The following is a 130,410-nucleotide window of genomic DNA, read 5'->3' as shown; positions in this document are numbered from 1 at the left end:
TGCTTTAGCAGAACATCCTCTCTCCTGCGTCTGCTTCAGCGAAACGTTCCTTCATGAGTCTGCCTTAGCCTTTTACCTGTGTCCACTTCAGGAAAACACTCTTTCAAGTGTTTGCCCCAGCAAAACACTATTCAATACAACTGAGTCTCCAAAGAACCCTTAAGTCTCCATATAGCTCCACCTGTCCATCTTTTATCTGCCTGTCCATGGCAATCTACACACCTATCTACCCCCCCATCTTTCCATTCATCTATCAATCCACTTACCCACCCACCCATTCGCCATCCAGACATCTATCTATCTTGTCTGTCTACTCACCGCCCCCCCCCCCAATTTACATCTCCACACCCATCAGTGATTCTTCCTATTCATCCACTCTTTCATTCCACCTACCCCACCCCATCACATATGTACTGTTGACTAGGCTGGATGTCAGGGTGCTCCAGTAGACAGCCTGCTAGACACTAGAGAGCCTGGCCTACTCATGCTCCTGTCAGAAGTAAGGGACCACAGGGATTTCCTTTTCTCACAGAGTGCTTTGAGGGGCTCTGAAAACCTGACTGTCTGAATCTAGGGGGCAATATCAAACCAAAGCCACTGTATAGATGAGACAGAAAGGAGTCCTCTGATGAGTGTGTGTGTGTGTGTGTGTGTGTGTGTGTGTGTGTGTGTGTGTGTGTATGTGGATTAGTGAGGATGCTCAGGAGGGGTAGCTCTGTTCACACTAGAGAAGGTGATGGTATTTAAGGAGGGTGGCTTGATTAAGGGACTACAGAAGACACATAGGCCTTGGTGAGGGGACCCATTGGCCTGTAGGTAAGCTCTCTCTCTCTCTCTCTCTCTCTCTCTCTCTCTCTCTCTCTCTCTCTCTCTCATCTGTCTCAATTTCTTTAGTCCTGGGATTATGAACAGCTTAATGTGGTGGTGGTGGGGTTTCAAACCCAGGCCTTCATGCATGATGACAGGTGAGCCCTCACACTGAGCTGCCTCCCCAGCCCCCTGCTTACTTTCTGATCCCTTCCCTTCCTCTTTCCATAGACCTGCTGCTGAGGCTGAGGGTTCTTGGCAGTGAATGTATATCCTGTTGGTCAAGCAGAGCTATGGTTTATGCCTGGTGCCCAGCCCGAGAGTTCACGAGTTCCTCTCACACTTGGAAGCTGCCCCAGACTGAATCCTAGGCTATATAGTGATCCAGTGACCTGGGCATTTCTATGCCCCAGAAAAGCCCCTGACTAAAGGCCACCACAGCAGTGAAGAGAGAAGTAGGACGAGTGAGACACTGGTCACCTGACTGGAAGACTCCTGGGCCCCAGGTCCTGACACAGAATGTCAGAGGCTTCCTGGAGGAGGGGGCTTGGGCAGAGACATCAAATAAGACATCAACAGGTCAAGGAGAGACCCTGAGGACACTAGGGGGCAGCATGGACCCTCTGTGGCTGGGGATGGTGAGGCTATAAAGCCTGGGACTGAGACAGAGGGGCTTGTGGATCACGCTCTATTAGAATATGGCTGTGTTCTATTCTAGAGGTGACAGAGACAGGGACACACACAGGCTTCTCAGAGTGTGTCCCAGAGCTGGTGCCAGTCTGAGCACTGCTCATCATCTGCTGACTAAGCAGAGGGGGTGTATTCAGCAGTTCGCATAACTTCACAAAGCAATCTTGTGTCTGTTCATTGAATAAGGATGCAACGCAGGCTGTACTTCCTGTGTTCTTGAGACAGCGGCTCACGATGGACCTCACACTCACTTTTGAACTAGCAATTTTCCTGTCTCAGCCTCCTACGTGCTGGGATTGCAGGTGTAAGCTACCAGGTCTGGCTTAGAGTTCATCTTTCTTTAGCAATTTATTCCTTTTTTTTTTTTTTTTGTTTTGTTTTTTGTTTTTTTAAGACAGGGTTTCTCTATGTAGCCCTGGCTGTCCTGGAACTCACTCTGTAGACCAGGCTGGCCTGGAACTCAGAAATCTGCCTGCCTCTGCCTCCCAAGTGCTGGGATTAAAGGCATGCGCTACCACGCCTGGCTAGCAATTTATTCTTATGAAAGTTTCCATAGCATTGTTTTGGGAAGTTTATTTCTGAAAAATATTAAATGGAGAGTTCCCTCCCATGACCTGACACCACATAGCTGGGCTACAGAAGACCTTGTCTTAGTTAAAGGGTGGGAAGACTAGAGATGGCTCCACATTTAACAACACTGGCTGCTCTTCCAGAGGATCAGAGTTCAATTCCCAGCATGCACACGGCAGCTCACAACATCTGTAACTCCAGTTCCAGGGGATCTGATGCCCTCTTCTGGTTCTATGAGCATATATACACACACACACACACACACACACACACAAAACAACGAACGAACAAACAAATAAACAAAAAACCCTTTAAAGATACTTAGAATAAGTGGAAATAAGGTCAGACACAATGGCTCATGCTTTGTAATGCTAGCACGCAGGAGACTGAGACAAGCAAGCTTGCTGGCCAGTCGTCTTTTTTTTTTTTTTTCCAAATAGTGTCGTATAGCGCAGGTTGGACTGAGACTCACTATGTAGCCAAGGATGACCTTGAACCTCCTGCCTTCGTGGGAGTCTGGTATGCGGTGATTATTGGCACGTGGCTTATAAAATTCTGGGAATGGAATCTCAGTCCTGTGCATACAAAGAAAGCAGCCAGCAACTCAGCTACAGTCTCAGCCTCTGAATCACGACAAAAGAATTCAGTCGAGGATACAGTTCAATGGAGAAGGACTCCCCAAGCATGCACGAAGTCCTGGGTTCGATCCTCAGCACTGAAAAAAAAAAAAGAAATTAAAGTATTGATCTGCCATGAATCAGAAGCGAAGACTCCACTGTCTGCTACCTGAGGAAGCCAAAGAAGTATGGCAAAGAAGTATGGACACAGGTCATCGTTCAAGTGAGGATGCTGGGCCAGGCAAGGGGAGGGGCAGCTTAACCTGGTGCTGTGGGTGAGTGGGAGGATGTCTGGGGTCTCTCCCTACTCCCAGCCATCCCACTGCACAGGGACTTGGGAAAGCTGCAGTTTTTCTCCAGGGAGGTGGAGGAGGGGTAGGGAGGGGTGGAGAGGTGAGGGGGGAAGGGGGGCTAGGGAAGGGACTGTTAGGGGGAGGGGGGTAAAGTCTGGTTCAAGATGAGCCTCTGAGAAATGATGACTCTAGAAGTCTGTACCTCAAACTCCAAGCAAAGCCATCTGTGGGAGTGCACCCTCTGCCCTTCTGTTCCAGAGACCCCAGTGTATCTGTCCATCACAGGTGTGCCCGCCCTCTGGGAGGATGGAAGGGCGGTGCTCCACCGGCCTCTGCCAATAGGAGAGGAGATGGATCGGGAGGGCTGTTTCCTTGCATACAAAGGAACCCAGAGGGGACTGAACCTCCGGCTGGCGGCTGTCTGCCTCTGACTGGCACTAGGGTGGATGCTGTACTTTCGTACACAACCGTTGTCTCTGGGAACTTAAAGGGCATGCACTCTGCTTGGCGGTCATCTGAGAGCTTTACGAACGCAGCTACCATAATCTTGGACGTATTTGTAGCCTCTTGTATCCACCCAGGGAAAGCGAGTCTCTTGGAGACAGCTTCTTTGTGGTGTGGCTTCCAGACTTAGGGCTCTTTGCCTCCCAGACTTAAGCTCTCAGCCTCTGAACAGGCGCCGTAGGAAGGAGATGCCTGAGTACAGCCGGTTCCCGTGAGGTGACAGTGATGGATCTCTCACCTTGTTGCTATCACATCTAGGTTAGCTACTTTTCTCAGTGCTGTGACAAAACACCCAGCAGGGACAGCTTAAGAGAAGGAAAGGTTTATTACGGCTCAGGGTTTCAGAGGGATTGTGATAGTTCATCATGGCCGGCATCGTGGCGGGAGGCGGGGCAGAGCAGATGCTCACATACTGTTGGGTGAGACAGCAGAGCAGGATGGGACCACTGCTGGGTACAACCTTCAGGGTCCTCTCTGCTAATGACCTCCTTGCACTGGTGAGGCCCCACTACCTAGGCCAGAGCTGCTGGAGCCAGCCTGGAGGAGGTGGCATGGTCAGCTGACCTGGGTCTTCAGGTCCTATTGGTTGGCTATTGCGTAGCTAAATAAAAGAGCCGTGGGAGAACTGGAGTCCTTCAGGCCTTGGCTCCTGCAGTTTCTAAGTTCAGTATTTGGCTCCTAGGCCTGAGGCTGGGTGGGGCCCAGCTCAGGATCTGAGGTGGAGAAACAGAAAGTAAGGCGGCTCTCTCCTGGATAGCTAAGAAACGTTGGGGAGAGGCGAGGCGAGGCGTACAGAGGTGCTGAGAAGGATGGTGCTCTCATGGCATGAAGAGAAAAACCCTTGCTAGAAACTTCCAGAAGAGACTGGGCTTTGGAGAGAGTCTGGGAGGAAAGAGAAGGAAGCTGTTGGCAGGGGCCCAGTGGAGGCTGGGCCTACTGGGCCGACCAGGATGGCTCCTCTCCGTCATTTAACTTGTATTTTTCTACTGGTGGTATCACTCACTTGAATGCAGATCATAAAAATTACAATTGATGTTTCAATTAGTTATAATTTACGGAGTGATTACATTTAATTTCTCTTTTATTGTATTTTAATGGCTTCAAATTTCTTGTTGATGAGATTCTGCCTCATGATCTGAAGTCACAGGCCACGGGGTGGAGACTGGGCTCCGGTTCTCATCGGGGCAGGTGGGCATGGCCCACTTCTGGGGCCCCTTGCTCCTGCTGGGGTCTCCTCAGCTGACCCAGAAGCCTCCCAGCCTTTGAGGCCCGGGCTGAGGTATTTGGCATGGAAGTAGAATCGGCAGGGTATGCAGGCAGCAGGGTGTGCAGGCAGCAGGAGGAGCTTGGGGCTCCGCTGCCCCCAGCTGTCTTGATGGTCTTGCTAATGGGGAAGGAGATTTGTTTGTTCTTAAGAATCTGGCAGATTGAGGCAGGGAAAGAGGGTGGGCCAGGAGGTGGAAACGGACTCTGAATCAAGACAACTCAGGGAGAGGCTCAAGCCTGAAACCCAAGTGCAGAAAGACTGCTAGGTGTGTGTGTGTGTGCTCGTGCGTGGTGTGTGTATGTGTGTAGTGTGTGTGTGTGTGTGTGTGTGTGTGTGTGTGTGTGTGTGTGTAAACCGTGCCTAGGACCTGCAGAAATGGCTTAGTGGTTAAGAGAATTGTCTGTAACTCCAGTAGTTCCAGAGGATCAAAGGTCCTTTTTTGGCCTTCAAGGACACAGGCCTGCACATGATGTACAGATGAAGGCAAAACACTCATGTATGTGTGTGTGTGTGTGTGTGTGTGTGTGTGTGTGTGTATATGTATATGTATATGTATATATATATATATATATATATATATATATATATATAGTCAACCCCCAAGTCAACCAAACCAAAACCTGCCTTCCCTCTTTTCTCCCTGGCCTAGGGCAGCAGGTGGCTCAGTTACCTGTTGCTAAATAAATACCAGGGAGGTGCAGAGAGCCCAGGCACTCTTAGCCTCAAGCCTGGAGAATGTTCTGGATAACAGCTCCAGCACCACACCCTTTCCTACTGAAGCTCCAGTTATTTGGAGAAAGTTCCTTGCCATTCCACCTCTGTCTGGCTTGAAGCTGGGTAACAGCTCTGGGGTTGTCTAGGGGCGCTCAGCTGCCAGCTGCCGAAGAAGGGCCCACACTGAGCCCACACTGTGCCGTGTACAATAGTGGCTTTGCAGCTCTGCTCAAGTCTGGACCCCAGCCCTGCTGCGCAACCACCCAGGCTATAGAGGATGAGGGACAGGGCTGCCCCTCTGCGGAACTGGGTAATTGGAGACAAGCCTCAGGGCGTCCCGGCCGCGCTGCCACAAGGTAGCGCTCACCACGCTACTGGCTTTGAAGGGGGCTTCAAAGAGTTTCCAGGAAAAGCAAGCTGGACTCTGTCAGCTCTGTGAACGGAGGTGGGGGGTGGGGCTTCCCCAGGTGGTAGGCAAGAGTCAGAACATCAAAGTCGCATGAACCCCTGACCTGCGGCCGGCCGCTAGAGGGGCTGCGGGACATTTGCTATTAAAGGGGATCCAGGGTGGGCCGCGGCGGGGCCAGTGGAGCAAGCAGCTGGGCTCCCGGTTCTCTGTCTACAGCAGGCACTCCGGGCCCGATACACATAACTTTGTCTTCTGCTCCCTCTTCTACACAGTCAAGTCAGCGGGAGGTGGCAGATCGATTGCCAGTGTGGCCCTGTCCTGAAAACCATAATAGAGAAGAGACGATGTCTCAGAGAGTGAAGGGTTCAGGAGGCAGGAGAAAAGACTGGCTGGTGTCTGCGCTTTTTCAAACTTCAGACAATTAAATTAGACAAGGAGAGTGAAGACCCAGCCAGGGGACCCTGTCTTCCTGACCCTGTCATAGTCTTAGGCAAAAACCAAAAAACCCAAAAAACAAAAACAACAACAACAACAACAACAAAAACCCAAAAACCAAAAAAAAAAAAAAAAAAAAAAACCAAACCCAGCCTGCTCTTGTGTGCTTTCCCCATGGCCCAGGAGGTCTGGCTCCTTGACAGTTTCTAGGTCCCCCGAGTGACTACAACACACTCCAGGTTTTCCTAATTTATCAAATGTGAAGGGGAGCGAGATGGTCATAGGTCAATTCCACTGAGGGATTTATTATTTATTTGTGAGACAGAGAGCGTCCTTGTTGTCAAGGCTGCCCTGGAATCAATCCACCCTGTAGCCTAGGATGGCCTTGAACTACCTCTAGTCTTCCTGCCTTCGCCTCACCCATGCTGAAATTATAGGCCTGAGGTACCATGCTCGCAAGATTTCTCTGCTTATTTAGACATTATCCGAATGGGCTAGGAGTTTAAAAAATCTCCCCGCTAGGCAACCCCAGTGGCTGAGCTGAAGGCTGCAAGCTTGCTTGCTGCAAATGCCACTCTGGGAAGCCACCTGGAGTCCCCACCAGCTTGTGCCCCTCCCAGCGCCGCCAGAAAATAACCACCGCTAAGTTGGCCTGCAATATCAGAAGTGGATTTTGTCTCTCTCCTAGAGGCCTGAGGTCTGAGATTCAGCTGTCAGCAGGTCTGAGCTTCCTGATGGGGCTGGGGGGTGGGGGTGGGGGGATAGTGAGGGGGGTGTGGGTGGGGTGGGGACCCTTCCTTGATTCTCTGAGCTTTTGGTGGCCCTGGCTTGTTGCTCAGTTCTCTGCCTCCAGGAAAACATGGCCACCTTCCCTCCCGCTGCCCTGATATAAGGACTGTGGCTGGATCTAGTGCCACACTGACTCGAGACGAGCTCCTCTTGCCCCATATCCACAGAACACCCACAAACTCTCCTCTCAAATGGGAGTTCATCTGAGGATCTGAGTGAACATGCATTTTGGGGGACACAGTCACCTGCTCCCTTCTACATCTTTCCTCTCTTCCTGGTCACATACCCTCTCTCCGTTGGGAAACTATCCCTCCCCCAGTCCACATGAGGCAGGTGGGCTGGTAATTGTAGTGGGTTTTCTCCTGTCCCCCTGGCCACAGGGTAAGACGTGTAACCTCTCTGAACAATCACATGTGTCGTCCCAGGCTGTAGGAGTGGCTCTGAGGGGAATGGGGTCTGAGCTGGCCAGGCAGACTCACCCTAGGGCTTTGGATATTTCCCAGGAGAGTTGAAGCAAAAGGGGACTGGGAGGTGGGGCGACATCACTCCAGTGAGCAGAGAGCCTTGAGGGATCTTGCTGTAGGGTCTCGCTGTAGGGTCTGTGGCCACCTCCCCTACTGCCTCAAGAAAGAAACTGGGGCTGGATGTAGTGGTGCATGCCTTTAATTCCAGCACAGAGGCAGGGAGATCTCTGTGAGTTCAAGGCCAGCCTAGTTTACATAGTGAGTTCCAGGACAGCCAAGGCTATATGGTGAGAGACCTTGACTTGAAACCGAACGAAACCAAAACCAAAATTAACAAGAAAGCAAGCTGGTAGTTGGGGTGTAGGAAGAGGTCATCTGTGGTCATTGCAGTGGGCAGATAGGAGCAGAAGGATGGGAGGGGGCGGGGAACCTGAAGAGCCATGAAGGGAAATCCAACGTGTGCTTGTGTTTCTTGCCTCAGAGGCCAGGTCTGGCTAACCATCTAGGGAATGATGAGCGCCCATCAGTGGGCGTGTATGAGGAGGGCTGGGGTGTCCAGCCATGGGGAACATTCTTCGAAGAGTTTCCACTCTGGGTAGGTACTGTACTAGATTAATGTCTCCAATAAGCACACACCAGGCCCCTCCTGTGTGCTGGGTCCCAGGGTTGTAGGGCTGTGTAGAGAAAAGACAATATTGAGGTAATGTAGGTCAGTTGGAGGCAAGGAGGCTCAAGAGGTGGACTTTGCTCCGGAGATGCTGGGCGGGAGGGTGGAAGGAAGCCCAATGCAGCGAGGGAGGCAGCTCCTCACGCTTACACAGCAGGTGCTTGGAAGCATTTGTTGAATAAATGAATTTAGATTATTTTATGGTTCACTTGCTTATGTCTGCCAGTGACTCACGCTGTGCACATCCTTCCTTTTGTGCAGCCTTCCCCAGCACACAGATACACAGGCACACACGTACACACATACACACGAGCACGCACACACACGTACACGCGCGTGCGCGCGCGCACGCACACACACACGCACACGCACACGCACACGCACACGCACACACACACGCACACGCACACACACACACACGCACACGCACTGTACACTGTTGATTGCCCAGTGCTTTGCCTGGCACCTGGAGCGCTGAGTAAGCAGCTGTGGTCCACATGCCTGCAAGGCTGTCAGATGGATGATTGGCAGCTGGTGGGGAAAACAGCCTTGCTCACTTTACTGTCTGCTTCCCCCCCCCCCCCCGCCCCCTCGGTGGTGCTGAGCTGGAAGCGCTGCGTGGCTTCTGGCACATGGGCTTAAACTCAGCACCTAATGACTCACTTTGTGGATTATCCACGGCCTGTTTCATTTATGACATCTCTCTTTTCAACGGTAAGCTTCTGGGATACATTTAGCAAGAACCAGGCATACGTGACCATTTTAACAGGGGTTCGTGACTCTCATAGTACTTGGGGAGCCTGGGGGCTTTTCAGAAGGGGGAGGGATGAAAACATCAAAGAGAAGCATGAGGTGGGGGCTGGGGCTGGGGTTTCTTTGCTGTTTAGAAAGTCCTGAGGCATGGGAGGGGTCAGCTCTTGCAGCCACGGACCCTATTCTTGGAAGGCAAGTCGTTGCTGCAGGTCCCACATTCAGCCACTAGATGTCAGTGTTTCTTAACAGACGGAGCTGGGGATGGCCTCTTGCAAGGGAAGTTCTAACTGGTGGTAAGTGCCTGCGGGGTGAGTGTGGATGCCACTGTCTATTTAAGAGTTTCCGTATATTTTATGTAGTGAGTCGTCTGAGGATCCCTGGAGTTCAGAACCACATTACCTCCATCCAGTCCAACTGCAGACAACTGTGTGTGTGTGTGTGTGTGTGTGTGTGTGTGTGTACGTGACATTGTCAGCAAGGAGAGGGTGGAGCTGGGCAATCAGGCTTTAGGAGCCTTTTTGCTTCCTGGCTGAGAGAAAGGAAAGACAATGTCAGATGTGGAGGGAGGGGAGAGGAGAAAGACAGCCAAAAGCTGGGGAGAACCCACCTCACATAGCATCACAGCATGGGCCACATCGACACCCTGGAACACTTCCGTGTGCCCCAAGCTTCACTCCTGGTAGAGCTTTGTGTGTTCCAGAGGCTCCCAGAAAATGTACCAAATGGAGGTTGTAGAGATGGAGGCAGAAGAGGGACATTGGAGTAAGAAGAATGATGGAGGCCCCCAGTATACTCATCAGAGGATGAGGAACAGAGCCCAATCCCCACCCCACACCCCAACACTTACTTTCCTCCCGGCTCTTCAGTGCAAGAGTTAGGAATCTTCAAATGTAAGGCAGGGATTGGCTCTTGAGCCCCCAAGGGCAGTCCTAGAAATGTCTCCACTCAGGGTGGTGACGGCTACGGGCCCCTATTGCAGTACGGTGGCCGGAGATCACAAGCTTCAGGCTTTACACAGAGATAAGAGAGGTTATCTGCTGCCTCCCCTGGTTGCTTCCCCACAGAGTCTCAAGTTCCGTCATTAGAGACTGTGATTTATTTAGGTCAGGCCCTGGCTCCCCCTAGGAATTTTACATAGTTTCTTGCATGTAATAGACTGTTCAGTAAATATTTGTCAACCAAAGACTCCATTAAAATAAAATACCCTGAGGATGGGTAAACCATTTTCCTTTGCTAACACTTCGCTGTGAATTAGCTGATCACTCTAACTAGTGTCCTAACGAGGTTTCTGAGGGCCGGTAGTTCCAATGGGAAGTTCTCAGGCAGGGAGAGAGGCCTAGTCTGGGCAAATGTCTAGGGGGGAGATGGGACCTGATGGGGAGCAAGGGCAGCTGTGCTGAAGGTCAACACAAGGACATTGGAGTGCTTGCTGCCGGTGACGAGGATAGCTCTTCCCTCTGGAGACTCTCAAGTGATTTCCCTGGGAGAGAGTCTAAGTCCTCTCCAAGGATGGGTATGGAACTGCTTTCTGCTCTGGGCAACTCTCGACACCCCAGTCCCAGGACCCTTGGATGCTTCAGCCTGACTGTTCCTTGAAACCTAATAGTGAGGTCACGTTAATTAAGCCACCAGCGTCACCTTTGCCCCAGCCCCAGCCCACATCTTTGCTAGGTTAATGCTGACGAGTTATTCACCTTGAACGGACCTACCACAGGGAGCCTGTGGTGAAGGGGAGATGGGACTGGCATCATTCTAACCTCCCCAGGGTGACCCAGCATCCACCCACACACATTTGGACCTTGTCTAATGAAAGCAAGAACAAATGCATGACTTCACCTATGTTCTAACTTTAACTCATCGCTGTAACAGAACACGACCAAAAGCCACGTTAGGAGTAAAGGGTTTATTTGGCTCCCAATTCCAGGTCACAATCCATCACTGAGGGAAGCCAAGGTGGGAACTCAGGACAGGATCCTGAAGGCAGGACTCACAGAGGAAAGCTGCTTGCTGGCTTGCTGACTTCCAAGCTCCTGCTTAACTGTCTTTCTCTACTTTAGTACTTCTTTCTTTCTTTCTTTCTTTCTTTCTTTCTTTCTTTCTTTCTTTCTTTCTTTCTTTCATCTATCTATCTATCTATCTATCTATCTATCTATCTATCTATCTATCTCTCCATGCATCCATGCATCCATCCACCCACCCACCCATCCACCCATCCATCTATCTACCTACCTATGAGACAGGGTTTCATTATGTAGCCCTTGGCTGGCCTGGAACTCACTATATAGATCAGCTTGCCTCAAACTCATAGAGATCCACCTGCCTCTGCTTCCCCAGTGCTGAGATTAAATGCTTTTTTCAATTATTCCCGGCACTCGCTGGCTCTCTTACACAGCCCAGGACCACCTACATAGAGAATGGTGCTGCCCACCATTCTAATTGATTAATTTTAACTAACTTCAGCATTAGTTAATAATCAAGACAAATCCCCACAGACATAATCCTGGAAATCCATCAGTTGAGACTCCCTTCTCAGGTGACTCTAGGCCGTGTTTACAGTTAAAGGTAATTAGAAGTGTTGGGCAGTTTTATGTCAACTTGACAGAGGCTAAAGTCATTGGAAGGAGGGAGCCTCAATTGAGAAAATGCCTCCTTAAGATCAGGCTACAGAAAAGCCTGCAGGACATTTTCTCAATAAGTGATCGATGTGGGAGGTCCCAGCCCACTGTGGGTGGTGCCATCCCCTAGGCTGGTGGTCCTGGGTTCTATAAGAAAGCAGCTGAGCAAGCCCCAGGGAGCAAGCCAGGAAGCCAAATAATCTCTTTTCTCTCCAAGTTTTGCTTTGGTCATGGTGTTTTATCACCGCAATCCTAACCCTAACGAAGACACTGGGACACTCTGTAAGAGAGACTTCATGTCTCCTAGCAGCCATTCCATTTACCTTTGAGTGACAGCCATGGCACTGAGGTTTCTGTGGCGTTGGGTACCTCCCAAGTTTATCTGCAGCCCTGTAGGAATTCTCTGTAACTCCAAGACCAAACTGGAAAATGAGCCAGTGCCAATAATCTTGGTATAAAGTGAAAAGGGAAAAGAGCCAGAAATTAGTTAACATATGGAAGTATAAATATGTATACATAAACCAGGAAGAGGGGAGTCAGAGGTTCTTTCCTGTGTATGTATGGTGTGTGTGTGCACATGCGTGCACATTCATGGGTGTGAATGTGGGCATGCCTATGGCATGATGTCCTGTGGAGATCAGAGGACAATGCTGGGTGCTGGTCCCTGCCATGCTTATGACGGGATTTCTATGCTGTTTGTACGCTATGCATGCCAAGCTCGCTGGTCCACAAGCTTTCGGGTTCTCTTTCATTTCCAGCCCTACTTCCCTGTAGGATTGCTGGGATTACACATTTGTGCTGTGCATCTGGCTTTTATGTGGTGATATGCATTTCAACTCAAGTCTCTGGGGTTTTTTGTTTGTTTGTTTGTTTGAGACAGGATTTCTCCTGCATCCCTGGCTGTCCTGGACATGGGCAGGCTAGTGGTTCATCGGAAATGATTCTGAACTTGTTGATCCCACACGTAGCAATGACCTCGCTTCTCCTCTGTAATAGAAGAGTACTTATTTTCTTTGTTTACCTAGTCTAAAGAGTCTAAAACGTCCAAGGTCAGTCTCGACCTCCAATTTAGAGCAGCCATCCTTTGGTCTCTGATAAAAACCCTGGTCTCTAAAGCGACGGTTCTTTGCTTGGATCTTTCTTTCTTTCTTTCTTTCTTTCTTTCTTTCTTTCTTTCTTTCTTTCTTTCTTTCTTTCTTTCTTTCTTCCTTTCTTCCTTCCTTCCTTCCTTCCTTTCTTTCTTTCTTTCTTTCTTTCCTTCCTTCCTTCCTTCCTTCCTTCCTTCCTTCCTTCCTTCTTTCTTTCTCTCTCTCTCTCTCTCTCTCTCTCTTTCTCTCTTTCTTTCTTCCCTTTAAAAATGATTTATTTTATTTTATGTGCGTGAGTGTTTTGCCTGCATGAATGTATGTACACCTGGGCTTGGTGCCCACACAGGCCGATAGAAGGTTGAGACCCCTTGGAGCTGGCGTTGCAGACAGGTGTAAGCTGCTATGCGGGTGCTGGGATCTCTTTTCCGGCATCCTTTTTTAATACCCCCCACCCCCACCCCCCAGTAACCTCTTTAGAAAGCGTGCATAGGAAGATACATTGATCTTTTTTTCTTTTTTTTACATTTTTTGGATGCCCGAGAATTTGTTTTTTCTTCAGTGGTCCTTTGCCTGGCACCTTTCCAGCAGAGCCTCTTCCTGGCATGTCTGCCATCTTCTGGGACCCGGATTTGTTGCTGGGAAGCTGATTTTATTTTTTTTCCTTCTTTGTAGCAAGTTTCTTCTCTTTCTCTAGAGAATCTGAGAAATCCTGGTCGGATTCATGTTTTCCGAGGGTGAATTCTGCTCGTGGTTGTTTTTAATTAATTTTACTTAGAAGTTCCCTCTGTTGGCTGAATGTTTCATTTGACTTTGACTTTGGGAACGCCACATTAAACAAAATGTATTTATGTTTTATTTTGATGTGTGTGTCGCCTGCGTGAGTTTGTGTACTACACATGTACCACACATGTGCAGGAGCCTTAGGAGATGCTAAGAGGAGCCAGACCCACCCCCTGGAACTGAGTTGCAGGGCTTTGAGCCACTGTGTGGGTGCTGGAAGCAGAACCTGGATCATTGGTAAGAGCAGCCTGTGCTGTTAACTACCAAGTCATCTCTCTAGCACCTCCCCAGTCCCACTGGCCTTTTTTGAGACAGGTTCTCACTATAGAGCTCTGACTGGCCAGGAACTCACTCTGTAGACCAGGATGGCCAAGAACTCACAGAGATCCACTTACCTCTTCTCCCCCCACCCCTTTTTCTTGTGTGTGAGGCTGCACTGATTGGTGTGGTGGTGAATGCAGTGGCCTGCCATGTAAATGTGTGTTGTATGCATACATGTATATGCATGTATGCATGTTTGCATATGCATATTTGTGCATGTGCACATGGAGGCCTGGAGCTGAAGCTGGGGTCACCCTCTATCAGTCTTACGGAGGCAAAGATCTGTCAACCAAACCCAGAGATTGTTGGCCAGCTTGCTCTGGGGATGCTCTGTCTCCACCTTCCTGGGTTGGAATTACAGGCAGGCCACCGAGCCCACCATGCATTTCACACGGATTCTGGGGCTCCGAACTCCCACCCTTGTGCTTGTGTGGCAACTGCTTGAACCACTGAGCCTCTCCCAAGTCCCTTACTTTCTTTTTAAATCTTGGAATTTGTCTAATGAATTTCTTTTTTTTTTTTTTCAGTTTCTGTTTAAGAATGAAGGACATGCCAGGTACAGTGGCCTACAGTTTTCAATCCCAGCAGTCAGAAGGCAGAGGCAGGTGGATCTCTGTGAGTTCAAGGACAGCCTGGTCTACATAGCAAGTTCCAGGTCAGTCAGAGCCACACAGTGAGACTGTCTCTAAACAAACAAACAAACAAACAAATAAATAAAATTTTTAAAAAATTAAAGGAATGAGGAATATTCTTGGTGTCTTTTCTGTTTCTGTAACAAAATCCCTGTGACTTTTTCTTCCTTTGGGGAGTAGGGGACAGAATCTTGCTATGTGCTTCAAACTGTGCCTTAATCTGCCATCCTCCTGCCTCAGCCTTCCTTCTGAGTGCTGGGATGACAGGCATATGCTGCCATGCCCACCTTTCTGGCTTTGTAACAACTCACTGTCACAGGAATCCGTGAGCAGCACACTAACCTCTTCTGAGGGTGGTGCCCCATAATGACTCAGAGGTCCCAGTGTCCCTCAGCATCACAGCACTGAAGACCGAATTTCCATCATATGACCCTTTGGGGGGGACACACTTGAACGGTGTCCAAGCTGGAGCAGGGCCACTATTCTTGGAAGCTCATTTGGGTTTCTTGTATTATCCTGTGATGTCTGGTTTTCCCACTGAATGGAAATGTTGCCAAGAGCTACGGGGTCCCATGTAGAACTTGTTCCCCATCTGGTCTGCTCCAGCAGGACTGGTCGGGTGCTGGCTATGCGGCTGAGACATGGGAGGAACACATGGCCGAGGCCAAGAAGTCCCTGCAGAACCGTTGCTCATACTGGCAGCTCCAGTCCACATGAAGATCCACTGGGCTGCCCTAGCATGGAGGTCTTTCTGGTCCTTCTGAGGGGCAGGCTGCTCATGTAGGAGCGGGACTGGAGGGTGATGAATGGTGGATTTGTTCCATAGACTTTCAATTAACCTCTGGCTTGTGGTACCACTTCCCACCATAAGCCATAATTTACAGTGCTGGGCTCTGATCTTCCCAGTGTTTCTCTCTGGAGGTTCAGCAGCTGCCTCAAACCAGTCATTGTCCTTTGTCACTTTTAACCAAAGATTTACTTATTTTCGTTTTGTGATATATGTGCATTCGCCTTCATGTATGTATGCTTCATGTATGTATGTGCATCACATGTGTGCAGTGCCAGCAGAAGCCAGAAGAGGGCGCCAGATCGTTTGGAGCTAGAGTTACAGGCAATTGTGAACTGTCCAACATGGGCACTGGGAACTGAACCCAGTCCTCTGCAAGGGCAGCGGGTGCTCCTGACTACTGCTGAGCCTCTCTTCAGCTCCCCAACCCAGGCCTAGTCTTTTGAGACAAAGCCACATTATGCTGCCTAGGTTGGCCTTGAGCTCTGCCCAGGAGTGTTGGGATTATAGCACTTGTCACTACCCCTGTGAGTCCCTTGCAGTCTTCTCTGCTCCATTCTCTTCATTGGCGCTCTCCTATCTCTCTCTCCTTTCAGATATTTGTCTGTTTGCCCATCCATCAGCCACTGTTCTTTCTACAGTCATTAGCTTGTTTGCCCCTTGACTATGAAGTGTTCACTATGTGACGGGCACTGTTTTACATACAGAGTATAAAAGAAGAAGCACCCGGGGCTGGAGAGATGGCTCGGCGGTTAAGAGCACTGACTGCTCTTCCGAAGGTCCTGAGTTCAAATCCCAGCAACCACATGATGGCTCATAGCCATCCATAATGAGATCTGATGCCCTCCTCTGGTGTGTCTGAAGACAGCTACAGTGTTCTTACATATAATAATAAATAAAATCTAAAAAAAAAAAAAAAAAGAAGAAGAAGAAGAAGAAGAAGAAGAAGAAGAAGAAGAAGAAGAAGAAGAAGAAGCAGCAGCAGCAGCACCCAAATGGGGCTGGGGATGGAGCCTGGCCTCAAGTTCAATCCCTATCAATGTATAAACCAGAGATGGTGGTGCCTGCCTGCAAGAGGAAGGCAGAGGCAGGAGACTCAGCAGTTCAGAGTCAAACTGGGCTATATGATGAGTTGGAAGCCAGCTTCACTTACACCAGGTTCTCTCTCTCTCTCTCTCTCTCTCTCTCTCTCCCTCCCTCCCTCCCTCCCTCCCTCCCTAATCCCTCCTTTCTACTCTGTACCAGAAATGAGATTCTTATGCTGACCAAAGTGACTTTTTTTTTTTTTTTTGGATGAGCAGTACACCATAAATCAAATTGAATAGCACCAATGTCGACATGTTCTCTGCTGAGATATCAACTAGTACTTGGTCTGAGTCCTGAACCCTTATTTTTTACAAAGAGAACTTGGGAAAGGCTTCCTGGAGGAGGTGGCTTTCCTAAGACAAGTAGAGCTGGGCATATGAAGGTGGGGACAGGAGGTGCCATGGGAGTGTGATGGAGGGGGGTGTTCCAGGAAGAGGAAACAGATTTCAGGATCAGGGGGAAGTCTGCCATGCCTGGAGTAGATTGCATCAGGGGAAAATTGCGTGTGGACAGCTGCCTGGTCATTTGGGACTTGAGAGTTCAGGGTGAGGAGCTGGCCCATTATCCTGAGTGTTAAAGGAGGCCATTTAATCAGGGATGTAACTTTCTCTGATTTATCGGTTTAACATCCTCAGTCTGCTGCCGAAGAGAGAGCAGGTGGACGGGCAACAGAGAAGCCAGTTAAGGGCGGCTGGGGAAGAGCAGGCAGCTCAGGTGTGGTGGAGATGGATGGAGGGAAGTGTATGAATTCGCCTTTGATTGATGAGCGGAGTCTGCATGCCTGCTGATGGATTGGATGCAAGGGACGAGGAAAGAGGAATCTCCGCTAGCTCCTTGCCGTTCTGGCTGCCGTGCAAGGTTACGCTACCAGATGCTGTTCTAATAGCTCCTGAAAGTCGCTGTTGCAGGTGTCCGGTTGCAAGGGTGGAAGCCATTTATTGAGTTCTGGAAAAGTTAGGCTGGGGAAGACTAAACTCTCTCTACTGTGTTTGCCACAACTGCAAGGGGGGAGCCGCGCAGGGTGCGGGAGTCGGGAGGTCCAGGGAGGGGTCGCTGTGGAGCAAGACTTTAGAGCCACTGTGGGGTGTCATGTGGGAAGACACCGAAGGGAGTGGGGCCCTTGGAATGAAAGTATTTGAGAAGAGGTCAGAGTAAGGACTGAACTGGAGGTATGATGCCAAGATTCACGGTCCAGGGAACTGTGAAGGAGACAATAAATACAGGCCCGTACCCAGAGGTAGGATGCTGCCCTCTTCTGGCATCTACAGGTACTGCATACACATAGCTTGCATCCATACACATAAGCAAAACCGTCACTCACATAAACTAAACTAATATAGTAATAGTAATAATAATAATAATAATAATAATAATAATAATAACGATAATAAAGGGGACAGGAACTTCGCCGCTGAGAGGTAACCAAGGCACTGTTGGGTCGGGGAGTAGCAAAAAGGGCACCTTGAGGTATGACTGGCTCACCCAGAATAGGGAGCAGAGAGCCCAGGGAAAGAGGCAGCCATAGTGGTCACAACAGCTACAGACAACGGTTTCCATGGAGGAGTGAGTGTAGCATAGACGTGGGGTACCATCAGTGGGTACTATTATTGCAAGCTGAACTTCAGTGTCTTCACACGGGGACTCTTTTTGTTTTTGTTTTGTTTTGCTTTTTGTGACTTCTTGTTTGTTTAACTGCCCACCTTCGCCTCCTCTCTGGGATAGAACTTTACGCACAACGGGAATTACTGGGTCCAGGCTAATCTGAATGTAGCCGAGTTATGCATGGTTGATGTCTTAGCTTCAGCTGATTGGTTGCTTTGTATCACCTGACACTCTGGCCCCGCTGCCTCCTGGGAATTTGGAGTTGTTGGTGGTGATGGGGCTAAATATCCTGTTCTAGGAAGTCAGGTTTTTCTTGTTCTTTTCCTTTCTCACTCTTCCCTTCCCTTCCCTTCCCTTCCCTTCCCTTCCCTTCCCTTCCCTTCCCTTCCCTTCCCTTCCCTTCCCTTCCCTTCCCTTCCCTTCCCTTCCCTCCCTCCCTCCCTCCCTCCCTCCTTCTCTTCTCTCTTTGGGATTCGAGGAAGCTGGTTAGGGCTTCCTCACACATGCTAGAGAAGCGCCCAGTCCCTGAGCCCCATTCTCAGCCCCAAGGCGCTAAGCCTACCCACACAGAACCTTGACCTCCTAGTGAAGGCGTTTTAGCTCACCCGAGCACGTGGCTCTGGCAGGCCTTGCCATTCTCCCCCATTCCCTCTGCCTGGCTAAAAACCATTAGATTACATTCCTAAAGATAGCCACCAAAGTCTATTCCCTTATTTGGCCACTTCCTCTTCCTGGGGCCTATTACCAAGGTCCAGTTATCAAAGTATTGAAGTCTAGCAATCAAATGCCCCCTTTGGCTCACCTAATTAACATACCCAATTAAAATGAAACACCTCATCCTAACGTGGGTTTCCCCCTTTACCTCTGTAAACCTCCATTTCTCTATGGACCACGTCTGCAACCTCTATCAAGAAGCAGCCCTTTGTATCAAAAGATGGCCTAGTCGGCCATCACTGGAAAGAGATGCCCATTGGACAGGCAAACTTTATATGCCCCAGTACAGGGGAACGCCAGGGCCAAAAAATGGGAATGGGTGGGTAGGGGAGTGGGGGGGGGGGAGGGTGTGGGGGACTTTTGGGATAGCATTGGAAATGTAATTGAGGAAAATACGTAATTAAAAAAAAAAAAAAGCAGCCCTTTGTCCCTCAGGGACAAATGCCCCTCCTCCCTCTGCCTTGTTCCTTCCCCCTTCTCCTTCATCCTCTATCTCCTGTCTTTGTCTCTTATTCCCAGTCCTTTGCCCCTCTGGGGCAAATAAATCTCCTTTTTGCTGAGAACGTGGTCTTGGGAGTCCTGAATGTCTGGCTTTTTCCAGCCTGGCTGGAAAGTCACCGCGGAAGGGAAATGAGCCAAGTCCCATTCTCACTAGAAGGCCACATGCGTCTAGCTGTCTCCTTATATTCTACTACAATAAATTCCTCTTCATTTCAACTCCGTTTCTTTGTGTTCCGTCGTGTGTGTCCAGGAGTCCTAATTAATCCCGTATTATTAACCCATCTTTCCAAATGATGGCGCCATTTTAAAGAGGTGATGTCACCTGCCCCTGGTCATTCAGCTACTGCTGGTGGGTTTTGGACAGAAGCCAGGTGTGCTAGCTACAAAGTCCAAGGTCTCCCCATCTGAGTCCTCCTTCCGGGGACAGTGATTTCTTCTTGCTCTGACCCCTGCTGCTTCCATTCACATACATCTCTGAGCTCACGACAGCCCCAATTTCAAACGCTGGCCCGTCACCTCTGTAAGTGTGCTTGAATTTCTCAGACCTTTGTCCTGAATGGGCTTAGAAAATATGGTCTCCATTACCACACTGCTGGCGTTACGGCTCCAGTGTTACTGTCTTGTTAAGGGAGAGCGAAGGGCTTCATGGTATAGGCTCAGGGAGGGGTGAGTTAAGAGGTGCAGGACCCAGAAAGAAGGAAAGGGAGTTTCAGGAAGTGGAGAAGCAGTGAGAGCTGGGTGGGGTGGGGGGGATGTAGGCTAAGAGAGAGCTAGAAGTCAAGAAAGGAGGATCCAAGGCACACAGAGCCTCCTTGAGGCAAGGACATTAGCAGCCATCTTTAAGCTGATTGTGTGGATTCTCTTGCATGGTCCTGTCCCGCCTGGCTTCTCGCTGTCCTCTGTAACGTTGATTGTTTTCAAATCCTATTTTTAATAATGGTTGTTAAACATTTTAACCTCCCTTGTAGCCCACCACCTGCCAGAGGTAGTGGAAAAGAAAGGACATGGGGGGTGGGGAGGGCCATGGACCTGTTTAGAAAGGTTCTTTGGAGCAACTCTGGTCTGTGTTGTCTGGAAATCGGCAGTTCAGTTCACGGGTCCACAGTGGCAGCTTGATCTTCTTGGAAACACTTCACAGACACACCAGCAGTCCAGTTTGGTAGAGTTGGGTTAGCAGCAGTGGCGGCACTGCCTAGCAGAGACAGCCAGGCCTCAGCCTTGGCTTGAGTCACCAGGAGAAGTTCTCAGCTGTGCCTCTCTCAGGGCAAGCAAAGATCAGCGAAGATGCACGACCCACAAGCGTTGCACAGCTAGCTGTACTGGCAAGCCGAGCACTGTCTCTGTCACTCCATTGAGTCCTATTTATACCCTCCAAGCATCACGTGACCTCCACGCGCCTTGCCTAGGCACTTCGTGTATTGTTAGCAAAGAATCCTTCATCATGTGTCCTTTCATGTGCTTGCCTTGGCAGAACATCCTCTCTCCTGCGTCTGCTTCAGTGAAACGTTCCTTCACGCGTCTGTCTTAGCCTTTCACCTGTGTCAACTTCAGGAAAACGCCCCTTCACGTATTTGGCCCAGCCAAATACCATCCAACATAACTGACTCTCCAAAGAACCCTTAAGTCTCCATTTCATCCCTCAGGTTCCAGGCTCTTTCCTCAGTGGAGAAGGTCCTGAAGGTTGGTCCCTGCCTTGTGGGCTTCTCTCCTGCTGTCAAGACTCGGGCTTCATAGCCCTGGGCTGCCTGAGCTGCCCTGGGATTTGCTCTCTGTGGTACTTTTGATAGTTCTGAGGCCTTTCCCACCCTTCTGCCCATCGGTGTGGCTCAGTGTGGCTCCACCTTCGCTGTGCAGGGGGCTCAGCCACAGCCTGGGTTCTCCTCATGGTGGATCCTGTGAGGAATAGCTCTTTTCTTCAGCAAGGTAATACTCAGAGGTGGGAAGCAAAGAAGGAGGGAGAAGCTGGCTATCACAGTGGCTACCAGGTGAGCCATACGTGAGTCGCCATACCAGCTCCTACTGCAGGCTTTCAAAGAAGATTCTTTGACTGGGCCTGATGTGTATAAATGCAGTCCTTGCCCCTGGGAGGCTGAGACGGGAGGTTTACCGTGAGTCAAAGGCCAGTCAGGGTAAACATAGTGAGATTGTATCTCAAAGAAAAGATTGTTTGGCTGTTGTCTTAGGGACAGACTTCAGGAGGAGGGAGGGCTTGACTTTTTTTTGAGACAGAGTTTTTATGTGTAGCCCTGGCTGTCCTGGAACTAGCTCTATAGACCAGGCTGGCCTCAAACTCAGAGATCTAACTGTCTGCAGCAGTGTCATGTCTGCTTGCTGGCTGCCATGCTTCCTGCCATAAAGGCCATGGACTTACCCTTCTAATACTGTAAGCTCCAAACTCACTCTTTCTTCTATAGGTTTCCCTGGCCTATTTGAAAGTAACTAAGGCAGACAGCTAGGGGGTCTGTGGAGGAGCTCAGGGGACACGTGATGGTGAGCAGGTTCATCGAGTGGCTGTAGATTCGGGATGATTTTGGAGTAGAGTTAGGGCCTGCTCGTGGGTTAGATGTAGTGAATGAAGATGTGGGCTAGGGTGGGTAAATGGGGTGGGCCTGGGTTTTGCGTAGGGGTGACCTCCACAGACCGAGAGCTCCTGAGTCAGCTCGGGTTTGTCAAGTTGGCTGTGTATCCACAAATCCTGTTGTATAGTAGGATTCTAATCCAATCCTTGTCTATTAAAGGAATGAATGGAGACAGCGGGGGGTGGGGGGAGACAGAGACACAGGCAGAGACACAGAGGCAGAGAGATAGACAGATACAAGGAGAGAGGCAGAGAGACAGGGAGAGACAGAGACAGAGACACAAGGAAAGAGGCAGAGACAGACACTGATCGACTGGGACTGTCAGAGAGCACTGGGGACCCTGGGTGGCTTTGCCTCCAGTTTTTTTCTGCTTTTTGCTTTCTGCGCACGAGCTCATCTGTTTTAAAGTGGAGAATGCACGTGCGATTCTCAATAATGGATAAATCCTGGCGAAACGGCACAGCATAGTCATAAAAGATACTTGTTTGTTTATGCCCACATCTGGGTGGTGACATTAAGAGCCAGTAGGTGATTTGCTATGTGCCCTTCCCATTGCTGGGAAGATTTTTCGGGGACAAGTCTTTCAACCTGGGTCTCTGAGGTGCTATGATGATCTGAGCGCCTGATGGTCTGAGTGGCTGGTGCATCATGGCCACGAGAGATGCTTGTTTGTGATTGGACACGGGTGAGGGATGGGTGGGGGCATGCTGGTAGCTGATAGTGCATTTGGGCTAATCCACAGGGAATGTGATAAAAGTACCCCGTTAATCCTACTGGCTGATGTCCCATCCTCTGATTGAGCCCTGTCCCTTCTGTCCCCAGACAGTCATCTCTTCCTGCCCTTTTTTGATATGAGGTTTTCTGGGCCTTGCTGGAGAGAGTTAATAGGTCCCCCTTAAGGTCTGTGTAGGCCCTACAAGTCCCACAGAGTCCCTGGTTCTCTCCTAGTCTTTCTGTGACTCCCTCCAGACCTAAGCAATGTAGCCATACATAGCTCTTCCATAGGCTGTGCCCAGCTCTGTGCTTGGCTGGTCATTTTCCTAGCCTTGATGTTGCCCTTGTCCATGTGACTTGCAAAGGAACTTTGAGACCCTGGGGTCTCCTTTTAGGAAAACATTGAGGTGGAATCTAGAATGTACAGACACACAGAACAGCCTTGAACTCAAAATCTGACAACATTAACCCAGAAGTTGTGCCACTCAAAGCCTATGGGCAAGAAAGAAAATGCCTGTTATTTTTAAGCAGCCAAGTTTTGGGGTAGTTTGTTACACAGCAGTATTGCTACTATAGCTAACAATTATACTAACAATGAAGGTATCAACTGAAGGTTACAACCATCTCATGGGACACATGGGGATTTCAGCATTGGGCAGCTGTTAGCATCTTTAAGGTCTTTCTCAGCCTGTTGGTCCCGCGGTTTTGTATCCTGAAGGGGATTGTGTTTAACTCTGCTTGTTGAAGCTGGGACTCAGCATTGCAGGAGGTGGGATCAATAGAAGAGGAACATTTTAAGCTTCATACAGACCAATTTTGTACCTCCCACTTAAACCTTTAATGTGCCCGTCAGAGTCCTGTCAGGAATACATAAGTTCTTCTAAATTCTGAACAGGGACTCTTTATCAGAACTGTGTCCTAGGATGATGGAAGAAGAGAGAGGTGGGGGGGGGGGTCTATGAAATGGAAAGATGAGACTTGCAAAGCCAAGAAGCTGTGTCTATCTGTGACAGGAAGGACAAGGCAAAGGGGGTGACCTTTAACCCCAGTTCCTGGGGGAGCCAGTGGAAACTATAGTTGTGAGAGGTGTGTTCAGTATACAGTATACTGAGGGTGCTAGGGCCTCAGAGGAGATGCTGCCGCTGCTGCTTGGACTTGCTTGCTGCAGAGGCTTAACTGCTGTTTCCCTTGCAGGGGCAGGTACCATGGAGGAACCTGATGGCCAGCCAGATCAGCCTCCCTGTAATCCAGAGAAAGGTGGGTGTATCAGCCCATTTTCATTACGGTAATGAAATACCAGAGGCTGGCTCACTTTTATTAAAAAAGAGGTTTGTTTAATTCTGGTTTTGGAGTGTCGCGTCTGCTCTCGACCAGCAAGAATGACTCGACACGGTCGGATTCTTCTCAACAGCCTTTATTGCAGGAACGCCTAGATGCTTCTATGGGGACCCCGAGCGCCCTGGAAGCCCTGCTTATATGCACCCCAGCACAGGAGAAGGCTCCGTGGCCCCCTGTGATTGGTCAGTCTGCCGGCACCCAAATTGCATGCACCCACTCGGGAGGGGTTGGCGCCAAATTCGAATTGACGCCTGTGCAGTAGTGTTGTTTATGACAACGGCAACCAGAAACCGGCTTCCCATATTGGAGATCCAAGGGCATCCACTGAGTTCTGGTGAGGGTCCACTCGGCTGCGTCCCATGATGGAATGCATGTGTAACCATGAGATGGCATCTTGAGACAGTGAACTAAGGTCACATGATGCCTTGTGAGCACACATGCTCAGCGACCTAAGGGACCGTCCCTCCAGGCCTTACCCCTTACAGGTTTTACATCACTATCAGCACACGGAAGACTGTGGATCACAAACTTTCTGGGGACGTATTTAAATGAGATCCTAGCAGGGAGATGAAGCATGGCTTGCAGGGCTTAGAGGCTATAGATTGGCTCTTTGGGGATGGCTTCCCTGTCTGTGGGCCTGGCTGCTTGGCCAGGGCTTGGGAAGTGGCTATCAACCATTCTCTTCCACAAGAGCCCAGGGTGTGAACTCTGTCTTCAAAAGGATATTTCATTTTTAGCCTTCTAGACATTTCCTTAGTCTCCACCTTACTAAGGCACCCCTTTTCCCATCCCCCAATCTCTTTCATAACATTGAAGACAAACTCTTTAAAAAATGTCAAAATCAGTTGGATGTAGTACTATACACCTTTTAATTTCAGCACTTGGGAGGCAGAGCAGGCAGATCTCTGTGAGTTCAAGGCCAGCCTGGTCTCCACAGTGAGATTCAGGACAGCCAGGGCTACATAGTGAGACCCTGTTTTAAAACAAACAAACAAACAAACAAACAAACAAAAATGTTAAAATTATATGTTTGTCTACCTATCATCAATCAATCTTTCTATGTATCTATCTATGTATATATGTATGTTTGCATGTATGTATGTATGCATGCATGTATGTATCTATCTATCTATCTATCTATCTATCTATCTATCTATCTATCTATCGTGTGTGTTCATGTGGAGCTCAGAGAACAACTTTCGGATGTCAGTTTTCTGTTCCTACCACATGGGTCTTAGGGATGGACCTCAGGTCACCAAGCTTCGTGGCAAGCCCCCATTACCTACTGAGCTATCGGATGGCCCCCTCCACTCTCTACCCAGTGCCACAATTTTCTGAATATAAACCATATCGCTTCACTCCTGTGATAGGAGTGAATTGCCTCAAATTCAAACTCCTGTCCACCCAGGAGCTTTTCTGCGTGTTTTCTTTTCTTTCTTTTTTTTTTAAATTTTATTTTATTTTTATTAGGTATTTTCCTCGTTTACATTTTCAATGCTATCCCAAAAGTCCGCCATACCCACCCCCCCAATCCACTACCCACCCACTCCCCCGTTTTGGCCCTGGGGTTCCCCTGTACTGGGGCATATACAGTTTGCAAGTCCAATGGGTCTCTCTTTCCAGTGATGGCCGACTAGGCCATCTTTTGATACATATGCAGCTAGAGTCAAGAGCTCCGGGATATTGGTTAGTTCATAATGTTGTTCCACCTATAGGGTTGCAGTTCCCTTTAGCTCCTTGAGTAATTTCTCTAGCTCCTCCATTGGGGGCCGTGTGACCCATCCAATAGCTGACTGTGATCATCCACTTCTGTGTTTGCTAGGCCCCCTGCGTGTTTTCTTACTTTGAGGCAGGGGATCTCACTTTGTTGCTCAGGCTGGTCTTGAACTCCTTGACTCAGGCAACGTTTCTTCCTCAGTGTCTCCTGAGTGGGACCATGGGTATGACCTGCCATTCCCCTTGCCCATCCTCCCCCCACACCCCCACCCCCGTCTTCCAGCTACTCACTGGCCTAGAGCTTGGTGCACTGGTACCTCCTTCTTACCCCCAGGCCCTTGGGCAAGCTGGGTAATGGCTCCACCCCTGATTGATCTACATTCTGAGTCTCAGCTCTTGAGACCTGCAACGGTTCCATCATTGTTCCATTTGTCTCAGATGACTGTAACCCCTGGGAAGACAGGTTTTCCCTGCTGTTCTCTGAAAGGCAGCTCAACAAAGAGATGACACTCAACAAAGACTGATGCTCAGGAGGCTGGAGGGATGGCTCAGTGGTTAAGAGCCCCAGTTGCTCTTCCAGAGGGCACGAGTTCCATCCCCAGCACCCACATTTGGCAGCTCACGGGTGTCTGTAAACCCAGTCCCAGGGGATCCACCGGCTCCTTCTGGTCTCTGTAGACATTACATGTGAATGGCGCCCATCCATACTTGCAGACAAAACACCCATACACTTAAAATAAAAATAATTAAATCTTTAAAAGAAACGAGTGCTGAATGAAACCTTAAATGTGTGTGTGTGGGGGGGGGGGGGGTAGGTGCTGGAGAGATGGCTTGGCCGCTTTGAGCGTTTTAACCACAATCCTGAAGTAAGGACTGTAGTTCCGATCCCAGCACTCACAGAACAAGAGTTTCCCCGCAGATGCTTGTTAACTCCAGCTTGAATCCGGTGGGCAGACACAGGAGGATTGCTGGGGCTTGCTGGATTCCAGTCTAGCGGAGTAAAACGTGAGCTCCAGTTCTAAGAGAGAGACACTACCTCAAAGGAACAGGAGGAGAGAGGAAGACACTGCGCATGTGCGCAGGGGCACGACCACCCCGCCCCTGCCCCAGCCCTCAACCTCAAATCCTAAAGTGGAATACATGCGAGGAGCTTGCCAGGTGGTTCAGTGACTCTCAGCCCAGAAAAGAAAAGTGGGAATTTCTATGGACAGCAGTGGCCCTGTCTTCGTATGGGAAGATCTGGAAGAGGCTTTTCTGGGTGTTGGCGACACAGGCCCCTTGTTGCGGCACACAAACTGGCTTGAGGTGGGGGGAGTGGCAAGGCGCTAAATAAAGCCCAAGTCCCATTGTCTCTAGCTCTCTGATTACCAGGTACTTAGCCTGCAGTTGCTCAGCCGGCAGTGATGAGCTGTAATTGCAGGCAGTTCCCAGGGCTATTTTTTTCCCCTGGCAGATAAAGTGATACCTGTAATTTCCCCAAAGATGCACTCCAGGCCAGCACCCTACTGCCACGTAGCTAAGCAGCTTTTGTTCCTATGAAAAGGAACTTTTTTTCTCTTCTCAGAGAGCAGTTGGCTGGCCGAGGGAGATGGGAATCATTTCCTGACTTAGATCTTGCCTTGTCGGAGGTTCTGGACTTCAGTTTACCCTCCTGGAAAGTGGTCGTTTCGAGAAGTGCGGTGGGAGAAACAGAATCGTTCTGGAATTGTGCTCTGAGGCAGGACTGGGAGGTCAGGAGCCTGGGAATCAGTCAGCTCCAGTCACACGGAGTCTGGAGCTCTGGTGGAAGGCTCTCTCCACTCCGTGGGCAGCTCGTTCTTTCTGCAGCCCAGGGCATGATTAAAAAGAGAACTCCACCGTGTCCTCAGCGCCTGGAGAGGAGTCTTTTGTTTTGTTTTGTTTTGTTTTTTAAAGATTTATTTATTTATTTATTTATTTTACGTATATGAGTACACTGTAGCTATACTGATGGTTGTGAGCCATCATGTGGTTGCTGGGAATGTGAATTCAGGACCTCTGCTCTTTCCAGTCGACTCCTCTCACTCTGGCCTAAAGATTTATTTATTATTATATCTAACTACACTGTAGCTGTTTTCAGACATACCAGAAGAGGGCGCCAGATCTCATTATAGATGGTTGTGAGCCACCATGTGGTTGCTGGGATTTGAACTCAGAACCTTTGGAAGAGCAGTCAGTGCTCTTAACCTCTGAGCCATCTCTCCAACCCCCCTTGAGGATGAGTCTTAATCTCAAAGCCTGTCCATCTCCAGGAACTTCCTGCTGTCCCTGTTTGCTAGAGTTTTTGCTTAGGTTGGAGAAACCATTCTCAGGGGCTTAGGTTATGGCAAAGTGGCATCATTGGGGGTGTATACAGAGAACTGAAGGAGGAAGGAAGAAAGGTTTTAGTTTTAGACCCCCTTACAGACGGCTGTGAGCCACCATGTGGTTGCTGGGAATTGAACTCAGGACCTCTGGAAGAGACGTCCCTGCTCTTAACCTCTGAGCCATCTCTCCAGCTCCCAAGGCAACTTTTATAAGGACAACATATATTTGAGGCTGGCTTACAGGTTCAGAGGTTCAGTCCATTACCATCAAAGCGGGAGCATGGCAGCATCCAGGCAGGCATGGTACAGGGGATGCTGATAGTTCTACATCTTCATCTGAAGGCTGCTAGCAGAATACTGGCTTTCAGGCATCTAGGATAAGGGTCTTATAGCCCATACCCACAGTGGCACACCTACTCCAACAGGGCTACACCTACTCCAACAGGGCCACACCTTCTAATAGTGCCACTCCCTAGGCTGAACATATACAAACCATCACATTCCACTCCCTAGCACCCATAGGCTTGTTTAAACATATGAGTCTACAGGGGCCATACCTAAACATAGCATAATGCAAATTACATTTAGTCCAACTTCAAAAGTTCTAATAGTCTGTGCCAGTCTCAACAATGTTAAAAGTTCAAAGTCTCTTCTAAGGTTCATCCAATCACTTAACTGTAATCCTGAAAGCAAGACAGGAAACCATCTAGACAAACTCTGCATCTCCATGCCTGATGTCTAAGTGGTCTACCTTTTTTTGGTTGGCTGACTGCAACAAACGTCTTTCTCCTAGGCTGGTTCCACTCCCTGTTAGCAGCTTTCCTCAGCAGGTATCCCACAGCTCTAGCATCTAAAACATGTTGGGTTCTTCAAGGCAACTTCAATGTTACAGCTTCTTGTTTCAATGTCTGGAACCCACACATGATCTTCTGGGCTCCTCTAAAGGGCTGGCGTCACTTCTCCAGCTCTGCGCTCTGTAGCACTCTAAGCTCAGGTTGATCCACTTCACTGCTGCTGCTGTTCTTGGTGATCATCCCATGGTACTAGAATCTCCAATACACTGGGGTGTTCCACTACAACTAGGTGTCACCAATAGCCTCTCATAGACTCTCTTCATGGTGCCAAGCCTCAGCTCCTTTGCACAACCCCCTTAGTCCTGGGCCATCAACTGCAACTGAGGCTGCACCTTTACCAAGAGCCTTCTGTGACCTTTCACAGTGCCAAGCCTCAGCTGCTCTTCATGACTCCTTTATGCCTTCAAAACCAGCACCACCTGGGTGATGCTTACACAGTACCAAATACAGCTGCAGCATGAGGTACAACCTTGGCTGTCTCTGGAACACAGCTTCTTTGTGCTCTTAGAAAACACTTTCAGAAGATTTTCCAAGCAGGTTTGCAGCCTAACCTGTCCCCAGAGCAGGGACAGCTGGTGCCAGTGCTGGTCTCAGAAAGTTCTGTAGGCTGAGGTGAATGGGGTTGAAGCAGCCTGGCTGCTTCCCTCCCTCCAACCTTCCTTGCCGTGGATTCTCTGACCCAGGTTGTCTCTGAAGATGGACACATCCCAATGTTCTCTTGCTCAGGACCCGAGCCACCCACCAGCCACCAGTGGGTTTCCTGGGTTTGTCACATGGGCAAACAGAACACAAAAGGGCTCTCTCCTGAATTGCCATTCCCACTTCAAACCTACATCTGAAAAGAGAAGACATCTTCATTCCACTTGGGAAAGAAAGATGAGTTTTACCTCAGAGAGCTGCAGAAAGATGAACCTACCTAATAGGCTGGCTGGTACCTGAGTCACAGCCAGACCAAGATTCTCTCTGGGTTTCTCCACTATTTACTCTGGTTTCCTCTTGCCTTGGGCAAGTCACGCACGTCTGTGGCTGCCCCAGGGGTCTTGAAGAAGCCAGCAGGAGCCTGGCAGGCGCTTGTTCATTTCTGAGACTGTGAAGTTGGGAAGTGCAGGGGTGAGGTGTCCCTGGGGTGATGAGTGAGTCCTCCCACTCCTCACCCTGCCAGGGTACAATCCTGGGTGTGCTTTGTTCTATTCCGAGGCGGTCCTGGAAGAGAAGAGTCCCTTGTTGCTCACAGCAGTGGCCTTGACAGCACACTGTGTGGACTTCCTTCCAGACTCATCTCTCTCTCCTGTTCTTTGATTCCACTTTCTGGGGTCACCTGCCCAGCTCCAGATCAAGATCCGTATGTGACAAAAGGCTTCAACATGTGTTCTCTTCTCAACTTTTGCTTGACGGAGTACCCAGTCTAAGAGACATATATTTCATAGGTTCCCCCCAAAACATAAGATGATACAAGGTTTTGATGTCCTGGTCCTAGTTAGAATACTCCCAGGGAGCAATGGGGGGGGGCAGGCTGAAAAGATAGGTGATTTGACTTATCACTTCTGTTTTGCCTATAAGGAGGTAGAGAGGGGGCATTGATGGCCTGAGACTCAGAGGCATCAGAGAGTGGCCCACAACCTGGCCACTATGAACTTGGATGAGGTAGTGCCATAGAGCAGTGGTTCTCAACCTTCCTAACTCTGTGACCCTTTAATACAGTTCCTCATGTTGTGGTGACCTCCCCAGGCACAAAATTATTTCCCTTGCTATTTCATAATTGTAATTTTGCTACAGTTACTAATCGTAATGTGAATATTTTTGGAGATAGAGGTTTGCCAAAGGGGTCGTGACCTATACAAGTTGAGAACCAACGCTATAGAGCAAGGTCGCAGCCCGGCCTGGAAGAGCAGGGCTGAAGTCCTGTGCGCGTGGCTCATTCACTGGAGTATTATGTTGCTTTCCTAGCTCCAGACCCCATAGCTGTCCTTGATCTCCCCCTCTTCTGGCTGCCCCTTGCTTGGTATGACTTTAGTCCCAGCCCACTTCTTTGCCTGGTGAATTACTTTGTAGCTAACAAAGAACCAAATCTGGGTGACTTAAAACCGCAGAAATGGATGCTCTCACTGTTCAGGACACCAAAGTCTGGGTTAGTAGGGAGGGCAGAGCTATGCCTACCACGCCACCACCTTTGTCAACTGGTCTTTCCAACAACCACTGGCCTTAACTTATAGATGTATGACTTCCATCTCTGCTTTCCTTATTACACACTCTCTCCTTCTCCCTGGATTTATGTCTGTGTCCAGATTTCACCCTTATATAAGGACACCGATCACATCCCGTTAGACACCTAGCGGCCTCATTGTAACTTCGCTCCGTCTGCAAAGACCCTAACTCCAAATAAGGCCACATCCATGGGACTGGAGGTTGAGACTTCAGCACCATATCTCCTTTTGAAGGGAATCAAAATTTGATTAAGGAACACATCTAGTGTGTTCCTTCTACATCGGCATCTGGGCTCCGTTGTCCCAACCCATCAGCCCCTTTCCACTTGGATTCGGTGCTGATAGTAATGGCAGTTTGGGGACAGGGGGCACAGGAGTCATGAGATGGAGGCGTGGACACCAAGTAGACTGTGCAGGGCAGTAGCATGGAGTAAGAGAGGGAGAGGAGGGGTGCAGTGCCTTGCCTCCTTTGGGGTTTACATCTGAGCAGCTGGATGTGTGTGTGTGTATGTATGTATGCTTCTGAAGGGTAGAGGTGAACCTTAGGTATCTATTTTGATTTTTGTTTTGTTTTGTTTGAAACTGGGTCTCTCAGAGGCTTGAAGCTCACAGCATAGGCCAGGCTGGCCTATGAACCCCGGGAATCTGCCTGTTTCTGCCTCCCAATTACAGGGAATACAAGCATGTGCCCCATGCTGGCTTTTTAATGTGGGCATTGGGGATCAAACCTGGGCCCCAGGTGGCAATCACATTACTGACTGAGCTCTCTATCTCCCTGGCTTCACAGGCCCCTTTAAACGTTCTTAGAAACAGGGCATCGGAATACCCAAGATGCAATTCACAAAGCACATGAAACTCAAGAAGAAGGAAGACCAAAGTGTGGATACTTCAATCTTTCGTAGAAGTGGGAATAAGGGCTGGGGAGATGGCTGAGTGGTGAAGAGCACTGACTGCTCTTCCAAAGGTCCTGAGTTCAAATCCCAGCAACCACATGGTGGCTCACAACCATCTGTAATGAGATCTGATGCCCTCTTCTGGTGTGTCTGAAGACAGCTACAGTGTACTTATTTATAATAATAAATAAATCTTCTCTAAAAAAAAAAGAAGTGGGAATAATATACTTATGCAAAGAGTTACAGAGACAAAATGTGGAGCTGAGACTGAAGGAATGACCAGCCAGAGACTGCCCCACTTGGGGATCCATCCCATACACAGTCACCAAACCCAGACACTATTGTGGAGGCCAACAAGTGCTTGCTGACAGGAGCCTGATATAGCTGTCTCATTGAGAGGCTCTGCCAGTGCCTCACAAATACAGAAGTGGATGCTCACAGCCATCCATTGGACTGAGCACAGGATCCTCAATGAAGGAACTAAAGAAAGGACCCAAGGAGTTGAAGGGGTTTACAGCTCCATAGGAGGAACAACAATATGAACTAACCAGTTACCTCCAGAGCTCCCAGGGACTAAACCACCAACCAAAGAGTACACATGATGGGACTCATGGCTCCAGCTACATATGCAGCAGAGGATGGCCTAGTTGGTCATCAATGGGAGGAGAGGCTCTTGGTCCTGTGAAGGCTCTATGCCCCAATAAGGGAATGCCAGGGCCAGGAAGCAGGAGTGAGTGGGTTGGTAAGCAGGGGGAGGGGGAAGGAAAAGGGAGGGGACTTTCGGAGGGAGACCAGGAAAGGGATAACATTTGAAATGTAAATAAAAGAAATATCTAATTTTTTTAAAAAAAGGAAATAAAGAACCATAACATAAAAAAGAAAAGAAAAGAAAAAGAAAAGCAAAGAAAAGAAAAGAAACAGGGTAATCAGCTATTCTAGTTCCAGTGTATTGCTGTGAGAAAATGCTCTGAACAAAAACAAGTTAGGGGAGGAAAAAGGGCTTATTTCACTTAACACTTCTAGGTCACAGTTCATAGTTTTCTCCCTGGCTTGCTCAGCTAGCCTTTTTATACAGCTCAGGACAACCGAATAGGAGTGGTGCCGCCCACAGTGGGCCGGATTCTCCCACACGAATCATCAGTCAAGAGAATTCATCCCAGACACCACTAGAAGCCAATCTGATTCTTCAGTTGATGCTCCTCTTCCCAGGTGACTCAGGGTCGTGTCAAGCAAACCATAAGAACTAGCAAACACACCCGCCATTCTGGTTTGCTTGTTACTGTCACACCTTTAGCATTTTAAGACCTGTGTCCAGGGAAATCTCTTTGTCCCAGGCTAACCAATCCTTTCTATCACTTTCCTTAGAGATCCCAGGAGGCTCTCAATGGGCTGTGACCAGGAAAGCATTGTCAGTAAAAAAATCTCCATCCTTGTTACTGAAGAATATGTGTGCAGCAGTTGGACTTTCCTAATGTCATGGAAAATGGAGATCCTACCTGAGAGTGTAGGATAGACTCTAGAAAGCAGAGTTGGTCAGAGCTTGGGTGTGGCCTCAGGGCCTGGGGTTGCAGCTGTGCTCGACAGTCCCTCTTTTTTTTTTGTTTTGTCTTATTTTTATCACATGAGTGTTTTGCCCACATTTATGTAAGTGTACCATACTTCTGCCCAGTGCCTGTGGAGGTCAGAAGAGGGTGTTGGATCCCTTGGAACTGGAGTTATGGTTATAGGTTGCCATATGGGTTCTGGGACTGGAAGCTGGGTTCTGGTGAAAAGCAGCTAGTGCTGTTTCCAGCCCCACACATGGCTTTTACGTGGGTTATACGGCATCACACTCGGGGCCTCACGCCTGTATGACAAGCATTTTATAGACTGTGCCTTCTCCCCAGCCCTGGGGGCTTCCCTGGTTTTGAATTCAGACTCACAGTCTCCAAAGCACCCCAGCTAAGGGATGCTCTCGCGTGGATCAGAGAACTTTTTGGACGAGAAGAAGCCAGCCTAGCCTTGGAGTCTGGCTTAGTTCCTCGGTATCTCTGGACCCTTCCCTGCCCCAGACTCCAAATAGAAACCAGTTTCCATGGCAAGGTGAGGTGTGTGTGGGCGCTGGGGGCTGTGTGGGAACAATGCTTCATTAGGAGGCTCTAATGAAATGGAGATCTTCCAAGGCAAATGTTAATTGCAGCCTGCAAGCACAGATGTTTCTGGGATGTAAAGAAGGCTGCAGGTGGGGGAAGGTCAACCTGCCACCGAGGGAGGAGCAGGTGGGACTGTCCTGTTCTCCGTCTGCCCACGGAACCTCACAGCATAAGAGATCCTGATGGTCTCTGAGAGTCATAGAGCATCTTATCAACCAAGCACTGGGCTGGTCTGCAGCTTTCCCATTGGCTCCAGAAAGGGCCTTGCTCTGTGTAGGTTGGGGGACACCGTACAGGTTTTGGGGTACTCCATGCCTGGATGGAGATTCCCTGGTAGACCTGGGAACAGCGCACAGGCTGGGATCAATGAGGTGAGGCAACATCATTTCTTCCTTTGCGGACTCAAGTGAAACAGTCGGTCGAGAAGCATTCATCATCTGCCATGTTCTAGAAATACTCATTGAGCTCAATGGCGGTGAGAAACGGGGGTCAGTAGTTACTGTCTCTGTGGGGCTCACAGTCTAATGGGGAGGTGGTCAGGACAGGAATCGTGGTAACTTGGTAAGCTGTGGTGTGGTGTTGGTTAGTTATAAATGTCAACTTGCTACTACTTAGAATCACCTCAGAGAGCCTCTACTGAGGAACTCCAAGATTAGGTCTGTCTGTGGGTCTGTGGGGGATTGCCTTGACTGTTTGTTGACTGATGTGGCAGACTCAATCCTGTGTGGGTGGGGCCATTCCTTGGTTTGGGGCCCTAAGTAGTGCAAGAGAGGAAAAAGCTAGCCAGGCATGAGAAGGCAAGCAGGCAGCATGGGTGTGCTTGCCTCTGTCTGCTCTTGACTGTGGATGGGATGTGGTTGGCTGCTAAGTTCCTTCCTCGAATTCCCAGAAATAATGGACTATAACCTGTGTTTGTCAGCTTAATAATAACTGTTTCCTGGCTTCCATTGCTTCTGATCCAGGTATCTGTTGAAGCAACTAAAGGGAAGCTATGACAGGCATCTTGGAGGGAGTCGGAACCTAGGATCAGGCAGGAGGGTGCAAGCAGTGGACTGCAAGATTGTGACTGGCGGAATTTACTGGATGCAAGGGGGAAGGGGCTAAGGATAGAACCCAGTGCAGAGTTGAAGTCAATATCAGTCAGGGTGCTTCATGATGGAGACGGGGTGGGCATGGGGGTTGGGTAGGTGAGTTAGGGGGCGTGGCATCTAACAAGGCTTTGACAAGACTGGGTGGGATGGAGAGGGTGTGTCCCACCCATCATGCTGCCCCTGAGAAGACCTTCAGGCTCTGAATCTGCCCGGCACCCTGGTGGCTTCTATCCTCTAGCCCATGGTAATCGGTCCTTGGATCGTTTGCCAAGGACAGGAGATATGAGGTGACTTGGAGTGTCACCCCGTGCTGACAGTGGATTGTCACAGTAACTTTTATTTTCCTGTATGCAACTGTCATCTCTGAGGCTTACTGCCTCCATCTGCTAACCTAGGCCTTAGTCCTGGAAGCTTCCAGCCTCTGTATAATCTTATCTAGGCCTGGACTATTTTCAGCCTCTGAGACTTGCCGCTGAGTATGCTCATCCCTTCTAATTCTTTCTGAGCTCTGGCTGGCTGCTCTGCTTCAAACTCCTCTCCAAGCTGACTGATTCAGTCTGGTTTCTCTCTCTCTCTCTCTCTCTCTCTCTCTCTTTCTTCTTCTTCTTCTTCTTCTTCTTCTTCTTCTTCTTCTTCTTCTTCTTCTTCTTCTTCCCTCCCTCCCTCCCTCCCTCTCCCTCTCCCTTACCCTCTCCTGAATTGCTCTGCTTGACCTCAAACTAACTCTGTTCTAATCTATCTTTTGGCTCCTTCTCATTTTCTAGCTCATTCTGTCTTCACCCATGTCTCTCTTATTCTCTCACTTCAACCTATCTCTGTAAAGCTCTCGAAGTAAAACTGCCTCTTCTTTCTCTCCCTCTGTTTGTCTACCTCTTAAGTCACACACCCCACCACCACCACCCTTTTCCTCTCTCTTCTTGTAAGAGTTGGGCGTATCTTATTCTGTCAAGTCTTTCTCTGATTCGTCACTTTGGAAGCCACTCAATTAGACATCACTTTCAAACATGGGTGCTTCCTTCTACAAACTAACTTTACCTTCATTGTTTGCAAGTGAAGGTGTGTACTGAGTGCCTGTTTATAATTCCAGCCACAGGGATTAAAGGTGTGTGCTAAAGGCTAAGCCACACCACAACTAGAGACAGAGCTTTTTGTCCTCAGTAAATAACACCATCTTGGGACTTACAAATACCCTGCAACAGTGGATTTTGACATCTAGGGAGTAGTGGGGCTTTAGATCAAGGTCTTTTCAAATACAGAGCCTACCTGGGAAGCCTAAGCCTGTATCTGGGCTATGCCATTTTCTGCACAGCCACTGTCTGACCTATTGATGGAGACTTCTTGCTATATGGGCCAACAAAGGGACATGTCACCGATTTCTGAGCCGACTGTCCGACTTTCCTTTTTCTTCTCCCACTTCAGCATGGATCAGGAATGCCTTTCTGCTCAGTACTCAAGCGTGACCCCAGTGTGGCCGCATAGCTTGTGCTGACTTCTGTGTAGATGAGCCCAGGGCCCATTGGGCGCTGTCTTTGGGTCTTTCTTGGGAACTCCATCCCCACCCTCAGCTCAGGCCTCTCTGTGGCCATTCTCATGAACCAGGACAGAAGTGGCTGAAAAGCCCAGAGATCTATGGGGTTTAATAAGGACATCCAAGACGGCGTTATTGCGGTTTTCTGGTGACATTAGCTCTTTGGGGAGGTAAATTTCTTTCCTTTTAATCCACTGTTTCTTAAGCAGGTGACCCGCTCCGTGTTATTACAAGCAGGTTATTATGACCATAAATCCTTCTGCTTCTGCTTCTTCCATTTACATTAAATATAGTCTCGGTTATGGCGCCTAAATTAGCTTTCATAGGAGGAAATCTCGGTATAATTTAAAGGGGATGAGGAATGAGAGTGGGGAGGGGGAGGGGAGGGAAAATGAGAACGGAAAGAAGGTTTTGGGTCCCAAATAAGAACCGAGCCTGGATCAGCCATTCCAAAGTGCTCCGAGCCCTGCAAAATGAAGTTGTGCCGAAGAAGTCCTGCAATACAGATTCTCTATTGTAACATCTGTACTGCTAGGCCACCTGGTCAAAAAGATGGAGACAGTCCCTGCATGATTTCAGTTATAGAGCATTCTAGGAAAAAAAAAAAACCCAACTGTAGAGATGAGATTGGCCAGTGGTGTCAGGGATTCATTGGGAGCAGGGGCAGGGATGGAGAGGTGGAACTCAGGGCACTTGTAGGAGAATGGAAGTATACTGTGTGACATGGGGATGCTGGAGCCTTGATGTCAATGGTGATGGGGCTTTAGTGCCGGTCCATCCACTGTGGGACTCTATGTACCACACAGCTGAGGTTTAAATAATAAGACTGTGAAGCAGGTAGGAAGGGTGTTTGAGAACTCGTACTTTCTTGGCTTTCTGCAAAGCTACTAAAATATAGTCTCTGAAGGAAAGGGAGAGATGGCTCAGTGGTTAAAAGCATGCGCTGCTCTTGCAGAGGACCTGAGTTCAGTTGCCAGCACCCACACTGGGTGGTGACTCACAACTGCCTCCAAGTCCAGCATCAGATCTAACGCCATCTTCTGGCCACCATGGGTACTGCACTCCTCGTGCGCCCATCTCTCTACATACATACACGTGCATGATTTAAAATAAAATAACCTTAAACAAATAATATGAGAACGGCGGGGAGAGCACATGAGCTTGTGGGAGTCTCTAGTTGCCTCACTGGGATTGCCGTTGTGCTATTGTGTCTGGCTTTTATGTGAGTTTTGAGATGAACTCAGCTGCTCAGGCTTTTGCGGCAAGTGCTTTTATGCCCCGGGACCGTGGATAAGAGGTCAACTTCCATTGCTGGTCTTCCTCCTTTGAGACATGAGTCTCTTGTTTATTGACTCATAGGCCAGTCAGGCTGGCCTGCGAGCTTCCAGGGACTCTCCTGCCTCTAGCTCCCATATTGTAGGAACCCTGGGATTATGGCAGCACATTGCCACTTCCAGCTTTGACATGAGTCTGGGGCTTCCTCGTGGCAAGTGCTTTGCCCACAAGCCTTCTCCCCAGCCTTGTGCACTTTATGGTTACTGTGTTATACTGGATGTACTGGCTGGTTTTGCATGTCAACTTGACACAGGCTGGAGTTATCACAGAGACAGGAGCTTCAGGTGAGGAAATGCCTCCATGAGATCCAGCTGTAAGGCATTTTCTCAATTAGTGATCAAGGTGGGAGGGCCCCTTGTGGGTGGTGCCATCCCTGGGCTGGTAGTCCTGGGTTCTATAAGAAAGTAAGCTGAGCAAGGGGAAGCAAGCCAGTAAGGAACATCCATCCCTCCATGGCCTTTGCATCAGCTCCTGCTTCCTGACCTGATTGAGTTCCAGTCCTGACTTCCTTTGGTGTTGAACAGCAATGTGGGAAGTATAAGCTGAATAAACCCTTTCCTGGGGCCTAGCAAACACAGAAGTGGATGCTCACAGTCAGCTATTGGATGGATCACAGGGCCCCCAATGGAAGAGCTAGAGAAAGTACCCAAGGAGCTAAAGGGATCTGCAACCCTGTAGGTGCAACAACATTATGAACTAACCAGTACCCCGGAGCTCTTGACTCTAGCTGCATATGTATCAAAAGATGGCCTAGTCGGCCATCACTGGAAAGAGAGACCCATTGGACTTGCAAACTTTATATGCCCCAGTACAGGGGAATGCCAGGGCCAAAAAGTGGGAGTGGGTGGGTAGGGGAGTGGGGGGAGGGTATGGGGGACTTTTGGGATAGCATTGGAAATGTAAATGAGGAAAATACCTAATAAAAATATTAAAAAAAAAACCCTTTCCTCCCCAATTTGCTTCTTGGACATGATGTTTTGTGCAGGAATAGAAACCCTGACTAACACACTGGGTTACATAAGGATTATTGTGTTTCCTTTCCCGGAGTGTGTTCCACACTTTTTAATCTATTATTTATTTTCTCTTTCTTTTATCAACTGCATTGTCCTCTGTCTGTTTCTGAACTGTCTTTGGCAGATACACGTATTACAAATATTTTTCTCTCAGCCGATGTTTCCCTTTTCATTTTCTTAATGGAGGCTTTCAGCAACACTTTTCAGTTTTACTGAAGTTAATTTTATCATTAAAAACAGAAGTGATGGGGCTGGTGAGATGGCTCAGTGGGTAAGAGCACCCGACTGCTCTTCCGAAGGTCTGGAGTTCAAATCCCAGCAACCACATGGTGGCTCACAACCATCCGTAACGAGATCTGGCGCCCTCTTCTGGAGTGTCTGAAGACAGCTACAGTGTACTTACATATAATAAATAAATAAATCTTAAAAAAAAAAAAAAAAAAAAAAAAAAAGAAGTGATGGCAGGCTGAAGAGATGGCTCGGCATTTCAGGATGCCTCTTCCCACTCCTGTGGTGGACCTGATTTCAGTTCCCGGCACCCAAATCAGGAGGGCTCGTAATTGCATATGGCACATATGGCACACATTCATAAACATGTGACCATAAATAAAAATAAAGCCTTCACAAATAAAAACAAAATTTTCAAAAATTTAAAAAAAAACACATCTGCACCTCAATCAACAACAAATATACGTATTTATCCATATATATCCAAATATATCTATCCAGGTATCCTGGTGTGATGGAACAAGCCTGGAGAGGCTGAGGCAGGAGGATTGCCAAGACTTGAAGGCCAGCTTGGGCTATAGACAAATACCAAGTCAATGAATGAGGAGTATTGTGACAAGACCTGGTCTGATAACCACCAAAAAAAAAAAAAAAAAAAAAAAAAAAAGAGCGGGATTTAGTCTTCTCTGTAAGATCTTTTTTTTTTTTAAAGATTTATTTATTATTATATGTACGTACACTGTAGCTGTCTTCAGACACTCCAGAAAAGGGCGTCAGATCTTGTTAGGGATGGTTGTGATCCACCATGTGGCTGTTGGGATTTGAACTCATGACCTTTGGAAGAGCAGTCAGTGCTCTTACCCGCTGAGCCATCTCACCAGCCCCTCTCTGTAAGATCTTTACCAAGTCACAGAAATATGTATTCCTATGTTTTGAGAAGCTACAGTGTATCCTTTCACACTTAAGCCTGTGTTTCTTCTTAATGAGATCAGTGTATGGCATGGGATAGGATCATTTTTCTAAATGGGTCTTCAATTTTTTCTAGCAACATTTGTTGGAAATATTTCCCCATTGAGTTGCCTTGGTAACTTAAAAAAAAAGCAGTTGACTTCTTCTGGGGGAGATATGAGCAAATGTCTACTCACCCCAGCCAGGTAACCAAAGTGAGATCCAAGTAAGGAGCCAGTGTCCAATTTGGTAAATGTGGTGTTTGAGTAGGTATGGCCCCCATAGACTCAACGCTTGGCCATAAACACATTAGGAGTGGCACTATTAGGAGGAAGTGTGTCACTGTAGGGTGGGCTTTGGGGTTACATATGCCCAAGCTATACCCAGTGTGGCACATGCTCTCCTTCTGCTGCCTGTGTATCAATATGTAGATCTCTCAGCTCCTTCTCCAGCACCAGGTCGGTCTAGATGCTGCCATGCTTCCTACCATGATGATAATGGACTAAACCTTGAAACTTGGCTTGTAAGCCAGCCCCAATTAAATGGTTACCTTTTAAAAACTTGTTGTGGTCATGGTGTCTCTTCATAGCAACCCTATGAAACCCTAACTAAGATGGCAAACCAATGAGTTTTATTGGGGTTACTTCCAGGAATATGGTTGAGGGGTATCTTACAGGAACAGAAATGACTCAAAGACAGCTGCATCAACAAAGCCCACCCAGCATGGGTGACAGCTCACAAAAGCTGGGAACCTGGAGTTACTGCATAACTTCCAGACAGCTCAACAGGTTGGAGACTGTCTCTTTCAGGCAGCTTGCCTGGTCAAAGCGTACCTCTCAATAGGTATGCTTACTGCTTACATAAGCCTGGAGAGGGAGGGATCTAGTGCATCTGCTCAGTTTCAGGAAATTCCTGAAGTCTCTGAGTTGTTTTCATCCTGAGTCTTAAGAAGCTTCCTTTAAGACATTACTAATCTTCAGGAGCTTCCCTCCAAGATGAACTGATTCATCCCAGAGGATGTTGCTGTCCATTAGGACTGGGAAGACAGCTCAGCAGGCAATGTGAAGACAGGAGTTCAGACCACCAGCACCCACATCAAATGCTGATGGGGCATGATGACCCTTCTGTCATCCCAGCACATGGGAGGCAGTGATGGGATCCCTGGAGCAAGCAGGCTAGCTAGACTAACCCTGGGTTCAACAGAGAGACCATACCTTGATTTATAAGGTGAAGAGTGATCAAGGAAGACATCTGACATCAACCTCTGGCCTCTACACACAGGTACACACACATGTATGTACATCCCACACCCATGCAAATACGTGTACATTTCAAAGTACATACACATACAAAATCAAGGAACTAGGCATGTGGGAGTCTATTTCTGGACTCAACATTGTTTTAAATATCTGATCATTTGAGTCCTCTGATGTCTCTTTCCAAAACCTTTCTGGTCTTCTATGTCCTTTACATTTTGAGAGTTTATGCAGTAGGCAGTGGTTGCTGCAGAGACCCATAACTGTGTAAAACGTTGAGAATGACCAACTGTGAGTGCTCAGTAGTTAATATCCGTATTAACCCTACTACCACCATGGCTGTGAACATTGTCTTCTAGACACTCTGTGGCTTTCAAACAGAAGCTCACAGCAACTATGGTTACCCGCATAAGACCTGCACAAGATCAAGCTAGTTAAACATTCCAGCATGGGAGGGGAGGGATGCCCAGGCCCCACCCCTCATTGAGGAACATTTGACAGTAGATGGCTGTTGGTGGAAGGAGAGCCTCTTTTCTCTGGGAATGTGGCCTCCTGGCAGGTTCCCCATGCTCTTGTGGGTGACCCTGCACACATGGGTGTATGATCCATGCTGGTAGAACTCAGTGGATTATATAAAAAGAGAGGACATGAAATAGGCAGGGAAATGTGTTAGAGGTGCTATGGGGAGTTGAAGGTGATCAGTATGCATTGGAGACATGTATGAAACTTTCCAAAAATAAATTACAAAAAAAAAAAATCATTGTGTGTTGCAGTATCCCATTTATTATCCTCAATGACCAGGGCAGAGGGGCCTTTGCCTAAAGTTTGCTGGATGGCTGCCCTGAAGGTCTCTTAGGATACGCAGTGCTCTTTCTTGTGAGTGTAGCCAATAAGACTCTGTCCTCATAATGAAGGGCTCCTTCATTTTAATTCAGTTTGCGCGGTGAAAAAGAATTTGCTGCGTTGATTGCTCCTCATTTAAACCACGACTTGATTAAAATAGGAAACACGGGGTACATTCAAGATTACACCGAGGTGATAGAAACTTTAAATTCCATCCAAGATCCTTATCAGAGATTTAATTAAAAACTTATGTGTAAGGGTGTGTGCCTGTGTGTGCTTATGTGTATCACGTGTGTGTAGTGCCTTCAGAGGCCAGAAGAGGGCGCTGGATTTTTTAAGGAACTACAATTACATGTGGTGTGAGTCAACATGTGTGTGCTGGGAACTGAACCTGTATCTTCTGCAAGAACAGCAAGGGCTCTTAATTTGAGCTAGTTCCAGCTTCATAGCCTACGCTGGACTGAAGTTTGCTTGTCAGTTCAGGTTGGCTTTGAATTCACAATCCTCTTGTCTCAGCCTCCTGGGCACTGGGATACAAGCACAGATCAACACATTTGGCTTCTTTAATATGGTTATTTTAAACAGAACATCCTGCCGTTATTTTTATGGGGATTATGATATACAGATCAATATAGAAAGAAAGTACATCTTTGACTGTAGCGTTGTCCAGTTCATGAACGTGGCACACTGCTCTAATTAATTAGCTCTTCTTTGATTTTTTTCAGCTGTGTTAAATGTTATTAAAGTAGTGAACAGTTTGGCAAATCTTTTGCTAAATCCACGACCAAGTAATTTGCAATTCTGAATGCTATCGCTAATAGGATTTGTTCTTATTTTATTTTCCAATTTTTGTCTTACTTTTAAGATATAGAAATCCAGGTGTGGTGATTCACACCATTAAACCCAGCACTTGGGAGGCAAGGCAGGTTAATAACAATGTGCCTAAGGCCAGCCCCATCTACATGGTGAATTCTAGGATGGCTAGAACCATGTAGAGAGTTCCTGTCTCAAAAAACCACACACCACAAACACACACACACACACACACACACACACACACAGATAACCATTTACTTACTGGTATATATTGGTCCATTTTCTTCCATTTAAAAAGTAATGTGGGCATGTGGATTTAGAGGCCAGAGGGCAACCTAGACTGTCATCTCTTAGGAGGTGTCCTGTCTATATTTTTGAGATGGAGTCTCTCACTGCTCCTTCCAAGTAGGCTAGGCTGACTGGGCAGCAGGCTTCAGTGCCTCATTTCTTTTTGCCCCCCCCCCAACACTAGGGTTATGGCCACACACCATATCACCAGGTTTTTATGTGGGAGCTAGGGATTTGAACTCAGGTCCTTATACTTGCCTGCATCTCCCCCATCAGGTCCTCTCTTACTTCCTTATTAATTTTGGGTGAGGTTTATCACTTCTTATTGTTCTTCAGAATCAATTTGAAGAAATTTGATTTGTTATTTGAAATTTGAGATTTATTAAATTTCTTTTGGTTTTACCCTTTCCTAGTTCATGCACATCTTCTCTTTGCTTTTAAATTTAATCATGCATACTTTGGCCTCAAGGTGTTGGATTTCAAACCCCTCTTTTCTAACAAAGACATTTAAAGGTATAAACCTCCTTATAGCCACTGCCTTGGAGGCATCCTGTAGGTCTGTAAATATGAGTTTATTGAAGTACAAATTGGGTGCAATAAAGCTCACTAATTCAAAGAACGAAATCCACTCAGTTTTGGCTGTGACCAGCAATCCTCCTGTCTCCTACCACTGCCTGCCTTCCTCCCTCCTTCCTTCCCTCCCTTCCTCTGTTTCTCCATCCACCCACCCACCTACCCACCCACCTATCAATCCATCCACCCACCCATTCACCTATCCATCCATCCATCCATCCATCCATCCACCCATCCAGTGTGTGCAGCTGTGCACACATGCACTATAGCACACACAGGAAGAGCCAACAACCTGTGGGAGTCAGTTCTCTCCCTCCACTGTTGGTTGTTTTTTGTTTGTTTTTCGAGACAGGGTTTCTCTGTATAGCCCTGGCTGTCCTGGAACTCACTTTGTAGACCAGACTGTCCTCGAACTCCGAAATCCGCCTGCCTCTGCCTCCCGAGTGCTGGGACTAAAGGCGTGCGCCACCACGCCCGGCTCACTGTTGGTTTTGAATGCTGCAGTCACTTTCACCCTCTGAGCCATCACACTGGCCCCACTGACTTCCTTTCAATTACTACAACTGTGCTCTTCATAGAATTTCACATCAGTTGCATTGTATAGCCTGTTTTCCTCTGGCTCCTTCCACTCTGCAGAATCCTTTTGATGGACATCCATGCTTTGTGTGTACACAATTTGTTCTCGTTGCTAGGCAGAATTCCCCCATGCTGCCTCTTCTTCTCATTCTCCTGTTGATGGACGTTGGGGTTGTGTCTCGTTTAGTGCTGTTATAAGCGAAGCTGCTACAGACGTCCCTGTGAAGTCTTCGAGTGGACATGGCATGTTTACTTCTCCTAGATAAAAACACACAGGAGTTTCTGGGTCGTCTGGTAAAAGCATATTTACTTTCCCAGGAAACTTTACAAGGTGACTGTATAATTTTGTATTCTCAGAGTAAATCTGTTTTCTGTTATTCCATCTTGGCCAGAAGTAGAACCATTATTTAGATTTGAGCAGTCAATTTTATTTTAAAGAAATTGAAAATGGAGATTTTTTTTTTTAAAGACAGAATCTCTCATTTTGTAGCCCAAGTTAAGTCTGGATTTACTATATAGCCCAGGCTGGCCAAAAACTTAAGGCAACCCTCCTGCCTTAGTCTCCTGAGATTTAGAGAAGTAAGCCACCACGCCGTGCCTGAGAGAATGTGTTATTTATAAACTCGCCATTAGCCATTTCTGACCGTCTCCTCTCCTTAGAGTGGATTCAGACTTTTGCTGGCTGGCACTTCTCTTGTGCTGGGAAATTTCCTGCTATGGCCTCTGCAAGCTGGCCTGCTGGTGGGAGGCTATCTTATGTCTGAAAGGTCTATATTCAGACCTTTTATAAAATATCCCTTATTTAGAGGTGTTTTCTTGATGCATTTTAATTGAAACATTATTGTTAGAACAGTGTATGTACTTGTGTGTGATGTATGTGTGTGAGGGTGAATGTCATAGTGTGTATATGTGTGTGGGGATATGACACTGTGTGTGTGTATGTGTGTGAGGGTGCATGCCACTGTGTGTGTAGGTGCATGTCCTTGTGTATGTGTGTGTGTGAAAAGGTGCATGCCATTGTGTGTGTGTGTGTGAGAATTCATGCCACTGTGTGTGTGTGAGGGTACATGCCACTGTGTGTATATGTGTGGTTACATACTATTTTGTGTGTGTGTGTGTGTGTGTGTGTGTGTGTATGTGTGTAGGTCAGAGGACAGCTTTGTGGAGTCCCTTCCCTTGTTTGTGTGTGTTGTAGGGATCGAACCTCTGTAGTGCAGCTTTCATGGCAAACAGTTTTACACACTGAGAAATCTGTGCACACACCCATATACATACATATAATCAAAATAATACAAGTAAATAACTTTTTATTTTGTTTTTTCAAGACAGAATTTCCCTGTGTAGTCCTGGCTATCATAAAAGCTGTAGACTAGGCTGGCCTCGAACTCAGAGATCTGCCTGCCTCTGCCTTGAGTACTGAGATTAAAGGCGAGTGCTACCACTTGGCAAAAATAAATACTTTCTGTAAGTTTTTATCACAACAGTTTAACTTTATTTCTTCCTATTTTTAAAGATTCATTGTCTTATTTTATGTGTGTGAGTGTTTCGTGAACCACGTGCGTACCTGGTACCTGAGAAGGCCAGAAGAGGCCATCAGTCTCCTGGAGGAGCGCTAGGTGGTTGTTAAGTTGCCCAGTGTGGGTGCTGGGATTGAACTCCAGTCGCCCACAAGAGCAGTACAGGCTGCTGATTGTTAAACCACACTGCCAGTCCCTTTCCGCAGGATTGTTGTTAGACTGATTCTCCTACCTAACATGGAACTCACCGCTGCTCAGACTGGTAGCCAGCCAGCTCCAGGCATCTGCCTGCTTCCACCTCCTGGTGCTGAGATTACAGGTGTGCTGGGAATGGAACTCGGGTCCTTGCAATTGTGTGGCGAGCACCTTCCAACCAAGCCATCTCCCCAGCCTCCTGCTTCCTTCTGGGACTTTTGTTGTTGTTAGCTGCTGGACATTGTGAAATTGTGCTGCCAAGTTTCTTCATGGTTTTGTTAGGAGGTGTAATGAACTTAATTGGATAAACCTGATCCCCGTGAGACTTGCATTTAGTCTTCGTGAAGACATCCCGAGCGTCGTTTAATCTGTTTGTTCAGTCTTATCGCAAAATCAATATTTTTCTGAGGCATCTATTTGCAACTCGGTATATTATGATGCCCTGTCATTCTGGTGTCTGGAAGGAACATCTTGAGGAAGGTTCTTTGTCTTCTGTGAGCTTCTATTGCTTTAATAGATTTTGACCTATTTTTGGTGTGTGTCTGTGTGCTATCTCTTTGTGTGTTGCAAGTGTGTGTGTTTCAGGTGTGTGTATATCTGTATGTGTGTGTATGTATGTTTGTGTGTGCTGAAGGTGTGTGGTACAGGTATGTGTTTATCTGTGTGTGTGTGTGTTTGGTATAGGTGTGTGTTTGTGTGTCTGTATGTGTATTTGTGTGTGTCTGTCTCTGTGTGCTGCGGGTGCGTGTGTATGGGATGCCAGAGACTGGTATCCAGTGTCCTCAGAGGCTCGCCACTATATTTTTTGAGACATGTTCCTTTGCTGAAACTATGCTTTACTGATTGGTCAGGGTGGGTGGCCCACGAGCCTCAGCGATCTGTTCATCTCTGCCTCTCACCCCATTCCCCAGCGCCCAGGGTACAGGTGCGTTCCGCTAGTCCTGGCTTTTACATGAATGCTGGGGATTGAACTCATGTTCTCACGCTTGCATGCTGGTCACTTTACTGATTGAGCCGTCTCCACAGCCCCTCAACTATTTTTTAGTAGTAGCTTTTAAAAATTACGTATCTATATATTATGTGTCATTCCTTAAATATAAAAAAAATATTTGTGTGTGTCTGTGTGTATCCGTATCATGGCTTGCATATGGTGGTGAGAGGACCACTTGCCAGAGCACTTGCTGGAGTGTGTTCTGTCACCCCACCATGTGATACCTGGAGACAGAACTCCTACCAGCAGGCTCAACTGCATCTGTGTTTTCCTGCTGAGCCATTTCCCTGGCCCAAGTTATAGTTCTTTATCTCTCCCTCCATAAATATCAATATTTGACCAAAGACTGAGGGTGAACTTCTCACGGGCCTCTGCTTGGTCGTCCCTCTCCTCCCAGTTCTTTTCTGCCCAGTGTTTGTGTCCCCAGTTTCAGCCGCACAGACTCTGCAGAGTCCAACGTGTCTTTTCTTGTCTCAGACATATCCTTTGCTCTGTTAGATTGCCTGATTTCCTCTGCTGAGGTTTGCAGACAGTCTTGGCAGTGAGCAGGGGGCGCCTAGTTTGTTTGTTTCTTTATAGCAGGGATCACTGTTATACCCTCTCTGTTGCCCAGTGTCTGAGAACAGTTTCCCCTATGTTTTGTCGTATTTCCTAGGTGATTACAGCAGAGCAGCAAGGCAAAAACAAATACACTTTACACTAACAGAACCTGATGCCGCTAGCTGCCAAGACATGAAGGCATTTCTCTCTCCTAATGCCAAGCTCGTCTCCGGTAGACATTAGATGAGAATCCTCTAATCCAACTCCGTCTGATGCTATCCGTCGGTAACAACCGATCCAGCAGGTCGGCAATCCTCAGCTTCAGTTGAAGACAGGTTGTGACCTGCACTCCTCACGGAAGAACTTGAGACCAGAGATCTTCCGGTCCCTGCCTTTAGGTCTGACTGATTTGCTAGAGTGTCCCACAGAACCTTGGAAAGTACATCACTTTGTTTGCTCGTGTTTGACAAGGGAGGCAAATGAATAGCCATATGGAAGAGATGCAGAGGGGCAAGCATGTGGGAGGAGCTGTGAGGAGGATCCATGCTGTCTCTGGGCTTCCCACCCTCCAGGCATCTGTGTTCAGCAGTCTGGAATCTCACTGGACCGAGTCCTTCTGGATTTTCATTACACAGGCATGGCTGTGTCCAACATTAGCCACCGCTGGTTTGCTAAACTTTCCCCCTATCTTTCCTCCCCAGAAGGAGGACTTGAAGCTACAGTCTTCTGATGCATGCATGGTTGGTTCCCTGGCAACCCCTTCTTGAGGCTACCCAGGAGCCCAACAAAAGTCTTCTCATTAGAACAAAAGGGTCTGCCTGTCACTGGGAATTTCCAAGGGATTTGGGAGCTGGACCCAGCTGGCTTTCCTACCACTCACAAAATGACAAGTGTGTTAGAGGCCACAGCCAGCACAGATGTTAGAACACAAAAGTCCCCAGATTCCCTCATCTACAAGAGTTCTAGGGACTCTGCGCCAGGGAATTGGGGCAGAGAGAAATATCTCTGTCTGTCAGTCTATCCACCCATCTATCTATTTGCTTTATTTTGAGACAGGGTCTTACAACATAGCTCTAGATGGGTCTGGGACTTTCTATGTAGACCTGGCTTTAAACGCAAAGAGATCCACCTGCCTGAGTGTTAAACGTGTATGTCATCATGCCTGGCTATAAATGTTGTATAACACTGGATAATTCTATCTGTCTGTCTGTCTGTCTGTCTGTCTGTCTCATTTCTCTTTCTGTGTGTGTGTGTTTCTCTCTCTCTCTCTCTTTGTATATATGTCTATCTATCTGTCTCTCTGTCTCCGTTTCTCTGCCTACGAATATGTATGTCTCTGCGTGTGTGTGTCTGTCTCTGTCTATCTCTGTCTCTGCCTCTCTCTGTGTATGTGTCTGTCTCTGCCTGTCTATCTATCTATCTCTCTGTCTCTTTGTGTATATGTATGTGTGTATGCCTCTGTCTCTCTGTCTGTCTCTCTGTCTCTCTGTGTGTGTAGGCATATGGAAGCCAGAGGAGGATGCTGGGTATCTTCTATTGCTCTCTGCCTTACTCCCTTGAGACAGTGTCTCTCACTGAACTGAAAGTTCACCATTTCTACTGGCCTATCTGGCTAGCGAGTTCCTGAAGCCCACCTGTCTCTGGAGCCATGTGTGGCTTTTACAAGGGTTCTGGAGGGTTGAACTCAGATCCTCATCTTTACACAGCAAGTGCTCTTATCCACAAAGCCACCTCTACATTCCTCCACCCCCAGGCGATTCTTACAACAGTTAATTCTCAGAAAGAGAGTATGTTCCACAGATTTTGATACATTTTCATCATCATTTAACTCATGTTTTCCGTTCCCCTCTGAGTGAGAAGCGTTCTGTTAATTTATAAATATTTGGGAGATATCTAGATGCCAACGTAGATATTTCTAATTCATCAGAAAGCACACTGCAATAGTCCAATGACTGAAATCTATCAAAACCCGTGCTGTAGAAGATAATCTATTTTGGTGGTGAATTCACGAGGGCTTGGGAGGAATATGTGTTCCAAAGTCGCTGGATGGAACACCACAAACATCAATTAGGTCAGATTGATTGACAGGGTTATTCAGAACTCCTTTATATGTGTTCATTTTAAAAAAGATCTTTTATCAATTATTCAGAGAGAGGCTTTGCAGCCTCTCGCTATGATTATGGGTCTATTTCTTTATGCGTGTCAGTGCATTTTCTTCTTAATATCTTTTGACAGCCTGTTATGGGGTGCATGCATTTTGAGGTTACTGCATTTCCTTGATATATAGATCAATCTATCCTCAAAGAATGTTCCTTCTTATGTCAGGTAATACTTTCCATCTTTTAATTTACTCCCCTCATGTCTATATAGGCACCTGCTCTTTCTAATGGGTACACTTCATACAATATAGCTTTTATTTTTTAAAAAAAGATTTATTTTATTTATTATATATAAGTACACTGTAGCTGTCTTCAGACACCAGGAGAAGGAATCAAGTCTTGTCACAGATGGTTGTGAGCCACCATGTGTTTGCTGGGATTTGAACTCAGGACCTTTGGAAGAGCAGGCAGTGCTCTTAACCGCTGAGTCATCTGTCCAGTCCTATAGCTTTTTCAATACTTTTGATGTAGCTGTGTTTTGGATTTAAGGCATCTCTTTTTTAAAAAAATTAGTTTTAGGGTTTTTTTTTTTTTGAGAATTTTATAAAATGTATTTTGATCATATCCACTTCTTGGGCCCCTCAGTTCCTCCCAGATCCACCATTCCTTCCATACCTCCCTAACTCTGTATTTTTTTAAAATATGATTTTTTAAAAATTTTATAGGTCTGAGTAATTGCCTGCATGTATGTACAGCCCACGTGTGCAGTGCCTTTGGAGGACTGAAGAGGGCGTCAGCTCCTCTGCAACTGGAGTTACAAGTGATTGTGAGCTGCTATGTGGGTGCTAGGAACCAAACCTGGGTCCTCTGCAAGAGCAGTAAGAACCAGTAAAAACCATTAACCACGAAGTGCTTCCTCCAGCCCCACAGTCTCTTAGTTTAACATTTGTAGTTCATTTATACTTAATGTAATTAATTGTTGAGATGGTTGATTTTGTCCTATTGTGCTGTTGTGACTGTTGTACAATAGAGAGCCACACATTTAGTTTTAGGGACAACAGGTACTCATGATCATGTGGTCTCTGTGGGTGAAGAAGCTGGGCATGGTCTAATTGCTTTAGGATCTCTCACAAGGCTGCACTTAAGGTACTTTCCAGGTCTTGATTAAGGGAGTCATTCATTTCCAAAGTCACCGTGTGGCTGGTGGAATCCAGTGCTTTGCTGGACAGTGGCTCAGTTTCCTGTTGGCTGTTGGTCCCTGCTCTCTTCAGTTTCTTACCAAGCAGGTGTCTCCAGGACTCATAACATAGCTCATTTCAGCCAAGTCAGAAGAAGGCAGACTTGTAGGTCTGGAGAGATGGTTCAGCTGGTGAGGTGCCTGCTGTGCAAGCAGGAGAACCTTAGCTTGATCCTTAGCATCCATGTTATATGCACTTGTAATCCCAAAGCTGGGGAGACAGAGACAGGCAGATGCCCAGAGTTCCCTGGCCAGACAACCTAGACCAATTGGTGAGCCCTGGGTCTCAATGACAGATCCTATCTCATCAAATAAGGTGGATAGGACCTGAAGAATGATACCTGAGGTTGACCTCTGGCCTCCACTCACATGTACAACACACACATGCACACACAATTACATGTGCTCTCTCTCTCTCTCTCTCACATACACACACACACACACACACTTTAAAGAGGGAGAAATTGTTCTAACCAGATGGAAATTAACTTTTTTCTGAAATATAATTGAGGAAGGGGTGTCTCATCACCCTTTCTATATTCTGTTGACTTAAAGCAAGTCATAGGTTTTGTCTATGCTCAAGGACTTTCTAATTCTAGTGTGAGTACAGAATGTGGGGGCTGCCGGGGCTCACCTTAAAGTCTCTCTGCAATCCATGCTATTTCTTCTTGTCTCACTTGTTCTATGGTCTTTTCTTGCTTTTTTGGTTTAAAAAGTCAGGAGGACTGTGAGTGTGGCTCAGAGGTAGGATACTTGCTTAGCATATTTAAGGCCCTGGGTTCTATCTCTGTACTAACAAAAATAAAAACAATAAAAAGTAAATTTTTTTTCTTTCTTTCTTTCTTTTTTTTTTTTTTTTTAGACAGGGTCTCACTATATAGCCCTGACTAGTCTGGAAATCTCTATGTAGATCAGGTTGGCCTCCAACTCACAGAGTTCTGCCTGCCTCTGCTTCCCAAATATGGGCTTAAAGGGGTATGCCACCATACTTGGCCTGAATTATTTTAAGCAATTAATTATTAAGTTAATTAAGTGTGTTCATGTGTGTGTGTGTGTGTGTGTGTGTGTGTTCTTCTCTTGTTTCTGCTTCTATGCTACACACTCCAGGCTAGCAACCTATGAGCTTCTGGCTGAGTCTCCTGTCTCTGCCTTCCATCTCACCATAGGAGTTCTGGGATTACAAATGTTTGCCACTGTATCCAGCTTTGTTTTTTAACAGGGTAGAACATGGGTTGTCAGGCTTGAGTGACAAGCACTTTTACCTGCTGAGCCATCTCCCCCCACCCCCAGCCCTTAAGCTGCTTTTCATCTTTTTTCCCCTTGTATTCTGCATCTCTTTGTATTTTGTATTTCTTTGTATTTTTATAAATGCTTGCTCTCTGCGTCCTTAATTTATCACAGCATGCTTAGACAATGTTGCAAGGTTTAACCTGAAATGTAAGAACCTTGCAAGAGCAACGTCTACCTGTTCCTTTGTTCTTCGGTTACTACGCTTTTTACAACAGCAGATATAATACATATCAACAGCGAGCTAGTTACCTTTCAACAAATCGGTCTTTTGGAATGTGTTTGGAGGGAGCAGCTGGGGAAATGGCTTCCTGTTGTTGGCAGAGCTTGTCTGAGTGAACATCTGTCCGTGGAGTTTCAGCTTTTAAAATCTGATGACTCAGGGGCTCAGGAGAGGGCTCAGTTGGTAAAATGCCTGCTGCATAATCATGAGTGTGTCTCTGGCTCTTCGGGTACCTGCAGGGAAGGCCAAGCATGGCGGCACACATAGGTAATCCTGGTGTCTGGGAAGTGGAGCCAGGAGGATCCCCGGGACTTTCTGGCCAGCTGGTCTAGCTGAATCAGAGAGCTCCAGGTTCACTGAGAGACCCTGGCTTAAAAAAACAAGGGAGGGGTCTGAGAGAAGACAGTATCAACCTCTGGTCTCCACAGGGACGAGCACATATACACAGGTGTGCTCCCTGAACACACACACACACACACACACACACACACACACACACACACACACACACCACACGCACAATATGATGGTATTCTGGTTGGTTTTGTCAACTTGACATACGCTGGAATCACCTGAGAAGAGGGAACCTCAGCTGAAGAACTGCTTCCATCAGATTGGCCTGTGGGCATGTCTGGGGCATTTTCCTGATTGATATGGGAGGGCCCGGTCTACTGTGGGCAATGCCACCCCTTGGCAGGAGGTCCTGGGATCTATAACAAAGCAGACTGAGCAAAGCCAGAGGGTGCAAGGTAGAGAACAGCACTCCACGGCCTCTGCTTCAGCCCTTGTTTTGTGTTCCTACCTTGATTTTCCCTAATGATGGCCCGTGCTGAGGACGCACACGTGGAAATCAACCCTTTCTTTCCGAGTTGGTTTTGGTCAGTGTTTATCACGCTTTCAGAAAGCAAATTAGGACATAGGCCATCTTTCTCCAGGATCGGTGAGAGGTCATAGAACCCCGGGAAAGTGGGAGAGGGATAATAGAGCCAGAAGACTCCCCCCGCCCCCCCAGGACAAGGCTCAGCTGTTTCAGACATTCCTGCCTTACAGGTGCCTTGGGATGGCTTAGGAGTCAGCAGGAGGGGACATGGGCTCCAAAGGTCGCGGTTTCATCTCAGCTTTCAGCTCTGCTGTTGGGTCCATTTCTCATCTGGCCGGAGCCTCAATTTTCCAAGCCATTGAGTAGGCATATAGAAAGTACTTCTTAAGTTCGTGGGGATTAAATGATCTGGTGCCCGAGAAGCCACTGGCCTGGTGCCTGGCAGACCCTAAGTATGTAAGTGGGAACAATTTAAAGTTGCTTCTCCACAGGAGATCCAAAGCGCCTGGCTGGAGCTCCGCATCTGAAACAAGAGTCAGTCTTGCTTTCACCGAGGTGGCCTTCTGGTGATCAAAAGCCTTTGGCTAATGAGAGACACCAGGCCCAGATATGTGCCTGAACCAGCCAGGAGGGAAGAAGGTTTTTCCTTATGGAAAGATGGATTAAGTCAAACTTTAGGCTAGAGAGAAGTGCTGGGGTCCTGTTCCCAGGAAGGAACCAGGCTAGGCCATCTGTAGTGTCAGATCACAGTCCCTTTAGACTTCAGATCCAAGGTTATCAACTTTTCTTGGAATTTTTCTTTAAAAAAAAAATCTCCAGAGTCATTTTCAGTAAGGTCAATATTTCCCTAGATGTGTAGAGTTAACAGAGGCAGAGTAGCTAGTTTCAGAAATGGGAGCCAATGGTTCCCTCTTCCTGGTATCACACCCTGTGTCGGCTTTCCCAAAAAGAATATGGCTTACCAGGAGAAAAGATGAAGCATGGCTTCTTCAGGCGTCACAAAGTATCTTCTCACTGGGGGAGAAGCCAGTTGTCATTCCTGACAGCCCTGTGGAAAAGCTGACATGGAGCAGAACGGAGACCTCCAGGTGACAATCAGTCTCAGGTAAGGATGCCATCTTGGAAGCAGGTCTCCAGGCGAGGCACATTCCTGACCCTCACAACAAAGCCTGCTGCTTTTTAGCTGTAGTCTGGGGGGTATTATTTTTTAGGTCAATTAATTAATTTTACAGTTTGAGTGTTTGCCTGCATGTATAAAGGCGCACCATTTGCCTGCAGATATCTATGGAGGCTAGAAGAGGGCATTAGATCCCCTGGGGCTGGAGTGGTGGTTGTGAGCCACCTGATGTGTGCCGGGTGGGGGTGGGGGCGCACATGATTTGGGTCTTCTGGAAGAGCAGCAGGTTCTCTTACTAGCCAAGCCATCTCTCTATCCCCCTTTCTTGAGGGTGATTTTGTTTAAATATAATGCCTAATTCATTATAGGTGACCTAGAGGGGGACAAACAAACAAACAAACAAAACAACCCCAAACTAAAAGAGATCTTGTTTAATACAAGCCTTTTTTTTTTTTTTTAGTATTGTGTAATGTATATATGTGTGCATATTTCTGTGTATGTGTATGTGGACACAGGAAGGCCACAGTGCATGTGTAGAAGTCAGAGCAAAACTCTTTACTCTTACCTTGTTGAGCGGAGTCTCTGTTGTTCACCACTGTGTGATCCTGGCTGGCTGCTGGCTTCTGGATATTAGCTTGTCATCTGTCATCCTCCTGTAGTGGTGCTGGGGTTACAGATGAACACCATGCTTGTCTTTATGTAGGTTTGGGGGATAATGTTCTCACCCTTGCCTGGCAAGTGTTTGACTAACTGAGCCATCTCTTTAGCTCCTTATCCCCATTTTAAATTAAAGCTATCAGGCTTTGGGGTAGGGTAAGGCTTAGTTGGTCAAGTGTTTGACACACACAGACACATAGACACAAACACACACAGATACACACAGACCCAGACAAACAAACACATACATACAGACACAGAAACACAAACATACATACACACAGACACAGATATACACACACACAAACACAGACACAGATATACACACATAGATACATAGACACAGACACACACACAATAGACATACAGACATACAAACACATAAACACACAGACACAGATATACACACATACACCTAAACACATATACACACAGAGACACACACAGACATATAGATACACACAGATACACACAGACACAGATACACAGACATAAACACATAAACACACAGACATACACACACAGATACACATACAAACACTGACACACACAGAGACACACATAGAGACACAAACACACACATAGACATACACACACAGACACACACAGATACACACAGACAGACAGACACACACACACACATACACACACACAATGTACGTGATGGGGTCAAAGGACAACTCTCTGTTCTCACCTTCCACCTGGTGGGTTCCAGGGATCAAACCCAGGTCTTTGTGTTTAGCAGCAAGCCTCTGAGTCATCCTTCAGGCCCCCTGTGCTGTGAGCCCCAGCTCATGAGCACATGCTCTCTTGCAGCCTGGTCACTCTTCAGCCAATTAGATGCGATTGAGAGCAAAACCCACGGCAGATTAATCAAGGTATACAGAAGTTATAGATATGCTAATGTGTTGTGTTAATGACGGATGAGAGCAGGTAATTGGAGGTGGCAGGAGGGAGCCCAGTTGTGAAGAAATCTAGGTTCTTAGAGAAAATATTGCATTCGGAGAGCCTAAGAATGATTAATGGGGCCCCTGGAATTACAAAGAGCAGCCAGGAGGAACCATTGAGAACAGAAATTGCTCAGGGGAAGTGACCTTGAGGAGGCCACAGGACAGGTCAGGAAGGCTTTCTGTGTGCCAATAGGTGACCCCCAAGGAGTTCTGACCTGGCCTATGATCACAGAAGCAGGACCTGCGTGTGTCCCTCTGCCATCTTCTCTCTGAACAGGGCTTGTGTTCTTTGACAGCTCACACTCTGGGCAGTGGCTGAAAGGACCTGCTTTGCAGAACAGGACCTGGTGGAGAGAAATGCAGCAGAGAGCTGTTATCTGGAAGGGGCTCCATTTAACAGATCCTGGTTGCCTGGTTCCACAGGTGTTATAGGGGAGAAAGGATCAGAGAAGTCTTCCGTTTCCTGGGGTGTGGGAAGCCAGCAGGTACTAGGCCCTTTCACCCAAGCATGGAAAACTTGAGCCCTAGGTACCTTCCTGGGATATGCTTGGTTTCTTGCACAAAACTCAAGCTTGGTCCCAGAGCCTTGTGCTGGAGGCACTGGCATTGCCTCCTCCTGAGTGGACCAGGCATTGCCGCTCAGCATTTACAATTAGCCTGGGATGACGGATGGGGGTTACGGCTCTTACAGAGGCTGGTGCCCAAACCATATGCAGTGGGGTGTGGAGGCTGCCTCTTGAGCCTTCCATCTCCTTTAGCTCCTTTTCTGTTCACCTGCTACCTCTCCTCCACGGACACCCTTCTCCAGACCGACTGCCCAGTGAATGGGCTCTAGAATCCTGGAGCTTTGTGCGCTCCTTTGAAGGATGAGTGGGCAGGTACATCATGACCCTGCTTCGCCTAATCCCCGCCCTCTGCGTTCGTTCCTTTTCTTATTGGAAGGACCACATGCTGGATAAGAAGCAACTTGAAGGAGGCGGGGTTATTTTGACTGACAGTTTAAGGATCAAGTCCATTATGAGGAGGAAGACATAGCGTCAGGGGCATGAGGTGGCTGGTCACATGACAACTACAGACAGGAAGCAGAGGGTGAACAGGATTTGGGGCTGGGCTATAAAGAACTCAAGGCTTACCCATAGCAACCCAACTTCCTCCAACAAGGCTCTACCTTTCTAAACCTTCCACAACTTTCCACAAACAGCAGCTCCACAAACCTGGAACGGAGTGTTAGCGGGGGATCTTTCCATATTTAAACAAGTAGAACAGAGGTTCTCAACCTGTGGGTCGGGATTGCTCTGGGGGTGGTACTCACATATCAGATACTGTGCATAGCAGATAGTTACATTACAACATTCACAACAGTAGCAAGATTACAGTTATGAAGCAGAAAAAAATTTTTATGGTTGGGGTCACCATACAGGAGGAACAGTATTAAGGGGTTTTGGCGTTCAGAAGTTTGAGAACTGTTTCTCTAGAGTCATGAAAGCTCTCAGATGCTGGGAAGGGAGTGGTTGGGGCTAGGAGTAGGCTGGGTTGCTATGCATGGCATCCTGCTGTGGAGTTCCTTCTGCCTTGCTCTGGCCTCAGAAGAGCAGGACCTCACCCTCTCTGCTGGTGGGCTGGGCTTTCTCCTTGTGAAAAGCAGCCAGCAAGCTCCTTCCAGCCCAGAGGTTTTAAGATTGTCCTTGCAGGCCCGGCGCAGTTGCTACACATATATAATAATCTCAGCACTCAGGAGGCTGAGACTGGAGGATCTCGAATTCCAGATCACTGCGACCCCCTGATCAAACAGCAGCACCCACTTTCAGGCTTCAGAAAATGACTTGCGGGGCTGGAGAGATGACTCAGTGGTTAAGAGCACTGAACTGCTCTTCTGGAGGTCCTGAGTTCAAATCCCAGCAACCACACGATGGCTCACAACCATCTGTAATGAGATTGGATGCCCTAAAAAACAGCTACAGCATACTTATATATAATAAATAAACAAATAAATCTTTTTTAAAAAGAAAAGAAAATGACCTGAACGGGCTTTTGTGCTCAGTTGAAACTAATTCCAGGTGCTCACGAGCAGAAATGACCAAGATGGAGACTCATTTTCTCCCTTGGCTCCTGCCTGCTCCTGCTCTTGGTGGCCTAGTGGACCTGAGACCAGCATCTGTTGCTCCATGGAGACCAATAAGAGCCGTTGGTGCAGGACGGGGCTTTGGAGAGGATGGATGGGGTGGCCGCTGTCCCAGCAGCATAGGCTGCATGCCCGTGCAGTGTGGGCGTCGTAACAGGAAGCCGCACATTTAAAGCTGTGCGGCATAGGGATAGATCAGTGGGGCATCCTTCAGAATGGCACCTTAGTATTTGAGGAAACAGCAGGAGGCAGGGCCGTTGGCACTTTCTTCCCTGAAGCAGATTATAAACTTTGGGAGAGCTTTCTGACGTCCCTGGAGGTAAGCCTGAAGACCCCGGAGTGAGAGGCGACCTCACGGTACCGGGAACATCTCTGAAGATGCGGCTGCCAAATGAGATGCCAACACATGGGCCTTGCCAAGTCCTCCAGTTTATGGTGAGTAGATAATGATTTGTAATTTAAATCAACCTGCATGTGTATGTATGAGGCATAGATATATGTATGAATATTCGTGTGTGTGTGTGTGTGTGTGTGTGGTGTGTAAGCCTGAAGTTGACAACAGGTATCATCCTAATTTGATTTCTATTGTGATAAATACCATGTCCAAAAGCAACTTGGGGTGGGGTGGGGGTGTGGAAAGGATGTGTGTGTGTGTGGGGGGGATTATTTCATTTTACACTGCTCTGTCACAGTTTATCACGGAAGGACTTCAGGGTCGGAACTCAATACAGAAACCTGGAGGCAGGAACTGAAGCAGAGAGTGGCTTACTGTCTGGTTCTCCATGGCCTGCTTTCTTATACAACCCAGGACTACCTGCCTGTGGGTGGCGCTGCTCTAGTGAGCTGGGTCCTCCCATATTAATCCTTAGTAAAGAAAATGCCCCACAGATTTGCCTACAAGTCAATTTGGATGGAGGTATTTTTTAAATGGAGGTTCCCTCTTCCTAAACGGTTCTGACTTGAATCAAGTTGCCAAAAAACCCGACCAGCTCAGGCGTCTCCCTCTATTGCTCGGCACTTGATTCATCGAGGAAGGTCTCTCAATTGAACGCAGAGCTCACGGATTCCCACTACTCTATCTGGTTAGTTTGTGGAGGGATCTCCTGGCTTCTGCATCGGGAGAGTGAATGTTCTTCTGGTGTTTGTCACATGGGATCTGAGGATTCGAACTCCGGTCTGTAGAAGAATTTTAATCCAGCAACACGGCTGCTCTGGCAAGGAATCACATCCAAAGATATGATCGGGCAGAATGCAGGCATGCCCTAGAATATAGAATGATCTGGCTGGAATACAGACATATCGTTAACACACACTTTTAATCCCTCACCATGGAGGTAAAGTTAGTTTGTAGAAGAAAGCAGTTATGTTTGAAAATGATGTCTAATTGAGGGGCAAACAAAGGGACAAATCAGACAGATTTGACAGAATGAGTCAGAGACAAGGAAGCACACAACACATATGAGAACAGCAAAGGAAGAGAGGCTACTTAAAAGCAATGAGAGAGAAAAGGTGGTGATGTGTGGTGGTGGTGTATGTGTGTGGTGGGTAGTGGGTGGTGGGTGGGATATGTGTGTGTGTGGCAGTTTTACCAGGGCAGTTTTACAGAGACGGGTTACAGAGGGAACAAGCTAGACACAGGTGAAGACAGAATGAGCCAGAGAATGAGAAGGAGCCAGAAGATTAGAACAGGTTGCTGCCGTTAGTATGAGGCCAGGCAGAGCAATTCAGTCAGAAGCCGAGAGAAGCGGGATTGAATCAGTCAGCTTGGAAGATTAGATTGTAGGGAGGCTGGAAGCTTCTAGGTCTAGGTTTGGGGATAATTAGGACAGAGAAGGAAACGCTCTGGGCTCAGCCCAAGCCGTGTATTCATACAGCTTGTGTATGACTCTCATCTGATCCTGTCCTCTGAGGAAATAAAAGCGACATTTACACTGGTCCTCACAGGTACTCGGCAAGTGCTTTTATGCACTCTCTTCTCTCTCTCTCTCTCTCTCTCTCTCTCTCTCTCTCACATACACACACATACACATACACACACATACATGTGCACACTTGTGGACACACACATATTTGTGCATATGTATATATAAAATCTGGTATCCCTGTCCACTTCTCCATCAAAGCTAGCATAAGGAATACTCGGCCTTAACTGTGTCTTTCGTTGTCACTTCCTTGTGAACTCTCCGGTGTCGTGTAAAACTCCCATTTAAACAAATGTGCCTGGTTTCACCCTGTTAATCTGTCTTGTTACAGAGGCTTCAGGTGTGAGCTTAGGACGGGTGAGCAGAAGATAATTTTCCTTTCCTCAAGATAAGTTGGGATCCGTGTATTTTAGCACACACATGCACTCACGTGTGCACCTCCTGCCCAAGCCAGTGCTGTAGTCCCATTTAGAGATGGGAAACATGGGAGGAGGATAAAAAGCTTGCCTTATTTTGAGACAGAGCCTCCCTAGGTAGCCCAGGCTGACCCTGACTGAACGCATGCTTTTTTCTACCCTTGACCTGAAGTGCTGGGATTGTAGGCATGCACTGCCACACTCGGCTGGTTTAAGTCAAATTTATGAGCTGTTCACTGGCCAGGCAAAAACCCCAATCTTAGCAGCTCCAGTTCCAGGCTCTCTCTACTCCCCTAAAGCTCTTCTGGCCCAAGAGCTTAGGCCCAGATCAGCCAAGCAACAAGTTCAAGGTAGGAGAGGGAGGGAGGAGCAGGCTGGGAAGCCGGGAAGCAAGGAGGCAGGTGGGGCAGGGTTGGGGGAGGGGAGGGGGCTCACTCCGAACTTCTCTTCCGCAGGGCCCACCGGCCTGGCTCATTTTGGGTAGGTAGCTACGTTTTTACCAAATGAGCTTTTTAATTGCTTGATTTACTTATCTCGTCCTCGGATCTGCTGATATACTCCGCTGCCTTTTAATTGCTTGAAAAAGTTGAGCAGTTTTTCATGTTTTAAGGAGTGCTGAATTGTATAATTAAAACACTAACAGTGTAAATCAACAGTGCAGAAGAAAGACAGCAGAGAATTAAGCAAGTGTGTTGGCATAATAATAAAATCAAGTCAGCACGAAGAGGGCCTGTAATGGAGGAGACGCTGAGTATGGACAGGCCCCGAGGGACAAAAGGGATGGTTCACAGGGTGCTAGTCTGAGTCCTTCAGCCCCGATGGAAAGTGGGGAATGAGACAGACTGCAGGTTGCTGGAAGTCTACATAGCTCAGGGACCATAGAAGAGCAAAGCTCTAACATGGAAATGACCCCTATAGGGTGTGGCTCCAGGTGGCTGGGTCTCTGTACACCTGGGAGGATTACCAAGGGGTTAGAGTCCAATTTCAGGACCTCTGATGGCTGCCTCTCCTGCCTGTAGAGGAGGGATAGGGAGGGCTTCTGTCCGGGGTTCCTGTCCAGGACTAGCTCTTCTCTTAAACAGCCTCTGAGCCTTCCCTCTCCTGCATAAGTCCCCATACTGAGTCGGGTAGCCAGGGATTGTTGGTCTCAAGTGTAACTGCCCTGAAGCTGGTGTCAGCCTCAGCCCACCCACACTGACACGTCTCAGGCTGCAGACTTATCATTTAATATTTACAACACCCTGTTCCTGCCCCTGGTGATGGATGGTTCCCATGTCGGGATCAATATGGCCCTCACAGCGTTTACATATTTATATTATTAATAAGCAATAAGTCACCCAGGCAACTCTGCCCTGCTGGGCTTCCAGTGAATTCTTCGAAGAACGCTAACCTTGTCCTTTGTCCCTGGCACCAGCCCTTGTGTTTGGGCTGAGAGGGGACAGAACAGAGGGCAGTCACATGAGGACAGAGTCTAGACATTGCACTGGTCATTTCTGCCCTCAGTCTGACAGTCTGGCTCCATCTCATGCTCCACTGTGGAGGAGGCCCCTTTCTGTGCCCTCTGAGGACAGCTGTCACTAAGCTAGTGTCCTTGATGTGACCTTGGCCTCTCCGTGGCAAGTCCCCTTCAGCATGTGACTAGGCATGGAGACATCTCTGGCTGTCCTCACTTCCTCTGCCAGAAGACTCAGTGTCTTATCTTCCTGTTGAGAACCTTCTGGAACTACAGCCTCCCTACCACCTACCACTCTTTACAACCCATCTCCTCCACTGGGTTCTTGTGTCCCACCTGATGTGTGGCCATCTTCTCAGTCCATCCACCCCTCTCCTGTCCTCTCAACAGCCACACACAGAGACATACATGATGCATGCATACACATACACATACACACACACATTGTCATTACTTACCTTTCAGTTTCTTCTGTTCCGTGTACCTTGAGTACTCTTCCACATGTCTCCCTCAGTATAAAACCCACATCTCCTTCCAGGTCAGCCCATCTTACCTGTCTCATGAAGCAATTTTTGAGGGTCTTGTCTCTCCTCACGTTTTAAAATGTAAAACTATGTTTATTTGTTTATGTGTGTGTGTCCCCGTGTGCATGCATGTACTGGCTAGTTTTGTGTCAACTTGACACCAATACAGTTATCACAGAGAAAGGAGCTTCAGTTGAGGAAATGCCTCCATGAGATCCAACTGTAAGGCATTTTCTCAATTAGTGATCAAGGGGGAACGGTCCCTGGTGGGTGGGACCATCTCTGGGCTGGTAGTCTTGGGTTCTATAAGAGAGCAGACTGAGCAAGCCAGGGGAAGCAAGCCAGTAAAGAACATCCCTCCATGGCCTCTGCATCAGCTCCTGCTTCCTGACCTGCTTGAGTTCCAGTCCTGACTTCCTTGGTGATGAACAGCAGTATGGAAGTGTAAGCCAAATAAACTCTTTCCTCCCCAACTTGTTTCTTGGTCATGATGTTTGTGCAGGAATAGAAACCCTGACTAAGACAATGCACATGCTATGCTACGTCACACATGTGGAAATTACTGGATAATTTCCAGGAGTCAACTCTCTCCTTCCACTACATAGGTACAGACTCAGGTCATCAACCTTTACCTACTCAGCCGTCTCACTGCCCACTGACCCATTCATTTTGTTGTTTACTTAATACATATTTCTTGAGTGCTTCTTGTGTGTAAGGGCACTGGACTCTTTCCTTGGGTTATAACATAACAAAACTCACTTGAAATCTCCAAGAGTCTCTAAATCTAGATGAAGAAGTCACCAAAGAAGCCTACAAAGGAAATTAACAAGGAATGAAGATTGGTGTCTGGCAGGGAAGAGGATGAAGTGGGAACTTCTGGTTTCTTTGGAAAGTCAATTATGTCAAATGTTGTTTTGCTGGGCACACAGGCGAAAGGATGTTTGGCTGAAGCAGACACAGGTGAAAGGATGTCTTGCTATAGCGGACACATGAAAGGAATATAAATATGACCCCACAGACAGTGGGAACTCGAGCTTTGGTTTGCCTTGCTCTGCCTTGACAACACACATGTGTATTGGATTGCCTTACGTTGACTTGTTGAGCTTCACTTGGGGTGACTTCATAGAGAGAAACTCACCAAAGAACTTCTCGCGAGGTTCCTGTGGTTTCTTAGCGGACTCAGGTAGGGTTGGTGAGCCACATGGTTTCTTCTGGATTGAACAGCCCTTGCTGATTCATGTGTGGTGTCTGCTGAGTGGACTTTACTGCAGCTGTTGGTTCATGTGTGGTGTTTGCTGAGTGGACTTTACTGCAGCTGTTGGTTCATGTGTGGTGTCTGCTGAGTGGACTTTACTGCAGCTGTTGGTTCATGTGTGGTGTTTGCTGGTGGACTGGACTGAGAATAACCAAGATTGGAATCGTCCCAAAGAACTATTTCTAAACAGGTCCACTTCCCCCATATCTTAATAACCTTTCTTTTCTACTACCTCTGGTGGGTGGTGGGCTAGAGAGGAGGTGGAACGCTTATTAAAAGAGACTGTGGAAAATAACTGCCTCCTGGAGGATATTATGTGGTCCTTGGCTGGGGTGAGGGGGTTGCTTTGGGCAGGAATGGCAAGGAAGGCTCCGTGAAAGGTGGTATGCAGGAGAGTATCTCAGGTTGTGGGAGCCGTGTGTGCAAAAGCCTTTTGGCAGGAGGGGGCATGGGAAGGTTGAGAGGGAAACTGAAAGTTGCTGGTGAGGCTAGGATGAAGAACGGCATGAGGCAGAATCAGGGTCTGGGTAGGGCCACGCCTGTCATTGGCATTGTTATATATGTGTGTAGGCGTGTTCAGGTACCATGTGTTCATGTGTGTGCAGGCCTGGATACAACCTTGAGTAATGTTCTTCTGTTTGGACAGGGTCTCCCACTAGCCTGGAACTCACTATGTAGGCTAGGCTGGCTAGCCAGAGAGTCCCAGGTGTCCTCCTGTCTCTGCCTCCCCAGTGCTGGCACCACAATGCCAGTCACCAAGTTCTGCAGAGCAGACCCAGTGCTTCATGTTTTCCTGGCAATCACTTTCCCAATGGAGATGCCTCCTGACATCTCAGGACAAAGTTGTAAGCTGAGAGACGATTTGATTTGTCTTATGTTTTGAAAAGCTCGCTCTTGCTATGTGGAGAACTGGCAGGCAGGTGGTGGGAGAGCCATTAAAGAGGCCACAGCAGTGGTCCATGGAAGAGGCAGTGGAGGGAGGACGTTTGTAGGAGGGGAAGCAATGGACCGGTCTGGATGGTATTTAGGAGCAAAACCATCAGGATTCAGCGACATTTAGGATGTGGAGGACAGAGGGGGAGGCAGGGTGGCCGCCAATGATTCATGGCCCTAGATAAAGCCACTTATGGAGCTGAGGGAGCAGAAGGCCATACTGAGGATGGTGTGTGTGTGTGTGTGTGTGTGTGTAAGGTGAGGGTCTTTGAAGCATTCAGGAGGAAAGGCTGGGCATTCAGACTTCAGACTCATGGTATATGCTGATATGCACTTGTGTGTGCATATGTATTCCACAGGGTAGAAATAAATGAAAAAGAAGAGCAAAGTGACCAGGGTAGAGCACCTATGTTCTCTTCTTCCTTCTAACGCTTCCTTAGGCTGCAATAGGCACTCCCTCAGTGATGTCTGAATAAATCAATGACCACTCCACCTCTTACAGATTCATATCAGTTTTACTCTCCAACTGGAGAGTGGCTGTTTTCAGCTTATTACCCACACTCCTTTGCAGCAATACTAGTATTACTTGCCAGGGGCAGAGGCCCTTTTCTATTGAAGATGCTGTCGGCTCAGGTTCTGGTTATCTCTTGGTCATGACAAGTCAATCTGGAGGCGAGAAGCTGGTGTCTCAAACCAACAATCTCTTCTGTTTGTGGATCTGCAATTTGGGCACCCCATGTCCTCTTCCTTCTCCGAGCCTGGGGCTGGGATTCCTCTTGTAAAATGACTCATTCATATGGCTGTAAGTTGGGATTGACCATGGGCACACACCAACTAGAACACCACTGTGGAGACAGGAGTTAGTTGCTGTGACCTTTCCTAGGGAGAGGTTTGGGGAGGTTTTATCTTACTGTCTATTGTAATGCTAAGTAAGTTAGGGCCTCGAGACCTGGAGTCTGCTCTTAGCTCCTGTAACCCTGCCCTCAAGTTAATTCTGATGGATGAATAAAGATGCTGACAGCCAATAGTTGGGTGGAAGAGGCATAGGTGGGGTTTAGGTTTTGAGGGCTTGGGATGAGAGGAGGACCATGAGGAGGAAGAAGGTGCAGGAGAGGAGGAAAGAGAAGCAGCCATGGGTTAAGGGTCAATAGAACATGGCCCTGGGGCTGCCCAATTGGAGCCCAAATGAAACATGGTAAGTTGTAACTAATAACTCAAGGTTATGAATAGGAAAGTAGATTCTAATAGCATGGAGGTTAGGTATTTGCTCAGCTCTTGTGTTGCTTAAGGCTTATTAAAATATAAAGGCCCTGTGTATGTGGTTTTTTAAAATCTGGGAACTCAGTAACCAAAGGGAGGGTGGAAACCCTGGGCCAGGATTTAAATATTTAATACAACAGAGATTTGTGACTCCTAATATCTGGCTATCTTCTTCTCTAGTCTATTGCCACTACTCCCATGTTCTACCCGTGTGTGTGTGAAGACCAAAGGTCAATATTTTCCTCAATGGATCCATCTCTACCTTCCTTTTTTGATACAGAGTCACTGACCTTGGAGCTCACCAATAGTCTCACCAGCTAACCAATGAGTTCAGAGATCCTTCCGACCCCAGCACTGGGGTTATGGGCACCCCTTGGCTTTTATGTGGGTGCTGGGTATCCAACTTCAGGTCCTCATGCTTGGATAACAAGCACTTATACTGACTGAGCCATTTCTGTAGCTCCTTCTCTATTTTTTGTAGGTGGTGCTGGGGCTGGAACCCAGGGCCTTGTGCATGTTAAGCAAGTGTTCTACTACTGAGCCCTAGCCAGCTCCCTCTTCAATCATTTGCCTCTACAGGAATCATCCGGGTGGTCCTACCCCCTCCCTCCATCTTGCAAGCTTGCCCGCGCCTGGCTCCACATCCCCGCCAGCCCCTTATTATTGGTTTATCCTCATCATCCCCCCTTTCCCCGCAGGCACGTGTCTGCTCTCTCTATGATGTCTTCCCTGTGGGTGTTTACCCAGACAGCAGTTATTTATTTAGCTTCCCATACCCTCCCTTCCTCTAGAAGAGATATACAGCAGACATAAAGAATGCATAAGATATAAGAAGGCCGACATAAATGAAATGTTTGGTCAAAGAAGAGAGGAGACGAGCCAGAGCCAAAGTAACGCTACAAATGCGCGTGGCGTGGGGCAGACACCGAATCGGGTTTGGTTCTGTTTTCCAATAATGAAGGTGACTGGGTCACACAGCGTGGTTCACAGAGTCCAGAAGATGAAAAGGACCAGAGTTAGAACCCAGCTGGAGAAGTGAACATGGAACAGCTCCAGACCACAGGAAATAGAGCACACACCACTTCCTTCATCTCTCCAACCACTGGCTCTCTATCTGGGCTCATTGTGCCTCCAGTGGCGAAGGCTAGAAAGATCTATGACATTTTAATGTCACATCTGGGGCAGTGGTAGTGGCTCCCAGAGGGTAGAGGCTCCCTACAGTGCCACAGATGGCCCCGATAACATAGCTGGCTCCACATGTCATGAGAGTCCTCATGGACAAGGCTCACTCTACCCTACCTTTGGGCTAGAGACACGGTAATGCCTTTGATGCAAGTCAGTTCGGTCAAGTGTAAGTAAGCCCCCTTGGAAGGTTGTGCATGCTCAGCCAGGGGCAGAGTCTCTGTCTCTGCGATTCTTGGCTGGGAGGGATAGAAAGGCCAGGCCTGAGACACCACCCATTGTCATGTGTCCCAGCCCAGCTTGAATCTACACAGTACGCAGGTGTGGCCATTGCCTTAGCAGGCTTCTGGGATGGCTCATTTGCAGACCCTGGGAAATTTGGGGAGGTAAGAAGAGCTGGGGTTCACAGAGAAGGCTGAAGAGGAGACCTCATCCAATCTCTACATACTTTACTGGCCTCTCAATTCAGCACATGCTTTCTCCCTATTAAAAATGTCTCCCTCTTTCACTTAAAAAAAATAATAAATCAAGTGATCCAAAGGGAAGAGCCCGGAGTCCACAGGGAACCCTCCAGATACCAGTCATGTCCCCTGGCCTATGATGCATCATGATGCATGCCTCTTCTCATGAACTGATGGACGTGACACCCACACCCCTGCTGGGCCAGCCACAGGGTCAGACCCTGAAAACATCTTCATCTTTTCCTTTGTGGTGCCCTGCAATTTTGGTGGCTCCTCATAGCAAAAGGCATGTATGGGCTGGAGAGATAGCTCAGTGGTTAAGAGCACTAACTGCTCTTCCAGAGGTCCTGAGTTCAATTCCCAGCAACCACATGATGGCTCATAACCATCTGTAATGGGATCTAGTGCCCTCTTCTGGTGTGTCTGAACAGTGTACTCACATACATAAATCTATATTTGTCCCCTCCCCACATTCTTGAGAGACAATGTCTCACTGTGTATCCCTGGCTGGCCTGGAACTCACTATGTAGACCAGGCTGGCCTGGACTCACAGAGATCTACCTGCCTCTTGCCTTTCTGGGTGTTGTGATTAATGGCGTGCACCAACAAACTTGTCCATGGGTTCTGTGACCACTAAGCGGCTCTAAGAACTCAGGCGCCATACTGTAAGGAAGTAAAGCGCCACATGAAGAGGGCAGCTTGGGTGCTCTGGCTGCTGGCCTCAGCTGAGCTCACAGAGGACGGCAGGGGGCAACTGCCAGAAAGAACTGAGAAAGCTTTCAGATGCCTCCAGACCTGTCCTCCCCACCTTGAGTCTTTCCAGCCAATACCATGTGGATTGGAGATGCGCTTTCTTCCTAGGCCTGGCCCACACTAAAGACTCAAGAGGCCTACAAATGAGTGTTGCTGTTTAAGATCCCGGTTTAAGGTGCTTTGTAATGAAGCCATAGGCAACTGAAACACGTCCCTCCTCCTAGTCAGTCAATAAATACTTTTTAGCACCCGTCACGAGCCCGCCACAACTCTACATGCTAGGAATAGATTGTTGAAAAGGCAGACAGGAATCCTCACAGAGCCTGTGAGCTAGTGACGGAGACAGACTAGTGGGAGGCATAAATAACGCACTGGTGGTAAGAGTGCTCAGAAGAAAAGCAATGGCAGAGAAAACAGGAAGTACATAAATAGGGTAGCAGAGGTGGGTCTCTACCAGCAGGTGGCGCTCCATAGAGAGTTGAAGAAATGGCCTTCCAGCTGGCTCAGTGGGGGCTTGCTGCTAAGCTTGAAGACCTGAGTTCGAAAGGAGAGAACCATCTGACCTATCCGCATACACCTTGGCACGTGCATCCATACATATGTACATACAATAAAAACAATATAATAACGCTTTTTTTTTTTAAACAAAGCTAGATGGAGGGGTTGGGATTGTACCTCAGTTGGAAGGATGCTTGCCTAGTGTGTACAACAACATCCTAGATCGGTTCCTGAGCACCTCATAGACCGGGGATTGTGGTACTTGCCTGCAAGCCCAGAATCCAGGAGGCAGAGGCAGGAGGATCTGAAATTCAAGGTCACCTCAAGTAGATAAGGAGTTTGAGGGTGACCTAGGTTATAGATACTATCTAATAAATATAGTATAGTATAGTTATTATAGTATTATATTAGGTCCTGTAATCATCAGATCAAGACTGACCTAGTGACTCTGCCACTCACACAGAATTCTCACACCTGTGTAGCCCCTCCCACACTGGACCAGTTGACCAGTGTGACCAATGACTGATAGAAGTGATGTCATACCATTATGGAGATTAGGTTGTAAAAGACAAGACCTCCTGGGGCTGAGCCAGGAGGGTTATGAGTTCAAGGCCAGTCTGGGCTACAAGATCGGCAAAGTTAGTGTGATACCCCCTCAAAGCAATAGCGACCACAGACAGGAACTCTCATCTCATCTGGCATTCGTGCTTTGATTTCTTGCTTCTGGGATATCCAACACTGTCTCTGGAGAGACCTATGTGGGTAGAAACAGAAGCAGCTTCTAGCCAATAGCTTCATGAGTGGATTTTTTTTCCTTTTTGGGGGGGTGGGGGGCGGATCTAATGCTTTGGCCTCAGTCCAACCTTCAGGTTTCTAAATCGTCACAAATAACAGATATGGGCCAGGGTCACCCATCCGGGCCCCTCCTGGATCCCTGGCCCTCAAAAACAGTGTGAAATCATCAATGTCCCTTGAGCTACTTGTTACACAGGCATCAGATAGCTGACACATATCCGAATTAAAGATCCACGTGGCAATGTCGGATGAGCACAGGGAAGCAGTTAAGGCCGCCATATAAAAATGTGAGTCAGTACTGCGAAGATGGTGTCGGAATGCCACCCGCTGCAGTGATTACTCTTTTAAAAATATTCTTCTTGTTTCTTTGAGAATCTCACACATGCATACACTGTAACTTGATCTTATTTGCTCCCAATTCCTCCCTCTAACTCTTCTTGGATAACCCCCTTCCATGTCCTTTTCCCAATTTTCTATCCTCATTTTTATTATTATCTATTTATGCACCACTGAGTCCAGCCAGTGGTACCCATATGTGTACAGGTGTCGGCCCATGGGTTGGAATATGGTCACCTTACCAGGGACCATGTCCCTCAAGGGAACTGACTCACCCTTCCCTGGGAACCTTCATCTATTAATAGCTCCTCAACTTTGGGGTGAATTAATTAATGCTACAATGTTGACTGGCTTGTTCTTATACAGGTCTTGTGCAGGCAACGACAGATGCTGTGATTTCATGAGTTTGATGGTCTTGTCACCTGAGAGGACTTTGTCTCACTTGAGTCCTCCCTGGCCTGTGTCTCACCTGAGTCCTCCCTGGCCTCTAGCTCTTACAATCTTTTCCTCCTCTCTCCCTCCACGTTCCCTGACTCTTGGGGGAGGAGGGGGTTGTGATGTATGTGTCTCACCTATATCTGAGCATTCCATAGGTACACATTCCCTGTGCATGGACCACTTGTGAATATCGCTATTAACCAGAGTCCACTCCTCAAGGACACTAAGGACCACATTAATCTACGGACGCAGAGATATAAATTTAGAAGGCAGTTTGAAACAATGTCCATTTAGCAAAATACCGGCAATAGGTTTATCACTCTAGCCCATGAATGATATTCTTTTTTAAAAAGATGTATGTATTTATTTTATGTATGAGTACTCTATTTGCATGTATACCTACCTGCATGCCAGAAGATGGCATCAATCCTAGTATAGATGGTTGTGAGCCACCCTGTGGTTGCTGGGAATAGCTGAGCCATCTCTCCAGCCTCATGAGTAATATTCTTTTTGTGGAGATGCGCCCTGCTTCTTGCTCCCTCCTCTGAGCTCCACAGCACTCTGCCTTTTCCATGGTGGCTTTGCTCAGTCCATGTATCCCCCATTAGGTTCTGAGATGACTTGATCTTTTCTGGGTCTGCTTCTGACCCTGACACAGACCATATAGGCACTTAACAATTAACTGACTTTGGAAGGCAGGAGTGTATCATGAGTCCTGTGGGTGGAAAAGAACTCTACTGTTTCCTGTCTCCATGTTGGGTCGGGCATACACCCATCTCCCTTCTTGGGATCCTCCCAGAGTGTCATCATCTATGACTTTTAATCCTACCTGGATGCTGTCTTCCTCTGTACCACTGATTGCCTGCTAGCTGTGTCTTGAGAGACGCAGCCTCTTTGCCTGGCTGGAGGGACCCTGGCAAGCTCCAGGGCTCCTTCCTTCTCTCTTCTTAGACCTCCTCCGAGGCAGCAAGCCAGAAGGAACTGTACCTGGCATCTCCAGGCACAGCCCTCAGCCAAGGGCATGCAGAATTGGTGTCTACCCTGGATGCCGTGTTTCAAATCTGTGTTGTTTTCGTTGCTGTTAAGAGTTCGCCTGAGTTTGCGGCTGATTGATCTTGTGCACGGAGCCACAGTCCAGTTCATATGTGCAATGGTCCTGTCATGTCCAGCAAAGATCCCTTCATGGTGGACACCCATTTACCACCCCTCCCCCCAGCTCTTACAATCTTTCCTCTTTTGAGACAATCTCTGAACCTTGAGGAGAGGGGCGATAGAGATGTACCATGTAGAGCTGAGCATGGAGAGGCAAAGATATCACCAAGCCCCACTCCTGCTGAGGGAGGTGTCTTAGTCAGGGTTTCTATTCCTGGACAAAACATCATGACCAAGAAGCAAGTTGGGGAGGAAAGGATTTATTCAGCTTACACTTCCACATTGCTGTTTATCACCAAAGGAAGTCAGGACTGGAACTCAAGCAGATCAGGGAGCAGGAGCTGATGCAGAGGCCATGGAGGGATGTTCTTTACTGGCTTGCCTTGCCTGGCTTGCTCAGCCTGCTCTCTTATAGAATCCAAGACTACCAGCCCAGAGATGGCACCACCCACAAGGGGCCTTTCCCCCTTGATCACTAATTGAGAAAATGCCTTACAGTTGGATCTCTTGGAGGCATTTCCTCAACTGAAGCTCCTTTCTCTGTGATAACCCCAGCTGTGTCAAGTTGACACAAAACTAGCCAGTACAATTGACCCCTTGTCAACTTGACACACAAACACATCACTAGTAAGCCTCAACCCTTACAATCTTATTCATCCCCAAGATCTAAATAACTTTAAAAGTCCCACAGTCTTTACATATTCTTAAAATTTCAATCTCTTTAAAATATCCATCTCTTTTAAAATCCAAAGTCTTTTTACAATTAAAACTCTCTTAACTGTGGGCTCCACTAAAACAGTTTCTTCCTTCAAGAGGGAAAATATCAGGGCACAGTCAATCAAAGCAAAAATCAATCTCCAACCGTCCAATGTCTGGGATCCAACTCACGATCTTCTGGACTCCTCCAAGGGCTTGGGTCACTTCTCCAGCCATGCCCTTTGTAGCACATGTGTCGTCTTCTATGGTCCAGATGCATGTACTCCACTGCTGCTGCTGCTCTTGGTGGTCATCTCATGGTACTGGCATCTCTAAAACACTGCATGACCCCTTCAGTCCTGGGCCTTCAATTGCAACTGAGGCTGCACCTTCACCAATGGCCTTCCATGGCGTCTCACAGTGCCGAGCCTCAGCTGCTCTGCATGACCCCTTCATGCCTTCAAAACCAGTACCACCTGGGTGACTCTTACATATTACCAAGTCCCGATGCAGCAGAAGTACAGCTTTGGCTATCTCTGGAACACAGCCTCTTTGTGCTTTCAGAAAACACTTCCCAGAAGATGTCACCTCAATGATGCTGGTCTCTTCTTAATCACCGCTAATTTCTTAGCTCCAGCTAACCAGCATCAATAGTCCCAGTAATGCAAAGTTTTTGCTTTGGTAGTTCTGGTATCTTGTTAATCACAGCTGATTCTTCAGCCCCAGCTAACCAGAACTACAGAATCTTTACAATCAAAACAGCAATGGCCCTGAAAAGAGTCTTTAATTTTCCCTCTGAAATTTCACAAGCCAGGCCTCCATCTTCTGCAGTGTTCTCAACATTATCTTCCAAGCTCCTGCAAAACATCTGACAGAGCTCTTAACAACGAATGGATCTTCAAGCCCAGAGTTCCAAAGTCCTTCTACAGACCTCCCCAAAACATGGTCAGGTTGTCACAGGAATACCCCACTCTGCTGGTACCAATTTGTCTTAGTCAGGGTTTCTATTCCTGCACAAACATCATGACCAAGAAGCAAGTTGGGGAGGAAAGGGTTTATTCGGCTTATACTTCCATGCTGCTGTTCATCACCAAAGGAAGTCAGGACTGGAACTCAAGCAGGTCAGGGAGCAGGAGCTGATGCAGAGGCCATGGAGGGATGTTCTTTACTGGCTTGCCTCACCTGGCTTGCTCAACCTGCTCTCTTATAGAACCCAAGACTACCAGCCCAGAGATGGTCCCACCCACAAGGGGCCTTTCCCCCTTGATCACTAATTGAGAAAAATGCCTTACAGTTGGATCTCATGGAGGCATTTCCCCAACTGAAGCTCCTTTCTCTGTGATAACCCCAGCTGTGTCAAGTTGACACAAAACTAGCCAGTACAGGAGGGAAAGGAAACTTCCTTCAGCCCCTAAGAGGCTAAGTATGCTTCAGTAGATGGTCCTGCATCTGAGCACATACAGGTAGCACCAAGTGGACACAGTGGGTTTTAGGAAGAGCACATGAAGCTGGGAGAAAAAAGTGGTGGAGGGGGCAGGGGAGGGATTGGAGGGCAAGGGGTGGGAAGCGGATTTGATCAAAATGCATTATATGCATGTGTGAAATTCTCTTTAAGCTCTGCCACCTGCTTCAGCAATGCGTGTGTTGAGAGATTCCCACTACCCTCTTCTTTCTTCCAGTGCTGACCTTATGTCCTTGCCCCCGACTGAACTTTGCGGGTCAAACAAGCAGCTCAAGTTCAAATCTTTCTTTCAGGGTCTGCTTTTTGGGGAGTCTGACCTTGACCACAGGGAGGCAAAATTTGGATAATTGGAGAAACAAAGTGCTCTTCAGCTCATAGGACCGCCCAAGGGGCGGCCATCAAACTCAGTCCAAGGAGGGGTGAGGGCGTGTAGGGGGTGGAGCCAAATCCAAAGCTCAGAGTTTGGGGGTGGGGCTGAGTCAAAAGCACAGACTGTGGGGGTGGATTGAGCTGGTTTCCTGAGCTGAGCCAATTAGTGGGCCTTCCAAAACTGGACCCAAGTTTGGAGCATCGCTGAGCCTTTCCAGGCAGCGTGGTCTTTGGTCCAGCAGCTCTGCTTAGCCTTAAGCTTTGACTTAGGCCAGCTTTCTCTCTCCCCGGCTTGGAAGGGTTGAAAGAAGGTCAGGAGAGACGTGGGTGCGGTCAGCGGTTCGCACCGCAGGGAGAAACTGAAAGCTTTCTGTACACGAGGAAGCTTTTCACTCCTGCGCTGAAGGTGTGACTTCAGGGCAGACTCCATGGTCACCCAGCGCCGAGGCCCTCTGATGCCCCCTGCAGTGCTTTCCCGGAGGGATTTACAGGAGGAGGGAAGACAGTGTCGGGCTCTGGAAGCACCCCAGCTTCCACCAGCTCCTCATCCTGAATGTCCTCAGCTCCGGTTTTCACTCCTTTTGCTTTGTTGCTTGTCTGCTCCCATGTCACTTGGTATAGGTGGCTGCGTCCTGAAGAACGGTCACTTTTGCCTGGTTGGTGAGTTCTAGGCTAGTGGGAGGGGGTTAGGAGAAGAAGGAGTACTTGAGCAGACACTGAAGTTTGTTCTCTGGTCTCCATAAGTGTGAGAGCCCCCCAACACACACACACACACACACACACACACACACACACACACACACACACACACGTCCTAAGCAGGTGCATTAGTTACCTAAGCACTTGCTACATTCCCGGTTGGGCGATCCCAGGACCCCACCCCTCAAACATCCTCAGAGTTCTCCTAACTACTTTTGAATCCAAATCTCTAGTTCCTGGCTGCCTGCCCTGTGCCTGCAAGCAGACCCTTGCAGAAACCCAGCTCTCCTGGCTCAGCTGCAGCTGTAAAGGCAGGGCAGAGACACAGAAGAGGTGGGCTTCTCATCTTGTCTACTTTCACGAGTGCCTCCGGCTTTCTCCCACAGGGAGGGAACCGCCGTGCCTTTTGTTCTCTCCACACTACCACAAAAGGAGTAGTCTCATCCAGCTCACTTCTTGGCAAACAGCACCCCCCCCAAGGTCAGTGTCGCAGGCACATAGCTCTTGTGGTGGCCTGCTTGGCTTAGTGTCCTCCCACTGCCATCCTGAAATTATTATTATTTGTGGTGATCTGAATACGAATAGCCTTCATAGGCTCATGTGTTTGAATGCTTGGTCATCAGGGAGTGGTACTGCTTGAAAAGGATTAGGAGGCGTGGCCATGTTGGAGGATGTATGAGGTCATTAGGGGTGGGCTTTGAGGTTTCAAAATACCATGCCAAGCCCAGAATCTCTCTGGGCCACTGGGTCAGGATGTAGTTCTTGGGTACGTCTTCAGGACCTTGTCTGCCTGCCTGTTTGCCACCCTGCTCCCCATTATGATGATAATGGACTAAATCTCTGAAACTGTAAGCCAGCCCCAATGAAAGGATTTCTTTTATAAGAGTTGCCTTGGGAGCTGGGCGTGGTGGTGCACACCTTTAATTCCAGCACTCGGGAGGCAGAGGCAGGCGGATTTCTGAGTTCGAGGCCAGCCTGGTCTACAAAGTGAGTTCCAGGACAGCCAGGGCTAGCTACACAGAGAAACCCTGCTTGGGGGGGGGGGGGGGGGAAGTTGTCTTGGCCAAGGTGTCTCTTCAGAGATGTAAATCAGTGACTAAGACATTATTCCCCCACCCTCCAGCCCCCAGACAGTCTTACTATGTCCCTGGCTAGCTTAGGACTCTTTAGGTAGACTAGGCTGGCCTCAGTCCACTGCCTACTGAGAGCTGGAGATATAAGCAGGAGCTGTCATTCCTTTGGCTCACCCTGAAATTCTTTACCCTCTGAGGTAGGGTCTCATGTAGCCCAGGCTAGCCTTATTATACAAGATATACATCTGAGAATGAACTTGAACTTCTGATCTTCTTGTTTCTAGCTCCCTGGTGCCAGGGTTAGTTTCATGGATCCCCTAGGACATATGGGATTCTTAATAACACTTCTGAGCAAGGGTCTGCATTTACATTTTGTACTGGGGCACACAGCTGACCTGGTCACTCTGTTGGACAATGCTGCTTGCTCTCTGCTGAGTCTGTTTTACATCAAATAAATGTAGTTAGAAGAAGCCCAGTGGGGCTGGAGAGATGGCTCAGTGGTTAAGAGCCCTGACTGCTCTTAAAAAGGTCCTGAGTTGAGGTTGGGGATTTAGCTCAGTGGTAGAGCACTTGCCTAGCAAGCGCAAGGCCCTGGGTTCGGTCCTCAGCTCTGGAAAAAAAAAAAGGTCCTGAGTTCAAATCCCAGCAACCACATGGTGGCTCACAACCACCCACAATGAGATCTGACACCCTCTTCTGGTGCGTCTGAAGTCAGCTACAGCATACTTATGTATAATAATAAATAAATCTTAAAAAGAAGAAGAAGCAGAAGAAGAAGCAGAAGAAGAAGCAGAAGAAGAAGCAGAAGAAGCAGAAGAAGAAGCAGAAGAAGCAGAAGAAGCAGAAGAAGAAGCAGAAGAAGCAGAAGAAGCAGAAGAAGAAGCAGAAGCAGAAGCAGCAGCAGCAGCAACCCAGGGACTGCCTGAGGTCACACATGAAGCAGAACTGGGATTTTTTTTCCCCTTTGAAATAGAGTTTCTCTGTATAGTCCTGGCTGTCCTCGAACTTGCTCTGTAGATAAGGCTGGCCTTGAGCTCAGAGATCTGCTTGTCTTGCCTCCCCAGTGCTGGGATTAAAGGCGTGCCACTACCTCCTAGCATAAGAGCTGAGATTTGAACCTTCCACCTTCACAACTTCCTTCTTGTCCCAAGAATCAGGTAATCAAGAGCCGGCGAGGGAAATCTTTGCATTATTGCATAGACTCTGATTTTTTTTCTTCCCCTTTACCAAGCCAGTCACAGCTTCCTTCCTGGGGGCTGGAGTTTTCTCCTCCTGATTCAGGCTGCTGCTCTGATTGTCTTGGCCCAGCCTCCTGCTGTGCGGAGCTGGAATGCAGCTGCCTCGCCTCCCTGGAGATGGAGAGGACATGGCCTCTCTGTCTCCTTCCTTGCCCGTACCCCTCACCTGCTGCCATCGCTAGAAAGACCCTCGATCCCAGGCTGCGGCTCTGAGGCTCAGGCCCCAGTATGATGGATGGGGAAGGAAAATCCGGACGGGGCTTAATGCTTTTACCGGCTGCCTCTAATTTCATTTTGAAAGGAAGGAGAAGGAAAGGGGCATGGGAGGACAGGAGACATTTTCCCTGGTGGAGACAAGCCGGGAATCAAGATAAATGGACGCTTTTCTCTGGTCCTCGCTCTGACCACCAAGCTTGGGTTTTCTAGAACACAGTCTCCTGGTCACATCCCTGCCGGGTGCCCTGGGGTTAGCCATGGTGGCTGACTGGATGCCCTAGGATTCAGGGGTCAGAAGAGGCTTGCTGTCTTGACTGCCTTTGGTCCTAGCCTTGCTGGCCAACTCAGACACCCTGGAGACAGCTGCAGTTTCAGCTGAAGTTTGGGAAGCAGAGTAGCGGGTTTCATGGAGGTAGCTTGACTCTACACTTAAGCTCATTTGCTTACTTATTGTACCCGGCTCCCCACCCCCACCCTCTGCAGGTACCAGACTGAGCCAAACAAGAGAGGCTTGCTGCCCTGCAGTGTCTGTCATTTCCTGGCTGGATGACCTGCAGCAAGCTCCGTAACCTCTCATTTTCCTTTTGGGGACTCAGGGGGAAAAATCGCATCAGTTCTCAGCATACAGGAGAGCGACTGGCGTTTGTGTAGGTCAAGAGCCTTGCCCCAGATGTGACACACAGAAAGGACTCCTAATATACTTGTCATTGTCGATATTCGGCAAGGGCCAGTAGGTACCACACGAAATGGAGATGAGAAGATTGAAGGAGAATGGCGATCCAAGTTCGTATCCAGAAGAGAAATACCAAGGAGAGGTGTGATGGGTGGGGGTGGGGGAGGGGCGAGAGGGGGTGGAGGTAGGACTGGGCATAAGGAGGCCCCAGCCCCAGCCTTGGCAACATCCACTCTCAGCTGCAGGTTCACAGCTCCAGGGGGGACCCCACGCTCCTTCCTCCCTCGTTATTTAAAGTCGGAGGGGTGTGTAAATCAACCAAAATAATTCACGAGCATCATTAGCGACTCCAAGGCGGCATCTTTTACCGGCAGCATTAAATTAAAAACAGCGCAAAACTGCAGCTTTTTAAAACACATCAGCTCTGCTTCCTCCCTCCTGCCTGCTGTAATCCAAAGCTGCTGGGATCTAATGAAATGAAATTAGCATCTCCAATCCCCCTCTGGCTACCAGTGCCTTGAAAAAAACCCATCTCTTTCTGATGTGGAACCCTGAGGAGGTTGTGAGGACGGCAATAGGCCCCTCCCTCCTGTCCCTGCTCCCCGTGTTCTGGGACCACCCACCCGTCCTGCCTATCATTTTTATTCCCGCAGGAAGACCCAGGAGAAGCCTTGGACTCTGTTCCTTCCCCTTCTCTGCCTAGACCAGCTAATTGCCGTTTTCTGTGATGACCACCCACAGAGATCAAGTGGGTCCCAACCCGTTGCCCACAGTCCACCCGTGGAGATGGCCACTGTTAACTGACTCTGTGTCCTTCAGTCCCAGGAGTGGCTCCTACAGGCTAGTCTTCCTTTTAAGGCCACTGAGAGGCCCCTGTCATCCTCTACACAGCAGAGAACTCTTTGTTACTGGGGGGGGGGGGCACTTTGTATACTGTAACACGTTTCTCTCTCACCCCTTCCATGCAGCAATGCCCTGCCAGGTCCCCCATCCCCACAACAGGTCCCAAAGAAAAATAACTTGCTGCCAGCCAGATGTTGGGGGTGGGGTGTGTGTGTCTGTCTGGTACCTTTTTCCTTGGGGGGGGGGCACTCTTTTAACTCTGAATTCTTTCTTCCTTCTTTCTTCCCTTCCCTTCCCCCTGCCCCTCCCTCTCCTCCTTCTCCTCCTCTTCTTCCCCCTCTCCCTTCCCCTCCCCATTCCTCCTTCCATGTGGTTCAGGCTGACCCTCCAACTTGCAATCCCCCTGCTTCAGCTTCCTGAGTGGCTGGGACTGCAGGCAGAATCATCATCACACGTGGCTCTATGACTTTTCTAAAGCAAGGATCTGTCACTTCCGCCCTCCCTTCTCTAGATCTCAGAGTTGTATTATTATGTTTCCCTCTCACTGTCCACCCCCTGAGGATGTGTGTGTGTGCTCTTGAAAGACCCACAACGTGAAGACTCCCCCACGTTCTGACTCAGGAGAGGCGACACCCCAAAATTACCAACGAGAAACGGTCTTGCTGCAAATTGCAAGAGGATTTTTATTCAAGAGCGCTCTCGGGCCCACGGTCATACACCACGCAGGGGTAGAGGACTGTGGCGCCCCGAGTAGCTGATTAAGGGGGTATTTAAAGGAAGGAACCACAACTCAAGGAGGTGGGAAGGGCGTTGTTGGAAAATACCAAAAATACCAGTTAAGAGTCACAAGGAAGTACAAAGTCACAAGTGTCAGGTTATCTCTCAAGACAGTTTCTTTCTTTCTTTCTTTTTTTTTTTTTTAAAGATTTATTTATTTATTACATGTAAGTACACTGTAGCTGTCTTCAGACACACCAGAAGAGGGCGTCAGATTTCGTTACAGATGGTTGTGAGCCACCATGTGGTTGCTGGGATTTGAACTCTGGACCTTCGGAAGAGCAGTCGGGTGCTCTTACCCACTGAGCCATCTCACCAGCCCCCTCAAGACAGTTTCTAAGAGCCCCTAACAATCTAAGAGCCCCTAGCAATAGCACCTTTGCATAGTGGGTTCCAGCAATGGTCAGGGTGGGTCAGGGTGACTTTCTTTGAATGAACACTCTTTGAACCCAGGAAGCAGGTGGGTGGAGGAAGGAATGTCGCTATCTGTTTTATGATTAGCATACCTTGGAGCATTGAGTTTACTACTCTTTCACTCTCACTAACCAGTAAGGAGGGTTTGCAGGTAAATTCTCTCCCCACACCAGACTGTAATGCTTGTCTTATCCCAGGCATCCCCTGTGGTTGGTAGGAAACAGAGTTCTCATTGCTTAGCAAGACAGAGTTGCAGCTACTTCTGGAGCCATTTGTTCTGCCCCCTCCATGGCAAGCCTCCTGCCCTGCCCCGTCCGGCAGGTCTCTGCTCTCATATCTGTGATGTTCTGCTTGTTCTAATAAACCGCTCATGGGTAGGGCTGTACTTGGTGGCAGCGCACTTGTCTAGCATATGGGAAAGCCCCATGTTTCATCCCCACCCAGGCAGGGAGCAGGTAGCTTTCCCATCCTCCCTGGATTACAGTATCTCACTGTGTAGCTCAGGATAGCCTCAGACTCACATCCTGAACCCTGGGCTACCATGCCTGGCCTAGAACCTGTCCTTTTATATTTTAAAATTAATTTTATTTTGATACATGCCTATGTGCATGACCGCTGCATGCAGTACCAACAGCGGCCAGAAGAGGGCATCAGGTTCTCTGGAGCTGGAGTTACAGGTGGTTGCAAGCTACCCAACCTGGGTGCTGGGAACCAGACTCAGGTCTTTAGAAGAGGAGGAAGCCCTTTAAACCACTGAGTCATCTCTCCCTAAAATGGTAAAGTTGCTCTTTTATTCCTCCATTCATTCATCCATCTGTGCTCAGTCTTTGTCACCTCACCATGTCTGATCTGTCTGTCGCTGTTGAGGCAGCTCCATACAAATGGACCCCCATCTCACCTTGCATTACTGCACCCTGAATCTCTGCCCGGGACTCTCTCTAGAGGAGACACAGTGTCCTGCAGGGATGTTTGGAATGGAGGAAGACTTCACCCCCATCAGTGGGGCAAGAGCCCAGGTGAACAGCTTTAGTCTGTGATCGCTCATCTGGACAGTAAGAGACACAGCCAACTTGCTCTGTAGAGAAGCCCCAAGGGGGTGAGCTTGAGAGGGCACCCTTCATTGCCTTCCTCCTTTCTTGGTCTTGCTCCACCTCCTCCTATCAGGTCATCTCCCACATACCTGCATACCTGTCCTTGTGACAGGTTCTCTTGGGCTAATATGAAAGGCTTGTCTGGGGTGCAGAGAAAGAGTGCTGTGTCAGAGTCATCTCTGCCAGTGTGAATTCTGTCATCGACCTCAGTGCAGGGGAGCACTAGACAAGGACACAGCGCAACACAGTTCCTCCCAGCTACCTCGCCAGCTTTCCCAGCCAGGGCAGTGGTTCTCAGCCTTCCTAATGCTGCAACCCTTTAATCCAGCTAGCTGCTCCTGTTGTGGTCACCCCCAACCATAAGACTGTTCCTGTTGCTACTTCATTACTATCATTTTGGTATTGTTATGAATGATAATGTAAATATTGGGTTGATAGGATATCGGATATGTGGGCCCCCATGAAAGGTTATATTTGGTGCCTAAGGGGTCACAACTCACAAGTTGAGAACCAGCGATCTAGAACCAGCTCCTCCCCTTGGTGGCGGTTAACTAGGGAGGTTATCTAGGGCTTAACTAGGGAGGTTAACTAGGGCTTAACTAGGGAGGTATAGCACTAAGAACAGAGCCAATCTGTCACTAAGGGGAGTGTGCTTTCCCATGAGGCATCATGGGGCCATCATGACTTTGGGCTTGGGACACTTGACTTTGGAAGATGGGTACCAGCTAGGGGAGTCACTGGTCTGGTCGTAAGCACCTGGAAGTATAGAGCCAGACCTCAGGCTGGAGATCTGAAGGCTGGAGGCTTGACCGAGGTGCTGTCTGGCTCTCCTGCCGTATTGGCCCTCATAAGTACTCTTGTATATGGCTGGGTATCCCCCGCTCCGCCTAGCACAGGGCTCTGCAGCTGATTGCTCTGAAACCAGCACTGGGTAATTGGGGGGTGGCATCAGATCCCCAAATAGAAGCCAGAGCATATCCCTGATATCCAGGCACACCCAGCTCAAGGGCTCTTCTCTTAGGAGTGATGCAGCTGAACGTGTTAATGTCTTCATGGATGCCAAGCGGAGGTCCTGAGAGAGCTACAGTTGAGCTTGGGTGGAGGCCGGATCCCTGTCCAGATTATAAATGGCCTCCACCCTGACTCTCCAGTTCTCCCAGCCCAGGTCTCTTTCCCCTCTCCCAGTCTGAATCTGCCCGAAGGCCTGAATGTCAGCCATATGTTTCTGATGCTAGATTGCCGCACAGTGAGCCAGAAGGGCTGTTTGGGAAAGAGTACTCAGTCAAAGCTGTGTTTATACACACGAGGGCCAGGCATCTTTTTATTATGCAGAATTATACACTTCCTAACACATAGGCATTTTTCCTTTCCTGGGTGAATCTGCCACATGGGCGGTATGAGTCTGCTGCGGGTGGGGGTGGTGGGGTGGTGGCGGCTGCGAGTGCTGAGCCCCAAGCATCACAGATCTGATAGATGTGTGTGCAAGGGCACTGTAACCGAGATCTTATTCTCCCGAGAGGACCTGGGGACCTGGGCCCCAGCAACACTATTGTGTGTGTGGCGGAGCTTAACTGGAAGCCCCAGTTGGCTCTGCCTTGTGCCCCAGCTGCAGATGCTCTCCTTTCGTTCTGGAAGGAACGCATTAGACCTTTACCAGGAAGCATTTTCTAGAGTCCGCATTCGGGACTGCACAATTCTGACTTTAAAAAACTTGACACCGAGGCCCCCACCCTTGAGTTTAAGTTGAGCAGTCAATAACTATGATGACAGGGGTGACAAATGTCTTTTCTTTAGCCAGGTATGCTCATGCATGCCTGTCGCCCCTTTACAATCCCGGAAGTTGGGAGTTTGAGCCATGAGGATAGCCTGGGCTACAGCAATAAAAAGAAAAAGGAAGGGAAGGGGAAGGAGGAAGAGGAGGAGGAAGAAAGGTGGGAGGAGAAAGAAGAGAAGGGGAAGAAGAGGAAGAAGAAGAAGGAGAGGAGAAAGAAGAGGAAAATAAAGAGGAAGAATAAAAGAATAAGGAAAGAAGAAAGAGGAAGGAAGTGAAGGGTAGCTTTTTTTCTACTTTTAAGCTTAGGAGAGATAAGGAATGAGGGTTGGGCGATGTGGGTTGGAGCGGAGACGCCTTTGTACCAGCCCTCTGACGGAACTCACCTGTCTCCTCAGTTTTGCCTTGTCCTCATCACTGATGAAATGGGAATAGCATGTAAGGTGCCCAACACAGTGCCTGGTGCCTTGCCTTTGCCGAGTGATATTTTCTCCTGTGGCCATGATTCGAAGCGTTCTCTAAGGGTCAAGAAGTCAGTGGCTTCTACCCCAGTGGCCCGAGTTCTGCCAAAAGCAATCGCTCATCAAGTTGTCTTTGAAATGGGGGATGGATGAGTGTTGGGTCTGGAATCAGGGTCTCTTGTTAAGTAAAAGAGGAGCTGGGCAGTTAGCACCCTGGTGCTTCATCAGCTACAATGTGAGCCGTAATAGACTTGCCCCACAGGCTTGTGAAGGTGAGATTAATGGCGAGAGCTTGAGAGAAGCATACAAGCTGTTTAGTGTGCATGAAGCTCAACGCCACTTCGTGTCTGGTTTTATTAGCAGCAAGTATCCCAGTGAATAGTAGTTTACTATCTAAAAGCATTTTGATTTCTGTTCCCCCAACACCCCCAAATCCTCAGATTCAGCCAGGCCCCACTGAGCAGATAAGAGAGCAACTCGAAGGAGGTCAAAGAACTTGCTGGGTCTCCCTTGTGGATTGACGGTGGAGCCCCGACCGCACAGTTCTTTGGTTGGTTGTTAAATTATCATTTTTATTTTTTTGTCATATCTAGACATCTGATCTCTTGAGAATGCTTCAGACTTTAAATATTGAAGATGCTGGAGTTCTGGGGCATATAAGTCAACTCTCCTCTCCCTCTCTGACAGCCTGCTTCCACAAGGAAGTGTTTCAGGGGTCAAAAGGGTAAGAGGCCAAAGGAGTCAGAAAAGCCTATGGTGCTGTATTCCACCGTGGTGGAGGGACTTCCGGGGAGGGGGAAGTCACTTAGGAAATGCACTCAGACCACCAGGCCCACACGCATGGAGTTCACTCAGGAGAAGGAGGCGGATGATCACACTAAGGCCGATCCCGTCTGTGATGGGGCGGGAAGGTGGCTGGGTTACTAAGTGCACACATGTCTTGTGTTTCTTTTTGTCCTTCGAGCTTTGACAACCCTGTCAGAACATTGGAAATGTCTCCCCCCCCCCCCCAACATAACAAATCCTGTGGGCTCATGGGTCAGTAACTTTCCAAAAAAGGTGCATGAAACCCCAGTCCATTGATTCTCCCCTCTATAGTGGCAGGGGCAAGCCAGCTCTTTGGCTACTTCCTGCTGTACCTGCTGGAAGGGAGGAGATGCCCCGTGTCTCAGAGGTAGCTGGGAAGAGCCTGCACGCACTCGGAGAGCTGTCCTTGGTAAAGGAGCGATTTACCATCTGAAGGGCGCTCCTCCCTCCCCTTGTGATGAAATTAGTTCATAAGGACTGTTCCTGCATTTGCTTCTTCAGGGACACCGGGAGGCCCCCATCTCTTCTCTCTCCTTCCCAACACCCGCAGCCCCCCGAGATTTAGAGTCAGGATGCGCTCTTCCCTCTCACTTCCATTACTTTAGCGCCTGAGTTACAGAGCCATTATCCCTTGAAGAGTTCTTCATTCGACCTCAAACAAAATCCAGAGGCACTGCCTAACAGAAGTCCGCTTACTGTCCTCTCCGTCCCTTTAGCCCCTTTAGGGACTGTGCTGCCACTCACGGCTCGCAACCTTGGGTTAGACCTCCACCCCTCAGAGATTTATTTTCCTAATCTGTAGAATCTGGGGGTTGAAATAGATATCCCAAAAAGAAGTCCCTCCCATTCTGTGGTTTCCTTCAGCCGCTTGCAAACCTCGACATCATAGGGTTCAGAGGGCTACATCTTGGTCCCGAGATCTGTATGCCTCTTCTGGCTCCCCCTCCACAAACCCTGACTACAAAACCAGCAACTCGCACAGAGATGCAGGGGTTGAGAGATGGACAAAGTTAATAGGAGACAGGAAAGGACAGGCTGAGAGATCCTCTCCTTCAGTAAACAAAGTGCTCTGGGAATTGATTCCCTCTGCTCCTGTTTACACGTAGGTAGCTCCCTCCCTTCTTCCCGCCCCCCCCAGCCCCCACCAGTTCGGGGGGGGGGGGGGAAGGCATTGCATGGAGATTAGCTAGCTACTCTGTATCGAGGCTGCAAAATGCCTGCATGTTTATTATTCCCGGAGCCTAAACACCATTCACGCAACTCCATCCTCTTGTCCTTGTTTTTCTTTGGTGTGTCTATTTATTTATTTATTTATTTATCTGTTTATTTAATTATCTATCTGTCTTCTTCTTTAGACAACTGGGGTCTGGGAAGGAGATGGATTCTCTGCCAGGTGCAGGTTCAGTGTCCTCCAAAGATCTCAGGAAGGGGGGGGGGCGCGGCAATACTTGCTAATAGGTCTCTTCCCTTGGCAAAGCAGTTACCACCTGTTTCTGCAGATGTGACATTCTTGACCAAGGCCACAGCCTTCCCAGCCAGAAGTCTAGGTGGACAGGGAGCACAGGCCAGGTTTCTAAGGGCCAGGGAGCTTATACTTCCCGCCAGCTGCCTGCTCAGGCTCTGGTCTCTGAGTAATGAAGTCAGCCGGGGTGGGGGTAGCAGAGCAGGTGGCTCTGATAAGGATGAAACAAAATGAATGTGTTTTCAAAGTTTCCCCCAGGCCCAGCAGCATTCTGCAGAACTGTAATCCTATTTTGTAAATAGATGGAATTGCTTCCCCCCCCCCCCATTTTAACCCATTGGAGATACAAAGCCAGCTGTAGTTCTTCCTCCCGAGCTTGGCCCCTCCCTTCCCCCTGTTTCTCATCGAAAGCAACCTATCCCTTCCTTCCCAGTGTCCCCGTGTGCTTGTGTGCTGATGTGAGGCTCAGGAAGGTGCTGCTCCTACAGCCAACGCCCAAAGCTGTGGTCAGAATTAGACCTCTCAGACTAGCCTGGCTGTGAAGCGGCTGGAGAACTGGGGTCTCTTCCGTCCGACTCCTTCCTGAGTCTGTCTCTTCTCTTCTGGACAGGTGTTGTTTGGACAGGGAATGGGGACAGCCACAAGGGACCCCAGCAAAATGTCCAGGAATGGCCCCCGGTGACCCTTGAGGAATCTCTGGCTGTTTTCTGAGTCAGTGGAGAGCCATAGCAGGACTTTGGGTGACCATGATCCTATGTGGCTCTTAGCTGCCTCTGATACTCCCTGCCTCCAGAGGCAGAGATTGGGGAGCCAAGATACAAAACTAACCATGTGACCTCACTGCAGGGACTTGGGTTAGAGAGACAGTGGTGGCCATGGCTTGGTAACATCCGTCGGGCTCTAAGGACAGGTGATGGGGCCATCATTAGGAAAAATTCCTTGAGAACCGTCCTCTGATCATAATATCCATTACCATCTCAGCCAGAGAAGATGTGAATGGCCACAGCAGACCCTCCAGGTCAGGCCTGTTAATTATCTCTCAAAGCCGGGTGGAGTGAGGTTGGGAGGGAGATTGGAGCAACCCCCAGTTCTCACCCCTTCTGTGGTGACCGGCTGCCTTTATCTACCCATGCTCCTGTGAATAGCAGCACCTCACCCATGCTCCTATCTATAAGTCTAGCTAAGTCATTAGCTGGCGGTGCTAGACTTCATCGGAATCTTGACTTTGCTCGGCCCTTGGCATCTTATGCTGGGTGAGGGACATTTGTTTATTATGTCTCTCCAGGAAGAGTTCGGACACAGTGGAGGGGATTGCAGCGGGAGAGCCAGACTGACTAGTGAGATGTGAGATCTCTGTGTTTGAGATCCTTGGACTGTAGGCCAACAGCATCCTGAGCACAGAGTGGCTGCTTTGATGACCTGCACCTTATGGCAAGGCCAACAAGAGGATCACCCACATCCTGGAGATTCTGATGGATGCTTAAATGATACTTCAATGAAGAGGTACCTGGGAGGAGGGATGTGGTCTCAATGAATGGGGATGAAGCAGTCTTTATGGTTCTTAAGGCATTCCCACACCTTTGCAGCCTCCTGTTGCAAATGTAGAGCTTAAGAAAATAGACATTAAGTATTGCTGTTCAATATCATTTGATGGGGCTGTCCAGCTTGCTGGAGTTTGGCAGTCTTTAAGACTATAATAGTAATGGTCCACTGTAGATTGGATACTAAATATCCCCCGACCCCTGCCTGCTAAAAGCTTGCTAGCCAACCTGTTGCTATGGAGAGGTGGTGGAGCCATTGAAAGGTAAGGTCTAGTGAGAAGTTTCTAGGTCCGTGGGGTATGCCCATGGAGGAGATTGTGGGTCCCGTTTCCCCTTTGCTGCATGACTGACAATGTAAATGGTTCTGCTCTATGACAGCTGTGCCAGGAGAACTTCCTCCACAGGGCCCAAACAAAAAGTCCCCATTTGCTCATAGACTGGAACGTCGAAAATTTTAAGACAAAATAAACGTTTTATAAGCTCTGGTATTTTGTTATAGTGATGTAAAGTCAAGGAACATAGCGCCGAAGTACTATTGAAAGGGGTTTGTTTGTTTGTTTGTTTGTTTGTTTGTTTCGTTTTTTCGAGACAGGGTTTCTCTGTGTAGCCCTGGCTGTCCTGGAACTCACTTTGTAGACCAGGCTGGCCTCGAACTCAGAAATCTGCCTGCCTCTGCTTCCCAAGTGCTGGGATTAAAGGCGTGTGCTACTTGTTTGTTTTTTAAATTAAAAATGTATGTGAGTGTGGGGACACATGTGCCACAGAACACGTGTGGAGTTCAGAGAGAATGACTCTGGACATTGGTACTTGATTTTCACCTTGGTTTTCCCTTGTGTAGAGCAGACTAACTGGTCTGCAAAGTCCTGCCTCTCATCTCCGTGCGGGAGTGCTGGGATGACAGATGCTTGCACTGTCTTTGTCTGGCTCCTTTGCAGCTTCTGGAGAGAGGGGCCCATGTCCTCAAACCCATGTCCTCGAGCTTGTATGATAAATGCTTTTACCTACAGAGCCATCTTTGTAGACTAGTGGTTCCCAGCCTTTCTAATGCTGTGACCCATTAACACAGTTCCTCATGTTGTGGTAACCCCCAACCATAAAATTATTTCCATTGCTACTTCATAGTTGTAATTTTGCTACTGTGATGAATGGTAACATAAATATTTTACATGCAGGTTAGCTGATACATGTCTTGTGTGAAAAGGTTGTTTGAGTCTCACAAGGGTCACGACCCAAAGGTTTAGAGCCCCTGTTCAAGAGCCATCTTTTTTAAAAGGTGGGGGCAGAGTCCCATGCAACTTAGGCTGACTTCAAACCCAATACGTAGCAGAGGATGGCCTTGACTTCTGATGGCCTTGCTTTTACTTACGCAGGGCTGAGATTACAGTCATGGGTTACCATACCTGGTTTACAAAGTCAGTTTCCCAAATGCTAAGCAAGCATCCCACCAACTGAGCTATATCCCCAGGGCCCATAGTTCATAGATAAAGATTATCATCACAGAGAGGATGGCTTGCTGGTGGGCAGACTCATGTCTGGCCTTGATGCCCCTCTCTCCAGATGTTGCCTTGTTTAGATCTAGCCTCCAGGGAAACAGCCACCATCTTCATAATAACGGCTGGGTTGGCTTGCCAAAGATCATCACAGCTGGGCTTGTTGACTGATGTCATTTCTCATAGAAGGAGGGGTGGGGAGGGTCACGGGACCCTCTCCTTAGTGTCCAGCCACTCCTCCTAACCAATTGCATGCAATTCTGCCCTAATTGGATATGACCTGGAGTCTCAGAGGGGGGCCTAGAGTATACAGGCTGGGGAGACTGGGGAATTCGGATCCATCTAGGTAGCTACAGCGAAGTGTTCCAGTGCAGCCGCTCTTGTCTGTGGCCCTTTGCCCGTGCTCTGTAAGTAAGCCCAATAGACTCACTGGCTCCCAGAGAGATCACTGGTGGAACTGAACTTTGGTTTCTCACTGGGAGTGGGTAGCCACTGTCAAGCACTCCTCTCTCCTAAACAGGAAGAAAATCTCCCAACATCCCTTGGCAGCACTGTGTATCTGGTGCCTTCTAGAGACTGCTGCTAAGGAGGGGAAGGTACGGCCTATACAGTTCATGTGACTGCTGGGGTAGTGTCGGCAAGCTCCCCTCTCAGGCCTCCTTTCCCTCCCTCATCCTCTCTGTGGAGCTGCAGCCCTCTGAGCTCCACCACCAATCATGAGATTGTGTAACTGAGGAGGCCGCTGGGGTGGGATAGCCGTGGTGAGGACCCAGCGGGAGTCACGGTACTGGAAGGGATGGTGGTCGCCGTGTGGTGGCTTCTAGAGTAATGATGGGAAAGAGAGGGAGCGACTAGCTCTGCCAGGTTTGGCACCCCTTGCAGCCAGCCTCAGGTGAGGGAGAACCTGGGGCTTGGGTGGATTCGTTGAAGGTCATATCTTTGAAATCCAATTCACCCCTTGTCCGGGACTTGAAATGGTCCATTTGCTGAATTTACTTGCTGTCTTCGCCCCTCAGCTTTGTTGACCGGCTCTCGTTCCGTCTTCATAACAGCGTTTTAAGGGATTGACCTACAGCTGCTAAGAGGTTCCTTAGGTTGTTGGGCTCAGAGGCTCACTTGGGCTATTCCATGTAATTGGGTTTTATGGACAGACAAGGCAATATGAAGGCACATGCATCATGGGGATCCGGGAGCCTGCCAGCCGACTGGCACCATGGGAAGAACAGGAAGAGAAATACAGCCATCACCATGGAGACAGAATGAGGGTGTCCACATCATGGCAGCCCTGGGAGCCACTGACCCCATATTCAGGATGCTTTCTGGTCCCCAAATGCACACACATCCCTATGGGAGCTCTGTAGAGTCTACAGAGTGGCACTTAGGTATGAGCCGTGTCTCCTTTGGTCTGCATACAGTAGGTGCTTAACAAGGCTGGCAAACAACCACGAGGCAGTGATGTTAGGCAGAGACAAGACTAAAACTCGGATCTGTGGTTGTGGCCTAGTGCTTTCTCGTGTGGGGTGACCTTCCAGCCCAGTGATGTGCACAGGCTGTCGAAGGCTCCTGTGTTTAGAACCTGAGAGTCAGATGTCATCATCTTACATATATAGGGAAGGAGTGAGCAGAGGTGGCCTGAGGCTTGCAGCTGTTGTGGCCTCTGGGCTTGAGCCTTCTCTTCATCTCTTGCCATTCTCTGCCCCCTTTCCACGTCACTTCTTCCACCCTGATGGTCCAGAAAGGACAGACGAGTGGCCCTCCTGTGGGAAGCATGGAGCCTCTAGTGCTGAGAGGGGACAGCCCCGGGATGTGAGAGGCTGGCATACATTTGATGTTTATCTGTGTCTTCTATGTGCCAGGCATATCCTAGATACTCTCCCTACCCTGTGTCGATGGCACTGTCATGCGTAGCTCTTTACTGAGAAGATGGCATGGCACAGAGCAGATGTGTGACTTGCCCAAAGCCACCCAGCTAGGCAGAGGTGTCAGACTGCATTCAAAGTGCTTGCTCTAAATCAGTTGTTTAGGCTGTAGTTAGAACCAGCCATTCTGATGACCTTTTGCATGGTATGACAACAGTGTGTGTGTGTGTGTGTGTGTGTGTGTGTGTGTGTGTGTGTGTGTATACCACTGGCATACTTCTTGAGATGTTTAACATTTTATCTTACAATTTATTATATTCAGTATATAGGTATTTTGCCTGCATGCATGCCTGTGCACCATGTGTGTCCTTGGTGCCACGGAGGCCAGGAGAGGGCATTGGATCCTCTGGGACTGGAGTTACAGAGGGTTGACAGCTGCCATGTGGGGCACTGAGAATTGAACCCAGATCCTCTGGAAGAACACTCAGTGCTACTGAGCTATCTCTCCAGCTCCCTCTAGAGGGTCGTGAAGGAAACATTTTCTTCTACTTCCTCTCTCCCTAACTGGACTGTTTCTAGTGATGGCTGCGTCTGGTTCCTGGGGGTCTCAGCCGCAGCTCCTGCTGACTGTTAGGCATCTTTGTGTCTGGTATCTTCATTTTTTTCTTCCTTCTTTAGCTCTCCTTGTTCCGGCCCAGCCTTGGCCTTTTGCACAGAAAATGGGTTCACCCCCTTTCCTGGCTCGTTCCCCAGCTCTCCGGGGTTGGTTTAAATCCAGCCACATGGGTTCCAGAGCAATTTGCCTCTTTGGAAGAGGACAGGCAGAGGACAGCCACAGTGACCTTGAATGTACCTTTCCTTTTCTTGCCAACCTCAAGCCCTTCTGTCCCAACCCCCCCACCCCCACCCCCCCGGGAGGCTTTGAGAGCCAGCGTGCTGCTCTCTAGCTCATGGCTACCTCTCCCTGTTAACATCCACTTGCAGCATTACTGCCGGGTTTCCATTCTTCCCTGGAGAAATGGAGCCAGCCCTGCCCCTCGGGGAAGCTGACACCTCTGAGAGCCCTGATGCCCTCCCTACCAGTCTCCAGATAATGGAAAGTCATTTCCGGTGGGAGGAAGTGGTGCGGGGGCCCTGCGTGCACTCAAGTTGTTGCCTCGTAACTGCAACAAAAGGAAATGTAGGCCAACAGCCCTTGGAGCTCGCTGCTCTTGCTACGAAGAACTGCGCTGGCCAGCAAACACTCGCTAATGGTCTCTTCCTCGTCTCCTTCTAGCTAATGATAAATAATGTGTATTTTTAGTTTGGAATTGAATTTCATCTCACTGTTGCTGGTGTGTTTCTGGTGGTTTTTTTTTTTTTTTTCCTTCCTTTCTCCCTTGGGGCCTGGAAGCCAGACATTGGTGCACAGACTATACACATTTATTCCTTGCTAGAAACTGACATATGGACTTATTATATCCTACATTCTTATTGTCACCCCCAAACCATTCACCTGGCTGAGCCAGGTGGAGAACTGCCTCTAAGAGGCCTCTTCGGAAGGCATCTTGTAGATGGAAGACAAGGGACTGACTGGCCTCTGTCATTGATTGCTGCCCCCGACTTGAATATGCCTTGGGTCTCTGCAGCATGTGTGATGCTTTGGTTCTGGGACGAGCCTTTGAGAACCACTGGCCTAAATCCTTCCTATGCAAAATGTGGTCCTGGGACCAACAGCCCAAGGTCAGTGGGAGGCTGGCAGGGATGGATACTTGGGCCCAGTCCAGCTCTAAGAAAACTGCACATTTGGGAGGCTGGGGAGCTGGCTTAGTGAGTAGAGGCCTTGTGTGTCAGCAGGAGGACTGAGTTTGGGTCCCCATTACCCACATAAGAAGCCAGACATAGTGGTGTGCACCTGTAACTCCACTGCTGGGTGCAGAGAAGGAAACTGGAGGATTCTGGGAGCTCAGAAACCAGAGGATCCTGGGAGCTCATTGTTTATACAGTCTAGCTGGATCAATGACCTTCAGGTTCCACGAGAGACTCTGTCTCAAACTAATAATGTGGAGGAGCTGGGGAGGGGAGCTCAGTGGTTAAGAGCAGTAGAGGGCAAGTAAGAGGTCCTAAGTTCAAATCCCCAGCACCTATGTAAAGTCAAACATGGATCCGTGTGCCTTAAATCCCAGCTTCAGAGACAGGCAGATCCTCACCGTAGCTGAAATGTAAGCCTCGGGTTTGGTGAGAGACCTTGTCTCAGGAAATAAGATGGAGGGTTCTTGAGGAAGACACCTGGTATATTCCTCCAGCCTCACCTCTGCCTGTGCTCTCACAGGTACATCTACATGTGTGAGCATGTACGCTTTCCTTATCACGGATAAGGTGGAGAGGGCCTGAAGCAGACACTTGATATTGACTTCCAGCTTTGTGCGCTCTCTCTCTCTCTCTCTCTCTCTCTCTCTCTCTCTCTCTCTCTCTCACACACACACACACACACACACACACACACATACACACACACACACACACACACACACACACACACACACACCAAGTTTTATAACAAGTTTTTCTAGTGATCTGAATGTATCCTACAGGTTGAGATACACTGGCCTGAATCAGGACCCAGTGCTCCCTCCTTCACCCACCCCCCAACCTTATCTTCACATTAGAATCATCTGGGGAGCTTTAAAAACATCCCTAAGATCACGCTGCACCCAGGCCAATTAAGCCAGTATGTCTGAAGCAGGACCCTGGGGCATCTGTGCATCTTAAAGTCTCCCCAAGTGCTGCTGTAAGCAGGCTCATCCGAGAGCCACTCTTCCGGCTAGAGGAGTTGAGTTGGAAACATGTCTTACGAAGCTCTGACCTTGAGCCCAGGAGGGCCGCTGTTCTTCCTCTGTGGCCACTCATCCATGCCAACTCATTGGTCCAGAGAGTTCACCTTTCCTCATCCAGGGCTCCAGGGTCATTCGTTCACCTGCTCCGGGAGCTGGCTGACTCCGCTTGTGTATGCTCTCTGACTTCAGCTTGGCTGACTGTGGCCAGTGGAGGATGGATGCAGGCAAAATTGGCTGAGCCAGGCACTGCTTTACCCCATTGGCCTAATTAGAGCAAGGCCCATAAGGGCCTACTTCCCACAGTTGTGAAATTCCACGACTTAAGTCCTTTTGAATTAAATCCAGTGTCAAATGCCCAGCAAACCAGCCTTCACTTTCTCTTCCAAGCCTATGGCAGACATTATTAATCAATCAATCAATCAATCAATCAATCAATCAGAGCTCTCTTTCTTAGGAACTGAGGTAGAGGCAGAAGGATTTTCTCTATAGCAGTGGCTCTCAACTGGTGGGTCATGACCCCTTTGGGGGTGGCATTTCAGATATTTACATTAAAATTCACAACAGTAGCAAACTGCAGTTATGAAGTAGCAATGCAATAATGTCATGGTTGGGGGTCATCACAACATGAGGAACTATATTTGGGGTTCTGGCATTAGGAAGGTCGAGAACCACTGCTCTATAGTGTCCAGGCAGATTGTATGGACCAGTGGGAACATAGGAGATGGAGGCGGTCTACCTTTCCAGGGTCAGCATCGGCCTGTCTCCCAGGAAGATGCTCCTGACATAAAACTACCAAAACTCAGATAATGTCTGCTGTGCTGAGGTCTGGTTAATCCTCTGTAGGGGAGAGAGGCAGCTTTTGGTCCAACCTGATAACACAGAGCTTAGGGACCAGGGAGGTCTCACTGGCTCATGCATAAGAGATACATGCAGTCAGGGGCGGAGGCTTGGACTCAGGCTACTGGTTTACCCAATTACATCATTTTCAGAAAAACCATGGAGACCCAAATTCTGGCTCCCACTTGTCCTGGCCCAGATGGAAGGCAGCCAATGGGATGTGTGTCCAAGAGCATATGCTCTGGGTCAAAAGACACTAAGTAAAAATGTCTTGGAGCATCCTCCAAATTGTATGCCAAGTCAGGGCGATGCAGAGAGGGGCAGTGCGGCATCTTAGACTTAATTGTATTTCATGACCTGATGCTCTTTGGCCGAGGCCACCAGCTTGCCTGTCTGTCTGCTTGCTTGTTTGCTTTTCTTCCTTTGGTTCAGTTGTTTGATTGTTTTAAAGACAGGGTCTTATATAGTCCAGGCTACCCTCCAACTTACCATGTAGTCCAGGCTGGCCTTGAACTCCCTATCTTCTGCCTCCACCTCCTCAGAGCGAGGATCACAGGCCTGTGCTAACACACTCAGGAACCTATTCATGTTTGTCTTACATTCTCTAACCTTCCCTCTATTATTCTAGACAAGTTCCAGGAGGTGTTCAGCTTCCCCTTTGGATCTGAGAAGATCAAAGGGAGAAGACCTAGGCTGTGAGTGCTTCAGGCTTGGTCCCCTTCAGACTGCTGGGGAAGAGCCCTCACCTGCCTTCCCAGCTTTGTCCCCAGTGGCTGAAAATGCTCCCGGCCTTTGCTGACATCTAAAGATAGAAAGAAGTATAGGACTGGTGGCTTTCATGCTCGGTGGGACTGTGCCGGTGGGACTTGGGATCTAGTCAGCAGCTGAAGTGTGTGTGTGTGTGTGCATATACACACAGGATGCACATGCCTGCGTGCTTGTGTACATGTGTGTACATCCTGGAAAACCTGTATCTTTGCTCTGCCTGAGAACTCCTGTCGGGGTGTGGCTTTCTGTGGGATCTGTGGTCTACAACAGAGGAGGGTCAGCTCCAGAAGTAGAAGCACAATGCAGTCCTGTGGGGAGTGGGCAGGTGTGGAGTAGAGCCTCATTTCCTTTTTTCTTATTTTAAAATATCTGTCTATCTATCTGTCTGTCTATCGTATGTATGTATGTATGTATGTATGTATGTATGTATGTATGTGTGAGTATGTGTACCGTGGCACACATGTGGAGGTCAGAGAACAATTGTGGGAGTTCATTGTTTCTATCATGTGGCTTGGAGGACTAAGCTCAGGTGTCAGGCTTGGTGGCAGACATCTTTACTTGTAGAGCCATCTCGCCAGCCCTGGGGTTATCTATTTCTATACCTTTGGTATGGAGCCTAGCATGGCCCCAACCCTTCTCACCCAAATGGCCACTTAACCAATAGTAAACTGACTCCAGAGAGACTGCCATACCCTGGACTAGTTTTAGTGAGGTTCTCATCTCTCTGTGGTGACCTCCAGTGTGTCCCTCTCAAACATGGAAACCCACAGGTACCCTGGGCTTCTTTCTCCCTGATGCTGCACAGGCTTCTCTTCCTCAGAGAGCATCACCGACCCCCACTGACCCCCACTGATCCCACTGACCCCCATTGTTCTCTGCTTCACCCTCCCCACACTGACGGAGAGGCTTCTGCCCTGCTGTCTGTCCTGTCCAGCTCTGCCCGTTTAGAGCCAGACTTCAGATCACCAGCATTATCTCGCTGTGGTGGGTGCTGGAGAGGCTGCGGAGCACAGAGTTCCATTTCCTCAGTTGATGACGCTGTGCAATGAGTGACACACCCACCCGCCTCTTCCCATCACTCACCATCGGCTTGAAGCCTGGTATTACCCCTCTTGCGCCTATGCTTTCCCGGCCCCCAGCAGAGCCCACCCTGTCCGTGTAGACTGACTGGCCTCGAGGTATTTATTTTAAGAGGCATTTCACCTGGGGTTGGGATATGCTTGGCTTATTACCCATAAATATCAACTAACAGAGAAGACAGCCTCTGGGAGGAGAAATGGATGCCTGGAAAGGAGACTACAAGCTGATCTCATCCCAAGAGAGACAGGGAATGGGCTGCTTCTGTGTCTGTTTGTTCAATGCAGTCCACAGGGCCCCTTGGTGCCATGGTCATCTAGGGGCGTGGCACCACCTCAGTAACGCGTCCCCAGGGGATCTGGATCCAGCTGAGCCACCAATCACCTAAGTCCCATCTGGGACCCCATAGGGCAGGTGGGGCCTGCAGTGGGGAGGTGACCTGGGTAAGGAGGGTCTGTTTTCTGGGGCTTCTTGGAGGAGGTGGCTTTAGGAAAGGTTCTGTTACAGGAATGGAGGAGAGGATAGACAATTCCAGGAAGGAACAGCATGTGTGAGGGTGTGGGAACCTGCCTGAGAGGCCAAGGACCCTGCAGGGGAAACTGAGGCTGATGGATATAAGTGCTGAGGGGGTTATGTAAGACCTACCTAAAAAAAAAAAAAAAGTAGTGCACCCCTTCCCCACCCCCACCCAGTTATGAAAAGAATAAATTCTCTGGGGTGGGACAGGGAAGCTACGCAGCCTTTCAAGATTGTCATGAATTTTGTCACCTATAAGCCCCTCCCAGCAAACTGTGGCCATCACTCCCCTTCTGGTCATTTGGCTCCGCTCACATGTGTGGCCTGTTTGGTCCCCAGACCACGTTCTAAAATTATAGAATCTTGTCAGGGAAAGGGCAGCTCGTCCAACCTTCTGTCCGCTGTGACAGTCCCAGCCAGAGCAACTGACAGATGGCAAGTTGCTGATGTATGCACGCTGTCAGGCCAGGCAACCTACTACCTTCTGGGGCAGCCCTTTCACTATGGGGAGGCTCTAATTGTTGAAGAGTTATTTCCTTTTGTTTAGCAAAAGTCTGGCACAGTGATGCCCTTGGTTGAAGGCCTGATCTCTGGACACCATAAAGTCAATCTGCCTCACTTCCATGTGACAGATTCTGTACTGCCAAAGACAGCACATCCCCCTGGGTTTGCTCTTTCCCTGGCTAGACACCCCAGTTCCTGAAGAACGTATCGGGAGAAGGGCATCCTGGGTGTCCCATGTGACTTGTTCTCATTCTGCCCACGTCTTGCCTTCAAGGGTCATGCCCAAGTAGTGTGACGTCCTCAGAGGTCTTGGAACCAGGAGCCAGCCCACTGGACTCAAAAGCTCAATACTGGGTGGGCCTCAGCAACCCTGGTGGTACCATGCAGATGCCAGGGTCCTGGACCCTAAGAGTCTGGACCTTAAGTGTTGGGTTAAGTACAAGAATCTGTATTGTGTGTGTATTATGTGTTCATATGTGTCTGTGTGCACATGGAGGTCATAATAGGTCAAGAGCAGGTGTTGTGTTCTATTGCTGCCCATATTATTGTTTTGGTTTTTTAAAAATAAATTGCATTTTTTTGTTTTTTGTTTTCGTTTTTTGTTTTGTTTTGTTTTGTTTTCTTTCTAGACAGGGTTTCTCTGTGTAGCCCTGGCTGTCCTGGAACTCACTCTTTAGATCAGGCTGGCCTCGAACTCAGAAATCTGCCTGCCTCAGCCTACCAAGTGCTGGGATTAAAGGCATGTGCCACCACTGTCCAGCTAAATTGTATTTATTTACTCTGTGTGTGTGTGTGTGTGTGTGTGTGTGTGTGTGTGCGTGTGTGCATGTGCCACAATGCATTTGTTGAGGACAGAGGATAATGTGCGGGAGGGAGTTGGTTCTCCACAGCTATGCAGGTCCTAGGGATTGAACTCAGGTCATCAGACTTTGTGGCAAGCACCTTTACCTGCCAAGCCATCTTGCTGGCTCAAGTCCTAGATTATATAACTTGATCTATGTCTCAAAGATTGGTCTTGGGTTCCTCTCTGCTTGTTGGGCTGACACCAACTCCAAGTCTGGAGTCACAAAGTACACAGCCTTTATGTTTTCCTATGTCCACTCTATTGAAAGTATGCTAGATATCTTAGTACTGTAAGAGGACAAGGTTTAATCTATAATCTATCTGTGCCCTGTACGGTTCTTCACAGGCAAGCTGAGGTTGGACATGCTCCTGATGTTACATCGTTGACTGCAGGTTATGTCTCGCAGTGAGAGTAGCAGCTAGCTGACCAACCCAAAGCACATTGCTCTTCCACAGTGTAGAACTATCCTGGGGAAATTGTTGCCCAGTCATGGGCTAATATATCCCGCGTCCTTTAGATGATGCTGGAACTTCTGAGTCAACATGGATAAGCATCACATAGGAGATTTTGCATGAGCTCTGGTAACTCTTGATGGATGTTCTATGGACTGCAGAGCCTTAACATGCAGGAACCTAGGTCCCTGGGTTACCACTTGGTGTAGAATGTCCTGGAAGAGCGGTTGAGCATAACATCCCCTTCAGTTGGGTAAGAAACAAACCTCATTGTGTTAAGCCAATAACCTCAATTGGCAACTTAGGGACCAATTGCCAGTATCAATTACCCTAATTATCATATGCCACAGGCTCATTGTCCTGTTCCAAATATTGTTCCCATTTCCCTCCAGGGTCAAATTATATCATATGTCAATTAGGCTTCTACTCTTTATACCATTACTGAGCTAGATTTGCTGGGTAATTTAAGGCTGGCTGAGCCATGCTGGGCTTTGTAAGAAGTGAGAGATGCTGGGCCAGAAAGATGGCTCAGTGGTTAAGGGTGACTCCTGCCGAACCTGGTGACCTGAATTTGATTGTCAGGACCCACAGAGTGAAGGGAGAAAACAGACTCTTGCAAGTTGTCCTTTGACCTCCTCCATGGGTGTGTGCCCTACCCCCCCAATAAATAAAGTTTAATACAAACTGAAAATGAAAGAAGAGAGATGCCACGGCTAGGTCTAGAATGGATGGTTTCATGGCTGGCTGTTCTGCTCATTGGTTCTTATGCCATTCACTTACTCATTCATTCATTCATTCATTCATTCATTCCTATTTCATCCTTCCAGCCAGAGTGTGTGATGCTTACAAGATGGGGTTGGCACCCTTTTCTTTTGTTCCCCTGATAGACTCAGCAGGTCAGTGGGGATTCTAGTTGCTTCTCTTGCTGTAATAAAATAACTAATGGAGTTACGTTTCTTACTGTTGTAACAGATTGCCCAGCAAAAGAAAGGTTTATTCTGACTCACGGTTTGAGGGGACATATGGTATCATGGTAGGGTAGCCACGAGAAGAGCTTGGGAAAGTCAGTCATAATGCATCCACAGTTATGAAGCATGAAGCATGGGGTAGGGTGGGGAGAGAGATAGATTGTGTGTGTGTGTGTGTGTGTGTGTGTGTGAGAGAGAGAGAGAGAGAGAGAGAGAGAGAGAGAGAGAGAGAGACCAAGTGAGCTAGGTGAGGCATACTTATAATCTCAGTAGCACCAGGGAAGTAGAAACAGGAGACTAAGTCCTTGGATGTCAATAACCAGCCAGCCTAACTTAATGAACCCCAAGTCTCAGTAAGAGATCCCATCTCAATGCCACCTCCAAACAAACAATAAAAACTGGGGTGGAGCCAGGTGCAGTGGTGTACGCCTTTAATCCCAGCACTTGGGAGGCAGAGGCAGGCGGATTTCTGAGTTTGAGGCCAGCCTGGTCTACAAAGTGAGTTCCAGGACAGCCAGGGCTACAGAGAAACCCTGTCTCAAAACAAAACAAAACAAAACAAAACAAAACAAAACTGGGGTGGCAATGGAGGATGAACATGTTGTCCTTCACATGCACACACACACACACAATTTCTCTCTCTCACACACACACTCACACACACACTCACACACACACACACACACACACACACACACACACACCAGCACAGTTGTTAGCACTAGTTTGCTGTGGGGCCCTCAAGTCAGTTGTTGTCCTTAGTCCCCAGCTAGCCATGTTGGTAGCACATTGACAGCTGGATGCAGGTTTCCAGGCCCCAGGCACACACCAGACACCCCATGGGAGTCTTTGTTGCAGACCACACCCACCCCAGGAGGAATCTTAAACCCTAAGTCTTTCAAGGTCCGGTGCACACCGATGCTGGGGTCCAGAGCTGCGATGAGCTAAGTGGGTCTCTCACACAGAGGGGCTTCTGGAGAGGGGCAGCCCCCTCCTGCACCCTTGTCAAAGGGAACCTTTGCTTCTCATGGTTGTAGCTAGAAGCTGGTAATAGTTCACTTACTGCTGTGTGACCTTGAGGGAGCAAATTACCCTTTCCAAGTCTTGATTTCTTACTCGTGAAATTCCTTGGAGGGTTATTGTGCAGATTAGGGCTTATGCATGTAAAACACGGGGCCCTGCGCACTTAGACTCTGAATAAGTGGCAGGCATTTTGATTATTGATCAGAATTATGTGTGTGTGTGCATAGCATGTGGAGGTCAGGGACAACAATGAATGCTGTTCCTCAGGAGACATCTGTCTTGTTTTTGGGGACCTAGGACTTGCTGGCCAGTGAGCCCCAGGGATCTGCTCTAGGGATCTGTCATCTCTGCCTCCCCAGGGCTGGATTTATTAGCACATACCAACACATCCAGACTTTTCTAAGTACTGGGAATTGAACCCAAGTCTTTAAGTGTGCACGACAAGTATGTTCCTAACCAGTCCCTGCTCTACGTTCTTCATGGCGATGGCAGGGTCTCCAGAGGCAGAAGCACAGGCAGAGCGGGTACATCAACACCTAGCAATTTGGGGCTGACTTAAGAGATACTGGCCAACCACTGGGGGTGCGGTGATGGTAATGGAGGACACGCCCCATCTTGATGGAGCCCTTGAAAGCCCAGACCAAAGGAAACTGCCCTTCTCAGTGAGGGCCAGCCTTCTGGTTCATGGGTGCTAGCAGAATGGCCCTGTAGTGGCCCAGAGAAGGTGAATGGAGCCGCCCAAGCCCCATGCCTGATTTCAGGGCCGCTACTGCGCAAGTCTGGATGCGAACGAGTGGGTGTAAAGAATGTCAAGCAAGATTCGATTACAATTTTTATTTTGGAAAAACCTTCATCAAAATATGTATATCTAATTAGGACAATTACAGCACAGGAACAAAAAACTGATTAAAAATCAGACACTCCATAAATTATAAGTGTTTTCCTCCAGCTGGGGCACATCTCTGGCTGCTGAGCTGCAAGGCCAATCAATGGAGCCAGGGCTCTGGGAGCATGAGTGGGAGGAGGCAACACCCAGGACAGGATGGAGGGATGCTGAGCGCACACTGGGGGCTCTGACACTGCCCTGATGGATGTAGTTCTCAGGCATGGAGGCTGGTTGATCTGCTTGGAGCAGGGAGAGCAGCTGGGGCCTCCCCACAAGAGGCTCTGTCTGGTGGGTGGGGTCTGGAGAGGTGTGGATGTGTCTCTGCTCAGCAAGTGTGTGCATGTGCGTGCGCATACTCAGTGGGGGCAATGTGTCAGATTTTGTATATGCAAACATCTGTGCAAACATCTGTGGCACTGGAAGAGGGTGTGAATGTCTGGACATAAGTGAAATGTACAACTAAGACTGGAGACTGAGCCACAGGCAGTGTACAGAGCTGGAGCAGACAGTGGGCTGGAATTGTATGCTCGAGGCTCTACTGCCATTTGTGGGGTGCATACACAGAGGACGGAGCCTGGCATGTCACCGAGCAAACTGAGCTGTTTTTAAGATAGCCTGAGATGGGTCTGGGGAATGTGGCTTAGAAAGTAAACGCTCACTATGCAGACACGAGGACTTGAGCGTGGGTCTCGTGGGCAGAGTGAAAAGCTGGGTGCAGCAGCATGCAGCTGTGACCCCTGTGGTGGGAGGAGCAGAGTCAGGCGGATCCCTGGGGCTCACAGGCCAGAGGTGAGCCAAAGTCAGTGAGAGACCCTGTTTCAAAAACTAAGGTGGAGGGTGACTGAGAAAGACACTTGCTTTTGATATCTGGACACATACACAGTGATATATATATATATATATATATATATATATATATATATATATATAGAGAGAGAGAGAGAGAGAGAGAGAGAGAAAGAGAAAGAGAGAGCGAGAGCGCCCCACAGAGACACAAAGAGAGACACAGAGAAACAGAGACAGTCTCTCTCTCTCTCTCTCCCTCCCTCCCTACTTCCTTCCCTCCCTCCAAGAAAAGATGGTAGAGGGGCTGGAGAGTTAAGTGCAGTTAAGAGCACTTGCTGTTCTTGCAGAGACAAAGTTCAGAACCCAGCACCCATTTGAGGCATCTCACGACCCACCGATCGGACACCCCTGGCCTTTGAGGGGTTACCCACACTCCCGTGCACATACTGTCCCACTCCACCATGCCCACACATGTTTAAAAGACAAGGAAAATCTCTGCATAGGTGAAGCCATTTGACTGTTTTGCAGGCGGCGAAATCAGAATGCAGAGACTTAGAGCTGTGTAGGCTTGCCTGGCCGGTAAGGGACTCAGTTACAGAGGTGATGTGGCCCCTGAACTTAAGCTAGGTGTCTGGCCCCTCTGATCTTCAGTCTTCCCCAGAACATATTGCAAGGCCAGACTTAATTAGCAGGCCAAGTTGATACACTCCTGCTTAGCTGCTTGTCAGAGGAGAAGCATGCAGGGGGGGGGGGGACGGCGGGACGGGGATGGGAGGGGGGGGCGGGACGGGGACGGGAGTCGGGGGGGGGGGCGGGACGGGGACGGGAGTCGGGGGGGGGGGGGGGACGACGAGGGATGGGGGATGGGGACGGGACCAGACAGGGGACAGGGAAGGGGATAAGGATGGAGACAGAGGGGGGAATGAAAGGATTGGGAAGACAGGACGACTTGGGAAGAGAGCATTGAAAAGCCCTAACACACACCCTGTAAACTCTCCTCTGAAACAGCTGTCTATTCTCCCTCTAAGGAAGGGGTTTATCTCTGAGCTGGATCCAGCTTTGACACACCAAGCTCATTTCATCCCCAGCCAATCCCCTGGGAAACCAAGTCTGGACCTTGGTCCCTTGGCTCCTTCTCCCAGCTCAACCCAAATCCCCACAATCGGCACTCTTGCCGCCAGAGCTTCCAGAGTGCGCCTGGTATTTGGAAACTCGGGGGGTGGGGGTGGGGGGTGGGGGTGGGGGGGATTACCCTGTGGGCTCAGATCCTGGAAGCCCTGTTCAGGAGGGTGGGAGGGATGAGCAGAGGGGCCTCTAACATGTCAGTCTGCTCATTTACCTCATTCGGCTGCCAACAGTTGGTCATGCTGTACCAAGAGGGGCCCTTGGCCAAGGTGGTGCTGGGAGGAGGAGGAGGGGCAGAAATGAGAATGCTGGGTGAGCCAGGTCAACTGAGGTTAGCTCCGCCCACCATGGTTCTCATTTCCCTGAGAGGCTTGTTTGACGTGACCTCCCTGCTGACCTGGGGTTCCTTGTCTGTCAGCTACGATACCTAGAGAAACTTCCGGAAGTTCCTTCAAGCTCAAACTGTCTGACCCCAACGTTTCTCATCGTCATTTTCGAGGTCCTGCCTCACTTGTAGTTTCACAGGGTGAGGCCTGTGTCCGCTCCGCCATAGGGCGCGGCTGATTGGAGAGGCAGAAGGTGGGGAGTTTGACTGTGCTTATCCCACGCAGATGCTGGGCTGTAGGGAGGAGCCGAGGCACCGCTGTGGGGGTGGGAAAGCCAGAGCTGGTCCAGGAGTCCCCAGGCCTTCAATGAAGCCGGGGCTGTGGGGTTCTCAGGGTCTTTGACATCCAGGCGCTGCTGAGAGTCACGGAAAAGCTGAGAAAGAAATGGGGGCCAGTGGGCTGGGTCTAGTTTGAAGTATGTGTGTGGGGGGGTGCGGGGAGAAGGGGCGTTTCAGCTTGTCCCAGTGGGGAGAGTCCTTAGTTTGGTGGCAGGTTTGGTGGTGAAGAATGTGTAGGAAGGGAAACTTATTGGCTCTGCCCTCCAGGCCTCTAGGTATCTCATTAGCATGGAGAATGCTGTCATGAGCCTATGTGACCACAGATCAAGTCTCTTTGCCTATTGTTTTGGTCTGAGGTGTTAGGGATGCCTCATCTACTAGTGGAAGGGCTTGGGGTGTTGTCCGTACCTGACTGTGGGCCACAAATCTCTCTGTGGGGAGGCCGCAGCTATGTGATAGGGACCTGGTGCCAGGAGCCGGCAAAGTTCCTACCGTCCCTTCAAGGCCTCCTGGGCTTTAGTTCAACCTTATCAGGCTTCCTCCAATGGTCCACAGCCCTGCAGTTTCTCAAGAGAAGGGTTAGTGTGGGTGCTCAGGTGGAAGTCAAGAGTGTGCTCCAGCAGGACCTAGGGGTGGGGTGGGGGTGGGGGATAAGAGCTGCTTTGCAGGTGGTCTGGAAGTGCCCCTGGATTTGGCAACCTACATGAGCACCATCTGAGTTTCCCAGCAGGGCTCTTCCTGCTGCACTGAAGCAGGAGACTTCCTCTTATCTCACTCACCAAATGGATGCTGTGGTGGACCATCCATCTGATAGTAGGAAGGCTCCAAGCTAACTGGGAATAGGGTGGGCCTTTGAAATCCCAAAGCTCATCTCCAGTGACACATGTCCAACAAGGCCACACCTTCTAATCCTTCCCACAGTGTTCCATTAACTGGGGACCAAGAATTCAAATATATGAGCCTGTATCTTTATTGGATATTCTTTTTGAAACCACCACAAGTAGCACATGATCTTAATGTTGAGCCAGCTCTACAACTCCCCAGACCTCTTGACCCTTAACTGCTGTCCTGTCCTGGATGCTTTCTGGAAACCAAATGTGCTGTTCACTCTGGGATGCAGAGTACAGATTTTTCTTTTCCCTCCATTTTTTTTTTTAAACCAGAATCCTCAAAATCCTCAAAATACTCCAAATGTCCCCCTTATGGCCCCTTTCACACTGATTCATCAGAGGATGTCAGCACTCACACCCAGCCCTGCTCTGTGATCTGAGATTTGGCTAACAGGCTATCTAGTCTTCTATTACTGCAATTACTTCTCACGACCACATGGTGTCACTGTTGGTGATTGGTCTGGCGCAGTTTAATGGATGAGACCAATGGCAGGGTATGCATAGTCTAAGTCAGTCAAGATAAAAACACCCTGGCACACAGTTGTTCTGTGAGCACAAAAGTCTCAACTAAAAGAACCTGGGACCTTGAGATTCTTGGAGGGAATAGCTTTGCTACGGCCTGGGCTAGTGAGACTTAAAGAGTGACCTTGCCAGCTGCCACACCCCCATTGCCAGAAACTCCAGTGCACAGTATTTTAAAAATAAATGTGTGCACTTTGCTCAATCGCAATAAAGATGACCTTTAAAAAGATAGTTATGAATGACCTTTTATACCATCTCCTACCCCATATGCAAAAGACACTCAGTAGAAGCGAAAGCTGTTAAAGTTCTCTCTGTACTTTAAATGCCCACTTGCCCTCGACACCTCTTAACTCGGAGACATAATTTTATAGGAAGAGCTGTGAATTTGCAAATTGGAACTCTCAGCATCTCAACTTCATACCCAGAAATATTTAATATTAAATATATACCCATTTCTTCCTCTTAAAACGACTTTACCGGTCTTGTGGGGATTTCCCCTAATTTTTATTTATTTCTCGTAGACGAGGGAAGAAGCATATACGATAGCATCGTCTCTGAGAGGCAGAGGACAACTCGGGGGAGTTAGTTCTCTCCTTCCACCGTGTGGGTCCCAGGGATCACACTCAGGTTGTCAAACTCGGCAACAAGTGCCTTTACCCACCGAGCCATCCTGATGACCCCTTTGTGGATCTTTAAAGACTTCCCTTTTTAAAGAGCCAGACTTAGTTGACAGCTAAATTGTGTATAAAATTCAGTTCTCATTATCCGCCCCAACAGCCTCTCTGCCTATTGGTGCCTCTATCCACATTTATTACAGCTCTTGGACTCTCCAAAGTGTAATTTTTTTTTTTCCGACATAGTAACAGAGTTGACCCAGAAAAGACTCTGCTTGGCTGTCTTGGACCGCAGTCCACCTCTGAGCCAAGCATTCTGACCAGAGACCACAGCATCTGTCATAGTGTCACCTGGGATGTGGTATCAGTCAAGATGCTCTAGAGGATCAGAACGTATAGACTGGATCTCTCTGTATATAAAGGGGATTTATTAGAATGGCTTACAGGCTGTGGTCCAGCTAGTCCTGCTTATGAACGATAGGTTTAAGGACTCAGTAGCTGTTCAGTCCATGAGGCTGGATGTCTCAGCTGGACTTCAGCATATGCCGGAATCCTGAAGAAGTAGGCTCTGATGCCAGTGAAGGAATGGGCTTGCTAGTGAGAATGAGAGCGAGAACAAGCAGGCAAAAGGAGGAACCGCCCTCCTTCCTGTTCTTTCATAGGCTGGCGGCTGATGTGGACCAGATTAAAGGCAGACCTTCCCACCTCAAAGACCTGGATTAGAAGCATGTCTTCCCACTTCAAATGATTTAATTAAGAAAGAAAAAGTCCCTTACAGGTGTGCCCAGTCATTTTCTTTAATTCCAAATGTAGTCAAGTTGACAACTAAGAAGAGCCATCACAGATATCATGGGGTGAAGTCTCTTCATCATGAGGAGGGACTGCTCAGGTCACTGTGTCTGAGCCACTCATAATGTCTAAGGAGCACCTGAATGATCCCGAAGAAGGGACAGCATGTTTGGCAGACAGAAACACTGTCCTCGTGTGCCAAGGATCATGCCAGCCTGCTGCACCGGGCCAGCTCTCCTGGGTCACCATCTCTCCCTGATTGATCTCCGAATCCCAGAGCTCTGAATGTGTTCTACTTTCACTTCTGTTGCTGTGACAGATACTTTAAAATAAAGTGATGGCAGGCAGGGGTGGGGAGTGGTTAACTGGCTTACAATTCCACACTCTCTATTATTTGAGGGAAGCCAAGAAACTTAAACCATCGTGTCCATGGTGGAGCAGGGGGAGAATAAAATTTGCTTGCTTGCTGCTCAGCTTGCCCTCAGTACTTTTATACAGTCCAGGGAATGGCTCCACCCTCAGTGGGGGTGGCTCCATTAACAATTAAGATGATCCCCTACAGACAAAGCCACAAACAAAGCTGACCTAGATAATTCTTCAGATGTGAGACTTCATTCCCAGGTGAGTCTTTGTGGTAAGAAGTTAATAGGAAAAAAAAAAAAAATCAGCCACCTCAGGGGGAACGTTACCACTGAGGCCCCACTGTCCCATGCCTGCCGCAACTTTACCGTTCGACGTTTCCTTGAATTCTGGGTGCTGTGTGGCCTCCTCCTCTGGACACAGGAGCAAGTCTCAGCTCTACCTTCATGGTAACCATACTCACTCTGCTTTTTAAATGTAGTGTGGCCAACAGCCTTCCTAGGGGACTTCAATTCCAGGGCACCTCAGTGTGTGAGTGTGCTCTGTGTGTGTGTGCGCGCGCGCAAGCACACGCGCGCACACACGTGCAAGTTTGTGTGCCCATGCACTGCTGTAAGGTTCGGGGTCTGGATACCTAGACTTCACCGACATGGGCGTGGCAAGGGAAGGGGTGACATTGGCTGTGTGCATTTTCTCCATGTCTGTATCATCCTGGTTATTATTCTGATCCCAGGCAGGGACAGCTGCACGGTGGGGGAGGTAAGGGACGATGTCTGGGCTGAAGACCTCTGCTCTGGTCAGCTGTCTGTTCTCATGCACACTTTTTAAGTTCCCCGTGCTCTCTCTGCTCAGCATCTGGGGCTGACCCCAGAAGGAAGGGAGCTTATCCTGGTTCTGGCTGAGAAGGCCTGGTGGGAGATTGCAGGCCCTGTAAACACTATCTTGTCCTTGTTCCATCCATTTCTCATATAAGTATGGTCCTACCTAGGGCTGGGAAGAGAGATCTCTTCTTGAGCTACCCTGAGTAGTCAGACTCATGGGTACTTCCCAGAAAGTTCTGTCCCCCAAGAAGTAAGGAAAAAGAGGGAATGGTAAGTATAGATCGAGAAGAGCTGGGTGAAGCCTCTTTGGCCTTCTCCTGCCACACACCTGGCTTCCCTACCTCAGGGCAAACTGACAGCTGTCAGTTTGGAGAGCCAAAGCTTCAGGGGGTGGAGCTGGGCAAGGAAAGCCCGGGAGAGATCAGAACAGAACCCGGGCCTTGTTTGGGGTTTGAAATGCCCAAGCTGTTAATTTGAGACTAATCAATGCTAATTTGCACATATCTGGTTGCTAGAGCCTGTTATCTGTTTCTTGTCAAGATGTCCCTGGGGCTTCCAGCTCTTTCTCATGGCTGCCCACTGGGCACCTCCTCCCCCACTCAAAGGCATCGTGGGACCAGCTCGGCAGGGGGAGGCAGCAGCCGGGCACTCAGGAAGCCTTTGAGCCCACCCCAGCTGGCACAGCGAGCTGGAGGAAATTCAGGACTCAGAAGGGGAGGAGAGAAAGGGTTGGGGGGCCGGCCAACACAGCCCGGGAGGAGGAGAATTAAGCAAAAGTGCAAATTACCCAAACCCATGATTAACATTTCTTCCAAATCTGCATGAATATTAAAGCGTAACCCACCCTGGTCCCCACACAATGAATTCTGCATGAATCTTAAGATAAATCGTTTGGATAACTTAGCGGCAGCTGTAGTCCCCTGCCACCAGCTGCTTCCCCAAATCATTTCAAGGCAGGGAAGGGATGAGAAAAAGGGAACATTGGTAAGGGTCAGGAGGGGACTGAGGGCGCCAGGAGGGGGCTGAGCGGCCAGGAAGGGGCTGGGGAGTGCCAGGAGGGGACCAGGAGGGGGCAGGAGGGTGCCAGAAGGGGGCTGATGGGGCCAGGAGGGGGCTGGGGGCTGAGGAGTGGGCAAGGGAGCCAGGAGGGGGGCCAGGAGGGGGCAGGAGTGGGGAAGAGGAGGCCAGGAGGGGGCAGGAGTAGCCAATTGTTTAGACACTTTGTGCTCAGGCACTGTGGCTAGGCAGAGTATCATGCTGAAGGTGAGGGTGGGTTTCCACAAAGCCAGTGGCTGTTTGTCACATGTTATACAGACAAGGTGAAGGGTGGTCTTCACCGAGTCTACACCTGTTTGTCAATGCTGTAAGGACAAAGAGTGAGCTAGCTGTCAGCTATCTATTCGCCCTGCAAGGACTTCTTTCCTGTGTCCCTATTCTGTTGCTTGGTCACTCTCCCTGTCTGAGAGCAAACCTTGATTGACCCTCAGCTCAGACTCATCCCCTTGAAGGGTGGGGACTCTCAATCAGGGACAGCTTTGAACCCCCCCCCCCAAAGACACTCAGTAGTCTCTGGAGATTCTAGTGGTTAGGAAGTGGTCCTCCCGATGCTGCTGGTGTTGTGGAGCATCCCACAGGGACACTCCCGCACCCCGAGAATAACCCAGCCTCTGATAACAGTAGCATGGAGCTTGAGAAAGCCTGCCCTGGGGGTACCCAGCTCCTACAGTGTCCCTGCTTCTCCTGAAGATCTGGTCACCTTCTCCTGTGGTAGAATTGAGTCAGTCAAGGTCCTGGATAAGAGCCAAAGGCAAAGTTTTGAGCTTGAGGGTGATAACATAATTATTGTGGCTGTTATCAAGTCAGGCAAGGCCCCTCGGGCAGCAGATGGTACCTTCGAAGGGTTCCAGCCAACGGCGACATTTGTTTATCGTGTGAGTGGTGTACATGCACATTCAGGTGCCTGTGCTGGCAGAGGCCAGAGGATGACATCACGTGACCTGTGCTGTCACTCCCCACTTTACTGCTTTGAGGCAGTGTCTCTCACTGAATCTGGAGCTAGGCTGGCAGCCAGTCAAGCCAGTACTGGCTCTGCCTCCACGTCTCTCACAGCGCTGGGATTACAGGCACACGTGAGCCAGTCCCAGCTTTATACATAACTGTTGGTCCTCAGGCATGCGAAAGCAAGTGCCCTTACACACTGAGCCATCCCTCATCCCAGCCAAAGCGGTTTAATGAAGAGGACATTTATAGACTTGTGAATAGAGTTAACAGACCCAAAGCAGGTGGTATAGGATCCAAGGCGCAATAAAGAGGGAGTCAGTCCATCCTTAAGTCTAAAGGGCCAAGGGAAAGGGACGGAGGGATCTGGGCCTGGAGAAAGTCAAGGGAACCATAGCTTCAGTCTGAAACAAAAAAGGCTCGCGCCCTGGACTGGCCATGCCTGATTTAGAAGGCAGAGAATAGGACAGCCTGGAGGAGAAAGAAAGGATGGTAAGATGAACGTAGGCGACAAGTGGAGGGTAGCTGGCACAGTCATCAGGACCAGTGACACCTTGGGAACCCCCAGGAGCCGTGGAGGAGATCAGTTAATACACGGAGCAGCAGGAAAAAAAAAAAAATCCCGGTCATAACCATGAGAGGGTTAGTACAAAACGCCTTTCAGAAAATTCTACTCTCTTTTCTTGGGAGAAGGTTAAAACATTAGGATTCACTTGGGAGCCAATCTCAGAGAGAGCGTCAGGAAGCCAACAGCATGCTGGGATTCAATTTACAAAAACACAGTTGAAGCGCCAATTTACAGACAGACATGCTTACCCTCATCTAGAGAGAATTGCCCGTAGACCGGAGTGTTCAAAGAGGCAAAAACCAGCCTGGCATGTTACAAGGCTGCATGTGGACCCGAGGTCAGGTCCCTGGGAGGTTGGGGGAGGGGAACCTACCAGCTTGATGGCTGCATGTGGTGGGTGTGGGAGGAAGAGGGATTAGCAGGGGCCCAAGCTTCATGCTCTAACAGCTGGGCAGATGTTAGGGCTGCTGACGTAGAGGGCATGGGAGGGATCTTGGAATTGGGTTCCACTGGGTAACATTGCCCGTGTCAAGGTGGATGGTCATTTCTTGGGCTTGCTGGAGGCTGGGCAGTGTCCTGAAGCTGTAAGCCTTTCTCCACTCTGGTCACAGGTAGGATCAGCCTTTGGAGACCCTTCTGGGGCACCTCAGGAGGGCAGTGTGAATGGGTCTCCCAGAGGCCACTGGACCCGAGGGCTTGCCTCCTGTTTCTGGTTTTAAGCAGCAACTTAACAAGAAATAGACAAACAGGAGCGCTTTTCAGCTCAGCAGGGCGATGGGGGGAGTGAATTAAAATCCCATTATAAAAACACCGAGGCGGCTGCTGGCAGCCTGGCAGATGAACATCCCAGAACAGCCCTCGCACACCGCCTAATGCCTTGTTGTGTTGTGGGCCTCAGTGGTAGACTTGGGAAGACTTCCAATCAAGGTTTACCACCTAGGAGCCTGTAACCTTCACCTCCCTCAGTCTCTTGAATTCTCTTGAATTTCCCTTTCTCTGCAATGGCCTGGAGCCAGTCTTGGAGGAATAGATACCTGTGAGCCTTTTGACCTTGGCTCTGCCTAGCCAGGCTGTGGCAGGGAGGAGGGCTCAGTGGGTGGGATCAGAGCGGTTAGAATGCTTGATCCTGGTTCTCTCTCTCTCTCTGCTAGGAGGTGGGCAGCAGTGGTGCTCAGTGAGTCTTTGCAGTGTCTCTGAGTATTTCCTGCCTCCCTTTCCGCCCTAGGGGCTACTGGCTTCCCTTTCTTGCTAGGCCTTCCTTGCCTGTCTTGCCCGTTTCCTGAGTCCCCCAGCCTTGTTTCAGAGTCATCAATGGCTTTTTCATTAAGACCTGGTGCATGTAAGGCTTTCTACCAAGACCCTGACTCTCCACCCGCCACAGGGACTGAAGCCATTGCTGAATACTACAGATGATGGGAAGGTGGGGAAGGCAGGACCAGGTCCCTAGGAAGCTTGGCTGTGTGCACCAGTGGACAGGAGCCTCCAGAGCTTGGTGTTTTCCCAGTTCTGTCACTTAATAACTCTCTCTGTAGTTATGGGAAACTTATTTCAGTGTCTTCGTTTCCCCCTCATAAGATGATGATGGTGATGGTGATGATGATGATGATGGTGGTAATGATGAGATAATGATTATGGTGGTGATGGTGATGATAGCACAGGGCTGTAGAGTCAGTATGATTTTAAACGAGCAAATTCATGCAAAATTTTAAATTGGCACAGCATGGGCCATCAGGAATATTAGCTGTTACTTTTTATTATAGCACCAGAATGAATTATGCTTTTTTTTTCCCACGCCACGGCAAAGGCCTACCCAGTAACCAACCTCCCTCCACTTTTAAATAATGTGGTCGTGATATAGTGTCTCCTGTGGGCAGAAGGCCCTGAAACCCTGACTGTTTTGGGGGAGGTCCAGACTGCCCAGCTCCTAACCTAGCCTGCACCTCTCCAAGGGTGTCATCGAGGACATGCCAAATGATTTCAGTTTGTTTGCAAATGCTAGGCTATTGTAGCCCAGGCCCTCTGAACCTTGGGGATTGTATGTTGAACTCACGAAGACGCCCCTTTTGCTGTGGTCATTGAACTAGAGTTGGAATGAGCCCCACATCTATAGTGAACTGGTTTAGGACAGCCATGGGGAAGGAAGGCTCCAGGCTTGTGGATATTAGAAGAGTCTAGATTTGGAGGGTCTCATGTGACCAGCTTGATTCTACTGATGCCACACGCTACCCATGTCCTCTCAATGGGGCTACTTTTAAAAGAGCCGGCTGGGCTTGGTGAGACTTTTGAGATGAGGCCTCCCCTTTCTTCTGAGGATCTGTGGCTTTAAACTGATACCATGACAACCATTGTTGCTGTTGTCCTGTATCACCTGTTACTGTCATCCACATTACTACAATCTCCTACTGCCATCACCTCTGTCTTAGTTAGGGTTTGACTGCTGTGAACAGACACCATGACCAAAGCAACTCTTATAAGGACAACATTTAATTGGGGCTGGCTTCCAGGCTCAGAGGTTCAGTCCATTATCATCAAGGTAGGAACATGGCAGCATCCAGGCAGGCATGGTGCAGGAGGAGCTGAGGGTTCATCATCTTTATCTGAAGGCTGCTAGCAGAGTATTTACTTCCAGGTAGCTAGTTTGGGGGTTGTAAAGCCCATGCCCACAGTGACACACCTACTCCAACAAGGTCACACCCACTCTAACTGGGCCACACCCACTCTAATAAGGCCACACCCACACCAACAAGGCCACACATTCCAAATAGTGTCACTCCCTGAGTGGAGCATATACAAACCATCACAACCTCTGTTACCACCATCACCATCATCACAACCTTTACCACTGTCCCCATCATTACCACCTCCACCACTGCTACCACCCCACCATCACCTCCACCCTCCTCACTGTGGCCTCTATTACTATGACCTCTATTAATGCTCCCTACAACTCTAGCATTGCCCTCACCTCAACGTCCACAATGGTCTCCAGCACCATTATCGTCATCATCACAACCTCTGCCACCGTCACCACCACCACTGTTACCACTGTACCACATCCACCGTTCACCACTACCCCATCACCATTTCCATCTCAGTGTCGGCAAACACAGTTCCTCCCACTTGGCCCTCATCTTTCCAGGCCAGAAGTCCCTGACAGTCTTCTTTCTTGGTTTCTTTGCTCTGAGGCAAAGAAAAAGAGTCTTCCCTTCTCCCCAGGATGGGAGCAGAGGGCATGGTAAGCCGCAGAACTGGGACGCACAGCAGACCTGCCTGAATCAAGCGGCTTTGGATTTTCATCCCTCTGCTCTCCTTCCACGCAAGTGTCACCCTGCGTGGTGTGGGCGTGGGCACTGGGGCGAGGGGAACCTCACAGTGGAAGTTCTCTGCTCCTGCTTCTGTGTCTCTCAGCAGGGAGAAGAAGGCTGACCTCCTGAGATGGTTCTGAGAAGGCTGAAAAGAAGGTAATGTCAATAAACGCTTGCTTTGGTGTGCAGCCGGACTGTGAGGGCTCGGCCAGCGATGCTCGCCTCGCTTGCACTTCATTTACCCCTGCTCCCTTTCTCCCTAGTCACCTTGCACCTTTCCTCCACCCCAGTGAAGGAAACCAGACCAGTTAATGGGATTTGAGCTTGTGATGTCCACAGCCCAGACCCCAAATTTCATGCCATACAAGTAACACTTTCCAATAGTATTTCCCTGCCCCACCCCTGCATTCCAGTAATGTGGGACTCTCAGGATCATCTTTTCTCTGTCCTCTCTGTATATACATTATTCACAAGTGAATGGCATGCCGCCCTAAAATTTAGAGGCTTAAACCAGTGCACACACTGTTATCTCAGAGAGTGCAGGTTAGGAAGTCCAGCAGCCCAGCGAGCTATCTCCTTTGTCTCAGGAGCCTCACAGGGCTTGCATGCTGGGGCCAAAGCCACTAGTGGTGGCTGGGGAAGATTGACTCTATGCTCACGTGGTTTCTGGAAGGCCTCCGAGTAACCTCCAACAAGCCTGAAGCAGGCTGAGCCAGACTTTGACTTTGTTGCCTCTAAGGAGATTACTTAGGGTGGAGCCTGCCTCCCTGGACCACTCTATTGTTCAGCCACTGTCAAGTGCTTTGTGGCTTGATCCTGAGAGTGACTTTCCATCCCTTTTACCACATCTATTAGAAGGAAGTCATGGTACTCAAAGGAAGGGATCACAGGGCAGCAAGAACAGCAAGCTGGAGGTGGGAGAACACTAGGAACATCTGGGAGCTGGCTACTGTATACACTTTGACCTGTGGGAGCTGGCTACTGTATACACTTTGACCTGTGGGAGCTGGCTACTGTATATACTTTGACCTATGGGAACTGGCTACTGTGTACACTTTGACCTTTGGGAGCAGGCTACTGTATACACTTTGACCTGTGGGAGCTGGCTACTGTATACACTTTGACCTGTGGGAGCTGGCTACTGTATACACTTTGACCTGTGGGAGCAGGCTACTGTATACACTTTGACCTTTGGGAGCTGGCTACTGTATACACTTTGACCTTTGGGAGCTGGCTACTGTATACACTTTGACCTTGGGCCTTAAGGAAAGCCAATATGAGCGGCTTGATCTTTCTCTAATAGTAGATGTTGTTAGCAGTTCTTCAGTGATTTTTAGGGTGGCATTGTCCAGAATAGCTTAAGAATAGAAATAGCATGGACAGCAACTGACACAGGAACATGAAGATGCAGGGTATCCATATTGATAATGACCAGTAGTTAAAAGAGGTCCTGATAGGCTTCATGTAGACATGATGCTACATAAAAGAAGCCAATCACAATGGATCACAGATCGCAGGGTCCCTTTCATAGAAATGTCCATTATAGGCAAATCTATAGATGTGGAAAACAGATTAATGGTTTCCAGGAGCTGGGGGTGGGGCAATAGAGGAAGGCAGGGGGTTAAGTGGTGCCTCCAATATGCAAAAGAGCCTACTCTCTAGCACCTATGAATCAAGACTTTATTATTTATTCAATTTTTTTTGAGACAGTCTCATTCTGTGTCTCAGGCTGGCCTGGGGGTCACAAGGTGGCTCAGGCTAGCCTCAGACTTGTGGCAATCCTCTTGTCTTGGCCTCTGAAAACCTTACAGATGTAGCTAAGTTAAGGATCACAAGATGAGGTCCTTCTGGATTTAGGGCACACCCTAAACCTAATGACATGGGTGTCTTTTGCTACCTGTGGTGTTGGGATTAAACTCAGGGCCCTTCCACTTTCTCTGTCTAAGTCTCTTCTTCCTTCCTTCCTTCCTTCCATTCTCCCTCCCTCCCTCCCTTCTCTTTCTTTTCTTTTCTTTTCTTTTCTTTTCTCTTCTTTTCTTTCCTTCCTTCCTTCTTTCCTTCCTTCCTTCCTTCCTTCCTTCCTTCCTTCCTTCCTTCCTTCCTTCCTTCCTTCCTTTCTTTCTTTCTTTCTTTCTTTCTTTCTTTCTTTCTTTCTTTCTTTCTTTCTTTCTTTCTTTCTTTCTCCCCCTCTCACTTTCTCTCTCCTCCTCTCTTTCTCTCTCTTCCCTCTCTCTCTCTCACCTGACCCACATCTCTCCAGAACTGTTGGAGAACCAATATTTATTATTTTAAGTCCAAATCAGTGGAAAGCTCTGGCACCCTCTGGGAACAGACCAAGGGTGACCCCATAGGATGCAGGAAAAGACTGACTGAGCAGGTAGCCTAAAAACTTCTGCATCATGCACTTGAAATGCAAAATTATAGGAGACTCTAATGTTATCTCCATAAAACTATTTCCAAAAATCAGTTCAGGGATTTGTGCATATTCCCAGAAGGCAAGACAGGGCAAGGTGGGGTGATCAGTGTCTAGGTAGTGGCACACAGCAAAGCTGACAAAGCCTGTGGACAGTGGGGCTCATGGCGGGCATGGGGGATGGGAGCTCTCGTCCCTTGGCTTTTCCTGTCCCCCAACCCCCATTTCTCATGCATATTCTTGTTTCCTCTGCTGGGGTTTAGCATTTTCTCTTCCCACCCCTCTATTGTCTCTGATCTGCTCCCCCTACCCCATTCATCATCCCATGTGTTCTCTTCCATCAGCCCCCCCCAACACTACCCCCCCCCCCAGGGGTGGGTTCCATTTCCACACTCCCTCGGATGTTAGGGGAATTGAATGCATGGCAAAATATTTCTGAGGTCTAAATTACACCGACCCTGGAAGGCTGAACTTGCGGTATAATCCAGGTTATGAATTGTAAATCAGACGCCATGCAAAATACTCACAAAAAAATTCAATAAGCTGCTTTTGCTCCCGGCCCAGGAAGGCAGGGCCTGGGGAGGCAGAGGCAGGCAGGCTGTGGTTGGAGGAAAGGGAGCCGGGAGTGGAAGGGGAGCGGAGTGGAAGGGGAGCGGAGGGCAGCCAGGCTGTCTTTGGTTCTGCATAGCCAAGCCTTCTCAGGGCCAGGAGCCATTCACTTACCCAAGGGAGGAGTCAAGAGATCTCCACTGTGTAGCACTGCCCTTTAAGACCCAGGCTTGCAAATAAATATGATGTAGCTACCAGTCTGCCTAGAGAGGCTGTGCCAGTCCCGAGACAGGTGGATATCCCTCTTTGAATCGAGTCATCTTTTGTACGGGTCCCATCTCTACAAGAAAGTATGCCATATGATTTTTTTTTTAAATTAGACTTATTCACTTTATTTTATGTGTGGATTTTTTTGTCTGCATGCAGGCATGTGCAACCATGTGTGCTTTGTGCCTGCAGAGGTCAGAAGAGGGTATTAGATCTTCTGAAACTATCATGTGTGTCTGCTGGAGAGATGGCTCAGCAGTTAAGAGCACTGACTGCTCCTCCAGAAGTCCTGAGTTCAAATCCCAGCAACCACATGATGGCTCACAACCATCCATAATGAGATCTGACACCCTCTTCTGGTGCGTCTAAAGTCAGCTACAATGTACATACATATAGTAATGAATAAATCTTTGGGCTGGAGCAAGCAGGGTGGGAGTGAACAGAGGACCTCCCAGCAACCACATGATGGCCCACAAACATCTGTACAGCTACAGCGTACTCCTATACTAAAATAAATAAATAAATAAATAAATAAATAAATAAATCTTTTAAAAATGAAGCTACCAGACCAGGTGTGGTGGCGTACGCCTTTAATCCCAGCACTTGGGAGGCAGGCGGATTTCTGGGTTCGAGGCCAGCCTGGTCTACAAAGTGAGTTCCAGGACAGCCAGGGCTACACAGAGAAACCCTGTCTCAAAAAAAAAAACAAAAAAACAAAAAAACAAAAAAACAAAAAAAACCTACCATGTAGCCCCCCAAATGGTTCCAGGTCCTCTACAAGAGCAACACCCTCTTCTAACCACTGCTCCAGCCCTGCGGTAGGACCTTTTGATCCTTCAGGACTCATGTATAAAAGTTAGGCACATCAACCTGTGCCTGTACTCCCAACAGCAGAAGAGGATGAGGCAGGAGGATCCCTGGGACTCACTTGCCCGTCAAACTACCTGAATTGGTAAGCCTCAGATTCAGTGAGACTCTGTCTTTAAAAAAAAAAAAGAAAAAAGACAGCAATAGAGAACAACACCCACCAATAAGGTCTGGCTCTGCATATTAACACTCACGCACTCACATGCACCCATGCAGGCATGCATATACATCCACGCACGCACGCACGCACGCACGCACGCACGCACGCACGCACGCACGCACGCACGCACGCACGCACGCATGCAAGCACACCCTTACACAGAAGGTAAATTCACAACATCTGTTTATCTCAGATATTCTCCCTAGTCCTTTGATCTTGTGGTCAATGAAGAGAGTCCTCGGAAATCTCTTGCCTCAGTCAAAGACTGATGGGAGGGGAGAAGACATTGGGGACCAACTTTCCTGCTTGTACTTGGCCACTGGATGTCTGTCACATCTATACAAAGGCCTCTGATTTGTTCCCAGTCCACTGAGGCCCACCCTTGGGCAGCATATTCTCGATTGGGACTACAGGGTTAAGAGATGAGACCCTTTCCCTGAGAAGGTCCGGTGGTGATGTGTTGGTTCCTCCATCCCTGCCTTCCAGGTGCTCAGGAAGTCCATGTCCTGGTCCATATTGTGCCAGCCTTGGGGGAGCATCCAAGGGCAGCCCTTTGTGGTGGCAGGACTGTGTAACTGGCATGAAGAAGGGCAAGGGAGACCAGAGCTGCCTCTGCCGGTAGTTGCTGCAGCCCGGGACTGTGGAAGCTTGGCTGTTCCTAGCCTATTAACAGTCATGATGAGGAGAACGGGAAGGCTTCCTCTGGAGGGGCTCAGAGTACTTCAATTAAAAGGCAGAATCTCAGGGGTTGGAGATTCAGCTCAGTGATAGAGCACTTGTCTAGCAGGTGCAAGGCCCTGGGTTCGTCCTCGGCTCTGATGGAAAACAAAACAAAACAAAAAACCAAAAAAGGCAGATTTTCATACGCCTCTAATGAGGACACCATGAGGCAGCGGGGGCTCCAGCTGTGCCCTGCAGGACCAGCCTCATCAGAGTGCTTGGTTGGGAAAAGCTTGGCATTCTCTGTCTGCCTCTGTCTGTCTGTCTCTCTCCTTCCTTGGATTTTTCCTCCACCATTTTTCTATCCTGGAAATACTTATGTAAGAGAAGAACGAGGAAATGACCTTGAGTCCTTTTTTTAGAAGCCCCAGGGCACAGGCAGCTGAGCTCTGTACTAGCTGGGGCCTCATAGCAAGTGTAGCAGGCAGACGCTGAGCTGGGGCTTCTTTGGTCATTGCAATAGGGGGCCATGCACTGGTGTAACACCCCTCCTTTGAAAATGGGATAGCTTACTGACTTGCTTCTAATCCACAGAGCATACAAGGTGATCCCGTGTCACTTCTATAACTAGGCTATGTCAGATTACAACTCCCACCTTGTTGGTAGCATCTAGAGCCTTCCCAGCTTGCTTGTTACAGATTTCAATTTTATTAATTTCTAATTTTATTTTTCCTCACGTGTGTGTGTTCGAATGTGTGCATGTCTGCCCACATGTACACGTGCACATTTATGCACACATGTATAGAGAGACCCAGTGATGATGTCAGGAGTCTGGAATCTTCAGCAATCTTTCTCCACTCAGTTTGCTGAGATAAACTTAAACCCAGAGCTCATTGTTCAATGAGTTCAGCTCATCAGCCTGCCTCCGGACCCCTTTGTTTCTGTCTTTAGGCACTGGAGGTACAGGTGGGCCATTGGACCCATCTGGGATTTACACTGCTTCTGGGATGCAAACTTCAGTCCTCGTGCACGCTGATCATGTGGTCAGTGCGGTAACCACTGAGCCATCCTCCCCACTCCTGCTTGTAGGTTTTGATGAGTTAAGTAAACTACCATGATGGAAAAATCCAAGTGAACAAGAACCTCTTCTGTCCAACAGCACTCAAGGACTGAATCCTGCCAACAACCATGTTCAGTTGGATGTGGATATCCTCCGAGCCTTCAGAAAAGACCCTATCTCCTGATCTGCGGCCTGTGAGAGACCCCGAGTCAGCTCCGGGTGGAACCGTGCCCAGACTTCAGAGACCATCTGAGAAGAACGGTGCTTTCCGCTGCCAGGTTTGGTGGGTGATTTGCCCCCCGGTGGTGGGTAATGAACTCAGCACATTATGGAAAGTTCCAGTTTCCCACCGCACATCTGCAGGAAGGTTCCAATCAAGGCTGCAGAGAGGATTGACAGAGCAGGTGCCTGCAGGTGTGTGAGGCACCCAGGAAGCCAGGGAGAGCAGCTTTGTTACTAATTTACACCATACTGGTGATGATGGCTGCTCTGGGCCTCAGCATTTAGGACCCTGCCTGGGCTCGCCTTTAATGTGCACACATTCATTCAGCTCACTCACTCTGCGTCCAGCGCTGCTGTCCCGGCTGCGTTCAGAATACCAACAAGGTCACACAGAGTGCCTTGGTAATAACGTCCCTTACCTTGGTAAGGATCTTTATGATGCACAAAACTCATTTTGGTGGTAATCACTCAATTGGCAGAGCAGAAGCAGGCTCTTCCATTTCCTCCTTTATCTGGGGTGTGTCTTTGGGGAGAATAGAACCCATTTTCCCATCCCTTGGACCTGTGTGGACCTTGAGAAGAGACTGAAACTTAGAGACGAAAGGACTTTTTTAAAAGGCAAAGTGAAGTCTTGTAACAGGGAAGTAGTCATAGAAAATCTATAATCTAGTAATGTTCAGCATCTCCGACAGTGGATGCTAACAGTGGGCCTCGGAGCCCACTCTGTGACTCATTAACTCAACGGCCCTCAGCCCCTGCTCCTTCTCACTCTCCTGAGCTCTGGCTCTTTGGATCTGCATGCTCTGGACAGTGCCTGTAACTGGAGTAGTATAATATACATGTATATGTGTATATATATTATACATATATAGCACATAGGATATATATATATATATATATATACACATACACACACATATATATACGATATAGAATGTATGTGCTGCGTGTGCCCACATTTGTGTGTGTGTGTGAACACTGAGTGTCTTCCTCAGTTACTCTTCAGATCTTGTTTTGTGTGTGAGTACTATAATGCGCGCGCGTGTGTTTGACTGTGTAGTATGCGCACTGTATGCATGTGTGCCCATTTATGAGCCAGAGGTTGACTTAAAACATCTATGGCTCTCTACCTTATTTTTTGAGACAGGCTATCTCTCCATAAATTTAGAGCACAAACCTACAGTTAGACTGTCTGGCCAGCAAGCCCCAAGATCTACTGCCTCTACCCTCTAGCACCAGGGTTACGAAGTCCACCCTCAGCCTTTTGGTTCTTGTTTTTTTTCCTGGATGGTAGAGATTCATTATCAGGTACTTTTTGTTTTTGGTTTTTTTGTTTTTGTTTTTGTTTTTTGTTTTTTTGTTTTTTTTGAGACAGGGTTTCTCTGTGTAGCCCTGGCTGTCCTGGAACTCACTCTGTAGACCAGGCTGGCCTCGAACTCAGAAATCCACCTGCCTCTGCCTCCCGAGTGCTGGGATTAAAGGCGTGCGCCACCACGCCCGGCTTATCAGGTACTTTTGTTACTGAACCGTTTCCCTAGCCCGCCACTCTATGGTTGAGACGAGGTCTCTCACCAGAGCCAGTAGTATGCTGTTTTGGCTAGACCGGCTAGCCAGCTCGCCTCCTGAATGATTCTGTCCCTGCTTCTCCAGTGCTGGGATTACGTGTATGCACCACTGAGACTGACTATTCGCAAGTTCTGGGCCTTGAACTCAGCTCCTCACAACTTTGCGGCAAGCTCTTTGTCAACGGAGCCACACCCCCTCGCCTTAGAGACACTTGATTGGTATAGTTGGTTTGTTCCTGGCATCTAGTGGAGAGAGGCCTGGGATGGTGCCTCCTGGCTGGTTTCTCGTGTCAATCTGATACAAGCTAGAGAGAGAGGGGGAGGAGCCTCAGTTGGAGAAATGCCTCCAGGAAATCCAGCTGCAAGGCATTTTCTCAATTAGTGATCAGTGTGGGAGGGCCCTGCCCATTGTGGGTAATGTCATCCCTGGGCTGGTAGCCCTAGGTTCTGTAAGAAAGCAGGCTGAGCAAGCCCTGGGAAGCAAGCCAGTAAGCAGCATCCCCGAATGACCTCTGCATCAGCTTCTGCCTCCAGGCTCTAGCCCTGCTTGAGTTCCTGAGTTCTGACTTCCTTCAATGAGAGGTTATGGAAATGTGAGCAGACCCCCCCCCCCAACAATAGAAACCTTAACTAGGACATCCATCAGGGTCTGGACCACAAAAAATTGCCTCAGGGTGAATGTTGCTAGTGACATGTGGAGCTAGCTTCTCTTCTGGTCTCTCCTCCATCTCTGGCGTCTCCCATTGCCCACCTACCTCATCCTAGCTGCTTGTCTCCCTTCCTACAGCTGCTCTCTGCTGCCCCCTCCTGGCACCGCCTTCCCAGCCTTGGTGGGAGATGAGCAGACAGGGGTCAGGATCCAGAGCCTTCTGACTTACACCATAACCTTCTAGAGTCTTCTACAGGCTTCTCTCCAGCCCTGGCTGGCTTCTTCCTCCTGTGAAGGTCTCTCCAGTTCCTGCTTCCTGTGGTTTCTACTGGGCCCCAAAGGGACAGTGTTGGTCACGTTTGGTCACGTTTGGTCCCATGTCCTCCTGGCAGGAACCTACCCAAGAAACATGTCCGTAGGAGTCCGGCTTTGCCACACCAACCACAGCTGATCCAATTTTTCTTAATTAGTACATTTAATTATTAGTAACATTTCACTTAAGTAGAATTAATTACCCCATCAGCAGCCCTGGCCAACCCTTCTCACGTGAGCTTTTATTGCTATTCCCACACCGAGGCCAGGAGCCTCCCCCATCCTTATCTCTCTGATGGAACTGGCTCCCAGCAAGAGCTCCTGGGAACGAAATCCCCCACTTCTTGCACCTGTGGAGGACTCCAGCCAAAGCATTCAATCAAGCCAGAAATTATGGGCAGCTGGGGTGAGCACAGGACAAGGAGAGGAGCTGTGCACCCAAGGTGATTAGCATCTTATTCCCCGCAGGCTGAATGAACCCGATTCATGGACAGCTTCTGTCTCTGGGCTGTATGTTCCAGAACAGGTGCTCTGTCAGGCAGTGGGGAGAGAGGCAATGGACTCCAGCCTGCTTTTCTCACTTGTCTGCTTTAAGGTGGCCCTGGAGAGGAAGACTGAGGGTTAGAAGTACCAGCCTCTGAGCAGTTAGTGGGTTTGGGTTTCCTAGGGGTGCACACCATTGGATTGGGTAAGCCACACCCAGGAGGCTCCCCGGAGGTCAGGAAATGGCAGAGACTCCAATACCAGGTCAACGTGATTATGCCTGACGAGAGGGGCTCCTGTAGTCAGCCGGTCTGTGAATCTCTTTAAACCCTTTCCTAAATGACCCACAGAGCCGGAGCCTCAGGAGAGGCCGAAGTGGATGCGGAGCTGGAAGGATGCGTTTCATGCCCACCTTTTGGATGGCGCTGGTCAGACTGGCTGTCTGGCTGTCTGTCTCTATCTCATCCCATCGCCCAATGGTTCTTGACCTTCGACAGGTCACTCACTCTCTGAGACTTGGCTTGCTCAGCTGGAAAATGGCTAACAGCTATTTTGGTGGGCTGCAGTCAACAGGGGTCTTGACTGGCAGAATGATAAAGGCCCCCGGTGGCCCAGGATCAAAGCAATCTGTTTAATTTTAATTAGCCCCAGCTTGCTTTGCTTTTACTGATTGATTGACACTTGAGACTGAAGGAGTTTCACACTCTACCACTGGCTTGAATCTTCACCTTTTCTGGGGGGAAAAAAATCAAAAGACTTTTGAGAGACAGGACCTCACTAAACTGCTCAGACTGCTCTTGAACTTGCTTGGTAGCCCAGCTTGGCCTCAGCCTTGTGATTTTCCTACAGATCATTGTGAGTCCTTGGTGGGACAACAGTGGATGCAAAATCCATGGTACTGACAGAGCAAGGCAGAAGCCACAAGGACTCCACCATAGTCCACGGCACTGACATGGCAAAGCAGAAGCCAAGAGAGGATTCTTTTATAATCCAAGCAAGGCGGAAGCCGGAAGGTCAGCTCCCAGCCACCATGATGGAGTGGAGCTGGTTCTGGCTTCAGTGTTGAAACATCCAAGTTCATTTTCTAACTCGTATTTCAGAGTGATTCTTGGGTCTAATTCCATCTGGGTAGTGTCTGCAACTATCTCCTCCCTGTTTCCCTTGTGTGGTTATGTGTAAAGTCCATTCCTCCGTTTGCTGCATAGGAAGGTGCTTGTCTTGAGAGAAATGCCCAGGTATGACTTCTTGTTGGTATTTATCTCCCCTCCTCCACCCCTGCCACTACTTCAGCTGGGGCAGGTATTGTGAGCAGGGTTGTGATGGTTTGTATGTGCTTGGCCCAGAGAGTGGCACTACTGGGAGGTGTAGCCTTGTTGGAGTAGGTGTGTCACTGTGGGTGTGGGCTTAAGACCTTCATCCTAGCTGCCTGGAAGTGAGTTTCCTCATAGCAGCCTTCAGATGAAGATGGAGAACTCTCAGCTCCTCCTGCACTATGCCTACCTGGATGCTGCCATGCTCTTGCCTTGATGATAATGGACTGAATCTCTGAACCTATAATCCAGCCCCAATTAAATGTTCTCCTTCTAAGAGTTGCCTTGGGGGCTGGTGAGATGGCTCAGCGAGTAAGAGCACTGACTACTCTTCCAAAGGTCCTGAGTTCAAATCCCAGCAACCACATGGTGGCTTACAACCATCCGTAATGAGATCTGATGCCCTCTTCTGGAATGTCTGAAGACAGCTACAGTGTACTTACATATAATAAATAAATAAATCTTAAAAAAAAAAAAAGAGTTGCCTTGGTCATGGTGTCTGTTCACAGCATTAAAACCCTAATTAAGACAAGGACCAAAGCCCAAATATCACAACAATGTTGAGCACCAGTGTTCTTATATGCCGTGACAATATTTGATGAATTCACATGTGCCTAGGGGGCAGCCTAAGTAGGTGAATAACATGAGAATATTTTCTGTGACAATCAATATCCCTTCAGTTGAACCATCTCTGCAGATCTGACATTTTGAGATTTCTTTTTGGCTACATTGACTGGATTTATGCTGTATGCAGTACTCACAGTGGCAAGAGGGGCTGGCAGTCAGCGAGCCAAGTCCCGTGGTGCTGCAGCAGGGAGCAGGCTCACCTGCATGAGACCCCAGCTAGGTGGGAGCTGGTGCTCCCTGCATAGTGCTCACCTGGTCCTTGCTGTTAAGTGTTAAAGACTCCACATGGCTACATTTTCAAGCTAAGCACAAGCCGACGGGAGGGGGTGGGGTGGGGGGAGGCTGGTGTCAGCTCTGGAAGCCCTGGTCTCCTGGGATCACCAGTCACTCAGTTCTGATCAAAAGCAGAGGCCAGATGCGTGTGTGCCTGTGTATGTTTTGTGTGGTGTGTGTATGGATGGGTGGTAGTGTGTGATATGTGTGTGTGTGTGAATGTGTGTGTATGTATACACAAACATGAAGAGACCAGAGATTGTCATTGGGTGTCTTCCTCTATCTGTTTTTTGTTTTTTGTTTTTTTTTGAGATAGGGTCTCTTATTGAGCCCAAAGCTCACCAATTTGGCTGGACTACTTGCTGAGCAAGCCCCTGGGATTCTCCTGTCTCTGACTCCCCAAAAGTGAGATTTCAGATGAGCTCAGCCATGCCTGGTTTTTTACGTGGGTTCTGGGGATCCGAACTCAATTTCTCATGAAAGCACTTTATCAATAGAATCCTCTCTCCAGCCCTCAGGTGGCTTAAGGACATCTCCCCAGGCCTTGGGTGACTTCATAAGGTCCTCTCAGGATTGGAGCAAAGCCATTAGGTTGGTTGTTGATTCTGTCATTTGCTAAGGGGTGGTGACAGGTCAGCAACCTTGACAAAGCCCCATTGCTTCTTTTGTTGCTGTTTGCCCATTTGTAGAATGGAGCTGATAGTACCAGCATGTATTGGGTGCCAGTAGGTACTGGACCGTCTTTCCTGGGCTTTGTGTGGGTCAATGTCACTAGACCTCCCTTTGTCCCAGCAGTGCCTGCTCCCAATAGTCCTACCTGTGTAGATGACCTGAGATGCATTTTAGGTATGGTGAGGGTTTGTAAGTCAAGATTCTGAGGGAAATAAAAAGTTGTAGAGGTATTGGCTTTGGTAGCTGGAGGCCATGCTAAGGATACTCAGGAATACAAGGGAGAGAGAGAGCCTTCTAGATCCTTCTATATCTAGACTCTAGAACCTTTTAAGGGCTCCCCACCTGTAAAGGCTCAGCCTGATTGCAGTTTCGCTCCATGAATCATCTTAGGTTTGCCATGCAGGCTGGTTATAAGGCAGAGCTTCACATACCGGCTCTGAAGTCTATCAGTGTGACCAGTTGTGTTCCTCAGCTGCTTCACCTGCTGGATGGAGCAGCAATCTGCCTTCCTCGCAGGCAGATAAATGTGTTTAAAGTGCTTGAGGGAGGGCCTGAGGGATTAAGCACTCAGCAAAGCTGGGCTTAGTGCCTCCACAGGACCCGGATGTTATCATGGCCTGATCACATGCCTTGAGCTAATGTCTTTTTTTCTTAAATCACAAATCAATGCCCAGTTAGAAAATTGATGGCTATGTCTTCACACCCACAGCCCTCACCAGGCAGAGTGAGGCACCAGGATCACGCAGACCCTCGTCAAACCCTCCTCTCTTTGCTGTTTCCTGCCTGTATCTTAGAATACCACAGGAGAGGTCATTTATGAACAACATTGTCCAGCCACTTAGGTGTCTGCGCCTGACTAGGTCCTTCCTCTCACCCTCTGATAGCATGGAGGAGCCAGAAAGTCCATGAAAAGGCAGAGCAGACCAGGGTCCCACACATGCCACACTAACTCACTCTTGTGGTAACTAAGCTGTGTCTTCCATAACATAGCATCAACCCATCCCTGAGGAAGGAGTCCCCAGGACTCTCCTTCAAAGTTCTGCCTCTTAATACCCCCAACATGCAAATCTGGGGACTAACTTTGCAACCCACACATTTTAGGGGTGGTCGTACGCACCTGTATAGAAATCTGGTCTGAGTCAAAGCATCAGCGGGTGTCACAGAAGAAGAACAGGGTGTGGAGAGGGCAGGCAGGCTGGCTGGCTGTGGCCTGTTAGTGCCTTGGAGATATTTTATGACCATGTAAGACATACCCAATAACAATGCAGAACATTCTAGTCCATAGACATGCAAATAAATTCCATCCCGAGATTGCATTGATTTTGGTCTTTCTGAGGAATGGGCCAGGTTAGTCTGTTCTTAGTCCCAGGCCCATTTTTCTGTTCTCTGTAAATGGATCTTTCCCAGATTAGTTACACTGGTTGTAACATCCACCCGGTTCTCTCATTAATATGATCTCAAAAGAGCTCTTTAGCATGACTTAAAGTCTGAGCGTCCTGATCCTACCTTCCTTGGAAAATAATTCTTTACTATTTCCAACGATAAGAAAGTTTTCTAATCAGACCAAAACAGTGTCACAGTCCAGTGTCCTAGTGGTAGGAGCTCTATATGCTTGTCAGTTTTCTTTTCTATAAAATGGAAATAATAGTCAGTACCAGGCAGATGCTGTGAGAATTTCTCAATGGTATCTGACAAACCTCTTGCCCTGGGGAGAAGCAGGCTGGAAGGGTATAGGGCAAGTGGGCCATTTCACCCGACACAACTGGTAAGGCTGAGTGAGCTCAGCCCCTGGGACCCTCAGAGACTTGAGATCTGCAGGAGACAAGCCGCCCCCTACCCATTTCTGTTCCTTGAAGTGGAAACTTCTAATTTCTTTGGAAGATCGGTTATGTCAAGTGATGTTTTGCTGGGGCAGGTGAAAGGAAGTCTTGCTAAAGCAGACACGTGGAAGAATGTTTTTCTGAAGCTGACACACGTGAAAGGATCCGTGATGAAGGAGTATAAATATGATCCCACAGACGGTGACAGATGAGCACTGGTCATTGGTGTGGTTTGCTCTGCCTCCCTATTCTTTGTTAACAACACACACATATTGGTTTGCCTTACATAATGTTGGTGAGCTCAGCTTGTGGTACGCTGACGTTGAGAGAAACTCACACAAGAACTATTTTGAGGCTCTTGTATTAGCCTCGCCTCAGGCCAGGTGGTGAACCTTGTGGATTCTCCAGGATTGAACTACAGCTGTTGGTTCGTGCCTGGTGTCTGCCTGCCTAGAGGACTGGTGTGCTGAGTTCTATTTGGTGTTTGCTACAGGACTGAACTGCTGAGAAAGAAGATTGAGCTTGCTCCCAAAGAACGACTGCTAAACAGGTCCACTTCCTCCATATCCTAATAACTTTTCTCTTCTACTGCCTCTGGTGGGTGGTGGGCAAGAAGAGAGGTTGAACGCTTATTAAAATTGGCTGCAAAATTTTTTTGCCTACAGTGCCTGCTCTGGAATATGTGACTATGACATTCCGATGAGGACCATGGCAGACAGTCATGTAAGGAAACAGCTGGAGTCCTTCCCCGTGCAGATAAAGCATCGCTTACATCTCAAACTGAGCCAATAGGAAACACTTATCGATAAATCCCATCTGACTCCTCAATGTTTACATAGTCCCTGTCCACATGGAATAAAGCACACAAGTTATTTCACCAAGGATGATCTGAGAGAGTGGCTGATTTTACTGATCCATAACACTTGGGGAAAAGTGTGTTCTCTCTCTCTCCCTCCCTCCCTCCCTCCCTCCCTCCCTCCCTCCCTCCCTCCCTTCATCGCTGGACCTCGGACCTCGGACCTGCTACCACTGCCTCTGCTGTGGCCCTAGCCCTGGTGCTACCCCAGTAGCTGACAAGAACTCCAGGACCTTGGTTACCTTCCCGTCACTGGATGCCCAAACCTGCTCCCTTCTCTTCTAAGAGCTGCAACACTCCCAGCATTTCCAGCCAGACCAGAACCCAATGGAACCTATGCATCATGGCTCCACTTCATCACCAGATGACAGAAGGGAGGCAGGTGATCCTGGCCCATTAAGAGTAGTGGAAGTGCAAAGCCTTCTGGACCAGGGGCAGTAGGGAAACTGTAGATCCTTGAGTGTACTGGGTCAGGGCTTTGCAGATTGAGCAACCCAGAAAACCCAAGTTGTGATAAGTGCAGGTACAAGGAGGGTTTTGGGTAGTGGGCATCCCAGGTGTCTCAGCGTTTGCCAGCTAACCAGCCTCGAAAGAGCCTCCTCAATCAAGTAGAGGGGGGCCCGGAGTTAGCTGTTCCTGGAAGAGGGACTGGAATATTCTTGTGACTCACTGGATTTTGGAGAGAGGATGGGTGTTGGTTTGACTCAAAAAAAAAAAAAAAAAAAAGACTCCGCTGCGATGCTTCAGGCTGACTTCCTCTTTAGTTCACGTGAGTGTCCCTGCCGGTCACTTAGGAGACCAGGGTTTGATTTTCCAATGAGAAGGGTGACATTTGGTGGGGAGCTTGGGAGGCAGATGCAAGCAGATCTCTGTGGTTTTGTGGCCAACTTGGTTTGTTTAGTGAGTCCTTGGCCATTCCTAGATTCTGTCTCAAAACCCAAACAAAACAAACTAATAGAATAATTGGGCCTGATACCACCCTGCCATGTCAGGGGAAGGAGCTTGGGCCCACTCCTTGGGGATTTATCTGTAGATAATGATTGACAGGAGTGATATTTTCTTGAGTGGTCTAGCCACTGGCAAGGTATACATGGCCCTGTAAACTTAACTTCTACCCAGGCCATTGTAAGCAATTCTAACAAAACCCATTGGGTGGGGGACTGAGAAAGGGCCCAGGGTTTAAGAACACTTGCCGCACAATTATGAGGATTGGAGTTTGGATCCCAACATCCAGCTAACAAGTTGGGTGTCCAGCGCGTGCCTGCAACCCAGGCTCTGAGGAAGGCAGAGACAGGATTGCCAGCATTTGTCAAGCCCAGGCTTGGGGGTGGGGTGGGGTGGGGGTGGGGGGAGACCCTGCCTCAAAAGACTAGGGGGAGAGTGGCAGAGAACAGCTGACACCCACCTCAGGCCTCCACACCCACACACATGCGTCAGTGTGTGCACCTGTGCACACACGTGCACATACATATTCCATGTACTCACACAAATAGCGACATGCACATACAAATACATACTTATAAGGGAGAACTGGTTGGGGAAAGGAAGGAGATTGGCAAGAGCAGAACAAGATAGGGAGGGTGGAAGGGAGAGAATGTTCAGACTACACTATATACACATGGGAAAATGTCACGACGAAGCCCATCGTTATGTGTAATTAAGACATGCTAATAAAGGACCTAGAGATTAATGAAATGACCTTGAAATAAGTTTGACAGCTCACCGATTCACTGAGGATCAACAAGAAAATGTAGTTCCCAGCTACTGGTGGGGGTGGCATGTGTGTGTGTGTGTGGGGGGGTGTCTTACTATGTTTCTTTATCTTTCTATTGGTTTATTTTATTTTACTTTTTTTTTTTTTTGAGTGTGAAGAGAACGATAAAGGGCAGTTGGATGAGGAAGCAGAGGTCTTACAAATGGCTGGTTTTAATCTTTTATAGCAGCTGGCCTTGAACTCCGGCAGACCAACCTCACGAGCATTCATGCCCTGTTGCAGCTGAGAGACCTGACAGAGCTGTCATCAGTTATCATTTCCCTCAGTGTCTTAGTGAGAAGCGGGGGTCTGGGGGGGGGCCCAACAAAC

At 48.6% G+C, this 130,410-nt stretch overlaps 2 long non-coding RNA genes across 6 annotated transcripts; both read left to right on the top strand.

The window, feature by feature from the left end:
• The first annotated feature begins 19,537 nt into the window (after positions 1-19,537).
• Positions 19,538-31,718, top strand: Gm31781. 2 transcript variants are annotated; one of them, XR_880311.1, is made up of 4 exons: positions 19,538-19,625; positions 20,577-20,785; positions 23,593-23,655; positions 31,622-31,718. It is a non-coding gene; the product is annotated as a predicted gene, 31781 (long non-coding RNA). The 2 variants fall into 2 exon arrangements; XR_389145.2 differs by lacking the exon at positions 20,577-20,785.
• Positions 31,719-34,045: 2,327 nt separating this feature from the next.
• Gm31724 lies at positions 34,046-128,343 on the top strand. 4 transcript variants are annotated; one of them, XR_880310.1, is made up of 4 exons: positions 34,046-34,230; positions 86,825-87,042; positions 113,666-113,718; positions 119,638-120,580. It is a non-coding gene; the product is annotated as a predicted gene, 31724 (long non-coding RNA). The 4 variants fall into 4 exon arrangements; XR_389144.2 differs by lacking the exon at positions 34,046-34,230 and adding an exon at positions 85,996-86,149; XR_880309.2 differs by lacking the exons at positions 34,046-34,230; positions 86,825-87,042 and adding an exon at positions 127,965-128,343 and having other exon boundaries at positions 113,019-113,718; positions 119,638-119,816.
• The last annotated feature ends 2,067 nt before the right edge of the window (positions 128,344-130,410 follow it).

The sequence above is a fragment of the Mus musculus genome, chromosome 11 (genome assembly GCF_000001635.26).
Source record: "Mus musculus strain C57BL/6J chromosome 11, GRCm38.p6 C57BL/6J".
NCBI lineage: Eukaryota > Metazoa > Chordata > Mammalia > Rodentia > Muridae > Mus > Mus musculus.
Note: the sequence above shows the minus strand (reverse complement) of the source record. Positions and strands in the feature narration are given on the sequence as shown.